This window comes from Notolabrus celidotus, chromosome 3, assembly GCF_009762535.1.
Source record: "Notolabrus celidotus isolate fNotCel1 chromosome 3, fNotCel1.pri, whole genome shotgun sequence".
Classification (NCBI taxonomy): Eukaryota; Metazoa; Chordata; class Actinopteri; order Labriformes; family Labridae; genus Notolabrus; species Notolabrus celidotus.
The window spans coordinates 28332467-28443272 of record NC_048274.1 but is presented as its reverse complement, the minus strand read 5'-3'; the positions used below and the strand labels follow the sequence as shown (position 1 = coordinate 28443272).

The following is a 110806-nucleotide window of genomic DNA, read 5'->3' as shown; positions in this document are numbered from 1 at the left end:
TTTACGTGTTGTAAGACATGCATATCCCTTTATCAGACCCAAAATAAAGGGATTTATATATATATATATGTATATATATATATATATATATATAAATATATATATATATATATATATATATATATACACTGACAGTTGTTCTTCTGATGTGTTTGCCCTCCCCATGGCACTACCTGGTCATGCTGTGGAATCATCTCCAGCAGTGCCTCAGAAAACCCCAGAGCCGACGGGCTTACAGAGGAAAATAAACTTGTGACATGTCTCTCACAGCATGTCAAATGTCTGAGCTGTGCAGCAACTTTTGAAGGCATTAACGTTCGCCTATGGCAAACCTAAGCTGTCATCTTGTCTGAACTCTGTAAATTTTATGCTTTTTAGAAAGAAATTCCTGCTGACATCCATTTGACTGACACAGATAAAGAAACTTTGTTTATAATCTGCATCCTGCTTGTTATTGTAAGCAATACAGCTCAGAGGGGAGACGGTAACAGATTGCAGGTAGTAAATTATATATAACCAAGACAAGTTTATTGATTGTTTTACAAAAAAATACAAAAATAGTTGAAAGGGAATGTTACAACTACATGAAATGTTATGATGTATCCAGCAATCCTATTGCATGCTCACCACCTGTCGTTGCCGTATGTTTTTCAGTTTGTCGATCCGGTGTGAATATTGACAATTTGTGTTAATACACCACCAGCACCTGTCATCTATGTTCAGCTATGATAACTGAGGCAGAGTCCTATACATTCCCCCCGGAAGGCAATCTGCTTGCGTAGGCTACTTAAGAGACTATTTGTATCCTGTGAGGTGCTGGATTACAGGATTTGCATTTTAAAGGGTGTCAGTGATGGCAGCTGGAGGAAATTGTTGAATGCAATTGTAGCAATGCAATAAAAGATCTGTGATGTGAGTCAAGCTCAGTAGCCTAAATGACAAACCTGCTCCTGCCAACTACAGATCCTCTAATACCCACAAAGTAAGACAGGCTATTACCCTGCAGGAGCACTGGCAATAATATATCACATCCGGCGGACATGTAAATGCTGCATGGAGATAAACTTACTGTAGTATACATTACAGCCCTGCCCTAAAATATACCATGCTGTGGGTTAGTCTAATAAAGCCTTTCTCTTTGTTTTGAGGGACTGTTTTTTTCCCGGTGCTCGCAACAAAACTGAGTCGTTCTACAATAAAATGAGGAGCATCTGAATCCATTTGCTTGTTTTTTTTCCCTTTAAAGCTTTTCATGGATAATGCACTAGTTAAACAGATTAATGTCCTCGCTGTGGGGTAAAATTGTTCCTATAAAGTGCAGGGAAATTGCACTGGTCAAATTTCTCTCTGCTTGCCCAAAGTGCAGCGATGGCAGCGTTTCAGGGCAGAAATAATAGATTTTGTTTTGATCTGTGGAGCATGGAGTTGTCTGTCCCAAGGGCCTGCCAGGGTTAAACTCTGATCTGTACTCTGTGACTTGCCCAAGGCTGTGTGTGTGGGGTTATTAAAAAGAAATATTGCTTCATAAAAACCCTCTGCACTATAGCCATGACTCCTGATAATTCACACTGTTGCTGTAGTGTGTCTCTGAGAGGGGAGAATGTGATTTTTTTTGCAAAGACAATTAGTGTTGAGCATGTGAACCCCTGACCATCTCTATCTGATAGACTGAAAAACACCTTCAAGATAAATATTCACGAGTATCATTGCTTAGAACAACACACCTCCCTGAAACTGTACTCAAGGACTGGTGTAATGAACTAGAGTAAGAAAGGTGCCCAGTGTTAATATAAACTCAAGGATCCATCTCTAGTGGTCATTTGCAATGTAATTTGCAATTTAAACAGTTTGCAGTGGCCATCTGGATATGGACACACTGAGAGGACCAAAGGACATTTTACCCTTGAGTTATAACGATGAAAAAATGACCAGGAGGCCTATTAAGCAATCAGTATCTTAATCAGTCCAGAATCCCCAAATATACACCTGTGTCGTGTAATGCAGGTCATGGAAAAGAGAGAATTTGCGAAAGATGTCAAAACTTCCTGCCACTATGCAGTACCTTTGTTTACCCACAGTCAATGTGTGTGCCTGAGAAAGAGGAAGGATCATTCACTCTACTCTTACATGGCAAGATGGATCTCAGACAACCTGAGCAAGACATTACAGCCTTTGAAGAGTTCAAGCAATCTGTGGATCTTTATGGCTATAATGTGTTTGGATTATATCTTTTATTGGACTTGGATCTTGGAAATCCTTTCCAATGCAGGGAGAAGGGGCAACCTTTCAACAGGTTTTAATGTTTTTGTTAACATAAATTTGAACATAATTAACAGATGTACAGTTGTCAAAGTTAGTTTGTTGACGGATTTATTTTGACAGAGTAAAATGTGGACACACAGACACACACATTTCATGCCACCCTTGCATGAGTCAGTGCCCAAGTGGCCACCCCAGTCTAAAGGTCCTGACACGCCCCTGACAGGCTTCACCTTGCAGCCCAGAACTATTTAGGCTACTTATTCATGTGATTTTCACCCCTCAGCCTACATTCTCATCTGTGGATTACTGAGACAAAAATGCATCAAAGAACGCTCAGTACTCAAGGGTCTACTTCTTCCTTTCTTTAATTATCTTAATTGTATGCAGCTGTGACAGCTACTAATGGCGTTCAACACTCGGAGGAGTTTCAGAAGTCCGGTAGGTGGCAGTGAACGTCTCAGGTAGGGAGGGCAGGTTGCGGGGGGGCGTGTGTTCCTCTTGCACAAGCGCTCCCATGTTGCGTAGTCTGGAAACCTGACGTGGAGAGCAGCCGAGCGGTGAGTGACAGAGTTGCGGCGAGGCAGATCACAAAGTGCCCGTGGCTGCGCTTCCCTCCTGCACGCGCGCGGACCGACACAGTCGCACGAGACTGGCGACACGCTCAGACACCGGTCTGCTGGCCGCGGGTGACCCGAGGATCCCACTTTGACGCACAGACTCGGGCTCCGCTGGCAGGAAAAGGTGGAACTAAACTACATTTGACTTGAGAGCGATGCACTGGCAGCATGGCCAAGTGGTTCAAGGAGCACTTAGGATTCAAAACTACCAAAGCACCCCCTCCGGCGCCTCCAAAACCGGACTACAGACACTGTCACACCGGTGTGCCCGGTGCGCCTGGCTACCAACAAACCAGCTCCGGGGCCACCTTCCCCAGCCCCGCTCAGCCGGACATCCTCGCTGCTTACAAACTACAAAAGGAGCTGGACTTCGAGGACCCGTACACTCCAGGTGGAAATATTTCATACGGCTCCAGTTTGAGCACTGTGGGGTCTCCGGACATAAAGTATGTGTCCCCCAAACACCGACTTATCAAGGTGGAAACAATCGAAAAGAGCAGCCCCGCTCCGGGCGGCGGTGTCACAGTCACACAAGCTGTTGCTGTGGGGAGTGTTAAATCTCCCACTTCACCTCCCTCGGAACACGACAACAAGGAGAAGGTGGGTGAAGTTTGGTCCAGAATTGAGTCTGTGGCGAGATATAGGGCAGAAACTACTACAGGCAGCGTGAGACTTGTTTGAATGCTGAATATGAGTCACAAGCCTGAAGATAAACGCGGTTTTACTCGTTAAGAAATCATAGTTAACATGTGTTTGACTCTAGTTTTACCATCTTAAACCACCACCCAACATTTTCCTCATTAAGACCGTGTCTATCTATACTCTAAATGTGAAATGAAACATGTTCTGGTTTGAAACACTTGACCTACTCCTGTAAGGAATGAATCGTTACAACCGGCAGAACTTGTTATCACAACCACACAACGGCTGTCCACACGAGTTGCGACATCCTCCTCTGTCTAATAACTAACCTGCACGACAGGGAGTGCTGTGGAGGGAACATTGTTGACACATGCAGCTCAATATCTAAGCACATATGATATATTTCCCTTTACGCACGGTGAACTTGTAAAGTGTTGGGAAACTCAACTCTTCATCTGCTGCATATTCTCAAGCTATATGTGATGTAGACTTATTCACATTGCTTGTAGCCTAATGGAACTTTAATCTAGTCTTTTTAACTATAAAGCTCAATTTTGTGAGTGTGCTCACAGGATGCCTGCTTGCCTTGGAGAAAGAATAAGCAGTGATGGCTTTCTGGATGGATGGCTCTAATTTGAGTCTTTCTAGTCACAGGTCTCTGAATGTAAGAACACAAGCCTCACGCCTTCTGATTTTGCTACCTTTGAGGTTGCTGGCTTGTGCATGGAGCTTGTTGCACACTCATCAGCACAGAGTGAATGTGCAGACAGACAGACAGACAGACAGATAGACAGATAGAATGTATGTAGGTTTAGCCTTGGAACAGCACATTGTCATGCCATGCTTGCCAGGAATTCATTCACACCGAGGTCATTTGGAGAAACTTGAGACATTCAGTGTCAGTGAGGTTTGGGACAGACCATACTATGAATGTGACCCCCCTGTGGAATGTTTCAGGGTCTGCCTGTACAGAGGAGAAAGCACGGTCCTGTGAAAATACACACTGCCCACCACTGTTTCCTCCTCAGGTCACGTCCCAATCACAACTGTGCTGTGAAATATTTGTTGTCATCTTCATTTCCGCTCTTTGCTTCTTCCTCCTCCTCTTGTGTTTGCTCTCACACCTGTCTTATGACTTGTGGTCGGTTCACAGTTGGTTTTAGTTCAACCCTTTTATTTATATTCCACAGTGCCTTCAACCTGTCACAGAAGTGTTGCTCTAGTGGAGCTTTTGGCCCCGGTGCAAAAACGTAACTGTCATTGGTATTTACCACATGACCTCTACACAAAGTCCAGGACTCATGTGAAGGTCTGTCCCTTGAGTGAGAATTTGTTTCCCTGACTATCAGCTTCATATTTTCAGAAGCTCCCATGACTGTGGTATTCTGGTTCAATAATCATACAGCTATGTGTTATCAGTAAAACAAGCAGCAAACCAGAATTTTTCACCCAGCCACTGCAGCTGTTCAAGCTGATCAAACAGATTATAGTTGTCTCATGTTAATTGGCGCTTATTTAGATCCCCCCCCCCCTGTCAAGAATCCAGTTGCCTCTGCCCCTCCTCTTTTTTCTCTTTCTCTGCATGTGCACATATGGCTTTAACAGGCATGCAGATGATTGTATAGTTTGGTTTAAGTACCTCACACCTCCTGGTCTAAATTATGTTGTGGACGTGCTAAATCAGTACTGACAGCTGGTGGGCTTAAGCAATATGACAGGAGAAGGGTTTATAGGTTTCCTGTCAGGTGCTGAAGGTTAAATAAAAATGGTTTAATGGAGGAGACTAAAGTGTGAGGGAAAATCACGAGGCTGTGCCCAGCGGAGGATTTAGTAAGTCGAATCAGAACTTGCTGCTCAACTTGAAGCTTGGACTATTTGTTCCTTTTCTTCCAGCTGAGTGCCACACAACTCTTCTTCTATCATCCCACATTAGTCTCATGTTTTACCCTTGAGACACATTAATCAGTCATCCAGAAGCACCAGCTGTTGGCAAGACATTAAAACATTTCCAGCCAACAACTCTGTGAACATTTCAAGTTGCTTAACAATCATTCATAATTATATTTATAAAGCATGTGATGTCTGTAAACAGAATAAAGCTGAGCTTAAGGCAGTAGCAGCTCAGCTCGCAGCCTTGAATACTCGGCAAGGACAGCCAAGAAGACAGATTTGTACACAACGCTGCATTATTCCAGGTCCATTTTTTTTTTTTGGAGCTGAGAAGCTTGTTGTATATATTGCCTCAGGAGCAATACACACTTAATGAAAGCTAACCTTGAAACTAATGAAGCACTTCCAAATAAGTTAGTGGCAGCTCAACTCACAGCACCCTCTGACATCCCCATTCCACCAAAGAGCACCAGAGAAGCACTATATTTTAACGCCAAAATACTATTCGATAATCATTGGCATCTTTGACGATTGTTAGAATATTTCCTCCCACACACACACACACACACACACACACACAGACACAGACACAGACACACACACACACACACACACACACACACACACACACACAGACCTGTCTGTTAACAGCCTGTTTGTATGGCAGTCGCGTTAACCAGCAGCAGGACGAGGTGCTGCTAGTAGCTGCACTGACAGTGTCTGTCTCAATCTATAAGTTGGTGTTTCTGTGGCGTGGCGTGTGTGTTTACATTTTACAGACATGCTCAGTCTCTGGAAATACACCTGTAGTAGTGTGGGATTCGGAAACGGAGAAAATTGCTGCGACTGTCGCTTATGTTTTCTTCTTCTTTTGCTATTATGCAGTTAGCATTCTTTTTCCTTTTTTACTTAGTGCAGTTAGTAAACAGCTTCAATACGCTCACTGTCCGGAGTACCATATTACAACCAGGCACCGGTAAAAACAATAAAAAGTTGTACTTTAAAATGAGGAAATATTCTCAGTACCTCTTCGATTTGAAGTGAATGAATATTGGAAAATCATTGCCCATCCCTGAATCTGATATTGTCATTTTCTTTATTTTTATCCACCAGATCAGTTTGTTTTAGCCTGGAGTAGACTTCTTTGGATACTTCTGCTCTGGTGAACCTTGGGAACAATGAACACTGACTCTACTCGTGGCCTTCTTCAGTGTCGTTATGATTTTAAGACTTTAAAGGAGATGGTGCCATTACACTTTGTCACCAGCATCAGTAGCTATATTACCTCGAGTTCATGCCATTTTATGTAGTTATGTACTTAAGTAGTCCCTGCATGTAATGCATCAGTGACTTTATATAAAAGTTGGTCAGTTTTACATTCATTACATCCTGCTGAGTTGAGTGCTTTCACTGTGTGCTGTACTGTAAGTCAACTGACACCCTGAAGACGAAAGGGGAAGTGTGTGGTAGGAGTACCTTCAAGGAAAATGCCTTCTTGCTGCTCTCTTACATTTCTTGCTCATTGTTATTTCTGAACTGTCACAAAAAAGGAACATGCACACGAGTGTGCTGCGTTTCAAAAAGAGGATTAATTAATCATTTGCACAAGGAACCCTTCAGATACGTCTCCATGCTCCTCCGTAACTACTCTGTTGTTTCAAAGCTGAGACTTTTATGTTAAAGCTTTTATGAGGATTACTGTTTGTCTAAAAGCGAAGGATTTTCTTTCCAGCTGTGGCTAGCCATGATGATTGTTTGTAAATCCTTGTTAGAGGGACTCTCCAGGTGATTTTAAAAGTGTTGTTAATGTGGGATTGTCCCATTATAGAGACAAGACTTGTAACGGCAGTCTCAGTGGGAGGATGTGCTGTTTGCTGCTTGTTTTACACACTCTCCCTTCAGGCTATAGTGTTGAAAGGTTGAAAGTGTACAAGTTCACATTATGTGTTCTTGTTTGGTTTTATGGCTACTTTTCTCAAGGATTTATTACCACAAACTAGAAGACACATCCAGACAGTGATTAAAAAAGAGAGTGTATTTCATGATAATATGGCCATCATTGTGAGAGTACGCGCTTTGAGTCAATAGCTTCATAGAAACTTGGTCAGTAGTAACTAATGCACAGACTGAACTGCTTGGGCCTGAGCAGAGAGCACGCGAGTGGCTTAACAGCACTGCTTGGTCACATTGATGTTTTAATTACTTGACTCATGAATGCTAATTATATCACTGCTTTCCTAATGCCTGAAATGCCAATAGCAGCATCAAGTGAATTTTCCACAGTCCATTTCTATTTGCCTGAAGACGAAGAAGCTTAAATCAACATCATTTTATGCAAAATATAATCTGTATTGTTTTCATGACAGCCATCTTCTAAGAGGTGTCAGTTTATTCAGAGGATTTTAACGTTTGCGGTTGCACTCTTCATATTTTAATATTTAATTTCAGATTGCTACTTGTAGTTTGTACTTTTAAAGGCATTGTAATGTGCTTTTCTTTGAATAATACCAAGCCCTTCATGGTAGAGGGAGTTGAGGGAGATGATCAATTATCATCCTGCCTTACAGCTAATTAAAGGCCTCATCTCCCGGCTCATCGCACTACTCAGCACTAACCGAACTTCGTACAAGGACACGGGAAAGTGATGACTGGCTCCACTCTGTAATGTGTAAACAAAAGCAGCATAGCGCAGAGCTGTCAGGCCGCAGCATCTTTAAAAAGAGCAGCTCGTCATCATCAACAGTATCTGTCTGTGCACCTGGAAAGCTGCTGTTCCAATCTAACTGCAGCTCTCTTCATGGCTCGGGGACCCTTTGACTCAGTGATCCTACCAGCTAGCTTGCATAACTATCTATAGAAACATGCAGTTGGCTCAGAAGCCCAGACAGCCAACAGAGACATCTGGATCCACAGATTTCTTCTTTGCTTATTTTCCTATATCTCCACATTGCACCTTTTTTTTTTTTTTTACACGACCCTGCTCGGCATCTCAATTGATTTTGCTGGAGGTGGAAAACAAGCGCTATATTCGCCAAGAAAAGTTGTGTCTCTGATCTGGTGTGTGTGCATTTGTTTGTGAGTTTCAGTATTTCATAAAAATAGTCAACAGATTTTAGATGGAAAGTAAGGCCTCAGGTCAAGGAAAAATTGATTATGTTGTTGTGCAGATACTGTCGAAATCGGATCTGGATTTTATTAGTTGGAGAAAAGTCTTTAAAAACAGGTCCTGTCCTTTGATTTTCTGCCATTTTTGATGGGTAGAATTGCAGAATATTGCCTGTAAAGAAAGATAGTATGATTAAAAAAGTAGGCCTGTATAGTTTTAAGATAAATAGAATTACTGTGTGAAAGCTGTAATCTGAAACTTTTCCTCACTCAGTCTAGCAACGATTCTTAACCATTTACTGTCACATCTTGGAAGATGTTTCATCTTGATGTTCTGGATTTCCTCTAATGGTCAACCCAGGAACTTAATACCGATCAAATACAAAGCTGCTGAAGAAGAGAGACAAGACAAGATGACCAGACAAGTGTGACCATAGACTATATAATGAATGGATGTAGTATCCGTAACATCACCCATCTGTATCTGAAGCGCTGTTTTGAAGCCAATCGTCGGCGGGAACCATATTGGAAATGCTGAAAGCAACCAAACTGCTGTCGAGCTGTTGTGAGATAAAAAGGCGGGCTTTGAGCCTCCTAGCCAACAGCCACAGTGTGCTCGCCTGTAAATCAAGTCAGTCATGTCCTTATGTGGCCAAAACTTGTAATCTTAATATCTTCTGAACCGTTGTGTTATAAAAAAAATTCACCCCCTGTACAGTGTGTGCCGATAGAGGAATTAGCTATTCAGACTGAAGCTGTTTTTGAACCAGGCTGAAAACATGTTTATTATTCCTGCAAATATCATATTTTTTTGAATTGGTATGTATGTTGTTTCCAGTGTTTCTGCAGCCAGCCTGAAGTGGACGCTCAATGAACTGCAGTTTATAACACTTCCGCATGGGCTTCATATTTTGAGGTTGCTGCTTGGGTGTGACCAAGGAGAAGATACTGTTTTGCCCTTTTGTCTTTTGCATTCCTCTTAGTCCATTTGGATGTGTAATGATAAGATTAAACTTCAGATGGGTCACAGTGATATGTGAAGAAGCTAAATTACATTCTCATCAGGCACACCTGCTGGACTTACAGTCTCTTGAAGTCACTCGAAGGCCTGTTTAACTGTACAGTAGATTGCAGCGCCTGCTGAACTCAGCTCAGTCATTTCCCCACAACCCGAATATCTTCGCTTGGCCTTTCACCTTGGCACTCCAGACATCAGTGGAGTTTTATAAATACATCCCACAGTCCTTTCACGCTCTCATCTGTGCCACTGATAGGAGAAAATGTCAAGCATAAACGTCAATATCACCTGAGAATGTGAGAGTGGTTTTCTTCGGGGAGCCGGAAAATGGATGAAACATCAGAGCCCATCATGTTTTGTTACAGTACCCCTCTTTGAGCGCAGTTCATGCTTTTCTGGATAAGACAAAGGCTGTGGATGATAGCAGGTCTGGCTGGGTGGCTGAGCAGTGCAGGATGTGTCCTTGATGGTCTATGTTTACACAAACCTGTTTATTTGTTCTCTTTTGTCACAGTAATGGAGAATATGTGATACTTTCCTGTACTTTTTTTCCACTTCTGTAACTCAGCCCAATGAGACCTAATAGTAATAATGTGGCCTTAAAAGTAATGATTTGAAGTCGTTTTCTGCTGCTCTGACTACATGACATCCAGGTTGAAAACATCATCAGATTGGTGGTGCAGCTGTGTCGTGCATTTCTCAGATTTTGCAGCTGTTGTTTTTCTTAATTATGCACGCACTAGTGATGATTTTGTAGACTCACATATTTAGTAAGTGACTAAATCATTCAGCACTTACAATAAATTGTGTAAACTGATGAAGACAGTGCTTTGTTATGGTTTCCCTGACTCATATCTGTAAAGTCTAGCCTGTGATATTGTTGGCATGAAGTGCCGGACAAAATTGTGAAACGTTCATATCCACTTCATCCCTTTCTTCGCTAAGGTGTTGAAGAATGGCATTCATTTCCTGAACTTAAGTGACCCTGAGCTAAGTCAAGAAGCCAAAATATTCTTCACACTCACTGTTTTGGTGTACTCTATTGACAAAAGAGCAACACAACATATTCCTGTGACCTGAAGAAGAATCCTGGAATGGCACTTTGAGAGGAAGGAAGAAGCACAGAGGCCAACCCTTGCATGTTTAAACACCACCTCTCCGGGGTAAGATGAAGTCATCCTGTCATCCTCCCAAGGATACACTGTTAGCCAAAAATTTCAGTTTCCTCCTATAGGTAAATCAAAGAGTCTGATTATATTTGCACCACAGTACTTAAATCCAGCATCTTTTACTGAAAGAACTCGTCCTGCCAAGGTTTAGTATACAAGCACCCCACCACATGTGCTGTAAAGTTATAGGTCCCGTTAAAATTATGGCCTTTAGCCATTGTTTGCACATTTTCTTCTCCTCTGTCTAGGAGCTTTCTTCCCCGTCTAAGGAGTCCCGACGGAGTCTGCTGTGTTTGTTGCTCGATTTGCTTTTTCTATCGCTGCACCGGAACATCAGTCACATGATTCCACCAGGTCACAATTATCCTGCGCACCACTGCTGCAACCCTGGCCACTGGGGAGCTGTACACACATGGCTCTGTTTTGTTTAATGACAGTGTGCGTAGAACCAAGTCCAGAAGCAGGGAGTCCTGGTGGGCAGGCGTATCGTCACACACAGATTAAAAGCAAACAAATTGAGCCTTAAGCTTGCATGCTGTCTGAGGCACAAAGCCAGAATATGCATGAAACATTGACTTCTTTGCACTGTTTTTGAAAAACCAGTTGCCTTGCCCTTCTTCAGTAAAAATATGTAAATTTAAGCCCTAACCAAATAGTTATTTTTGCATTGAAATCCAGTGGACTGTGGAGATCATAGAGATTTGATTTGCCTTTGTATCTCCTGCGTGTGAGTGCAGGCTGTTGTTTTTGTGTCACACTGCAGGAGGCAGTCAGACTTCCGCCTTGCAAGCGGCTCTGCCCTGTGATCTGAGTGCCCACCAGGAAGCTCAACACTTCCATTTCTTCCTAGTGGGATTCCAGGCTCATTTCTTTAAAATTTGTGAATGAGACATGAGCCTACCGGAAACAATGTGGGTCAGAAGAATTCCTGCTGTGATCTGTGGTCAAACTTTAATGTCTAATCTTTTGAAAGTTAAAATTAGCTGCTATTGTGATAAGAACATGGGTTGAGAAAGAGAGCCACAATCTGCATTTGTTTGGTGGAAAAAATAAGGAATGGCTTGGTTGCTCCAGGATTAAGGAAGTGCTCCCTTCCTGACAGGAAGTGTTTACAACTTAGTGACATTCCCTTTTTAACTTGACAAGTCCGTGCTCGCCCCTTTGTGTTGGCTGGGTATTCTAGCTGTTGCTTGCTTGCTGAAAATATAACCAGGCTTTCTGTTCGGCACTGTTTCGACACGAGCAATCTAGATGTCGGAAATAGTGACAAACGGTGACAGAACATGGCTGCTGGGTGCGACATTGAGGGCCCTCAGACGGACTGGTGATTGTCCCTCACGCCTGTTAAAGTAGCCTCTCTGGCCTTGTGCAAACAGAGGTGGGAAGCCACGTAGCTGTGGCAGCAATATGGGACTCCACCCTGTGTACTTGTTCTATTGTCAGTATAGGCGACGTGCAGGGACGCCAGTGCATCCTCACCACACAGAGGCTATCTGAGGCCACAGAGCTTCTAGCCTCAATCAAGACGTCCTCTCATCAAAATGTGTAGCTTTGTTTACAGCCTGACTGTGGCTTGTTTTTCTCCCTGCTCCATAAATCACTCTCCAGAAATCAAAGCGTCCGTCCCAGTGGATCCCCGCAAAGCCCTACTTTCCTAATTGTGCTAGTTTTTATCTTTATAGGAGCCACAATAAACAATATTGTTTTTGCCTATGCGTTGTGTTTGCAGCATCACACAGGAGTGAATTGAATGTGCACAGTGTGTGTCAGCATACTTGTGTGTTTGATGGGCAAACAACTTCATTATCCTCTTTTCAGCCTCATTCTCAACAAATTGGTGTTTTCATAATAACTGTAGTGATGAGGGAAATTGGTGTGGACCGTGTTGAAGACAAATTGCTCATTCACATTGGCATGGGATTATCATTTTGCATAAAATTCCAGCAGTCTATTGTAGCACCAGAATTATTATCAACTCTTCCCACTATGTAGCAGAAACACTGCCAATAAATCTATCGCAGAGAGAAAGGGGCAGAGGAAGGAAATTGGATTTTGTCAAGCGTGTCGTCAAGTACTTAATCTTGAATATCTGTCGCATATTAAGAGCACCTTCATAGGGTGAAACCCACGGCCTCCTCCCCTTTCTCCTCTGGAGGTCTTAAGTGGCTGTGTGGAGCGTGTTTCAATGAAGGAGGTCCTTGGGGACAAGTAAGGGTGCTTTTTGTGCTCCACTGCCTTGGGTGCTAAAGAAAAATGCAGTCATTCATCAGAAGGGAAGAAAGACTGTAACTTTATTGAAAAGTCAGATTACACATTTAGCTACTTCAAGTTGTGAAAGCCACTTGGTCATTTGTTAAAGTGTATAGAGGAAAGGATGATGGGTGCGGGTTGTTATCTCCAAAAACAGTTTAATCTGTTTATTGGATTTATCCCAGTGACACTCTTTCTCTTTCTTTACAGCGTTTTAGAGCTTTTATGAATGGTAGTTAAAAACCTCAGCTGTGACCCTAAAAGTATTAAAATACAAAAAATGTTGTTTTTTTCAAGGTCCTCTCTTTCACTTGTGAGAAAAAAAACAGCTCACCAAATTCTGTTGGAAAGTTGTTGTAAATTATTTTTGGTAGCCAAAATTACGTGCGTCTAATTTGAGTGGAGCTAGTATTCAAAACAAGCTCTTGTTCAAGAGAAAAAATGCAACAAGATAATTTTATTGACACTCCAAAAGGTTTGACACTAATAAGACTGGTAAATACCACAGTTAGATCACATATTTAATTTGTGCTCAAGGTAGCCTCTGGATTTGGATGCTGTGTTTTGAACACAGTACTTGTAATGTTTGCATTTGACATCTGAGGTGTAAAGAAGAGCATTCTGGGATGCTACAGTATACTCTTTATGGCTTTTAAAAGTGCTTTGGGGCAAATAATAATGTGAACAAGGCCCTTTGCACTATTAATGAAATGGATAAGAGGGGCAAAATATGTGTTGTTGGTAAGTTAGTGAGTCCAGTTTGTAGGCTGCCTATAGACGTTGAGGATATTTTCAAGTGCTTTTCCTTATTCATTACAGACACTATCCTGAGGTCGTTTTTTTGCATCTTTATGTTGCAGTGGGGATGAGAATGTCATTTATTGCACAGCCTGTGAGCTAAGTAATTTTCCCACTGAGAAAGATCAGAGGGGCTTTAATAGTAAACTAGAAAGTATGATGTAAGTTGAGTCTAAAGCTGCATATGGTGCCCTCAGTTGACTCACTGTCACCACTGTGTGACATCTTTTCATCATGTACATGTTAACCCACTCTGGCGTGATAATTTGCCGGTGATTGGAATCCACAGAGATTTGATGCTGAGAGTTACTAAGTTTTACAGTGGAAAAGATAACTGTTGTGATAGCAAGTTAAAGTGACAGATGATGGTTCTATTTTTAACAGCTTTGAGGTCTAAGACAAATAAAGGTTATTTTTCAACGTGATGTGACATTTCTAGGTGTTCTTCCTGATTTCCGGGGACCTGATGAGTTCCACTTTGAACAGAATGTCTTTATGACATCTGATTTGAATAAGCACTGATGATGAACTCTAGACTTCCTTCATTGTGCTGCCCTTTTCTAACTCGTGCACACACATACCTGAGTGCGAGTGCCTATCTACAGTTTATACCTAGATTATGACTGATGACTGAATTTAACCTTGATGAACTACAATAAACTTAAGGTGCCATAAAAGCAAGATATACCAAAAGATATTAACCAAATGGTAATGTGGCACTACCAAAGTGTAGATTTATGTTTTTTTCATCCTTTATTATGGTTCTTACTCCCTGATTATACATATAGCTGATGTTGTTTTCCCACTTAAGTGTGTTGCATGGTATCAGCATTGATGTTGCTGCATCTGGAAACATTCCCAGGATCAACAACAGGCTAAGTCAGATGTGCCAAAAGAGCCCCTTTCACCCTGGCTGCCGTGCGAAAGCTGCCCCACATGGGTAAGAGTGCAGAGATCTGAAGAACCAACATTTAATGTGGTCTGAATCTTAAATGGGATGTGTGTGTTTGTGTGTCTGCGAGTATGTGTGTGTGTAATAAATAAGTCGGCAGCCAGAAGTGAGCTGTTCTTTGAACGGCGCAGATGTCGCTGAGGGAGACACATGTGAAACTGGTGGCTGAGCACACTGATGTGCAGAATCTAATCCTCCAAACGTATATAGGACAGTATATCTCACTCATATACTCCGTCCATCCCGAGCCTTCTAATGGTGACAGCTGTCATTGTCAGGAAAATGTCATTTTTAGACTGAATAGTATAAGGAAGCAATATGGAGCGGATGTTGTTTTATAAGCTTGTTTTCAATTATCTTATAGAAGAAAAGCAGGCATGCTTTTGTCATGTACTCTGTGAATTCACTATTTGATTTTGTTCATTCTCAAGATGAACAAGCTTACAAATAACAAATCGCTGAAGCTTTTAGTTGATTTTTCAAATAATTACACCTGCATTTGAACAGAATTTCCTTCTCGAGTGAAGTGCTTTTTATTGGTGCGTGCACTGCTGCAGCTTGTGACTGATTATGACAAGGTGTCTTTACAGTAAATATAATAATTCGATTATAGCTACATCCGCAGACTCCCAAGTAGGCCTTTAGAGGAGACACCTCATTCTTCCAACCTCACACAGGGGCAGAAGCTTGAGCTGCAACAGTGTTTCCTTGGAAACACTTCAATAAAGTTTCATTAATGTCAGGTCGGCATGGTGGGAAATGCACTCCTGCAATGTCTTTCCTTTCGAGGTAAAGCCAGTTTTCCATCTTCCTAATCCGTTTGGGAGATACAAAACCCAGCAGGGTTCAGTCTTCACAAGGGGCCTTTGCTGAATTGTAACCAGATTTTGGCTCACTTCTTTGAAGCATGAACGTTTCTCATTGGTAGTACTAGTAACTGCATTATGTCAATAGAGAAGCTGTGAACATTTTCACTTGAATAAATTGCCTTTAGGGAGTTTTTCTTTCTAGAAAACTGTGGCCAAGATTTCTCCAGATGACTGTGCTTTGCACACACAGCATTCATCCACTGTTTATGGACAGAGATAAGACAGAGGAGCTATCAGCAGAGGCACTTCAATGACGCTCAGCTCGCTGACTTTCGCTTTTACATGAACATTTCCACAGTTTTTCATCCAACAGAAGTAAACATACTTTATGCATGGCAGCTCTATTCTGTAGAATGACATAAAAAATAGTCTCTCGCCATCTTTTGTCTTCTCTCCCCTCCCTTCCTCTCCGTCCTCACAAAAGTGGCATGTTTTCTTTTTTTATTACGCTGAAGAACAAAAGAGCAATAGCAGCAAAAAGAGCCTTTTGAAAAGCCTTAATGCAATTGAGCTGCTAAGCACTGAGTTGTATTAGGTTATTGGTGGCTGAAATCCCTCGTGGCGTGAGACATAAATCACACACGTCAGTCCTCTTTCTCTCTCTTTTTTTTCTCCTTCATTCTACAGACTGCTGACTTTTCTGGCAGCCTCAAAGGGGCTTCAACCTTGACGAGCCCCTGACGCATTCAGTCCTTCCGGACCAGCCATGACGTTATATCATGTTCCTGTCTGCACCAATTCGGTTAAAATAGTCTTTATTATATTCAACAATGATATATGTCTGTAGATGTTCAACTGATTATGGCAGGATGAAATTATCAGCCTGTAATTTTGCATTTATATCCAGGAGTGTACTCTGGACAAGTGTCTTGTTCTAAAGCAAACAAAGAGACATTAAATGTAGCTCAAATTTCAGCTAATTTAGTTTGTGAAATTTTCATTCCTTTCAAGTGATTATCTGATAAGCCAGCAAAACATTAAAAGTGCAAGAGGGAGCCTCTCTTTTCTCTCGCTAATGGAAGACCAGGGCCCAATCGAATTGTAATCCCACAACCTCTAGCATTGCAAAACATTAAGCTAAAGTGGCAGGTGCCTGTTATAGTCTCCCTCCCTCTCTAATATGCCCCCTCTGTTCCCACTGATTCCAAGGCAGCTTCATCGCCTGAGAGCCGTGGTGCATTTCAAGAAGTCTGTTGCGAGCAGCCAGAGCTCTGGCAGGTGTAAGACATGGCCAACCTGGGATCTGAGCTGTGGAATGAAAGTAATTGAGTGATTTTTCTCTCTCTGTGCTGCAGAACAGTGAAGGACCGAGCTACAATGGGGACATGGCCTAAGCCTGTGAGGTGGCTTTGTGAGATTCATATAGGCTTACAGTGTGGCTTAGCAACGATCTGATGCATTGAGGCTCTGCAGGCTTGTACTGAGGGGGGAGTTTTGCTCTCATGACGAGTGTGGCTTGGCTGCAGTCTCCTCTGACACACCCTGGCATGCCACAAGGCAGATGGTGTGTCCCCAGGCGACGCCACCGCTTCGCAGCACACCTCCCCTTACAACCCCTCGCTCCTCCTGCTGTCGAGTGGTCATCAGTGTATAGTGGGACAGGGTGGACACATTGGGACACTTTGGAAATATTAACCAACACTTCCACCCAACATGAGCTGGCTATTTGGGGCTGGGAGATGACCCCTTGAGGAGGCAATCTGTTAGTCTAAACAGTTGATGGTTCAGACTCTAGGAATCCAAGAAAGAATCTTTGCAGGCTAAAGTCAATAATAAAATGACTTGGAAGATAAACCAAGTCGTGACTAAGCACACAGGGGAGCCGACAATGAACATACTGCTCAGAAAGTAGTCATATTCATTTCTGCAATAATGTTTTGCTCCTTAGTAACATATTTTTCATGAACTTGGAATGGAAATGAAAGAGCAACAGGCCGATTCATTCTTCCATGACCAACCACTTTCAGTTTATTTACTGTAATTGAAAGTTAGTCAGGCTGGAAACTTGTTTGTCATCAGTTGTCACTGCTGCCTGGAATAAGAACATGAGGCAGGTGCTGAATAGTGCTTTTACTGTCCAACTCCAAGCTAAATATAAACATACTTACTCTGAAATGTAAGCTCTTTTTTATTTGAAGTGTAAGCTGTTTGACTACGAAAGGGACTTGAGATGTACACAGTGTTGACAGCTGTAGATTTATATCTGCAGTATTGATTGGAGAACACGCTAATGTGATACAGCTGCAGCTTGTCTTGACAAGTTGACATGTTTCAATAGAGAATAATTTGGAATTAGAAACATGTAAATCAGCGTCCATGCAAGCCTTTAGTAACAGAAACAGAAAAAAGAATAACAATTGAGACTGATTGGACCACCGCCAGAAATATTAGACTTTGATTTAGCCTGATTTTGATTGTTTAGGACAGCATAAAGGCACATATATTTGAGTTGAAGTGAAGTGTTTTCCTTCTCTGTCTTTTGACACAATGCTACTTAAGCCATTTGCAAACCAGAATTTGTAGCCCATGAATAATACCCACATGTTTGCATATGAGGCGGAAACAAAAGGGCCAAACCAAATGAAATGCTTGAGCTTTAAATCCAAGCTTTGATTTTTATCTGTGATTGTATTCAAACACAAGACATCCTTTTATGATGCTTGTTGAAGTTTTCATCACTGCACCCTTTACTTCTCTGACATAATATCAACAGGAAAGGCCAAAGGTGAGGTCATGTATTGTTGCCAGCATTTCCTGAAACATGCAAAGAAATCCTTTGGCTCTAGACAATGCAAGCTTAAGGTGCACCTCTGTTGAAACCTCTCTGCGGATGGGTGCGTAGTCCTTTAATCATCTTAAGCAGCTAAAGAGAATGTAAGATGTAGTATTTGGAGTGCTTTATCTCATTTGTGGGATATGGTCTCAAACCTCCAGCTACTCTGCTACAGCATGTTGACCACAGTCAAATGGGCACTGGCCTTCATGCCACTCACTAAGGTGATTCATATGTTTTCTTAGTGTGGGCTTCTTGGTCTAAATTTGGGCTGTGTCTGTGATTCTGTTTCTGAGTTGGGTCTTGGCACATGGTATGACTCCTAATGGCTGAGTTTCAATGCTACAAGTTGCCAGATCAGACGGTAATGACACCATTGCATAAATTGCAGAGTTTTGGGGTCTCTTGGGCTCCCAAGATTATGCTCGGCTTAGTTTTCATTAGTTTATGAGCAAAATATGTATATTTGTGTGGCACAAAAACAAACCAGGACAATGTTTGTGTTGGGTTTTTTTTCTCCTCCAGCTTGAATTCACAGAAGCAAAACATTCGAGTAACTCATAATTATGCTGTGGCAGAAAAGAAAAAAAGTTTTACCCAAAACAGATGGAGGGGGAAAATTGAAGATGCTGTTCTGAAACATCTGTGGTATTTACTCTCTTTGCTGTAACTGCCTAATCCACATATAGTGCAGGTTTTCAGTGCAGAAATATACCTGACGCATATCTCTGTCACTAAGCAGCTTAGGTAAACATTTTAGCCTTTACACAGAGTCACTTCAGGACACCTTTTTTTATTTCAATGTCTGGCTGTAACTAAGATGACACTTGACCTCATGAGAACTGTAAAAATGTCCATTGTTTCCCATCCAGAGATACATCAAACACTGTAAAGCGTGTCTGTATATTGTACTTGTTTGTGAGTCTCTGCAGGTGTATCTGTTTGTGTGAATGTGTTTTTGTCGTATTTATGGTTGGCCTTGCTTCTGGGAAGCTTGCTCTCTCTGTGGCGAAGATGCCTCCACCTAGCCTCTACTTGGCAAGCATGAATAGCAGCACAGCGGGCATGAGGCCTGGTCCACCTCCACTGTGCCCCGCCCCATCCACCAGATGAGTGATGAGCTTGTTTGTAATGAGACCAAATCCCTTCCTGTTACGCATGACTCATGGGGTGTAGTGCCAGTCATCTCTGTGTTTTCATGCTTGCTTGGTTGTTTGCATAAGCGTGTCCTTATTTATTTATTTATTTTATATCCACAAGTTACAAAGCATTCAGCACTAAGTCTCCTGGATGTAGCCTGTCAGGAGTCTCGGTGGTGAAGAAATCTATTTTCCTATAGCTGGTCCATCTCCTGCTGTCATAACCCATCATGAGATCCAGTGCCCAAAAGGGCAGACGTCTCAGATGGGAGTTAATTTCCTGTCAGAGAGAAGATCTTACTTCAAAAGCATAAAAACATTTTAAGGAAACAAATGTGCCCCTAAAGCAGAGTAGACACAGATTATTGCTCTTCTCCTTAAAGGTCTGAGCTGTATTTCTGGGTCTCAAGACGTCCACCTAATTGCCATCTACTGCACAAAATACTCAGCAAAAGAGCAAGACTGCAATTAGCCGTGGCTCACTGCCAGCTCGGCATAAATCTGCCAAATTGTTCCTCTTAAGAAAGTTGAGCAGTTGTGGTCTCCTTCCCTCTACTTTTGAAATGTAGGCCTGTCACTGGGCTATCATATAATTAGGGTGACCAGCAGTAGCAGCAGAGAGTGTGCTGGAAGGCTAAAAGCTGAGGCACAGTGGCAGAGTGCTGAGGCATACAGAGGTGGGCTGTGTTCATGTGATTCTGCCTTTATCTCCCAGCCTGCCTCTGTGGATATCACTCGGTCCTGTCCTGGGCCACAGCAGTATCTGTCATACAACCCCCCCGACGTCTACCCATGTTGTCGTGTTCAACAGAGCAGCAAACTGTATTCCCCCCTTTTGCTATTTCCCCTCCTTCTGTCTCACCTTTCTTTGTGTTTTTTTTGTATCTCCACTGCAGCTCATTATTCTTGAAGACTATGCAGACCCGTTCGACGCTGAGCAGGCTGGTGGCACCCAGACCAGTACGGAAAAAGTGACAACCGAGAATGATGGTTACATGGAGCCATACGAGGCCCAGAAGATGATGGCAGGTAGATGAAATGCTTCCTAGGTTTTTTTTATACCCCTATTTCCTGTCACCTTGCTCCCTCTATCCAGCTTCAGTCTGTCAGTTATCACAGGAGAGGTGACAAATAATTTATTTCCTGCCTTTACTATGACTGCAATGTTGAGTGTGAATTAGCATGTGGTGTGATTTGCCCATATGTTTCCAAGCTAGGAATTAATGAAGAAGCTCAGATGGCCTATTGCCCCTTTACATGACAGGTGCAGCGAAGCCAAAATGACCCGTGTACCATGAGAGATGTCAAAACATTTTCAAAAGCGGTGACTATGCCCCCCAAAATTTGTACAAGCCCGCAAGCGATTTGAAGACACAAATGTTTGTTTTCTGCTGAATGTTGTGCATGTGGAGGCAGCCACTTGCTGGGATTTCCAGGAAGCCTTTTTTTTTTTTTTTTTTTTTTTGAGACGACAATAGCTGTGTGCTATCATAAGAATTCCGCCGAACCACATTCTCCACACGGCATTTGTCACAGCGCACATTCACTCTGTGGCTAAGGGAACACGGCACTGACAGGGAACAAAGAATGTGCAGAAAGAGAACTGAAATGATGAAAAAAGTGGAGAAAACAAAACATGTGGCAGCTGTTTGTATGAATGTCAAACTTCAGAAGGATGTTTCAGACTCCTGAATGACTACAAGATATCAGAATGTGGGCCTGGATTTACACACACACTGTCATATCATGTACAATAAACTGTTAGCTCTCACCCCTCCTGCACATACTGGACTCTATTAAACAGACACGCACACGCCAGCACGATTGCTCCCCACATAGACGGGGCATGACTGTCTCTGTCCCTCCTGGGCAATTTTCCTTTAATGGGCCTCCAGACAATCTCTTGTTTTCATCTGTCTTACTGGTTTGACCTCTGGTCCAGTCATTGCCTCAGCTGAGTGAAAAAACTCAAGATTTATCGCCTCACTCAGGTGGAGGAAGCTGTAAAGAAGGAAAAAAAAATCTGAGAAATGCTTTTGCCATACCACTTGAAACTTGAACTGATTCCAAGTTTTCTTTTTGCTTTTTAAATTCAGCTTGACACAGTTCTGCTTTCGGCTGTATTGACTGGATAAACTGCTGGCAGCCTTTGTCTGTTTGATCTGATGAAGTCTTCAGTTTTGCTTTGTTGTTTGTGGTTGCTCCTGTCTTTGAAACCTGAAGAGGTGTTGTTTTCAGGCTCCCTGCTGTTATCCATCATATCTATTGATTGCCCTTTTTTTCGCTGTTTTGACTGAGATGACGTTATTGTTTCAGATAGAGCTGCACGTCATCCTGTCATCATAATCGTCCCATGATTTATTCTAAGGATGTTTCGAGGAGAGGACATTTGAAGAAATGTAGATCTTCCATTATGTTGTCTCATAATGGGGGAAATATAGGTAATTACATTAAGAACCCGTTTTTTCACGTTTCTCTGGTGCATTATTGGCTGCATACTGATATTTGAAAACATTCATTTACTAAAGGTAAAAACACTGAGCATCATTTTCTCTTTTCAGTAACATCTTGCTCCTAATTAACCTTGCTACACACACGCACGCTCCGAGGCTGCCAAGTCCAGCCCCAGATGGTGCAGTTAGGGGTTAAGCACCTTGCCGAAGGGCACCTCAGTAATGTAATGAGCATCAGCCTCTGCTTTTTTGACTTTCTCTCTCTTTGCATGGTTGGATGCATGCACTATTACATCAGTATACTGACTATGGATGCTGTGTAATTGCTGCATCTCTCATTCTGACAGCGTATTGGTCAGGCTGAGCTGCACACTCAGAATGCTGGCTAAAAAGGAGAAAGAGGAAACATTGCATGGGCTGCTGCACTGAAGCAAAGAAAAGACCAGAGCACTCATGTGATGCTGGAGTGGCATCTCTCTCCGTCTCACTCTGTCACTATTGCTCTCTCTCATATCTTTTCTCTTTACCCTCTCCAGGCAAGGCACAATTTTTTTTTTTACTCAATGACAACCTGCACTGTTAACAACACTTGAGTTTCAGCTCTCCGACTCAAACCGTGGCTCTCGCATCCTCACTCTTTTTCTCCTTTCAGAACTTGTTTTCACAAATGGGTGCAGATGGACACAAAACTTAACACAACAGAAACTTTTGTACTTCTGGTTGTCAGGTTACATTTATTTCACCAGCAGTGAAATTAAAAAATTATTAATCTACATCCTCGTGAAACAGACTTTAATGTTTCCACTTATACAGTTCAAAGATGTGGAACAGATGGTTTCTTATTAAAAACGGTTTCCAATCAGTTTTATGAAAACAGATACAAATACATTAAGCAGCCTGACTTTTTAATTTGCCTTCAGAGAGACCTTTAGGTTTTGAATTTCAAAACACAACACACACTCACAAACATGCACACACTGTTGCAACCGCTGTAATGTAATACACGGCATCTGCTGATTTAATATTAATAACGTCTTACAAAATAGACATGACATAACTCTTGCATATCACCTTGGGAAATCCCTGCTTGTTGCTCTTATTTCTCAATTCACATCCACAAGCGCTTACATGTTATGACTTCTTAGAGCTGAGCATGTTAGTAACTCTAGTGTGATATGATTACATGTGGCAATTTAAACCATGGTTGATCTGGCAGAAGGCAGTCGCCACTGATTTAAAGTGCAACAAGGATTGTAAAATATCTGAATAATAATCTGATCAAAATTGGGTATGTGTTTCAAAATATAATGAGAAAACTTATAATACGACTTATCAAAAAAAAAAAAAAGTTAAATTCATGAAGCAGCAGAGAGAATGGAAGGTTCAGAGCCTTGACAGAGTCTTGCTTTTAAAGTAAAACCTGCATATCAGTGCAACAAATTACTTCTTGTGTGCCTACAGATTACTCACACTAAAGACTACCAGGCAGTGGGATTTATCTTAGGAACCATAGGACCATATATTGCTCTTAGGAGGTTAGCTAAACATGTTATGTATGTGATGTTGCACTAGCTTACCTTCATCATTTGAATGCATCAATTTGCAGCCCTTAAGGTGTGTTAACTTAATTTGATCAGTGACTTGGACCCTGACATCATTATTAACAGGAAGTACTTTGTGAGGTCAGTTGCACTCATGCTGATTAGAAATGCTGTCTCACTGTTACATATCCCTTAATGATTTTGCATTTCTCCAGTCATTACCACAGCCCAAACTAATTGATTACATATGCTTTATGTGCAATCACTGCAAGCACCGTGATCTAACAGTTGCAGGAAGGATGGGGTTTTTTTTTTTGGAAAAGGGTAAAAAACTTGTAGCACAAGAAAAGCCAGTGATCATGAACAACCAATCACATCCCTTGTAGTTTTCCCTGCATGTGTTATACTATTCATTCAACTTATTTTGCTTAAAATATGTAAGAAGCACTTTGTGTTCTTCCAAGTATTGGATGCATATCCTTTATAATTTGACTGTCCGCAGGAGAGGAAGTGAATTTCAAAGGCTCTGTTGACGTACACCTGCTTTGTGTTCCACAGAGGGCTTCCTCCATTGTTTTCCTACCTACAACTTCAGTTTTGAAGCCTAGCATTACACTGCTTCATTGATACAACAGGTTTAAAGCCCAACCCTGACAAAGAACAAAGTGACTAGTGAATGGTTTTTTCTTTTTTTAGTCTATCACAAAAGATCACATGCTTCTAAAAGAAGTGTGAAGTTACATTGTGTTGAAACCGGATGTACTGTTTTGAAGATACAATTATAATCTTGTGATTACCAAACATTCACACCTTAAACACACAAACACACACACTCGACCGCATAGTAGGAGGTGTGGCATGTGAGGCCCGGGGCGAAAAGTGCCACAGCCGTTTACATAACAGAGCGTGCACTCCTGCTCTGTATGTGTGTGATTCTTATTTGCGCGCACACAAGCAGTCGAGCACATTCATACAAGTGTGTGTGTGTGATCAGAACAGACAGGCGCCCATGCTTTTGTGTGTGTGTGTGTGTGTGTGTGTGTGTGTGTGTGTGTGTGTGTGTGTGTGTGTGTGTGTGTGTGTGTGTGTGTGTGTGTGTGTGTGTGTGTGTGTGTGTGTGTGTGTGTGTGTGTGTGTGTGTGTTCCGTGTCTTTCTCTCCCAGGAGCCTTCCTTAGTGTGGTTGAGCCGGCTGATTTATGGGCCTGCTGGAGGGGCATGTCACAACTTCCTTAACCTGAAAAGCCAGCCCCGCACTCCACCTCCCCCATCCCTCCATAAGCTGCTCCACAGAGGCTGCCGGCTGGGGCTTACTGCACCACCTGCAGTTATACTGACGACATGTGCACAGCCACTTTGTCTTTACAACGTTTCCTGCGTGTGCGTATCCAGAGTGCCTTGAATGTTTGTCATGTCTACACGCGTCCGCCACTGCATGCTCTATCTTTGTGCTTTGTAAGCCAGTCAAACGTGTTTATGTGTGTGTGTACACACGTGTGTGTCTTTAGTTTTGTTTTTACATATTTTGAAAGAGTGCAAGCACCCAAAAAGTTTCACTCTGGCAAAACAATCTTCTTGCTGTGTCTTCCAAACAAATAACTACACACAGATATGTTCACAGCGACCCCTACGCACGCAAGCACGCACGCAAGCACACACACACACACACACACACACACACACACACACACACACACACACACTAGCGCCGTCAACGAATATTCTAAATTTAAATATATATTCGAATATTAAAAAAAAAACGGAGATTCGATTGTGAAAATTAATATTCGACGGCTGCTTTGCGAGTGGGCGCACTGCATGACAGGTCAGGGACAGGTCACAGGAGTCACACATGCACAGCGTGAAGCAGACGGCAGAGAGAAATCCTTCCGTCCCCGGATCCTTAGTGCGCCCTGAACGCGTCTTTTCCACCGTTGGGAATATAGTGAATAAAAAAGATCGGGCCTCTTCACATGTGGACTGTCTTGTGTTTTTGGCAAATAACCTGTCAGGCCTAAGACCCTACATTGACAGTGGACTAAAAGAGCCCGACAATCAGTGACACTGGGATAAAATGCAGTTTTTCCTCTTTTTATTTTATACATGTGCCAAGAATGTAAGTGGACTACTTTTTCGTTTTTAACTTCAATTAATGTTAATAATATTTGCTTCAATCACTGAATGAAGCCTGCCTGTATTAGGGACAAGAGTCGGGACCTTTTAATTGCTCTCACAAGTCTTGTTCAGCACTCACTCAGCGCATTGTGCACAGAGAGGAGGGCGGGCGAGCGAGCGAGAGGTCTCCGGTCTTAAAAGTGTTACGGTATAGACCATTAGGTTATTTACTTGTTTTGTAATGTGTAGGTATGTTTTAGGCATGTTATATCTTAAATAAAAACACATATACAAGTAGTTATGTCTCCTTGTATTAGTTTGTTCACCTATTATTTGACATAATGCGCAAATATAGATATTCGAATGGTTCGAACCTCTGGGTTTTTTTTAGAGCGAATATTCAAATGTCATTTTGGAGCAATTTTGACAGCCCTAACACACACACACACCTCTTCAGCTTTCAGCATGGCAATTCCCAGCATACCTCAAGACAACCTGCATCACCCAATCACAAGAGGAGCTGTCGGAAGAAATTCTACTACCAACTTTTGCCTCCCTTAACTCTGCTCCCTCGTACATTGTTGTAGCTGTTGAAACTTGTTACACTTAGAAGCACAAGGGGCGGGGCTACTACTGCATGACATTCTGCATCAAGCCATTTCTCAATAAACACACACTCATCGTCACACTTCCAAGTCAGTCAGTCAGTCAGTCAGCCAAGCAGGCAGGGAGGTAGGTAGGGAGGCGGACAACCATGTGAGACTTTTCCCACAGTGCAGAGGAGGCCTGTTGTGCAAACAGCTTGCATGATTGAGCTCTTCCGAACAAACACACTGCACTCACCGCTCCTCAAGGCATAGCCAACCTACCACTGCACCTAAAGTGTGTGTGTGGGGGTATCAGACAAAAATAACCCCTCCGGTGTGAAATACTTTACACTGATGGTGAATTTATTACTCCCCATGTCAAAGTTGTAACCTCAATTTGTCCTCATCCCGTCTCTCAGGTCATTCTCAGTCATTTAGCTGCAGGAGAGTTGTGCAACAGAGTCTTACCGCCTGAAGGGAAAAAGCTTGATGTTTTCCATAAGGGTTGACTCACGTTAGCTGGGTGTTTGCTATTTCTCTCCTTCTTTCTCCCCTTGGTCTGAGGAATGTGCTGGGAAATGTCTCCCGGCACTGGCACCTCCTCCACCACACTCCCAACGATGAGGAGACTTAGCATCCAGAGCCAAGGAGATGAGTCATTAGCGATGGAGTTGATTATTTCAATTACTCACGATGGCGTGGTGCTAAGCCCCCTGTTGGCTCTACAGGATAAATGCCAGCAACATTACCAGTTTGGCAATGGCTCGAGTGGGTGAGCGAGCACGTTCAGAAGTGAGGACACTGGAGGAGGAATGACAGAGAGGGGATATGAGTGGAGAAAAAGAGAGGGAAAGTAGTGATACATGACTAGAAGAGATTGTAAAATAGATATTGATAAGACTGGTTAAAACATAATCAAAGGAGTGAACCGAGTGGCTGAAGACAGCACAGGAAGCAGAGCAGTGGGGACAGATTAGTATACAGCACCTGTGTGTGTGGTGACCATGTAAGAGAACAGAGTAGAAGCATGGTTTGCTGAATGGTTTCCGTCTCCTCCTTACACACAAGAGTTAAAACTCACCGCAGGCGATAGCAGGTACATGTGGCAGCACATTTCTTGGCCTGTAACCCTGCTTTTATTGCCCCAAGCTGTAACTTGAGGAATATCTGGAGCATGCACCGTGACACTTTTCCTTTTTTTTCTGGAAAGCTTGAAGTCTGTGCCATTTAGTCTGGGAAATTCAGTTTAGTGTGTTGCAAGTGCAGAAAAATACTAAGTCTGCAGTTATATTCTTCACTTTGTTTTTGTTGTACTTTTTTGTCACTTCTGGCTTTGCAGGGCTTAAGAATTACCTAGGCAACACATTTATGCATCACCCCAGCTGATTATAGGCAGCTATAAATAAGCTGGACTGCAAGGCCAGTAGCTGAAAACTGGAAAGGAAAGTGAATAATTAACACCCTCCTCCCTTCTTTTACACCACTCAACAACTGCTGTTTAGGGGTTTCTGGGCCGTGCGAGCAACCTGCCACTGTGATTCTTAGCAGCTCAAATATTTCAACTACCTTTAACAATTTACTTTTTTACTATGGCAATGAACTGTATCCAGATGTTAAGCCTGAGAACATGAAGAGAACGACTTATTTGAGTTATATTTACACATTTTTAAACTTAAGATTCTTGTGAAAACATGTATATATTTTTAAGATACTACCAAGTCATTATTATAAAATGAAAAATTCTATTTTTTGTCATGCAAACTATTTACAAGGGATGACTACACTGTTAAGGCAATTTAATTACACAATGAAACTGAGCTTCTTGATTCAATGCAAGAGCTTCTTTGTTCAACAGTTAAAGGTTTTAGACTCCTCAAGGTCACTGACACAAAGTATTTGAATATCTGACTTTACATTATCCCCTACCTAATAAACTTGACGCAACATCACTGTAAAATTAAATTAAGAAATGATTAAAACAGGATTTGTTGTTTTACACTGGAGCATCAGAAAAATGTAGGAGAACTCACTGAAAATTCCGAAGCACCACAACTAAAATATACTCCTACCGCAGTGTTACCTGCAACCTCCGCCCACAGGTTTTCCCGTGAACTCAGTGCATTGTGTCAGTTTGATAGTGGAGCCATTTGAAGTCTTTCAGCCACTCTCTCCCAAAACTGTGAGCCTTCTTCGCTGCTGGTGGCATTCCCCATTCAATCACCATCACCAACTTCTTCAGCTCTTCTGACTAGTGAGCTCTCTGTCACGTGACAATGAAGAGGGGTGATATTAACCAATCTAAGCCCAGCACTGAGTGTTGGGGATGTCAAGCTGACATTTGATTGGTTATGTAAGCACTAATTTAACAGAGCAGCAGTTGATTATAGGGATGGAAAGGTACATATGTTGGTACCAAATCGTTTCGGTATGGCACTTTCAGTTAAATGCTCAAAGTGTGCCTACCTCTGCTTACCATAAGCAAATCCAGGGTGCTTGCTTGTTTTATGAGGAATAGCAGCATGCGTGTTAACCTGTTCGCTCCCTTTAACAAAGTCATTTTAAACTTTTAGCTGCCCAAAGCTGTCGGAGTGGGTTAGCCCTGCATGCTTTAAAGAAGAGGACAGTTTCTCCACCTCTTCAACGCCAAGTCAGCCTATTTTCCATTCTTCAATGGTGGCACCTGCAATTTTCTTTGCAGTCTTATTTACTGGGGGTGGCAAAGTGTGACAGCCCAGGTTTTGGGTTGCTTTCGTTATTACTTTTAACAGTTGAAGGAGCTTTTTTAGACAAGATACCAGTCCATCTCAGCATCCAGTAGCAGCTCATGCAGTGACCCTGCAGGTACGTGGCCCCAGCTCTGTTCTCACACACACACACACACACACACACGCACACACGCACACACACACACACACACACACACACACACACACACACACACACACACACACACACACACTCTTTCTGACTCTCTGTCTCTCACTCCCCTCTGGTAACAGCGATGTGTCGTGAATTGTAAAATGAAAATTGTCTACTTAATGAATATGAAATGGTAAAACAATCCATTTCCTGACTAGTCATGATGTCCATGCGCCGTTCAGTTGTAGCCAGATTTCGTCAGCAGCAATCTACCCACTTGTCACATGTACATGATCCCATGAGAAATGACTGACAGTTATTACACACTGATCTGACAGGGTGGCATACTGAGTGATGGAAAAGCAAGCTCCACTGTGCCAGAGCTGGTACCAGGTGGCCTTTTTTTCCCCTTTTTTTTCCTTTTCTTTTTTAGCTTGTTGCCATTGTTGGAGCACTATTAATTTAACATTTAAACAAGGACTTGTCAACAGAATCCACAGTCCATTGAGAGCAGAGGTGGATTTCATTATCAAAAACACAGGACAGTAATGAGGTCCTTCTGGAGTGGATCACTACTTTTAAAGTCAACTTTTTTTTGATGTAGCTAGTTTGTTAAAAACTCTCAAGAGTGAAAGAGCAAGTGTAGGCTGGAATACATTTTCCTGTGTTTCCTCTCCACAATAATATTGATCAGTAAAACTTTCCTTGGTGTTCTGGCCTGTATTACGATTCAGTGTTGCTTGTCCACTGAGACAGAAAGCAGCAGGATGAAACCTGCACAAAAACAGGAAATATTTGTGCGTATCAGACAATTAGTGTTTTGGTTCTGAAACAACATATCTGCTTAATAATTAGCTTTGACATAATAAAATCTCTCATAAATGAGCTCAGCTTTCCAGGTTTTCTTCAGTGTAACCAGTGACTCAGCAGCACATCTCACCTCATTAACTCTTTATATGGGAGGAAATGGAAACCAGTCAGGAGGTTTTAATGAAACATGTGGAAACTTTGTGTGACTTTTGCACCGTGTAGCACCTTTGTTCACTTTACAGAGAAGAGCTGTGATTTGTGTGTGATGCTCAGAGGTCAGATCGGTGCTTTACTGAGTTGATTAACTCAATAATGCTGAGAAACAGTACATGCAGTACAGTGCATGTACTCAGCAAAGCATTCCTCGCCTACTTTGATGGTTAGGTGTGTGTGTGTGTGTGTGTGTGTGTGTGTGTGTGTGTGTGTGTGTGTGTGTGTGTGTGTGTGTGTGTGTGTGTGTGTGTGTGTGTGTGTGTGTGTGTGTGTGTGTGTGTGTGTGTGTGTGTGTGTGTGTGTGTGGACAGAAGCCTACAGTGTGGAGGGTCATTTAGCAAACCAGAGGAAGTGGACAGTGTAGGAGGGCGGGTGAGAGGGGAAGAGCAGGAAGACTGACGACTTATTGATGAAATGAGAAATCTTTAAATATCTCCTCCCCCTCACTCTTGGTGATGAATGCTGCACAGCACTGCAGCTCGGACTACTTAGTTGTAGACACATCAAGTATTTCCACAGCATATCAACACATTCAGAGTGCAGCATTACAGTGTTGCTGCACTACCATGCCATGAATGTTTTATATAATCGTTTGCATCTTTAAGAACTCCTGACTTTAAAAATAAGCAGTTTTGCAGATCAGTTATGTAGTTACTTTTCTTGTGATTTGCTCTGTTTATTTTGTTTCACCTCCATATGTTGCTTCTCTTTTGATCATTTCCTGATCAAGCTCTAATTCAGACACCACATGAGCTAAGACTTTGGAACATCTGGTTCTGGAACCAAGCAGGTTGATTTTATGCAAGTGGAAATGAGAGAGGCAGCATCAGTTTGATGTTGCAATTCTGCATATAAAAACTCATCAGAAGTGCTAAATATGTTTTTAACAAACTAGCAAATTGCACATACTCACACAGCCTCACTGAAATTAAAAAGTAGTAAGACAGAGAGGAAGTGTACTGGCAATAGTATGCCTGCTGGCCCCTGATAGCCTGTGGTGCCAGGCTGTGCCAAGCCGAGGATGGATAGGATGGCAGACCCACTATCCATCCGTCACAGCTGAGTGGGTGGGGAGGAGCAGGAATGCAGGGGGAGGGACTGGGCAGCCACTCTGGCACAGGTTGGAGGTGCTGAAGTCATTCATTTTAAAGGTAAGATTAATGACACCATTAATCCACGTCTGGGCCACTGCAGAGGAGGACAGGCCAGAATTCATACCCACTGCTGGCTACCCAGGGCCTGCAGCATACATGCACGAGGTCTGTTAATGCGCACATACATACAGATAGAGGAACAGCTGTGGTGCACACAGACACACTTTCCTCTGGGTCATTTGATATGTCAAGTATCCATTTGGCCTAAAGTGGTGATGGAACTCGAGGCTTGAGCTTGTATCGTTGTTGCGGGCAGTTACTTGATGGTTATTGGTCTGATTTTACAGGCTGCTGAGGAAAATAGAGAGAGAGGGAGAGAATGACAGTCTTGGTGAATACATAATACACATGGACATGGCTGCCACCAATCTGATTGCAGGACTTTTTTTGCAGTGCTGACAAGCTAGAAAGGGAATCTGGCCTGTTGACTCTCTTGTGTGACAAAGAGCTCTGAGGTGTGAGTGTGTGCGAGGGGGGGTTAGCACTCTGCAGCTGTTGAAGGACAGAACGGGAACAGATGGGCTAAAAAAAAAAGAAAGAAATAGATACCTAAACACCCGATAAACACTTAGAGGGAAACAAATGCATACTGTGGTAGTTTGTGCTACGACACAATAATGCTTCAAATAAATAAACCTCTCAAGTCAGGGACCCAGCGGCTGTAATTTGGGGGGAAGTATTGTTTGGAAATCATAGAAAAACTCTACTTTCTTCAAAAAATAAATCTCATAAAAGTAAAAAATCTATACAAACTATCTAATAGAGTAGAGGAACAGACTCAGAGACAATGTGGGGACCGCCTCTGTAATCCGCAGTCCTATAGAACAAAGCATCCACTGATCAATGCCTGTGACTTCAATTCACATGTGCACGTATAACACATTTCATACAAATTTAAACTCAATATGCTTTACAGAGGAAGCATGATTTACCAGTATCGGATGTTAAGCAGCAATGGCAAGGACAAACTTCCCTCTTAAGGCATTATCCTCAAGCAGAACCAGACTCATTGTTTAAAATCATCTGGACTTGATGGGTGCACCTTGTCCTTGTGTTGTTTGATGAAGCTTTTAATCACAGCCCAGGTCGGTAACCTCTCTGACTCATCAGATCAAACAGAGGTCATTTTGCACCCCAGCATCCTGATTATTGTAAATCGAGATTGTTGGAGACACTGTTTCCTGTCCTGGCTAATATTGAATGGATCATATGAGAGAGATTGAGTTTCAGTTTCAGTCTGACTCTAGATGGAATTTTAACAAATACAGGAAGGCATTGCTTTGCTCTAATCGCAACTTTTATCTTGTCCTTCTTGCTTTACCTCTTTCCTGTCTTTATCCTACAAATCATTGTATGTAATACGTCTGTCAAAAAACAGATTTTCCCACATTCATGAATAAGAATTTAGCATTTCACATCCAGGTCAAACTAAGTTCACACTTAAATGCATAAAAAATGATAGCGTGCAGTGTTACATCGGGCTTCCACAAGATCTGTGTTTGGTCCGTCTCCAATGTGCAGAGCAGGACTGCCGGACAGCTGGAGTCATGTGACCAAGGTTTCCCGTGGTAATTACTGCATTAATGAATATCTGAATCCTCTCCTCATCCATATCTTCTTTATTGGCCTCTTAAATCCTCTGACCTGATGAGTCCAAACCTGGCTCCGCTCATCATGACAGTTTGTTGTCGTAGTTAACTGACAAGCGATCTGACGATAAGAGTGTTTTATTCTGAAAATTAACCAGATGTTTTAATTTTGTTTTGGTGCCTGACTTCCTGTCCCACTCAATCTTCTCTGTTGAGATCTATGCGTCGAGCTCCAGCATCCAGCAAAAATAGAAGGCTTGCGTATCTGATCCGGAGGGCTCCGACCTGCTGGATCAGAGACGCAGCCGGAATGCAACAGAGCAGATTCAGTGGAAGTTAACACATTGACTAGAATAGAAACCTATCGCACCGGACACGGATCCAGTGTAATTTGGCTGTTAGCATCCCCCAGTCTGCTTTTGGAATATATAACGTGTTTATTCATACAAGGGGCTCTAAGATGTTGTTGCTGACTAATGGTTTCTCAGATATGAGATCATGACATTATGCAGCTAATTTTCCTCAAAATTGCAGGCTTTTTTTGTTTTTAAAAATACAGCTAAGAGATATACCATTCAAAATGTAGGATTAAAAGTAAAGTGGCATTTGCAGGCAACCAGTGCTTAACCATATAAATTCCTCATGATTCACATCAGATATGTAACTCCAACTTTGGCTGGCTTGGTGAATAGAAACAGGTGATGTCAGTGTCTGTTTGTCTCTGTGAAACACAGTGCAGAGTGGTCCAAAGAGAGTAGCCTTCAACTGCTGTTGCAGTGAGTAATGCAGCTTGGGAGCCTGTTGACAGCACAGTGGGATGAGGAAGGGTATGAAGAGCTGGTGCACAGTGATGAAGCCGTCACCTATAAACCAGCACTGCATCTGTCCACAGAGCTTGTCTGTATCTTTTTGTCTTCATCTCCTGTATGCAAGCTTGTAACATTATCTTCTTTCTATCGCTGTCTAATTGTTTTGTTCTCTGCACCCGTTTCTTTGGTCTCTATCACATCTTCATTTGCTTTTTTGTCTCTCTCTCCATCTGTCTACTCCATTCTTTCTCCATTAGCTTCATATACAGTGCATTGAATCACCACTCCTCGTAGCTTGCATCCATCTTTTCCACTCACTGGGTTCCTGGTCTTTTCTATCAGTCTAGCCGGGAGGCAATAGTGTCTGGGACATTCCTGTTTTCACTGTGATAGACTACGGTCTAAGCTCTTTTATAGGAGCCTTGTTGTCTTGTAAAATAACCCAGGGGTAGTTTTTTCTTTCAGGGAGCCAATTTATTGGCAACATTTATTCAGGAATGACCTTCTCTTGGTTTGTCTTCTGGAGACTCACAGCATTATCTTCCTTCACAGGGTAATCCAACAATTATTGTAGCATGATTTAAACATTTACCCTTTCTCCTTTCTCTTTACATCTACATACATTATTGTGCTCCAACCAACATGTGTTCTATATGATTTAATGCTGTATCATCCAATTGTATTCTTTACTCCAGTGCATCTGCTTACTCATGCTCACACACTGCCCGGGTTCTTCACAGCTGTAAAGCGATGCTACGCTTAAACTTGAGGCGACTAATTAATGAAAAGAAAGAACCAGCACCATAAAGGCACGAGGGAGATTATAACCTTATCAGAGCATGTCAAGTGTGCGTTCCACAATTCGAGATCCAATTAGCCAGATGGATGGTTACAGCATAACACACTCTCCCTTGCATACACTCCCTTCCAAGTGCTGTATTTTATGCCTAATGGCAAACCCATGCGGGCATTTTTGGATGCAGGAATGTACCATCATTTCATTGAATACCTTTGTAGCAGGTATTCCTGGGAATAGAAGTTCATGGATGACCTGTGTGCATCATGAGAGGAACGCTTCAGCGCTAAAGAGATGCCCTGAGAGACGTCTACAATAAAAACTGTTGCCTCTACGAATATAAATTGGATATTCTTCACTCAGGCAATCTATGACCTTTTCCCCTCATTACATATTCCATCTAGAGGATAATTACTCATTGGAAAGGCTGTTATTTGTCTTGCAAAGGAAATCCAGATGTGTACATCTTTAATTTTGCTTCCCCTGTGTCTTAATCTATCTGCATCTTTGTCCCTGCAACCATCTTTAGCCCTACCGCCTTTGTTTGCATCCCATCTTATCAATCACAGAGTGTGATCGCCAGAGCAATGAGGCGAGGCGCTTGGTCTGCCCGGGGCCCGGCTTGTGGGTTTTGGGGTTGTAATAGGCTGGTGCAGCCTGTTAATTTGATACGGTGTGTGGCTGAGGTGCCTCATTAGGGACATTGGCTCACAGAGGGAGACTAGGCTTTCCATCATGACCGGGCCACCGCTGGCAAGAGCAAAATGGGATGGAGGCAAGAGGAAAGGATGAAGATTGGAGCCAAGTGAAGAGAAGGACAGATAATTTGGAGTGAGGATGAAAGAGAGGGAAAGAGGGAGTGAGGGGGAGAGAGAGAGGGAGAGGGAGAGGGAAGACTAGAGTTTTGTCAGCTTCCCAGCAGCATGGGTCAGTGGAGACAGGAGTGAGAAAACAAGACCAGGAATAGGCTTCTAACCTTTATCACGGGGAAGTTTACCTACCATTTTAGATTCGTATAATTCTTTTTGATATGAAGGTCAGAAAGTGTATTCATGGCTGTCATTTATCCACTGTTTTGACGTCTAACTGAGACGCAGATAGAGAGAGTGAGAGCGGGAGATTGAGAGTGTGTGACAGCATCAGAGCAAAAGAAGCACTGCAGGAATGCTATCACCATTCGACCAGAATGGCTAAGCAGACAGAGCTGCAGAGGAAAACAAAAGAATGCTGAAACAAACAAGAGGACGGAGGCAGGGCAAGCAGCGGAGAATGAGATAGTTCAGCGAGAGAGGTTCATTTCTATTCAGGCATTACATTTTCATGCATCGCTGTGTTGGTGTGGTCCTCCTCTCAGTAGCTTTGAGGGAGATGAGATGCAGCCGTGGACAGAGTGAATTATTAATGTAAAGATTTCCTTTTCTTCTGAATCCAATAAGTTGCGTATGATTTGGCTGTCAGAGAGATTGGTAGTCTGGGTAAGGGAAACTCCTGGATCACGTGGTGCCATGAGTTCTCCTCTCTGGGTAATTGACTCGTGCACGGTATTGACTTTCTGGTCATGGTGATTAAAGGAGCCCTGGCAGGACTGGAGCCCAGAGTCTGCCTCCTCTGGGTGAGTCACTGGAACTCACAGCAAGCTTATCCTGGGTGACCTTTGTCCAGAGCGCAGAGTGGTGGTTTAACCCACAGCTCAGTGATCTGGAAACACTGATCACGTTATCGAATAGTGGATGCTGAGAGCTTCTGAAGGGCTGGCTGGACAGCTTCTCTGTTGTTTTCTTTTGCCTCTTTCTCTCCAACTTTCTACAGAGGAATGAGCCTTCAAAAATGAGAGGCCAATTTGGAAACAAGGCGAGTCATCAGTTAAGATTGAATGAAGGCCAACTTTTTTTTGCAGCTTGATTCTATTTCTTTTGATGAGACCCTTGTTTATTGGTCATTTAATTGTTATTCCCAGTAATCATTCATATTAATTCTACTTTACCCTGATGACTTAACTCTAAAATACACTTTACCAGTAAATAAACAGTGAGAAATGAACAGCAACTGCTACTTTAAATTCAGTTCAGTTCTATTTATCAATCTCAAGTGCTGTAAATTGTGCAACACCTCCTCTCTCTCTGTCTACATCCCTCTTACTGGTCTTCTTTTCCAAACATTTCCGCCACTGTCTGACTCTGTGGATCAGACCTGAGACTTGACTGGTGTGACATGATGGTGTGAGAAGAACAACTTGTCATTGTCTGTGGACTGTAAAGAAAGCTAAAAGAAAGTATTACTCCTGATTGCCACTGGGGGTGAGCACAGGCTGGCTGCCCTGGGCCTGAAGTCCATGATGCCTGGTTCCTGATGTCTCAATATAGGCCCTGACCCAGTATTGATTTTCAGATAGAATAGACAGCCATGAAGGGCCGTGGCCTTTTTTACAGACATGTCAGTTCACCATCACCATAACAACACTTAGTTGTTTTACCCGTCATATATGTCACAATATAAGATGTCAAGACAGCTTCACCATTTATTTTTTAAAAAGAAGTTAAGTTGCTCTGCAGACCAAAGTGTCCAGCCTCAGTATGTGCTTATTACATATTTTCATATTAGCAATATTAATCTTAGTTTGCAGCACTCTATATTCCACATACTCTTTTAACTATTTCAAATCTTGTTATGCGGGCTAGACTTATAATTTCCTTCATGAGCTTGTTACTGCCGCAGCACTAGTGTGGAAAGTGAAACATCAAAGTACATAATTAACCTCAGAGATAACAGCTTGACACAAAAATGAAATGCAGATCTCTCCCTTGGGTTTTTCAGCGCTTCCACCCCCAACACACGGCCTTGATGACTTCATGGGAAGAGTCATTTAATGCAGTTGGATATGTATTGTTGACCTGTGAGCTCAGTAGGTGTTAGCGCTTTTTGGTGTTCCCAGTTCCCACCTGAGTTGGCTTTAAAACGTAACAAAAAATGAATACTTCACCTTTGGTTAAAGTAGTTAAAGATATTTATTAAGAGATATTAGAGATTAACTTGCGTTTTTAACTTTCAACAGATTCTAATATTATTAAGCTGAGCGAAAAGCTAGCACTGGCCCCTGATTCATTTCATCATCATTTCAAATAGGGTCTTGGCCCTTGTATTCCTCAGTCAAATTATTAATTCAAGCTTAGAAATATTAGTGTCACACATGCAGATGACAAACTTGTGTCCCAAACAAACGTAACTGTTAGTTTGGATGTGAATGACATCAGTTTGACATCCAACAAGTATGAATCCTCGTTTAACCAGCCAGACATGTCGTCTGTGGTCGGACTCCTCCTTTGAAGAGACAAGGCGCCCTGTCATATTACTGAAGGCTAGCTGCTCAGCACACACAGCCTCTCTCTCTCTCTCTCTCTCTCTCTCTCTCTCTCTCTCTCTCTCTCTCTCTCTCTCTCTCTCTCTGTCTCTCTCTCTCTCACACACCACTAACACTCACTCACACACACTAAGTAATTCCTGACATTTCTTTTAACCTTGTTGGCGTAACATGCTTTGACGTAGTGACATTGCAAGATATTTGGATCAACCCAAACACACAGAGCATCACAGAATATATGAGTCATCTAAATCCTTGCATTTGTTTACATTGTCAGGGACACACCTTCCATTATCTGATACACTGGGCTACATCTGTAATTTGTTAAGGTGAACTGCCTGAGAGAAAATCATGACTCAGACCAGATTTGATCCGCTTCCCTGATGAAACACATGTTCAGTTCAATGTTATAGCACTATTACAGATCTTTTAACATTTATGTGCTTTCCATACATATAGATAACTTTTTTCCTCCTGCTTTTGACCGAGAAACCCTAGAATGCCTAGACAATCACTCAAATATATCAAAACTAAATTTTGCATACAAATACTCTCCAATTGCTTTCACTTTATATGTTTCTTAAACAACTAGAACACATCAAGTAATTTATGGATGTCATCAGGATAAAGGTACACACTCTGATTTGGAAATACGTAGTTATACACCATAGACTGTTCTATGTCAAAAATCTCCCAACAAAGAAAAACATCAAACATTGATCGTGTATTAGAATACAATAAAAGCACCTGTTTAGTTCAGCACTAAAGGCGTGTTCTCCATGTTCAGAAGCCACAGCCTTCAATACATCAGCCCCGGGCTCAACTCTGAGCCTGAATTAACTTGTCTCTGCTTTAACGGTATACCTGCATTTTGCAGTTTTGTGTTTACATTTGTGATTATCTTTTTAAACGTATTCCTGGAAAACACTTTGCCCTTCTGTCTTGAAAACCACTCTACAAATAAATACAAATAATAAAATGCCATTCTCTATTATATCCTTCCAATGTTTTCTGTGTCTTTTTAGCTGTCATTCCATTAAAAGACAGAAACAGACTTAAAATCTATCAAAAAACAAAACAAAACATATATTCTATTCAATGCTATTATTCACCGTGGACTAGAGCTTGACTTGGACTTCAGGTGTGAGAGACTGTAAGTGAGGAGGATGGCAGTATATATCATGAATTCTCTACTTGTGACATTTCCGCTTTTCAAACATCTCTCTGACAGCCACAGGAAATCCTCCATCCTGTTAAGAACATCTTAACGGTGTATAGGTCACTGTTGGAGACCGCAGTGAGCAAGAGACACATCAAGTGACTCAACGTGGGTGGTAGAGTAATCCATGGCATGGCCGTCAATTTGTATTTTGCACACATCCATGTATTTTGCTTAATGACTGCAGTCAAGATGGCTGACACCATGTCTCTGTGTCCATTTACATGTTGTCTGTTGTTTTTTTTTAAAGCAGCTGTGTCAGCGTTGAGGTATGGGTAATGACTACTGACAGTGTATGAACGTCTTTTTTTTGGTTTGTCCACTGCTCATCCAGAGAAGGAAAGCTCTTCTTAGAACTGTTCTCTGCAGGCACTAATATCATTATCAAGCCTCAGAGCTCATTAAGCCTGAGCAGATGTGGCAGACAAAGAGATGTGTTGGTTACACAGACAGCAGGTGAATTACAGAGGACAGTGCTTCATGTTGGAGTGCATAATAGAACTGGTTCATATGTTGCATCTTTGACGGCATGAGTGTGGACCACGTAGGCTTTGTCTCGCTCTGAAGTCTTTTATAAGTGGTGCTGCGGATTATTGTATTGTGTCTATGTGTATTTGTGACCTATGTTAGTGAGTGTTAGTATATGTTGCTGTTTGTGTACGTGTTCAAAATGGGAGGACTAAAAAAAATGTGTTCTGATGACTGAATGAGATAATGTAAGTCATCTTTGAATATGTTTTGCTTATGTTAGCAATGATTAAAGGTGACATATCACGCTTTTTTCATCAAAATATATTGGTCTAAGAGGTCCCCAAAACATGTCTTTAAGTTTATGCTCAAAAAAACACTTTGAAATCAGATTTTGGCATGCCTGAAAAGCCCTCTTCTTCAGCCCTGGTCAGAACGGTCTGTTTTCCCTCTGATCACGCCCCCTCAGAAGTGGATGTGCCCTCGGCTCTCCGGCACGTTGATCTAATGTTTACATGTTGGCTGAATATACACACTGCTTACAGACCGCGCTACTTCAACCCTCTGAATCTGATCCAGAATCTGATCCTGACGGAGAGGGCGCCTGCAGCAGGACCTTTCTTAACCATTGGTCACAGATTTAGTGTTTCTTGTGTTTTATTTATCAGTATGTCGACGTGTGTCTTGGTACACCGCTACTAACATGTAGCTATGTGGCTATGCTAACTAGCGCTAGCACTTATCCATGATAAATAAAAATCATCCACTAGATCTTCAAATCTGCAGACGTGGGGAGTAAAACCGACCTCTGCCAGAAAGGCAGCAGGACCTTTTCTGAAGGATTGGTCACAGATTCTGTGTTACTTGTTGTTTTATTTGTCAGTATGTAGACGTGTGTCTTGGTACACAGCTACAGCTACGAACATGTAGCTATGTGGCTATGCTAACTAGCGCTAGCACTTATCCATGAAAAATAAAAATCATCCACTAGATCTTCAAATCTGCAGACGTGGGGAGTAAAACCGACCTTTGTGTTTATTAAGACAGCCTACAACTAGCATGCCTCCCTCCTAAGCTCCTTGTTAGCACATGTGTGCAGGTAATGAAAACGGAGAAGTTGAGTTGTATTTTATACAGTCTATGGGCTGAACAAGCTCCGAGCTCTGACTCCGTTACAGACCGGATATTGTTGTGACGTAACAAAAACACGGAAGTCTGAAACGGCTCGTTTCACACACATTTACAGAAAGGTGTAGAAATCAGAACAGGGGCAGAATGGATTTTTTTCATTCTCGGGGGGTTTGTAGACATGCCAGGGAAACATAATTCAGGTAGAGAACCATTAAAAAGTCGATTTTTGCATGATATGTCACCTTTAAGTTCAAACAGACGTATAACTTTAATGTGTGAAATATCTATTCACTAGGGATGTAAATTTCAAATATTTTATGTGATTGATCTTTGGAAATGATATCGCTCAATAATCGATTAATCATTAAAAATAACGTTAACGTTTTCCATCAAAACAAGGCCAAATGCCTTTTTTCCATGAATTAAATTTTCCTTCACGACACAATGTATAAAGCTGACAGTATTGAATAACTAAGGAATGTCTGAGGTATTCACAATATTAAACACGCTGAATACCAACGTGTGGAGCAGGCTTATAATCTCTGTGGACTACAGTCATATAAAGTGAAGGCTCAGACTACAACATGTAGATTTACTGCAACAAGATAACTGAACAGAAACACAATGTGGATTCACAGTGTGTAGTTTCCTGTCTACTCGTTCTTATTGAGAAAAAAGCACTCATGGTGACCTGTCACTCAGCCGCAGCCCCAAGCTGAACGTCCCCACTGTGCGCAACACCTTTAGTCAGCTGATTCACATCAAAACAAGCTTTGAACGTACAACACCTCCCTAGCTGAACGAATGAGACCACATGATGTTTGTTCCACATTATAGAAAATCATAACAAAAAAATGTGTTCGAGTACGTTCTTATCAATCCATTAATCAATAATCGATTAATTTTTGACATCCATAATATTCACAGTTATTTTTAAGTATTATTTTTGTTAAATGAAGTCTTAATAAAGTTTCTGATGTTAATCATAGGGTTAATACCAAATTGAACACCCGTTTGCAATGTTTGCTGCTTAATTTAGCTGATTTGTATGCTGGACTTTTTCAAGCTGATTCATTGGAGATCATACGAGCAAGTACAAATTGACACCAATCTTCACATTACACCATAGTGTGACAATCTCAGTCTTTTGCAGGCACTGAATGCTCTTTTGTGTTTCTTTCCCAACAACAAGACACACTAACAACATACAATAACTTACCAAAGTAATTTTGCCTGAAGACATCTGATATCAGTTAATCATTAAAGCCATAAAAGGCCACACTGTGTTTCTATGAGCGCTATACTTTCCACATGAGTTGTTGATCCTGTTGGGGTATTCTTGCATTTCATAAAATGTATAAAGCCACTCAATTCATCTCACAACGGTTAATGCGTGTGTAATTTCTCCCTGATGAAAAATTGTTCTACTGTGGAGTTAATTTGGAAGTGAGATTAATGACTAATTACATCATGAAATCCAACGATTATTGCTTTGTGAATATAATCAATCACTTTGTTTACGCAGGACAATTCCACTGCCTATTTTCCGTCTCGCTCTGATTGTGTGGGGCGATTGAGAACTTGTTATTCAAAGCGATACATGCTGGGTATCTTAGTTATCAGATATATTTTTTATCACACTGAAATTGCAACGAGATAAGCAGCCAGGGTTCATTTTAAAGCCATTAAGCTTTCCTCCAGAGCTTCTTAAGGTGATGCTTCAATTTGAGTCTCCTAACTTTTTGTATTTCATCAGAGCGGATACATTCCCAGCAGAGAGAGGACATTCAAGGTCTGCCACTCTAAAAGATTGAGAATCTGTTGCAGAAGTGAATGATTAACTGACTGCACTCACTTGTTCCATTATGTCCTTATGCTCTGTCCATATGCACCTGTCTTTGCACTCACTGGCAAACAAAATAGAGGCATCCATTATCCTCCATCTCCCCATCTTGGGATTGACCCTTCATTGCCCCACACAAGTCCACAGATGTCTGGCTACATTTCTTCACCGTGCTTCCCCTTCAGAGCTCCGTCAGCAGACACACATGTCACTGTCAGCGGGCCGCTCACAGCTCATGGGCTTGGACACCAAGCCATCAACACCTCCCTAGGGGCCTCGAGGCCACCCACAGGCTAGTCGTGCTGGGTCAGGATGGACCCGTCGTGGGGTTGTATGGAGGTGGACTGTGTCCTGAGGAGAAAGACTGATGAAGAAACAGAAGCTCCTCCCTGATTAGAGCATATGGTCTCCGCAGTTATCCCAGAGCCTGTTGGTCACCTCTGAATGGAGCCCCCTCGTAAAGGCAGGTTTTGTCGCTGTGTGCGGTTGTAGTGAACGCCGTGTGTGTCCCTCTTTTGGCACAGTCTTGCTGCTCAGCGGGCACTGGACACCAGAATGAGCAGGGAACAGCTGGCCCATTCAGAGCAGACTGTTGCCCCGCAGGAAACCCTCTCCATGTCCTCCCATCTCAGCTCATCAGCACCCCAAACACACAGAGCAGACTTGGCTCAGTGTCTCCCCCTTTCTCTCTCCCCTTTTTTCCCGCTGCCTTGTGTCCCCTGGATGCCTCCTCGGTTCGGATTTAGTAATCAGATTACCAGGATAGAATGAAAAGACCCCAATGAATAACTTCACAAAATATAGATGCACCAATAGTGTATGTGTGATTTTTGCCCATTGACATTGTCTCTGCAGCAATCAGAGAGAATATCATTAAACGGGTGGGTGAAGTTGTGGACAATGTCCTCTTGTGTGTGTGGTGGTTAATTAGTCAGGCAGTGTGTTAGCTCAGATTGTCTTCTCAATGTGTGAAGGAATAAAGCGGACTAATGTGATTACTCTGTTCAACGAGAAGAGAGACTGACAGCAAACTGCTTCTCATGTGGTTCTGGAAGCACAATTAAAGCATTTGGCCCAGGCAGTCTGACTTCAGCCAATATTACTTTCCCTCAGGTTGTGTATACCTGTTTATACAAGTGTTCAGGATATGCATGTGTACAATTTTGGAGGTGTATTTTCTGCTTTGGCTGCTCCCATTTTGTCATTTTTGTCACCCTTGCCTGGGTTTTTACTGAGTACCCTCATATGTTCTCACAGCTGCAGCGGTGCATTGATGTATGATGCTCTGATGAATTCTCAGAGAAGAAATGTACCGAGGCTGCCCAGGGGGGTTTTCTGAAGAGATCCTTACCCTCCCAGCCTCTGCTTAGTAGCCAATGTTTCCTCTGTGTAAGGAGGCATATTCAGCACAACAAAACACTTGAGCAGTAAAACCTCCATACTTGGATTGAACCATGAGGGTCATTTCCTGACAAGAGCTAGACAGACTGTGGGATCTCCAGAGCCATTGGAAAACAATGGGCTCTTCTCATCCTGTATTAGCCTTCACCCGTAGTATAATGCAAGTGGTTACAATACAAAAGTCATCATGGTGGCATTATAATGCTTTGACAGTGGAGGCTGGCGTTTGGAGATTCTGACCGCCTTTACAAATGAGAAGATAGCATGAGGACTAAGTGCAGAGGTGTTTAATTAAACATGGATGGTATGAGCTTAAAATTCAAATATGGGAGCGGCTGTTTAGTTATTCTAAACAGAAAGAGAAGAATTTCTTATTTTAGCATTTCAAAAAAGGCTTCAAGGCCATGGACCTGTGGCCTCTGGCAAGCTTTAGGGCAGTTTGCTGCAGTGTGAGGTAGTCATATTGGGAATTATATTTGCCAAGTACTAGGCCATGGTATGCTGCCAGGAAAAGCTTGGGCTGTAATATTGATAAAATTCAACCAGGGTTTAAAAAAGGAAATTAATCAATTGATTTAAATTTGGATGAAAACAAGCATTTCCAATTAATGGCCCTTTCCTTAGAAATAAGTAAATTTGTTCCTCCAACATTTGGATGCAGGGTTTGTGTAAGTTGGACAGCAGAAGGTGCGTGTTTTACATGTGGTTCTTCTTTCCTTACATTAAGAGGCTTCACTGCTCCATTAACACATTTAGAAAATGTAGCAGATGTATTTAATATTTAGAATTATCTTCGTGGAGACACTCCATCTTTTACTGTCAGCTGATTTTGATTGTCTGCTGTGAATGTTACATCCATACTTTTATGCATGCAGGTAGTGATTATGCAGGCCACTGCAGGCAAACACTGACTGAACTGAGACTTTGCACTTTTGTTAAGAGTGTGAACAGAGTATTTAACCTGCCAGAGTGCCTTGTAAAAAGTGACATGTTTATGTCTGTGAAAGACGCTCTAGAAAAGGTTAGTCATGTTTCCACACAGGAGACACGAGTCTGATGATGTTGGATTTTTATGGACCATCCCAGGAATGCTGGACTTGTAGTTTGAATGCATGAATTTAATCTGTGATGTCAGTTCATGCTGATCAGCATACTGCAGTGTGTTGCAGTTTCATGGTGGGTAATTAGACTCTTTGGACTTCTTAGAGCAGTGACGTGCCATGCAGAAAATCCCAGCATGAGCAGCCCACAGTGTTTCCTCGACAAGTCTGGACTAGTATTTCCAGCGGCGGGTGTGCACTGTGAGTTTGCAGACGGGGGCTGCTGGGGGGAATGGAAGAAGAGGAAGGGGTGTAGGCACAGCTACCACAGCAGATTCACTTTTAGGAAACCTTGCGGCTTGCCTTTGTACTCCATTTCTCATTCTAGCATCTCTCCTGCTCCCTGGGGATTTACCCCTTATATTTATCAAAGTTTCTCTGCAGTTCAAATCAGGCCTTCTTTTTCACATCTCTGCCTGCTCACCACAAGTTCTGTTATGTATCTGTTTTGGACCTTGTTAAAAGCAGGGGGCCTGTCATGTCCTGTGGTCCGATGGTATGTTTACCTGCAGCCTGGCATTATAAGGAGAGCTCTGTGAAGGCGTGTGGCGACAGAGTGGCCGTGTCCGTGAAATAAGCGTGTGAATGGAGACGGAAGCACCCCGCTCCCCTCCCGCCCACACTCTCCACATCCTGACAAAGGAAAGCCACTCACTGGGTCATACAGTGCCAGACACTTTTGAGGATTGCCCCTCCTGCACTCCTTTCATTCCTCCAGGTCTCTCTTCCCTCTTTCCCTCTCTGCGTCTCTTTCCCCTCTGCCACTTAGCCTCAGTGTTTGGAGGAGGATTGCATAAGAGTTGGACTGCTTCTCCTCCTGGCAAGCCAAAGGATTTTAATTGAAAAGGAGATCCGGAATAGGAACTCCCATTCCTTTTCAGGCCTCTGTTCTGTGAAAGCACGGAAATGTACCAAGGGAAAGAAGACGAAATGTACAGGCGAGTCGGTGAAAGAAATAGGTCATGTTCTTAAAACAAAATGAAAGAGAGGAGTACTGACATCCCGCCTGTCTCTGTACTACCTATAATGATCCTGGATTCTTTTTTCTCCTCATACACTCTCACAAACTCATCACATACAGCATTCTTTCCTGTCCAAAGAAGAGGTGGGCGGTTTTACAATAAAGTGCAACAAACAATCGGTCTCTTATGCACAGAATAATATAAAAGAGGTACTGAAGCATTCATTTTCTAATAAGATATTATTACATAAAACCTTCAGGGACGTTGTGTCTTATGTGATCCTGTATCGAGTTTATGTACACTTCAAGCAAACCTTGCTGTGACAGACGAGCATCTTCTGGTGAACGGGAATTGTAGATGAGCACCAGTTTTTCTCAGCAGAGGTAGAATTTGAAATGTTGAGTGTTGCTGTTATATTATATTCTAACATCTCTGAAGCTTCATTTACCATGATTCATGGTCAGTATGGTTGCAGTAGGTAGCTATTCACCAATGAGCCTGGGTCTGCTTGGGGTTTCTGCCTGTCAAAGGAAGTCTGTCCTTGCTACTGTTACCAAGTGCTTGCTCATGGTGGATCTATGATGGATCTCTTTAAATGGTATTGCAAAGTATAGATCTGCTTTATGAGCAAAGTGTCATGAGTGACCTTTTGCTGTGATTTGGTGCAATCTTAACAAAAACTGATTGATTGGATTAAACCATTTGGATTTTTGAATGCGGGCTAAGAAGTGAATGTGTACTTTCTGTGCATTGTCTCACACTTTAGGCAGTAATGGAGACAAGTACCACTACTGGTATTTTATACCAGGACAACTTACAGGGCTCCTGTTGAGTGGCCTTAAGTCTGGCACATTGAACTCTAAATTTTGCTCCTAATCCAGAAATGAAACACTGTTAAAATCAGCTAGTTCAGATGTGTTAATGAATGTAAAGCAAGGTCATGCTGACAAAGGGAAAAATTGCTTTCTTGCACAAATAAACAAAGTGTGTGTATCTTCAGCTGTCTCCCCTTTGAGAATACTGACCTGTTTGCCTGGCCTCCTCCTGTCTAAATCGTTGCCTGTATCTTTAAACCCTGCTGCCCTGAACTTCACATTGCTATCGGCATACAGTTGTGCTCATAAGTTTACATACCCTGGCAAAATTTATAGTTTCTTGGGTAGTTTCTGTTGTCTTTATGATATATAAAAAGTAACACAGTTGTTTGATAAAAAATTTGCTTCACCCAACCACTAACCATAAGTGAAAAAAAAGTTTTTCTCTTATCATTTATATTCTCTGAAAAATGGCCAAAAAAATCACAAATTCTGCCAGGGTATGTAAACTTATGAGCACAACTGTACTGATGAAATATACCAATGGGATTGGTTGCCCAATGACAAAGGTGGTGGGACTGGATCAGCTGATGTTTATCAGTGTTACTTCTACAGAATTAGATATCGGCAAGGCTGCAGGTATACTAAACCTTGTAGGTTTACCCAGGAGACCCTGGTCAGTCTAAAACAATTAGTGTGCCCTGCTGTCCACCCAGCAGACCTTCAATCTACAAAAGATGCTGCGCAAGTTTTCATCTTGTGTTTACACAATCCCTTTGGCTGATAATTTATTCATCAGAACTGAAGGCCTTACAAGGTTAAAAGCCACAGAGTCAAGAGGCTGCTCTGCCTATTAATTGCCTTTGATCAGTAGTTGATGCATAATTGAAATAGCCTAAGCGAGCTAAGGCGGGCCTGGAAAGTGTTGAATCAGAGAGATGGGGTTGCAAAGTGCAGGATCTAAATGCTTGCTTTGCTGAAATGCTGCCAGTGGAAAAGTAGAGTTGAGATGTGCATGCATCTTCTCGCTTTATTTCCTTATTTATAAATGAATAAGAATGTCCTGATCAGCCCTTTGGCCCCTTATCCTGATCAGAATTTTAATATTCAGCGTGTGCCAGTATTACAAACTTTGAATATTTCTGGATTTGACCTGCCTGATATCTACAAGAAAGAAGCCGTGTCATTTTGAGAGTGTCTCTCTATTCTGTAGTGAAACAATTAAAGACTACAGACCAGCATTTTTTACTCCTCTTATTGTTGGTCTCTGTATAGAATTGCAAGAGTATCTGAAATGTACAGCCAATCAAAAACTGCTTGTTTACCAAACAACACATGCTTTGTGTCATATAGCCATTAAGATTCAACTGTTGTATGTATATGCATTAGTTTGTATCGGTTAGTTGATTCATTCTTGAGTGTCATTCTGTGAGATGTTCCTTCCTCCAGTACATCTATGACCATTTCATTGATGCTGTCCTTAATTATACATGCACATCATTCAACAGTTGAATCAGTTACAAATATCCACATTTTACCGTTAAAAAGTCTGACTTATTTAAGCTCTTACTACTCATGGGCTATAAGTTTTCTGAACACAGCCTAGGCCGTGGCAATTAGGTGAGATCTGATTTGTACCTGAGGTAATGGCTGCTATGGTTGTATAATAAGAGGATGTAACACATCAATAATCTGACAAAGAAGCGCACTGGTGTTTTGGCTAGCCATGTGTTTTGCTCTTGTTAGCCAATTTGGTAAATGCAACTCTTCTTAATGACATAGGAAAAATTTTAATGAGCAATTCTTTTGATAGATATTATAAACAACTGGGACCTGAGTAAGCAAATGGTGAAAACACATTGATGGTAAAATTAGCTAGAATACAAAACACCCTAGAGGATCCAGTCCCGTAGAGAACAGTCATTTAGCATATCTTACTTGTAAATTGATGGAGGTTTGGATTATTGTAAAAAGACAAAAAATAGTCCTTTGTTAATTTACCATTCTCTGATGATCTATGACTATAGGTCAGTATTACAGGTATAAATGCTGTTATTCAACTGCTTTACTCCTCTAATATATTCGGTTTGTGTACCTTGCTGCATCTCGCTTATTGTGTTGCAGCCAAATTTGTACTTCTGGATTGGCACTTCTCCATCATAGCTGATTTATATTCATAGATTAAGTCCAACTCAGTCCTGACATGACCTTACATTTCAACAACAAGTGCTCCTGTTGTACGGACACAGCCTTGATAAACACAACTTGGATGGTGCACGTGTACCAATCACATTAATAAGTAATAAGTACTGCAGATGATCTAAATATAGCACATTGATGGTGTGTGTTTTTCTCATGGTAACTGTACACTAACTATGCATTATGCACTATGTTTATATGCTGCTTTGTCACTGCAGATTTCTTACTCCTTTCAACAAAACAATGTCATACAACCCCCCAAGTTATATCATGTTAACATCGTGTAATTGCAGCTCTTGCACTGCTGCTCTCAAATCTGTTATCAGGGGCAGTGAAGTGTTTTGCAGAAGGACACAAACAAGACGAGTAGGTGGAAACACATTAGTTGCAAGATGAAGACTCTGACCTTCCAGGTCTTGGCAGACAGCTACACCAACTGCTTCCTCATAGCTGTTTTTATATCACTAATGAAGAAGTGAAACATGTCATTTCAGAGTAAAAGATTGTTTTATCCAGTGAGTCAAACTCCACAGCAAGGAGTCAGGTAAAAGCAGCTTAGATTTGACATCTGACTGCACTCTGTCAGAGGCTATGGATTTGAGAACCTATAAAAAGAAGCAGTCCTGTGTCTCAGCTGACATTTCAGGAGCAATCTTTATCAGTCCTCTGTGGAAATGTAGGAATGAGAGTGCCTCCATCCGTACATGCAATTTTTTTATTCAGGGGAACTCGACTTGCAGCAGGGCCTTCCTATCTTATAAAGTTTTTCTATTCCAGCTTTGCATTGCTCAAGTGCTTGTAAAATAAGTAGATAGAACACAGGACGCTATCAGTTCTGCCCGTCTGGGTATTATGATAAGGAAACGGTCCTGAAGTCAAGTAGGATGAAGATCGACCAGCAGATGCACGCTGACTTTTAAACTTGTTTACCTTTCCGCAAATAGAATTTTGAGTTTACTGTCCAATAAATCTCATCTCCTTTTCTGCTGCTGCTGTGCCTGTCAAGCTTTGAGACTTTTCACAGCAGGCTCACTAAAAACTATCTATACATTTGTTTTAGAATGATTTCTTACACTCAAAGTTAACAACAGGTTTCTGATGTCTAATCACAAACTTTTCATGTGTTGTGTAAAAAACAGAAGCTGTAACATTATCTATTTGCAATTATCTATTTAATTAATGCTTAATTCATAGGTGTAAAGCACCATGCTGTCTACAGCTGACCTGTTTGAAAACAAAAACTTTGTTAAAGGTTAACAAGTCAGTGTGTATGTTTGCATATGTATGCATGTGTATGTTTTTTTATTATTATTACTTATTTATTTTTATTTTTCTATATTTTTTCTTCATTTATTTTGTCATTTTAAATTATTTTTCAACCAAATTTTTCTTCACCTGTTTTCTATTAATTAATTTATCTATTTATTTATTTTATTAATTTAATTTGTATTATTATCAATTGTATTTCATTTCTCATGTCTGAGCCCCTTTTTGATTGTATTTGAAAAAAAAAAGAAGGTTAACAAGTATGCATCCCTCACCAGTTGATTGTCCAATTAGAAGTACTTGTGCAACAAAGTTCAGGATCTTCTTTTATGTTTTGGTCTTTCTGTCTGTGCGCTATAGAAAACTAGCTAGGGGGGATTAGCAGATGTTGTGCTAATATAAAGGGCTTAAGGATGTCTGTTTCTAAAATATAAGTAGCGGTGGGTGGCAATTTTGCCAGCAGCATTGGAAATAACCACAACAGTGGAAAAGATGCTACTCATAAAGGCCATGACCCAACCCCCAGAGAAGGCAGTTCAGAGCAGCTCAAGTTATCATAACATCATAAAAGTATAACCCAGGAGCGGCACAACAATATGAGAAGAACAATCTATAGCTTAGAGCACCTGTCATGCCTTATGAGTGTTGTTATATTTTGATACCAATGATCACTGTCTAGGAATCATACAGTAAAAAAAGAATCCAAATGGTTCCTCCAAGTGTCAGACCTTATTGCACTCAGTACTTTCCCTACCACCATTCTGTCTGACCCTTTAACAGTGCAGCCTCCCAGGTGCAGCTTTAAGTTTAGCTGAAGCCTCCACTTTTCAGCTCACAGCAGGAACACACCCTCTTATTTCTGCTAAGAATCCAACCATCACCTTTCAATTACCCACCATGCTCTTCACCTCCTTTGTCCACCTTCCGCCGGGCACCATCTCCGGTGTAGTTGCACTGCAATTATTCCATCTGTCAGCCCTGACTGTCACTGCACACACCTATTCAGTTGAGTCACATTAATTAAGACAGGTCTCCAATTTACAGCCGTGTAAAGACATTTTAATGGGGACAATATGACGCCAAAGAAATGGAGAACGCTGCAATGAATGGCTTTTTCTTGAGTTAATGTATGATGGGGTGATTAGCGGTTGCTTTAAATTGGACTTGTGACTTCAGAACACTTGCGTATCTGGGTTTCAGCAGGTATGTAAAGATAGAGACATGTTCAGCAATTTGATGGTAAACTGATTAAATTGCAATGAAACAAGGAATGGGTTGAGCATGGTTTCAACTGATTCTTTAATCTGATTACTTTCAGACCTGAGACGGATGTGTTAGGGTTCAGAGCCATCTGCTCCTCTATTAAGAAGGCTATTAACAGGAATATTTAATGTTTGATTAATTCTGCCTGTCATTGTATGAGAAACGGTGTGTCGCAGCTGTGAGTAAAGTGTTCTGCTTTCCTCTCAGCTCCTGTGGTATTTTTAGCCATTCATTTAGACTTATATACATTTTGTATAATTTTTTACTTACAAAATGAAGTAAATCAACCAATCTTTATTCATATTGCGCTAAATCACCACAAATGTTATCTCAAACAGAGCTGGTCAAGACCATAAAAATGTTATATTATTATTAACAAAGACCCAACATCAAGGCAGGATAAGATCCAGTCCCATCTTACAGACAGGACTCTGTCTTATCTCATCTTAATCCTCCATGAGATAAGACACTTTGCAGCATTTAGAAAGGTACAGCAGCAATGAAAACAAAACCTCCTTTTAACAGGCAGAGACCGCGGGAAGAACCAGACTCATGTTAGACAGCCAATCTGCCTTAACTAGTGACTTTGTCTATGTCCTGAGAGTCACTCTCATATTGAGAGGTATAAAATAAGATGCATGATCACCAGTTCATGGAGTTCTGTTTGACGCTTCATTTAAGGTTGAAGTATTCTAACATTGCAGCCCTATTCTGAGTGATACAGAGTTATTGGTGGACCCCCCATGGTGCAACTCATTAGGCTGTGATGTTCATCAGAAGCAGGAAGGGCTGAATGGCGAGCAACGAGCTGCTGTTGGCCGACTGTCAAACCTCCATCACTCTGACAGCTTAGATGACAAAAAAACTAAGACCAGCTGCCCCAGACCATTACTGTAATCAGCGGGCTGAGAATATTCACACACACATACACATACACTTTTCAATCTCTGACACATTCAGCTGTCTGGCCTTTGTTTTAATGGAAGAAACGGTTGGCTTTTAAAAGTGGTCAATTAAGCCCAATTGAGTGGAGGATGGAGATCAGCATGATACTTAATGAATGTCAGGAGACAAGTAATTATGAGGTGTCTGCAGAGTGGGACTCTTGCATGAGAATGAGCCGATCCAGACTTATGCATTAGTGAGAATAGAGATTTGTGTGATTGAGATGTATTTGCCGGTAGCATGTTCCCATCTGTGGAGCAGGACCTTTTAAAATTAGCTGATTTATACAGTCAGTGCTACAGCAGAGGGAGATGGTGATTACACGCCACCTTTTAAGCAGAAGGTCATAGGCTTGACTGCTGGACGCTTTACCTGTGTGTGTGTGTGTGTGTGTGTGTGTGTGTGTGTGTGTGTGTGTGTGTGTGTGTGCGTGTGCGTGTGCGTGTGCATGTGTGTGTGCGTGCGTGTGTGTGTGTTCTGTATGCAGCTTAGCGACATGATGACTGCTTCAGAAGAGGTCTCCTTAGAAATACATGTTTTAGATGCTGACTGTATATTTTGTCAACCTTTTTTTTTTTTAATCTCAGTGTTTAAATGATGTTAAAATATCTGTGTGACGTGGTGTGTACTCAAAGTAAAATAGATTAACTGCAGTTTCTTTTTTCACCAAAATAAGGTATACAGATATTTTCCCTTTTTCATCAGAGTAATTCTCTTCATCTTCTTTTTCCCCGAATACAGGTACAGTGAATTTGAATTTCAAAGTTGTACACAGTGGAAACTAGAACATTTGAATGCGTATTTTTATGTATTTATTTCTTCAGATGAACAAGATAAACTTATTTAAATTAATAACACTATCATTGCTGCCGTAGTAAAAAACATACAAGTTCATGCAAATACAATGCAATTTATAAACACCCTTTTTTTATATTTGTATCTCTCTCTCTCTCTCCTTCCTTTTGAAATGATGCTGAATTTGCCCCTGGCCTACTTTCTGCTTCCTGTATACTCCCCGAAGTCAGAACAAGTGGGCCTTACACTCCTTACCTTGAATCTTGTCATCCTAAACTTCTAAGCATGACACGACGCAGGAAGAAATCTTTGTCACGTTTTATCATCAAAGCATGTCTGCTGGAAAGTAGCTCCCGCGTCTCTTCTTTATTTTCATATACACGCCTATAGCTGCCTGACTGCACTGTCTCTTGTGTTTACAACAATTCATACTCCTATAGTATGAGTCCTATGGAGATTTTGTTGGTTGGTAAGGTGCGAGGCACATTGTTTACATCATTAAGTGCATTCCAGATGTGTAGGAATTAGAGTAATTGCATTTTAATGTTCATGCTTTACAAACCCAGAGATACACTTGTGTAAAGAAGATGACACAAGCAACTCTGAAGCTGAATCTTAATGCCCTGAGGTATTGAGTCCTTCTCTCCAGCTCTCACCAGACTCTCCTGCTGTTCATTAGCTTTGTTTGTAGATCCTGGAAGTTGGAGATGACGGTTGTTCCACTTAGCTAGAAGTCCATCTCTGTCCTCCTGCCAGCCATCAGGGTTGTAAACACAGCAGCACTTCTTGCCAAAGTACTTCCACAGATGGCTCAATGAAGCACTCTGCCTTGTTGTTCCTGTTTATCAGCACTGCTCATCCCCATATGAAATCGCTTCATTACAGCAATTTGCACTCTTTCAGCATTCTGGGGAGAGCATGCAGATGCTCAAGTTGCATCGGTAAGCGCTGAGAAAAGGAATTAGTCCCACCCCTTTTCAAAACAAAACAGTCATCCGGTTGGCACTGAAAACTTTACATGGTCTCTTTGTCAGAAAACATGCACACACAGTAATATCCATAAACCTATCACTTGTTTTATTGTGACCCAGCTGAGACTAGCTTTGAGGGTGCCCAGTATGTCACTATAAGAGACATGATGCTCTGCAGGGAAGAATAGTTGCAGCCAAACTTTCTCCAAGACTTCTACCACTCGTCCCCATGCGGGGGATGAGCTTGTGAAGCCAGGGTTGGTCAATTCCTCGCCATCTAAGCCTTTGTTGAGCTTGAACTGGAAGCTAAAGTCTTCAACTGAAAAAGGTACACAAATCATGTGTTGATTTACACAAACTACAAAATTACTGTACAAAATGAAATAAATAAGAAGTAAACAGTAGCACCAAGTGGATGGCTACTTACTTACTTACTGACAACCAAAAGGTTAACAATAGAACCCGCCATCGCCTCCAGCACAGATGTGGTCGTATTGATGTCTCTTTCTTTTTCCCATACTACCTGGCCTCTTAGCGTAGATTGCGTCCATCAGTTCAGATCATTTCCATTTCTTCCAGTGAACACCACTCCAGCTGTTGTGGTCTTTTTATTTTTTGTACTTGCACCGGTGCGGTTTTACATTCGATCCAGCACTGCTCGGATATCCACACAAACCCCTCTGGGCAACAAGCTGGAACACTTTTGCTGTCCTACTGTGCTGTCCTGTTCCCTCTGCAACTCCTCTTTGCCAAAAAAGTTTTAAATCACGCTTTCAAAATCCACAAGACTTTGAAAACATATTCCAATTTGTTCTGTCCATCCATGCTGCTGTCACACTGGAAATGAGGACTCCTTTGACCAATCAATAGATTGATCTAGTGCCACTCTTTGGGGTCACATCGGTCCGCTTTGTACCCATAACAGAAGGGTTCCAGAAAGTTGGACGGTACGGATAATTTATTATGTTACTTTGGTACCCTTTCCAACTTTTGACAACAGAAACGCAATAATTGCTTACTTTACAGAACTGAACCATACTGCTTGCTGGAAATTCACTATTATTGATTGCCCTATACGGTTTGAAAAGTCATAGTCAGTTTAACTTTTGAGAAGATTAAGTATTTTCAGCATCTTTTAAGACTTGGCATTGGTTTGTAATAATCATGCTTAAATGGCATAAATACTTTTGACCTTTTAGGGGATTCTAATACAAGGGAGCCGCCGTAAATTACCCAACAGTTAAACATGTACACACTGATTGTCCTCTAAGGAATATTGTAAATCAAGCTGTCGCTGATGACTCAGGGGGAAACCCAACTTTGATTTTTCTTGTTTCAAGTGGCGATGAATCACAGTTCGATTCAAGCATTCGCACCCTTTGTAGTGCTCAGCCATGCAGCTAAGCAAAGGACCAAAAAGTAGAACTCCTTCAGTCAAATGATCCCGCTTTCAGTCTCAGTAATCATTCCAGCTGTTACAGCGGGACATGACTCAATACATCCCCTCACAAAACTCCTCTTTTTGTCACTTCACGTGCTTCAAAGCAGAAGTACAATGCTGTCAAAGGGAAATACAACAGTGCTATCTTACCCATACAGCAAAGTGAGTCATTCTGTAAATTTCTCTTTGCTAAGTTTCATTCATTGCTCCAATTCTCTGCTGTCATATAACCTCTCCATTTTTCTCTGTAGCTCTAAGGTACAAAAAATGAAGCTATACTGGGATAAAGATGGTGAAAGTATGACATTCTAAATCATCTTTACTACTTTTTTGTTAGACATTTTTAATAATACACTTTTTCTCCAACTCGGTATTGATTACATGAATGGTGAGATTTTGAACACCTGTTAGGTTTTTGTATTCAGTTGTGGCATTTGCTTTGAATATTACATCCCAGCTCTGTAGTATTCGCCCCTGATCCTGCTCTCCACCCTGAAAGGATATGGAAAGTAATTTTCCCTCTTCTTAAAGGTCATTTGAGAACCCAGTCATGTGAAAGATAAAGCTTCACATGTGTCTCCGGTCTCTGGTCCCATAAACAACCAGGAAACTGAAAGTAATAATTCCTGACAGGAGGGTGAACCTGTTTGAGATGGGTTTCCATGACATTTGAGTATCATTTTCTATCTTTCTACTACTTTCAATTCAGCAAATGTCATTTGTTTGCACTCACATGGATGGTGCAGACTTGTTTTACAATCTGTATTTGAGTATGATTCATTCATTGGTCCAATGTGTGCTCTGTTCTTCATCAGAGAAAGCGAAGCCGTGCGGCTGCTTTACAACATCAGGATAGTCTTTGATCAAAGGCAGGCTGTGAAAAGCAGCCTGTTGATTGTGTTTTGGAGAAACTGTAATTTAGTTCAAAATTGTGGACAACACAACCGGATGGATCTCGCAGTTCTCCACCATAAGAAGTAAAGGATTGTTTTTGTAGACAACAGATTTGTTCACAGTTACCCAGTGATTTCCCCAGAATGATGCGTTCCTGTGGTGGTGGAGATGGTGATGAGGAGGGTTGGTGGGTCCCAAATACTGAATTACATTTCCCTGTTTATATTGTTATATTATATATTATTGGGCTTTGGGCTTTTTTTAGTGTGTGTTTATGGAATACTTGAATTTGCTCTCTTTACTTCCTTTCAGTTCTCTTATCCACACGTGTCCCACGTCCTGCATGTGTCTGAATTTTGACAAAATGAATCAGCAGCATGAAACTTAAAAAAATAACTCACATTTTGAATGTTTCATTTGATATTCTGTGATCACAACAGGTGCTTTGCGTATGGAGTAGGCTTGTTCATGACGTAGTGTTTTGCAATAATCCCAAACTATGGAAATGCAGAATTCCTTTGGCAGCAAACAGCTGCACAAAACTTTAAGTTGACAGAATGAGAAGGTTTGTATGTAACATGAGACACCACACTTCCATCGTCTCACTGTCTATATAACTAGAGGCCATACATGATGAGGCAAGGGTAAAGGTTGAGATCATCATTGATCGTGCATGGAAATCTCACACAGATAAAAAAATAAATAATGCAAATTCAGCAAACATACTTGGGCCCCCTGACCAGTTATTGTCTACCTGTGGGAAGTACTGGTTATCTCTTCATTCTTCACAGTGGAGTTGACACATATTCGTCCGTGGACCTTTTTTTCAACTTTATTTGGTACAGGTTATTCTTTTATTTCGCCACAGTGCTTAATCTTTGGCACTTTAATGGGTTGTGTATTGTTTTATGAGAAAGCACTTTCTGTTGATGAGCACGTTTTATCCAAAAAGAACGCTCATAAGAAAGAAAGAAACTTCAATGTGTGTATTCAGGGAACACTGTTTCCCTCAAGGAAAAGACTCACCTCAAGTCATCTGTAGATATAAACAACCAATATTTTCCGTCATATTTTTCAGTCATAAACATATATGATTTAAAAAATGTTACAGAAATAACCCCAAATGTTCATTGTATGGCATCATGTCTTTATACAGTAAAAGTATTTGGAGATTAGCCTTTCTTCTAACAATAGCTCCCTATTTTAGTCAAGTCCCGCAATTCCTGTGCCCCCAAAAGAACTTGGACTCATTTTTTCTTGCCCCCATATGTTTAGCATTTGAGTCCAACATGAAGGCTTGTGGATGTGCCTCAGGCCTTTCTCGCAGTGTGGCAGATGGTGGATTATCCAAACAAGCGGACAAATTACCTCGGATTCCCCTCTGTGGCTGGCCACTGTTGATGGCCCACCAGCCGGACCTGCCAACAGTGGGTCAGCTGGCACCGAGGGCGGCTTACACACTGTCCCGCTCACCTCCTGCCTGGCTTCTTCATCTTTCCTCTGTTGCCATTCTTTCCCATTTTTCTCCGTCATCTAACACTCGTTCTTGTCCCACTTGGCTAAGTCTCCATCTACTCACACAGATTTTGAGGAGGGGGCGGTTTATTCATCACAATTCTTTGACTTTGTTGAGGTGGAGATTGTTCATGTCATTGGTCTTCAGATGGGTTCATTTTGATTGATTCCATCTCCCTCAGTTGCTTCTTATAGGAGTGGTGCAATCATGAGAAGGCTAACAAATGTCCCATGTTCAACCAGAATCTTTTGTAGAAATATAAAGACATTCTAGTCCGTGCAAATACTGCCATTTTTCAGAGACGCACAAGGCTTACCTTGTTTCCTGAAAGCCATTTGTTACCTTCCAGGAAATATTCAGGACACCTCATGTGCCATTGTCATACACTAGACCTTGATGGTGATAAATTATGCTTTTAGGACTGAGTCCTGAGTCCTAATAGTGATCAAATGCCTCTGTTTCTAATTGAATTGTCCTACAGGCATTACACGATCCATGCAAGTGTATCAGGACAGAAGCCGGAAGATTCTCTTTGCTCTGTTCAAAGAGACCCTGAACAGCTAATGAATGTTATAAATAAAGCCTGCTAATGCAAGCAGACAGCCATTCAAATGTTACAGTTTCAAGGGAACAAAACCGTTATGATGGAATAATCCCCTTCATCCACGAAAACCGCATCATCTATTTTCATCCTCTCGTGCTTTTATTCAGGAGTTCTCAGAGTCGTCAATATTTTTCAGCTGCATCTGTCGCTCGTGAGCCGATCTCCCTGTTACTCTGACTGCCAGCGGAAAGGTCAGCTATCATTTAGCCAGCAGAGGATGAGTTTGCTGGTGCCAACATCTTCTGCAGTGTGTGCATAAGAATTTACACAACAGCCATGGAAAATGTCAGTACACAGAGAGCATGGCGATAAGGCACTTGCAACATTACTCTTGTCTACGTCGTTGTGGAAGAATTAGCTGAAAACGACCTCCCAGCAGACAGGCGTAACAAGTGATGAATCATGCTGTTTCTTGTACAAAGACACAATGAAATGCTGAATAATGTCACTCCACAAACTTTCTCCTTTGACTCTGTATGTGGGAAAGAAAGAGTGACGAGTTCTGGAGGATCTGAGCCACAAGGAGTCGACCCCTCCTGTTCCTTACAGGATTCTGGTATGTTTCCTCTGTCTCAGCAGGAAGTGAAAGAAGTCAGACTTCTGGGTCTTTCATCTCCACGCCCACAGGACTGCAGACTTTGCCTCTGCCATATGTTTAGTAGGCCGTCTCACAAACTGCTGGAACATTCTGCTTTCATGTTTGTCATTTGTCTTTCTCACTTTTTTCCTCACACAACACGGAGACTCATATAGCCGTTCAGACGCACAGTATAGACTTCCAAACTTCCTCTCTGCATAAATCAAAAGTCTCTGATACCCTTCCAAAGTTGGCAGACATTTCTTCCCTTCCCCTTTCTAACGTTTCTTCATCTGCCTAATTTCCTGTCAGTCCCTTAGAGACTGCCTCTCAGCAAAATATGTTTTAATTCATCGGAGGAAACAGAGAACTCAGAGTTAGAATTACATTTGTCAGAGTTAACAGCACAACTGCGCTGAGCAGAGAGATTATGACTGTTCAACATTCATCCACCTCACCAGTGAGGAATCCGGCGGTGTGCTTCCCCGAAGAGAGCCCATGAGCAGCAGTGGGCCTGGGAGGCAGCAGGTGCGAGAATGTGTTAGCAGCTCTGAGCGGGATGGGTCTTGTCAGCCCACCCTTGGCACACTGCAAGGAGGAGGGGGAGGGTGTATTATTACGGCAGCATGACGTTCAATTATGGGTGTGTGCAGGGTTTTCAGCTCTCCGAAGTTTCAGTATTATACGGGCATTTGTGCAAGTCATCTTATGACCTTAAATGTTTGCTTGTAAAGACAGGTCTCATTTTGTGTGTAGGAAAGTCTTTTCTTTATTGTAGATCCGTGAGAGTTAGCCGCCTACTCTGCTAGAGGAGGCAGGAATCCAACCTTCTATTTGTTGTTCCTCTAACTGACTGAATACCAGTCTTACAGCTGAATTTCTGCCTCCTGAGGCCCTGACGTGTATTTAGGACCTCAGTAATGGATGGTTTTACCCTGCAGGTGGAGTTCTTAGTATTTGTGTGTCTCTTTGTGTGTGTGTGGGAATAATTATGGTATAAAATGGGCTGTGTGCTGCTACTCCTCCTGAATAGCATGACGTATTGAGGGAGATGGCTTAAATCAACATTGGCATTCCTTTCACAAAACATGCTCGGGCAGCTGCTCATAGCCCTGTGATAACTCGCTCCCTGCCCTAGTGACAGAATGAGCTCATCCCTGCTCAACGGTGAGACTCTTTGTGTTTCGCTTGCATCCACATTTTCTGAGAGAGATTTTGGCAATGAAGAAGGCATTCCTGCTGGGGGTTGAAAGAAAAGCGGACCAAACCACACAGAGGATGATTACACTCCTGAGGGAGACGCCGGATGCAGTGGGAGAATGAAAACCCCAGTTGGTCACATCAGTAGTTCATGTCACCGCCTGCACTACCTCCCTCACCTTTTTCAAAGCATATCAGTAAAAGGTAAATCGTGTCTGTTTGAATTCTGAGTGTTTCGATTACCTCGGATAACCTTTTTCTTTCTGGATGTGTCCCCAAAGGAGATTCACTTCCTAACACTTTCATTTTCTTCACTTAGCAGCTGCAAAACCACAAGTCAGTGACACACTTATACAAACACTTCTCCTGACTTGTATCGTAACATTCACTTTTCTGCTGCGTCAGTGCTGTGATCCACAGCTTGGCAGCCTTATCAGCCCTCCACTGTGATTTTTTTCCACAATGGCAGTAGCTTGTTATTGGATCCGGGAAAGGGATGAGGCAAAGATTACTCAGTCAGCATCATCCATTTTTATTGGCTTGAGTGTTTTTACGGGATTGCCATTGACTTTTTAACTGCAGGTACAAAGATACTCTGTGGGACACTGCCATGCAACTCCGGAGCCCGATTCCAGTCAGATGTTAATAACCATTCTGCAGAGTGACACTGCTTTTTCCCAAAACACTGTGCTGGCAGAGCTCCCTTCTCACAGCCATAGTTTCATTAGTGGTGGGATTTTTTTTAGGGGGGAACTCGGGCTATAAAAGTCAGTGGCATGCTGACGGATATTTGGCAGAGGTTTCCTGAGCAAACTTGTGCCGCAAGACTGCTGTTTGTTGCTGCTGTTTGCGAGGTCGTAGAGAAGCCCACGTGGCGTGCTGAGGCCACATGTCTGGGGCCCAGCCAACTGTGAGGCTCAGGAAAGTCAGGTATGAAGCTTGAACAGCAGACACTGACATCGTATTATTACAGTGTAATCCTTGCTCAGCTGTAAGCACTAATGAAGGGCAGCTATTAGTCTTTTTGTTACATATTAATAACACTTTTTACAGTGTTTTATTAGGATTATGAGGGTGGTTATGACATGTTGAAGTAATGTCATAAACATTATGATCCCAGTGACTCGTTGTTACTGTTCTAAGTGTTAGCATACTTTGCCTGGAACAAGCCTGTAGGCAGTAATCTACTGATATATTACTTGATAAATTATTTTGGTCTTAACATAAAAAATAATAAATAGATGAACTAAAATAATGTTAAAACTTAAGGAACAGTGGAGTAGATTAGCAACATTAAAGAAAAAAAGGCAGAAATAAAACTTGTGCTGTAGATATTCATTAAACCAATCACAGAGATCTTGCCTTCAAGATTAAATCTGCTTATGCCGATGACTTAGAAAGTAATATTGGCACACCGCTACTTTAACCTCAGATCACTGAGGAATTAGCCAGAAATCTTTAACACTAATCCCCACACATCATCCATCAGCAGCCTCTAAACCATTCCGCAGTATATAAACTACTGTATCTATAATACAGGATTGGCAGTGCAGCAGGAGAGGTTGAAGGCTTTGCTCATTAGCCTGTGATAGAACTAGCTTAGTCAAGGTTACATTGCAGCATGTTTTTCCTAGGTAATCAGTTTTGTCTACAAGAGCTCATTTTCTACAGTGCGCCCCTGGGGTCGATTTGCATTCGTTCCTCTGGGGTTCTTGTTGTGTGTTTGACTCATTAAGGAAAATGAGCTTGCCTTTATGGGACAGCTCTTTGTAGAGTGTGAGTAAAGCAAATTTGAAGAAGATTTGAATTAGGAAGTTCATTTGAAGTGAGACTAATGTTTGAGTCGTGTTACATACCGTCATGATTCACAGAACACTTGCTTGCACATTTTGTTTTTATTATCTTTGTTTTGTATCCGCACACACGCACACGCACACACACACACACACACACACACACACACACACACCCACACACACACACACACACACACACACACACACATCTCAGTTAAGTAATTCACCTCTCTGTTAGCTTACTTTCCTGTTGTATGACAGCCTGTCTTTTTGCTTGCTCTTACATTTTGTCTTGTTGACTCCTCTGTTGCAGGTACTCAGCAGTATTGATATATACCTCTCCTCATGAATTTTAAAGCTGTTTGATTAACAGTGAGCCATGCGAAAAGCTAATGAAATTTCAGAGCTACATCCCTCGTAAAAAATTATGCATCATCCCATGCTGTGTTGTCAAATATTGACTTAAATGCCAACAGGGAGCTAGAATTTAGATTTTGATGCAGCATGACAAATCAATCCAACGGTGTATAGAGCCACGAAATGTCAGGGGATGGAGAAAGTAATAAAAATTAGAATGACAACAGAAAGGCTTTAATAAAAACAAAATGTAATCCATGCCTGTCCTGTGCCTACTGCAATATTTATGCCAGTCTTATAGGCAGTGAAAAATATGGGATAATAATCAGCACGGGCAGGGTCTAGGGAATCTAAATGCAGACACATTGTTTCTTCTCACCTCTTAAAACACCTTTTTTTTTGGTTACACCTCCAGAATTTGCCAGAAAACAATATAATACAAACTTGTGAAAACTGTTACGACCTTACTCATCCATCACAGAGAGGTCTTTAGCAACAACCTAACACGATTAAAGTAAGGGAACAATTTTTTGTGCTTGTTTTCTTTGTATTAAGATGACCACCTCACACAAATCTCCCTTGCAGAAGTTATGCAAGAAACCTTTACCTTGCACATCTCCCATGTCCTCAGAACCATGTTGCTGCAGAGAAAATAATGCAAATGACCATCTGCTACCTTGTGTTCATTCTTCCAGGCTGTACTGTACAAGGACATGTCCTGTGGAGCTTGGTGAGCATATTTGTGCCAACTGCTTGGCATGTGGGTGGGACAAATGAAAATGAGGGGAGGTTTGTCTGAGGACTTCTCTTTCCCTCTTTCACTAACAGTTACTTCAGTGTCTGATGACCTCCTTTTGTTTAGATTAATGAGGTTTGACTGCAGAGACAACAGAAAGCATTTATGTGAGTTTGTCAGCATTCATTACCGTGTGTAATGGCCCTCGCTTACCCTTGGTTTTATTCGTAAAGATGTGGCGCTGAAGGTAGATCTTTTTTCACAGTGCTTCTCCTGCACTGTTCCGGCCGCCCTGTCAGAGTGAATCAGGTTGGACAGACCTGACTGGACTCCAGAAACTTCTCTCCAGGCTTTGGGTGTCTGATCTAATGAGCTGAAGACGATGGACAGAAGAGACACTGACATGCACACACACTGGCACCTCAGACTTATAGACCTGCAAAGCTTGCTGGGTACAGTGCACTGACACACAGAGACAGAATCTAGAGTGAGCAGACATTGTTAACACAGAGCAGCAGAGGAGTCAGTGTGCAGAATTCATCATTATGCATAAATAAGATTCTGTTCTTTTGCCAAACTTATCCTGAGTAAACAACAACAGCCTGGAGCTGGAGCTGGACAGTAGTACCACAGGTTTTAATTAGGCAGAGGCTAATTGCATTGTTTCAAGTCTGACAGTTGGGCTGAAATTAGTAGACGTCAATAGCTTAGCCTTGTAGTTTGGTCTTGCCTGTGTTTGTATTCAGGGACATAAAACATGAAAAACAAATGCACATTATCCAAATCACAATACAGAATCAGGTCCTTTGTCGAGCAGCATTAAATGTATTTCACAAAGCAGACACCAGCTGAATACAATTCTGCTTTTAGTTTGATCCTTTGTTATAGATGGAAATCAGGATCCTCCTGCAGAGAAGGGCCGGATTGAGTGGTTTTAAATTGCTAGCTATTTTAATTCTAGTTTTCAAATTAACCCTAGACCCAAACTAAACTATTGCTCTTTCATAATTTGACATAGAGTGGTCTAGACCTTCCTATGTTTGTAAAAGCGTCTCGAGATAACGTTTGTTGTGATTTGGCGCTATACAAATAAAGATTGTTTGATTGATTGATTGATTGATTGATTGGTGCCCTAAATTGATAGGCTAATTATATAGACCCATATAGTAACTTTATTTTCTAGAAGAAGGTGGAAAAAATGAGTCACTTTTGAACCAAGGAGACCTTTGCCTCCGACTGTCTATAAAAGTTTAAAAAACCCAAATTTGCTAAAATAGATGTGTACTTTATAAATTCATGATGCTACAATTTAACTCGGATGTTATCCAGCTATGCAGCCACTCAAAATAATCCATCAGTTTTCTCCAACTCAACAGCACCTTTAAAAAAATAAAAAACAAAAAAAAACTTAAGTTGATGTCTAACCTATTGCACTATGAAAGTGAGAGTCTGTTACAGTCTCTCATGTTTATTCTGTTAGGATCATATTTTGGTTTATTCCCTCAGAAACGGCACGACCAGGATCAGGTCACATGCAGTCATGTAAACACTGTTAGCAGCTTACCGGGGTAATCCACCCTTACTGTATTTACCCTCTCATCGTGTGTCATTTGTGAGTCACCCACAGAGAGGCTGTGCTCATCTGAAGGTCAAAACAGCACACACGTAGAGAGAGACAGCGAGGTCACTGCTGTGTAACTATTTGCATTGCCAGAGCTGAAATAATGCACGTTCCCCAGAGGACATGATGCGCATCCTCTGGACTGGATGGATTGGTAAACAGGTCACAATGCGGCTCCAGCAGAAGTAGCCATCGCGGATAAATAAAGGGAACGAATCAATACCAAGCTCCAGAGACTCCCTCTCTGCTTCCCTTATAGCCGGAGGATGCAACCGCTTTTTTGACATAATGAATATTTATGCCTCTCTGTTGAACTACTTACGCTTTTTTTTTTCTAATTTGCTGCAGTTTCATCTTCATTTTATGCTTGATATCCTTCATAATGAGCCTTGACTTTGAAGTTCAGGAATAGCGTGAGCTGCTGTATGCTTTATTTTTTAAGTGTTCATGGTGTGCCTTAGCAATAGCATCCACAGTTGAGGCTTCCTTGCCAATTACGAATGAAGAAACTGGGGTCATACAGAGTTCAGTTGTGCAATGTAGCCACAAGAGAAGATTTGCTGTTCTCTATTTGTAACCGAGTTTGTGAGCGAAATATGTCAGCGTTTGAGCATACATCCATCTGACTAATGAGAGAGGCAGCCCAAGGAGAGTATGGTGATTGTCAGCTCTGCTCAGCGTGGAGGTGATAGAACTTAATTTCCCGCAGATTCCTCTGCTGCGGCTTCTGTCTGCATTGTTGTGCTGAGGGGAGAGATTATCGGATTATCTCACAATAAGGAAATGTGTGGAAAAAGGTGGATGAATTTAAAAGTAGGGGAGTCCTCAGAGGTGCCTATTAAAGTCTACAGCTGTGCTTTGGCTCTCTTTGAGTCTGAGGTTTGCAGATGGCATTGAGAAAAAATTCAAATTCAAGCACAGAGATGATGAGCTTGTCCTGCTCTGACTCCCTCTACCCCTCAGGAGCTCCTGACAATATCCAGTCAAGTCAAAAAACCATCCTTAACCTTGACACTTTCTTGCACTGACATTTAAAAGCTCAATGTAAATGTCAGTGTGGTTGCTGTGAGTTCATGCTCACTGACCTTTTTCTGACCCGTGTCTGTACTCTCCAAAATCTTCAGCTGCAGCCCTCCCTTTGTGCCACAAATAGGACCTTTCTCTCCCTTGTCATCCCTTTCACAATTCTATCTCTCCAGCAGAGAGGAGCCAATGAGCAGTCGTGACATCCCCTGGAGCAATGTGAGCTGGTTGAAGGTTGAAGCACAGATTTGGTAGGGGGTTGGTGAGTGGTCTATGCTGGAGGCCCATCACGATTAATGGGCTATTACCCCCTATGAGGAGAGGGCATGAAGTGACTATTCATCATAGCCACTCCACGTGCCGTCAGACTCCTTCTTTCTCCTCCTTTGAGACCACACAGGCAGATCAGGCATCAAGACAAGAGGCATTCACTGGCAAAGCTGACTTGTCTTTCCATTCATTTCCTTCCTCCTCTTCTCTCTTCTGTTTATCGCCTATCCTCCTCCCAGTTCCCTTTCCAGAACCAATCCCATTCCTGTGCTGTCTTCTTTTCCTGCAGCTGTACACAACCTGAACTCTGGGTGCACTCTCCTCTAATCCACCACCGGTCTTATCTCAGCACAGGAACAATAGCGACAGAGCGAGCACAGCTCAGAACCACAGCCTGCAGAAAAATAGCTCCTCTCCCTCAAGGCTGTGGGACCCTCAGCATCCAAACAGCGTGAGCCAGGCAGCCTGTCAGAGCTTGGCATTAAGTCCTTCTCAGTGCGTGTCGAAAGAAAAATCCAGCTTCTGTGTGTCTGACTGTCGTCCAAATGGAATTTCTATTACTGCAGTGCAATCGACAGCAACGGGAAATGACTAATCGCATCTTAACTTGGTGTTGCCTTGTCAGTATGCTGATCTACGGCTCATCTCTTTGTTTGTTTGCTGCCAAGCTGCACAAGTTAGCTGTGAGGGCTGTTCTGTGATTCATGTAGGTAGATGGGCACCTTTCCAAGCTGCTGTCTTCATTCATCTTCTATTAATGAGCTCTCACCTCAGTCCTAATGAGCTGTAATTGCAGTTGCACCCTGCACAGGAGCAGTTCCACTGTCCATGCAGTGGCCCTGCAGTGAACAGGCGCCACACCACACCAGCATCAAATCACAGGGAGTCTCTCAATTGTGCTAAATCTTTTAAGAATGAACAGCCAGTGAAGTACTCATGATTTGATGCTAGACTTGGTTAATTAGCAACCCCCCTTTACCCCCCTTTCCATCTGTAGCTCATCCATCTTCATGACTCAACCCTGTGCTCTGTCTGAGAGGTTGATCTCAACTTTTCTTTAAAGGATGCTATTATCAGGGTTCTGAGGATGGCAAGGTTGGTCCCTTGTTGAAAGTGATTTTCATTCCTCAAGTTCCTCCACCAGAAGGATTCCAATCGTAAAATATCTTAACAATTTTAATTAAATGAATTTGCCTTTTGATATCATAGTTTCCTAGCGGATACATTTCAACCACTTTGGTAATCCCTCACTTTTCATTTTTCAACATCAGCAGTTCAAACATTGTACTTTCTGTTGAATAAATCAAGATCAACTTGATGTTTTAGTCCCTGACAATGTCACCGAGAGGTTGAGGTTCAAGAATTGAGTTTACATGTCTTGACTGCAGTTACGTGGACTTCCCCTGCTTTTGTACAATCATGTCCTAAAACCATGGAATTCTCTAATCTCTCTGTGACATTCTAATCAAGTCAAATCAATCCAATACTCTGGTTTAAACCAACTCACACAATCAATGAGGTTCACATTTTCTATCCATCTAGCAATTTTGACAAGCTGACATGCTAAGATAGGAAGCTAAATATTTCACCTGTTGTGCATTGACATGCTAATACTTATTATTGTGAGCGTGGTAAACATGCTAATTTTGAAGCACTAATGTTCTTACAAGCACGCCTAAGGGGATTTAGAAGGAGAAGATAAAGAAGACACACTATATTAATCCCTGAGGGAACTTTAATTTTACACACTGTTATTGAGCATGCAAAACACACGCTGTGTGTTGCAGACCAGAAATACACGTACATCCACCATCAGCGTCTTATGTACATGCACTTAGGCGGGAATGTCAGAGTGAGGGGTCTGCACATGAACGGGCATAGCTTAGGTTAGGTGCCTTGAAGTGCCCAGGGAGTGGACTCCCCTCTCCAGCTAACAGCTCAATATTCGTACTTTGTAAATACATCTTAATGTGTATTTAAGTTGAGTATTGCTTTCCTCTTGTTATAAGGATCTTGTTGATAGAAAGCCAGAGGCAGAAACTACAGACTACATTAAAGACCATAAATACCACGCTGTAGGGCTGCTACATGAAGGCAATTTTAAAGCATCTTCTTGTTTTATAGAAGTTTATCTCACACAGAAGCTCAGGTCTAGGAATATTGAACCTCATATGTCACTTAAGAATTATTTTCATCAGTAGTGAGCTTTCAAGTGATATGTGTTCATGACTGCTGGCTCTGGAGAGCCCTTCACTGATGTGCATATTTATTATTCCTGCCACTCTCCTCTTGTGTCTGTGTCTCCCACTCTCTCTCCATCACTCTCCTTGACTTTCTGTCGAGGTCTCTTTGTTTATTTCCTCTTCCATGACTAACTTGCATCACCTGCCTGTCTCTAATTCAGCATTTTTCCCCTCCCTTTTCTATTCACCCCCTTGTCACTTGTGTTTGTTTATTTATTTTTTTTCATACATCCCCACTGTCTCATTTTAGTGCACTGCTCTCATCCTCTCTCTTTCTCTTTCTCTCTCTCTCTCTCTCTGTCTCTCTTACTTTGTCTGGCTTACATCCGTCATCACCCGCCCCTCTCTTGTTTGCTGCTTATTGTGTGTTGTCTTTTCAGGCTTATTCCACTGCCTCAGTAATGGGAATGAATCCATATATATGTCAGCGTGTTGAGGAAGACACTTCAGCTCCTATTCACTCAAGCTCACAGAGAAAACTTTACACATACACGAGAGACACAGCCAACAGGCATCCCTTCTCGAGGACACTACATTACTGGCTGCACAATTTAGATTTCTATTTAGATTTCTCACCATTAGCTCTCAGGGGTGACGATGGCCTTAGAACTACTAAAAAGTATGGATTCCAGCGAAAACAGAGAGAGAATTACAAGAAAGTACAAACCAAAAATAGCACAGCATGACCCAAAATACTCTCCTCTCTGGCTAAGCACAAATAGACTTCACTGAGCCTCAACTGCCAGGCTTCCCAAAATTGTATATATAAATACATACAGTTTGTGTGTGACAGGCAGGCAGAGGCCTCCAAGTTTACCCACCACAAGTTTGGCACAGCGTGAGTCAAGAGTAAGAAGGAGACTGGAAAACAAACGGCATGGCTGCTTTTCCTCTATCTGCAGGATGCTGATGGAGATGCAGCAGCACATAAAAATCCTCCCTGCAGATGGACAAGCCTGTCACATACAGACACAAACAGGAGTGTGACCGTAAAATTTAAAGCTTCTTAATTTACGACTCATTACTAATTGTTTAAATATCAAACAACGTAAGGAATGTCGAAATGATGTAGGCTGTAAAAAAGGCATAAAAAAGAAGCACACATGCTAATTTATTCCTTTGTCTTTGCCGCCTTTGTTCCTTCTAAACACCCAGAGACGTGAAAATGAAATCAAAACTGGAGCACAAAGCTGACAGGGTTGTTTTGTCTTTGCTTATCGTAACTATATTCCTCGGAGGGCTGCGGGGAGCGACCGGCAGCTAGAGCCTCCTCTCAGCGTCACTCACTATGCAGAATGACACTCAACAGCAAGCCGCCACGGGTCAAGGAGCAAACACCCTTGCTTGTCATCCAACTCTCAGACTTCCTCACAATACCTGTGGGTGGGCCCCGATACAGCCCAAATCCCTGATTGCCACCGTCACAAGAATGACCCTGTTTGCTCTTCACAGATCTTTGCAATCAAACAGAATGAAATCAAAGCTACAGAGAGGACTCGCTGCTAAGTGTGACCTCTGCTGCAGAGGCTTTGGTATCAACCCTGCAGCATTTGTGAGTATTTGTTATGGAACAAGACTGGCTGGGCAAGTGTGGCAAAGTTTGCTCAAATACTTTTTAAACATTAGCATTCATGAGCAGCTCAGAAGCACGGCATTATTCTATTGATTAATGTGTGTGAATCAGAAAGCATCTGCTTTGTCGTTTATCTGTTTTAATCCATTCAACCTGTGCCTAGGATTTCACTATAATGTATCCTCAATCCCTCCTTTTTCTCATTGATATTTTTAAATGCATTCAGCAGCAATACTCCTTTTAATAACCAAGCTCTCTGAAATCATATGAGATACACAGGGTCAGTATTTCTTTAAGAGTGTCTTAGCTGACAGAGCAGGCAGAGCAAATCCTTGAAGCTGAGGTATTTTCTGGGCCATTGTTTTCCTGGGGTGTAAAGTCAATCACATTTAATCCTTCACTTGTGCTCTCGAGATCCCCTCAATCAAATCCAGATATTCACTCTGCCCCTGCAGAGGCTTCACGGCAGCAAATTCTCTCTCTCTCAGTGGGAGTGGGTGGGTGTTAGTCATGCAGAGAGGCAGATAAATGTGTTTTTCCCTAAAATATTAGAAGCTTTAGCCATGCAATAAAAGCCCAGTTATGCCGCTGTTTGCAAATTTCTTGCAAGTGCAATCACTTTTAGTAGTTGGCAGTAATGGAGAAGGGGGGGGGGGGGTGAGTGAGACAGGAGTGGTCTGGAGGATGATGATGGCTGGATGGCGTGGTCAGTCTTTTATGTGCAGCAGGATGCGGCTGCCAGGTTGGTTGCAGTTAATGTTTTCTGATCTAATCCAGAGCTCTCTTCCAGCCCATGCACTGCCATGATAATATGCCCAGAGGGCTCCTCCTGTAGTCAGTGGAACAGGAGCCTCAGTGTAAGGAATATATTTCTCTCCATCTTTCCCAAAGGATTAATCTTTCTAGTTCATGAACCAGAGAGAAAGATGATAACAAAGACTAGATCTGTCACTTGTTTCAAAGCTTCAAGCTTTTTCTCAGGGCTTCAGATTTTTTGCTCGCATGAGGAAGTCGGCATTCAACTGATTTCTGAACAGTTACATTTTCCATGTTCGTCATTCTCCGTGTCTTTTCTTAGTCGGACACAATGGTTTGTTGCTTGAATGCAGATGTTCGGTTGTTAATAGTATGCTGTGCTGTCACTCCAGAATCTCTTTATTGGCACTAAACAGATGGTTTTGGTCAGAGCTGCTGCTGCTACATTACTGCTGACACCCTGTTGAGTACAGCACACTTTCTAGATGTTTAATTGTATCTTAAAAGTACTTTTTTCTTTCAAAACTTTGACAGCGTGTCACAAATGATGCCATTTTTCGTTTTCTTCACTTTTTGAGTAAACATGTGATAAGAAATATGATATTGCATGCCTTTTCTGGGTAAAGAAGTAGGTTTAAAGTCCAAATAGATGTAAAATAGCAAAATAGAGGAAGTGCAGCATCTGGACAGGAACTCTGACATCAAGGGAGGGTGTGGTGGCTGACCTCTGACTCTAAAGAGAGGGTAGAGGTCAAGACAGAAGATAGGCTGCAGCTGTGTTGCAACATGCAAGCCCACTTTCATGCCAATCACTGTAATTTGCTAGACAGATGTATCCCCACCCACTCTACCCAGCATGCCATAACATGAGCTGACATAGAAAGAAAATAGGAAAGGAAACAAGGAAGTAAGGAAGGTTTGAGTGGGAAGGGGGTTTAAAGGGCTCCTAACTCCAAACCAAAGGTTTCATTCTCAGGAGCTGCCGGGGATCTCCATCCATCGCAGCAGTTTATCGAAGGAAGCGTGCCTCCAATTAAAGGGCTCTCCCCACTGGATTTACACCCCACCATTAATACCCCCCCTCCCCTCCCACTCTCATTTAACCCCCTCTCAAAGCTTCTTCCACACTTCTCTGGAGCTATTTGTTCTCCTGCAGGGGAGGTAGGACCTAATCATGCCAGGATCTCTTAAAACCACTGCAAGATCAAAGAGTGTGAGTTTGCCTAATGCAGGATTAGGCTGTGATGCGGGACCTGGCAGCCTCACCTCACTCCACCCCTCCACTCCCACCACCACCACCACCACTACCAGCGGGTAGCTCCATTAGGCTCAACGCATTGCTCATTTTTCCGCAAGAGCTCCCCTGGGCTAAGAGGCAATTATGCAGCAGTGTGGCATAATATTTCATTCTCTTCACATTGCATTACTCTATGGTGTTGCTAGCCACTAACAGCTTCATGTGGCCCAGGAGGAAGGGTGCAGGCTGCTAACAACCTCATATGAGTGGAGGGAGATCGGAGAGGGGTGGGGGGTCAGGCGGAGGAGGAAGGTGAGAGAGAAGAAGAGAGTTCTCAAAGGCATGATGCTTCATTAGGAGTCAGGTCTGTTTCATCTCCTTACATGGAGCATAACCGGGTGTGCAAGTGTTTAAGTTTAGGTCTGGTGACATTCAGCCGGTTTGCAATATGAAGAGAAAAAAACAAACATTAATATATGCACAGTTTTTCTTATCCTAACATGCATTATTAATGCATAGTCATGCTTAGGTAACTTCTCAAATTTGAACATGCTTTTGTAGAGCCTGAGTTATTTATGTATCTCAAAAATATCATTTCCACAACATCTTTAAAGTGTTTGAGATCAGCTTGACTGCTGGTTGAGATTACATATCTCATCTTGTCGCTAGGCATCCTCCAAGAACGTGCCTGTTTTATTTATGGTTATATGTGGCTTCATGTATACAGAGCAAAACAGGACACTTCAAAAGCCAAAACACAGATTCACCATGATCTCTGGAAATGTTCCGGTTTACTGCTGTCTGAACTGCAAAGTTAGAATGTGCAATTCTGTGTTGCGTTCAAGTCGAAATGCTGTTCTGTTCTCATTTCTTTGTAGCCCACCACCATGATAGATAAAATCCTCTCCACATTTTGAGTTTAGCAGCTTCTCAGTTCAATATTTTTGGATGAGTGGTACAGGCTGCAAAATAGTTCATTTTTGAGAGGTTATACTTCAGGCATCAAGTGGTATTATTCTGTTTTAGGCATCTCCTCCCTCTATCTGAGGTAGTGAAGTAAGTGTTGAAAAATGTGACAAGGCTTGGTGCTGATTCTTGTTTGGGAAAATCAGTCAGTTCTATATCTCATGCCATTCACCCATAGACTGTATGAGAAGTTGTCACCTTGACATCACCTTGTATTTTTATAGACTGCTGTGCAATCTTGATTTTTGGAGCCAGACATAAACATATTCATGTAAAAGTGTTGAGCTTTGGGGCATACAACTTAATCTGAAGAAGAGATTGCAACAGCTCAGATGATAACTCCATGCTCCTGCTACCATATTGTACTAAATCAAACTCGTATTGTTTCAAAGAAGTAAAAAAAATAGGGGCATCAAAGACTTTACTAGACTTTAGAAGCGGCTGTGGTTCAGTTAAGGAGTTGCGATTCAGTGTCCTTGGGCAAGATGACATCCTCTACCATGGGTGAATAAGATGATTGGTGTGAAAGCACTTTGAGTGTTGAAAAGACGGAAAGCGCTAAATAAGACCAGTCCATTTACCACTTACAATTGGACTTCTCCAGGAGTCTATCAGAAAGAACCTTCTACATTGTCTTCACTCCTCTGAACATAAGACTACACTCACTTTCTTTCACGCAGTACATTTATTCAACTGGTTTATCCAAAGTGGAAGTACTTGGTGACAGTTGCCTTGAAATCGTACTACAAAGAGGAAGGCTCTTTTGCTGACAGCAGCCTCAGTGCAAACACTACAACAGCTAAGGTTTAAGAATAGTAGTGATTAGTTCATGTTATATTCATGTTTTCATTGTAAACATTTTGGTATTTTGGTATTTGTTTTTAGACTTGAGTTTACTTCCTGTATGGACCTCTTTCAATATTTACTGTAGTATCTCTGAATAATGAAACATTGAGAAATAAACATTTATTTCAACAAATGTCATCTTTCATATTCAGGGTCAGAGATCACTTTTACAATTTGTCTTCATAACTTAGAGTATTTACTCAGCTTTAAAGAGACATCCTTTGTGTTTAAAGGAAATAACAGGCGGCAAGATGAGGGGGTCTGTTCTAATAATCCTACAAAAAACCACTCCTAACATGACTGATAAGAATTCTGCTGTTTGTTTAAAAGAGACATTTAATTTTGGAAACAGTGTAAATAATTTTTAAGAGGAAACATAGAAGAACAAGGTTAAAGAGGAAATTGGCACTTTCTCTTCATCCATGTTCTGGCAGAGCAGACATGTGCAGCCCGGGGCAAGGTGGTTCAAACACGTTGTGTGATATTTTTTTTTGTGTTGTTGTATTCAGGGAGGTTACACTGCATGCTTCCACTGGTGCTCAGCCTTCCAGGTCTCTTTCTTCTTCTCTTTTCTCAACTCTCTCTTCTATTTCCCATTTCTGTCAGCAGTTCAACAGCAGACTGTCACCATCATTCACTTCATGAAAAAAGACCCCTTGAATACCTTTCACACATCCTATCAACACACAGAATTTCATTTTTACTGACTGTTGCTGGTGGGAGGTTTCACTCTTAGGACAAAAGAAGATCAAATATGTGTGAGGGTGCTCGGTGAACATTCATGTCCCTGATGGTTCTTTGAATTTGTGAATACAGTTTCTTCTATGCTCAATGTTTTTAAATGCCTTACTGAATATTGTTGGAATGCATTTAGGCCAAAGTTTCACTGCATCTATTTAATTTGCATGGAACAAATGGGAGTTCATAGTTCGTTTTCACTTTTCCAACACTCGACAATGCCCAGAAATGACTCATTATCAAGTGTGAAAAATGGCACATTTGCCAGAGTTACCACTGCTATCTCATTTTAAGACAGTACAAAATATTTTCAACTCTTCAGCCTCTGAAAAATGTTAGAGCCCTTTAGCCTGTAAGTGCTGTCATTGGCTGTGAATTCAGCCACATAATAACAAGAGTGAAAGTAGCCGAAAGCATGAATATGAGGTTATTTTGTCTCTGAGTTAAATCAGTTGAAAAGTGTCTCTACATATTGGCCAAATGCTTTACATGACATGTGCAAGCAGTCTTTAAATCTGAAATGTTTTGTCTGGTAAGAAAATGCATCTAGAGTCACTCTCCTTTGCTGACTGTCTCCTGCCCTGCTTAGTGAGCTTCATCTAAAGAAAGTTATTTCAGAAACCAACCTTAAAGACGTCTTTTTCCTTCCCTGGTTTACAGAAATACGTTCTGGAGGGCGAGGATCTAAAGAAGGATCTGTGAGGCAGCTGCCCCTGTACGACACTCCGTATGAGCCAGCCGAAAACGGTGGAGACTCAGACCCTGAGCGGCCACGCTGTCCCAGAGAAAGCCGACTGCCACAGGATGATGAACGACCCCCTGAGGAGTACGACCAGCCCTGGGAGTGGAAGAAGGAGAGGATTTCCAAAGCCTTTGCAGGTAAGACAGAGAGTTCACAGAATCAGAACGTTATTATGGCAAGTCCACATAGCTTCAAAGTAAATGTTATAGATAAAAGAAAGAGAAGTAGTCTGAATCAGTGAGTGAGATAGTGAATTACTGCCTTTCTGCTTTGCTCTTTTTTGCAAAACTATTCCAGAATTTCTTGCTGTGTCAGTGCTGATGTCAAAATAGTGAACCTGACTATGTAAACTAATCCATTTAAGGGATAACTGGCTTTGCCAGGGGTTGCCCTTTTTAAATTTCCAGTTTTAACATAAAAGTCTTACTTTCCTGCTCAGCTAACCCTCCTGTCTGAATTTCCAGCTCTAACAAGTTTGAATTTTGGCTTTTGTCAGGTTTTTAAGGTTTTGCTGCTGCTGCTGCTTCAAACTCTCTGTTAACACATCTTTTCTTATTCTCTGTTAAAGCAACCTGCTAAGTTCAGTCGCAGGTGCCCAGCCTACTGTTTACTGTCTTGATCCAACTGCTGCCTGTTTGAACTTAGATGATACTGTAGCTGCTCAGGGGGGCATGATTGGTTGTGCAGGTGCATGTAGGTGCAGGTAGTCATTGGGGTTTTAAAGCTTTAGCATGGCTAACACAGCCATAACATCAAACAGGGCTGTTCCTGGAAAACAATACGGCTTTTGAATATAAATATGCAGCCCAGATTTAAAGCAAAATGCCAAGCCCTTTATCTAATGTAAGAAAATAAAGTCACCAACCCTTGACTCTATTTTTCATCGCCCCTTTTCTCTTTATATTTTGTCTTTTTTATCCTTGAACAGCTCTGCTTTGTTATGACTGCATTAGCTACGAGGGCTCTGTAAATGGCACTGGATCAGATCCCCACGGAAGAAAGGACTGCACCTCTAAATCCCTCACAGGTACCATTGGAGACGGGGCTTGGGAGTGTCTATTGTCTTTCTGTGTATTTATTCTAGACTTTTATGCCTGAACTATCTGGTTTGCACTGAATCTAGAGGTTCTGGATTGATGTCATACTTAAATCTTAAGCACATAGTTTAAAAATGTGATTAAAAAGTGATGTAACAGTCAAGTTTTGCAGGTCATTAGCAGATGTAAGATTTGGTTCACTCCGCTCAAAATGAGCATATTAATTCTCAAAATCAAATCCACCAGTACTTGAAAAAGGTCATCCACTTACAGTAAAATGCAAATCAGCTTGTTAGAAATGTACTGGATTGGTATGACATTATCTGGATGCTGGTAATGTGACTGCTTTAGTGCTTTAAGTGGACCAATAAAAAAACATAGAGTGTAAATTCTCTTCAAATCAGCATGTCAGTGGATACATGAGTGCAAAAAGTGTAGCAACACTTCTACCTGTTATTGAGAAGTGGAGATAAAGTGATGAGTGTACTGGGCTGGGTGAGTGAATCAGTGATGGCTCCTTTACTTCTGAGTGATGCAAAAAAAGTTCAAAGTCTAGGTAGAAAAACACTAGAATACTGTTCTTCTTCTACTAGGATGGAACCATAAACTGAGTCACTGCTGAGTCATTTGTACTTTGCTGGTTTAAAAGCTCACATTGTGTTTTCCTTTTGTGATAAACGACAAAAACAAACAGAAAAGCCAACCAGTCATTATACAGAACTTTTAATGGGGTGCTTTTCTAAGTTATACTATTAAGAAATGATTCAAGGATTAATTTTGCAAATGATAACAGCAAAGTTTCATAATTCTTCACCTTAAGAGCACTTCAACTTCAAATGTACATCTGTGCTCTGAATAGGATAAATGAGTCAATTCATTGGTATTTTATTGTAAGTATATCGCATGTGAAATTCATTAGAAATACATATTGTCTGAACATTGTTGAGTGACAGAGTTTTATACAAGTTTGAATGTGATTTCCAGAAGAAGATAAGTGGTGCTTTATCAAGATTATTTGTATTCTCTTCAGTAAGATGTGATTAGGGCTGTTGGCATTAACATGTTTTGTTTCTTTTCTAATCATATGCTATGTCATTCCTTTTGCACACTGCAGTTTGCCTGCTGCATCGCCTTTCTACTGCCACTGTGATGAAAAATCCCCACATCACTGCTTTTTTTAATGGCTTAGCAATTCACTGACAAGTCAAAGTAATATGTAATTTGTGTCAGACAGGATTTAAATATCACCAAAGTACTTTGAGTTTGAGCCACCACCTATGAGCTACAGGTGCAGCTAATCAAACTGATAATGGGGTAGCAACTGATGACAATCAACATTAAAAAAAGACTAGGGTACAAGGGACGTTCTCAGGTTAGCATGTTACGACCAGGCATGACTTACGATAGCAGGGAACCATAGTGTGATGCATACAGGACCTTAATGAAACAGAGAGAGCAAATCAAAGTGGAACTCCTGAAAAGTGCAAATGCTGCCATATTAAGAGGGGATCACTGGACATCAGAAAGTAATCAAAATAATCAAAAGTGTTTTGAAAGGCAAAATAATGGAATTTAGAATGTGATTAAAAATCAGTAAGCTACGATTTACTATTGAAATGCAGTGATGAATCATGATCAAAATAATTAGTTGTTTGAAAGCCCTTGATCTGATCATATTCTATTATTATAATGATTTTGCTTTTACTTTCACTTGCTCCTCTGATGTTTTTTTCTTTATGGCACCGCACAATTTTCTATGAATGAAAGTTTCTGATTCCCATCTGTTGGCCGTATATTGAAAAGGAATTTAATTATTTTGGCCTTATAAACACAACAATAACTGACACGCTCAGATGGATGTATTCAATCATATCAACAGTTCTTGTAGGCTCAATCTCAACATGCGTACATACCTAACATCTGTGTATTCATTCCCCATCTTCTTTCTCTTCCCTGTTTCCTTCAGTGTTCCAGGCACTGAGGTCTTATAGCAGACACGCTGCTCTGCCTGTGATTACTTAAATAAGGGGATGCTGCATTCTTAATCACTTTCCTTTTCTCCCTTATTATTTTTCTGTCAAGCACTCAGAAGTGTTTGTTCACGCCGCTATTTACTAACACATCCCTCTTTCAACTTTCCTTTTACAGTTGACATCCTTCTTGTGACAATGATTAATTTCATTTCTATTGGATGTCAAAGAGTCGGCTAGGACTTGGATTGATAAGTCCTTAAGTTGCCTTCAAAGAAGAAAGCTGCAGTCCACAAAAAGTGCTTTGATTTATTGCACGTCTTCTTTCTGTGTTATGTTTTATTCAAGCAGCAATAATTCCCCACTGTCTGAAAGACAAAAAAAAAGGGAAAAGTCTTTGGGACAAGCCTCATCAGTGCAGGCTTGTTTTTGTTACAGGTGTCAGAGTAGACCAGCCTTGGATCCAGACATGAAGGGGCTTAGAAAAAGTTTTCTACCTTTCAAGGCTTGAGCTGATGTGCCTGCACCGGAGTCTCTGATCTTTGCAACCAGCTTACCTCTACTGTCAAGAAATTATACACTGCTTCAGTATTTAAGTCCACTTGTGCGTTGTTCTTAAGGGCTGTTGACAATCCCACTTTACCAGTCATCCTTGTCTCATCCCTCCTGGCACTATTTAAAGGACCATCTTAGTGCCTGTGGTCACATTTTCCCAGGCTACCCAGCTCTCTCATCCCGGAGTTCCCCATCTTAAACCCCTACATGAACCACCGGATTAAAAACTAGCTTGCGGAACAGCTGTTCCAGACATATAATGTCTATAAAATTGCAACCGATCAATTTTCCACCGCCATAAAAATTTTGGGATCATATTTCACATGGACCCAGTTTTGAAATATCTTTCCTCCGTACTCAGAAGGGTTACTCGAGGTTCACGAAACGTAAGACTGTAGCCATGAGGTCATGGGCTTACAGTAAGTGAGAGTTTGAGATGTCTGGATATGTTTGCTCAAGTCCTATTGGATTGGATGTCATGGTGGGTTAACAGTCTCATTTTTTTTTATAATTTGCTTACTTTACTTGAACCTACTGAAACTGGATGTCAAACCAGGGCCATGTGGGGCTGTTGGTAGCAGCAGCATCCAAGGTTCTTTTACCAGACTTTGAAGAAGGAGAATCATTGTCAACATTACACTCTGACTTCTGCAGTATGCTTTTGATGTTATATCCTGCCTCCCAAAACTCCTCTTGCCCACGAACCCCCTCCTCTGAAAGGGGAGACTTCATGCTGTGAGGGACATAAGCATCTTTGGAGAATTTCTAGGGCAGAGCTCCTTCACAGAGTGCATTTGCTAAAGAATACAGGGACATAAATTGGCCAACTGCAGTGGATGATATCACAATGTTTAATATTTTCAAACAGTCTATGTGACCTTAATTTCAGTTAACAAACAGTAAAGCATTGTAGATAACATGGCTTAGCTGGAGATCGACTACTTGACTCCACTGCTGCAATGTTGCTGTGTCCTCAGATGTCAGCAATTAAGTCAGCTTGTAAAAATGCTTCCAGTTTGCTATTTCAGGTCAGATTGAAGCACTCCTGTGGGCAGATGGTCTGTTTTAAAGGCAGCCTAACCACAGCTCCATGTGCTGTTAGCTTTCTAGAGAACAATTTTCCCTCAGTTATGTTTCTATAGTTGCTGGGAGCACTTTATGGCTGTGTAATATCAGTGACTAATGATACCTTTCACCGTCTGGATTTGGAAGCACTTTTCTGTGCTCATCAGAACCTTCACAGTTTGGATTGCAACAATTATGTGGGAAATGAAAGTTTCTGCAAACAAAGTATTAGTAGATAATGAAAAAAAGATGCACAACCTGACTAAACCGTGGAGGGGAGTAAAAATAAAAAAGAGAGGGAGATGAAAGGCATACCAAGTGCAGCCTACGCCCTCCCACCTTGGTAAAACTTGCTAATACAATCTACATAAAAGACTATTTGTCTTCATTAATGATAGAGGAGGGGAAGCAGAGTAATGCTCCCTGCTGTAGCCTCTTTTTTTTACTCGGCTGTCCCTATCACTGCCTGCGTGCTCGCCTCTTCACAACACACGGTCCAGCGTTATTATTCACTGTTGGGTTATCTCCTGACAGGTATGCAATGGAATGTAAATTCCCTGCCTTGTTAGAGTGTAGGGGGGCTGTGTACTTGCAGTTTGGTTAATCACTCATCCTCGCTGCCCCCACCCCACACACACACACACACACACACACACACACACACACACACACACACACACATATACTTCACAGGTTGAACACACTCACCCCAGCTTTTTTCCTGCCTTCCTCTTGGCTGCTGAGTGGGTGATGGATGAGCCTGAGAGTGAAAAGTGAGGTAGACGCTTCAGAATTTTGACCATAAGACGAAACCTGTAAGAGAAAGTGTGCTAGCATGTCTATCAGTGTCAGCCCAAGTGCTTTGACACTGCATATGGCACGCTCACTCACCCAGACATGGACACGCCACCACTAGAAATCTGAGCCTCCTCGCAGCAGGAAAGAGATCGAGAGCCATTGTTATTTAATCTCCTTGCCCTCTGTTACCTGCTTCTAACTCCCTCCACTTGGCTCCCAGCCAGCGGGGTACCATACATTTAAGACAGGAGATAAGAGAAGGCGCTGTCGCTTGTCCCCTCAGGTCTTGAGCAGCTTTATGTTTTTTTAATGAATCCTCATGAGCTTAACGACCCAGAAATTTGAGGCTTAAGTCTAATGTCCCAAAATAAATAATGGTTTCAGTTGCAGTGCTGTGTTGGTTATTTGCACTGGAGTTAAAACCCAGATGTTTTGTGGGTGCCATGGTTCTGTTCCTCTCTGCTCGGCTGATCCGGTTTCCCCATCGCTGTCCGTGTGTCCAACGCTCCTCTGTTCAATCTCAGCTCCGTCTCATCCTCTCAGCCTCTGCAGCAACACCCCGCTGATAACCTTCCTGACAGCCTGCTTTCATGAGCCTCAAATGTGTCCTGCCGTCTTTCACCGCACGCCGCCACAGGTCTTATCTTCACTCACACACATTGGCCACACACAACAACGCTGTATATCTATACTCAAAAGCAGCACACCTCCACTCCCCACCCCACCTTCTGAAACTCCCTGTCACTTATACATCTCGCCCTTCTCTTCCTCGATTAGGGCAGAGCAGAGGTAAATGCCTGACTGTCATTGCATCTTCATCACACGCTTTCATCTTTAATATAAAGACACTATATTTCAAAAACAAATCTGTGCTTTGAAAGAGAGCTGGACCGGAAAATGTGACGGTTAGAGTATTGGGGAAAATTACAAGGTGGCATTTCAGTTCCCCTGGACCGTTACACAGATGTTATCTGTGATAATTTAGATGCCAATGGAACTAACGTGTCTTCAGAAGGTGCTGGTTTGGTTTTGTCATCTTCTTCTCATAATGTGTGGCATAAACATTGCGATCTTCCAGCTTGTTTTGAATATGCATGCAATTAGCTGGCCAAATTAAGCAGAACTAAATTAAATGGCGACGGTGGAAACAAGCATAGCCGGTGATTTATGGTGCAGCACTGTTTACAGTGATGAAGTGCCAGGGGCTAATGAAAAGCCTGGGTAAACAAATACCTGGTTTTAAAAATGGATCTGCCTCCGGAGGAAAAAGAGAAGGTAAATACAGATAAAACAGGGCCCTTGTCCATTCTTCAAGTACTCTTACGTTGTTATGATGAACTGTACTGTCAGCATACCTGTATTAGACATGATCACAAGTGTTTGTAACACTCAAGCCCACTTAACGCATTCCATCAGACTGCTTCTCAGCCTTTTTAATGTCAGAATCCTCCCAGCATCACATGTCTCCACAGCTAACAGGTCATAGGAAAGGTGCGTGACATTTTCCAGTTGTTTTTTATTCAAAGTCCAGGCATGGCCTTGTTTGTTTACTGAGATAGATCGGCAGATGCTTCATCAATCCAGAATAATTCACATAACCTTTCTGGCAATGTCAACAGGAACTTTCGTATAGTTGGATTTTGGATTATGCCAATTAGAAATAGCATGTTGAGCCAAATAGTTAGAAACTATAATGGTGAGGTCATCTTTGGATTGGAAACATCATCCATCATTTATAGTCCTCACTTATTTGGATTTGTATATTTCTTCAGAAAGTCAAATACTAACACTGCTGCCATTAATTACAAAAATCACAACCTCTGAATTGAGTCAAAGTAATGTATTTTGACATAAACGTAATGTGTTGTAATTTATATTTAACAACTTACTAACCTAGATGGAAACTAATGAATAAAGAAAAAGGTTGCATTATTGTGACATAATGTTTAGTAGAATTTATGCTTTATATCTGATGTTCACATCCAGTCCTAGAAAGACATAACCTTCCGTCACTCAGACTACTATGTACCATCTGTTAAGCTGATACTCATTGGAAATCTGCATCAGTCACTAAAGCTAGCAAGAAAACAGCTTTATTTAGCACCATGTGTGTAGTATGAAGGTAGTGAAAATATGTGTGGCAGTGTGAATCAGCTCTAGTGTGTTGAGGCATCAGGTGTTGTCACCTTACTCTTGAATTCTTTACTGAAAGAATGCTTGGCGTTAAGATGCACTCATCCGTATAGCAACATTACATCAATGAGTCATCAAACAGGCCTGGGGATAGAGAGTAATCCTGACTTTTCTTTTTTGAGATAAGGGAGATTCCAGGCACCCAGAGTTATATAAAGAAACAAAAACCTGGCACATGAATGAGTTTACTTTCATTTTCACAGTACTAAATGCTATTATTCAGCCGCGCAACCATGCAAAACTGAGCCACACTACCCCAAATCGTCTCCTCGTCCTAACAGCAAGGCTGCAGAGAGCAGGCAGCCCCAAACAATTACATGCTAATCTGCAATGTGAAATGAGCATTAGGCTTTTAATCTCACAGGAAAAGAGTCCCCTACTTCACCCCAAAGTGGTGGAAGTTGAATTATCTCCCAGAGCTTCTGACCTTCTGTCTACATTCTCCACCCTCAAGCCGAACCAGCCCCACCTCTCCCACACCTCTCCCTTCATGACAGACAGCAAGCAGCTCCTCCTTACAGACACCTTCCTCTAGATTAGCCCCCTGACACCACAAGCCCAGCTATTTAATTGCTTGTCGGATTGGATATTCTGCAATTTCCCTCCCTTCATCAAGCTTGCAGATATTGCTTCTCATTAGCCTGTCCTGTACCGCCGCTGCTGCAATTCCTTGCAGGGTGTAAGACAGACAAGTTCATAACATTATGCAAACACAAGCCTGTGTACCAGGCAGTACAAGACAGTGACACAGTAATGGTGAAAACAGCTGCGTTAGTTCATCTTAGGCTGCTGAAGGACGGTTAGTCAGCCCTGTAGATAAGAGATTTAAAATATGGCTCCTAATCTGACTTATTAACAACCCTAAACACTTAAAAGATCAAAAATAAATCTGCTTCATGTTATTGGTCTATAGTAAATATTAACCAATGTAATGGAAACTCAATCAGAAGTGAGACTAGTTTTCCCCTTCCATAAGAATTGCACAAATTTCTCATCCAAAAACAACACTGCAAATATGGATCACATGTTACATGTGTCCTTGTAGTACGTTAGAGAATTTGTGTCTTCTGACAGTCTTCAACAGTTTTACAAGGTGCCTCTAAGACAAGTGACCCTGTTTCAATATCCCCTGGCTAATTTACATGTCTGCGTCTTCCTGTGTCAAACAAGGCCACTGTTGTCCTCACACAGAGGATATCAGTGTGACCGATGATGTGTAATATAGCTGACAGCAGCACACTTTGATGGATTGGAGTGAAAGCTACCTCTGAAAGGTGTTTTACCAATTTCAATTCATTCCCTTAATATCTACAAGTATGCATGGTTAATGTGAGCTTGTTGCCCTTACTTCTTCAAAAGAACCTTTTGATATCTTTTTGTATCTGTGTGTAGTTTCTTGTCTTTTGGTTGTTGGCTCTTAATACTTGTTCTTTTCAGGAGGGGAGCACCACCTGCATGATTTGCTCTTTGTGCTCCTTAGGAAAGCTATTAAGAAATTTCACAGTTGTTGAAGCTTCTCTATCCATCTCTTAAGGCATTGTCTAGTAATAGTTACAGTCAGCTTGATTTTATCACTAATTTTAGTGTTTTGTTCTTACTTTTATCTGCTGTAGCTGCATCTCCATCATTTAATGGAAAAAGCCCTGGAAAAGTCCAATGCCAAAAAAGAGGTACATACTAGAAGAGTGCATTTTCTATATTATTGTTTATTCTAATGTAAAGGACCTATATATATATATATATATATATATATATATATATATATATATATATATATATATATATATATATATATATATATAGGTACTTTAAAGGTCCCTGTCAAAGTCAGCTAGGGGACTATCAGTAGAGTGAAGTGTTTGCTAAAGTAATGTTTCAGTAACTCATAAATTGCAACCTGGATTGAGAAGTCAGGGAGTCTGACTGTTTAGGTAGGGTTGGGGTTTGTAAGCATCCTTTATAATTCAAATATGATGCAGTCTACTCACTGAGACTGAATATTCCTAAATCATTTGATAAGAATATATATGTTCCAAATGACTTGACCATAAGCGGTCAAGTCTTGTAGAAGTTCAGGTATTTTAATCCACCATGAACTGGATCTCAGATGACCCTTGTTATCAGAACCCAACCCTACTTTTTTGTAATTAAACTTCACTTCTTTTCCAATCCAGTTCTATGTCTTCCTTTGTCTAGTCCACAGCTACTGCTGATTCTTGGATCACAAAACAAACCAGCTCTCCACAACTATGCTAGCATCTTCTAATCTTATCTTTTTCGCTTACTCCTTCTCCTCTTCTCTCTTATCTCTGTATTCTGTCATAATTTCCCTCTCTTCATTCCCTTTGTCGTTGTCCATTTGTGTCTCCCATTGCTGTCCTTTTCCTTCCCTCCATCTCTCCTCTGGTGACTCGGGGCGACACTTGCAGTAGAGATTAAAGAGATCAAGGACCTACCATGGCCGCCTCCTGTTGGGCAACTCAACACCAGCCCTCCCACGGTGGAGGAGCTGGAGGAGTCTCCCTCGCAGACAGCTCAGCCCTCGCCTGGACAGACAAGCTGTGACCAGCACCACCAGGGTGGGTGTTGGTGTTCACATTGTCCGGCGTCATTCCTGTCAGCTACCCTCCATAGACCTCCCACCCTAACCCTTTTCCATCAATCAGTTCACCAATCCATCACCCAACCATCCCCATGCCGTCGTATATCTGTCTATCCGTCTGAGATCTATGTGGTGGCATTTGAAGGATTGTGTCTTATATAACTGTACTTTTATGCTTCCATTTATGTGGACATCTTGCACTTAATTATCTCCCTGGTTGAACTGCTTCCTTTAAAAACTCTTAACACTATTTTCTTGGATATTTCTTAAAATCATACCAGCAGCTCACAAGGCCAAACTCTTGTATTCTGAGAGTGTCTGCTAACACTTGACTGGTCAGTGATGACTTACTGACAAACTCCACATCTTTTAGCAGCATTACACAGTGTGACTTTGGGTATTAGCTCAGTAATGACTGCACTTTTCCATCTGGATTACATGTGGCAGAAAATCACTAATTCTTGTGCAGGTTTTTAGGGCTGAAGGCTCATTAGTTTTAATTGTGCCGAACTGCCTTCTGCATGCGTAATTGCCATTTGCTGTGACCCCCATTTCCTCTTGTCAACATACTCATAACCGTCCCAGATGTCCCTCCAGCCTGCTGTTCTCTACAAGTGGCTTACATGAATTGGAAAATCAGACTCATTTGAGGAGATTTCAGGTCTCAACTGGAGTCTCTTCACCTGGAGTTCTGCCATATTTAGCATCTAATCAGACACAATGGATGAGTAATTGATCCATTCACAACAAATAAAGTCTTCAGTTGATTTCTGAAGCCGTACCCCAAGCTCCCTCTCTGAATGTTGTAATTACCCAGGGGAAAGAGGGATGTCTCGCAAAACTAACACCAGGAATGGGATTTCCCCTGGCAGAGTGGGAAGACTTAGAGTGAGACCGTGTAAGAGGACACCGCTGTGTGCTGTAGGCGAGGACAGGGCGAGGGGGTTGATTTATGTCCATAAATCCATGGGAAAGGTTCTGGTTCCCTCTGTGCTACGAGTGGGTTTAAGATTGGCGTCCAGCTGTAAAGTGATCTTCTCTCTGTCTGAGCCAGCATGGCCCCACTCTACATCTTTGGGGTCAGAGGTCACCGTGGCAGACATGGGGGGATGATGGCCTCCATGACCCTGGTAAATACAGTTACAATGCTGCACTCTGTTGACCTCAGCACACAGGCAGGCTCTGAGTCACACACCAGGACATAAGTCATCCGTTACACACAGGATTGCTTCCATTCTGCAGATTGTGCAGAGAGCTGAAGGTCTGTGTGTGTTTGTAAAGGCTACTGTTGCCTTCTCTATGAAGATGAAGAAAAAACAATAAGTCATACGGATAAGGGAAATCATCAGCCTTATGCGTCAGACCTCATTATCAAAATTTAAATGCAGCTTGACAGCATAGATATTACATCTACATATAAATGGAAGCACTTTTGTCCCCGTATGATGAAGAGCTTCTCCTCTTTGTTTTTTTTTGTGACAGGAATTAATTATCCACACTATGAGGCATTTTTCTCACCATCTTTCTCCTTTAATCCAAGAAGACTAAAAAAACAAAATAATTATAAGATTTCCAGATTTAATTTGAAATAGAGTCACTAGCTGACACTTTGAAGGGTCACTCCTTTGTCCTGGAAAACCCAATTAGAGTTGAAGTTTTTGGAATTTATTTAAAGAAAGCATAGTCATCGATTGCAAAATGCCTTTCAGAATGTTATTAAAATCTATGAGACAAATCCTTATTTGACTTGCCGATGCACATAATTAATATCAACATAAAAGTGAATCATTTCTTAAACTACCATTTCCTGGAGTATTATATCACGCTCAGCTCCATTTTCAGTGTGCACTGAATTCTAATGAGCTGCAGACCTGTTAATCATTTCACATGTCCAGGCTGGAAAACTCAATTTTCACCTTGCAGTGCCGCAAACGATGGCCCACTTCACCCCACTGACTAGTCATCCTTTCTGATAGGTGCACCATTAGTAAATGAGAATTAATTAGCCAGATTAATTAGAGACATTTGCTCAGGAGTGTGTGCAGAGAGGGAAGAAGAATCCGGCTGTTCAGACCTCCATGTGTTGCACTTAATTATCACTAAGTTTTTTGGACTTCTTTCTCACTTCAAGTTTTAAATATGGTGGCCTTAAACCTTTATAAAGTTTACCATTTCTTCTTCAAAGTGTTTCCTTCTTTCTTTCTGGCATTAGAAGACACCAAGAAGCCTCTTTTTTCATGTTTTTCTGCAGTTGTCTTTATTTATAATCTGTTGCATTAAATCGTAGCTTTTATGTGATGAATTGGTCACAGTGTAATAATTTAAGTGCCATTTCAACACCAGTGTTTATGCGTTGAACCTCCCTCTTCCTCTCACAACCTATTCCCAACATCCTCTTTTTATTTTCTTTGTTATAAAGCTCTCTAAAGGAAGCCATGTATCTGAAGGGGGCAGGCCCTTCAGCAATCAGTCACCATCTGACTGACAGTTCAATCTGATACACAGATTCCATTTGCTGAGCTTTACAAGCAACAATACTGATAACACACACAGATGCCCCAGTGCATTTATTTATGTGTGTATGTGCGTGTGTGTGTTTGAGTGTGTATTCACCCTCTTGTCTCTCTTAACCTGCCTCTCAAGGCTTTTGTTCTCTACTGAGCCAATCCTCTCGCCAATCTCCTGTCAGCCATGTTTCAGAGAGTGTGCTCCAGAGAATGAAAGGGGAATGAGTTTGGCTCTGTCCCCATTGATATTCAACCTTTAAAAACAATTCTAGCGTAGTCCATTCCAGTGAAGGTGAGGCGGATGGCATCAAAGCAAATCCGCGTGGCAAATAAAATGATAGCTTTTGTTAAGTTTGGAGGTAATACTTTTCTTGCAGAACCGTGCACTCTGCCTGTTGAAAAAGACCAGGCTCTGACAGGAAAGGTTGATGGGGTGAGCTCCTCTGAGAATAGCTGCTCAAGCCTTTCTGGGTGGTTGAGGAAAAAATGGGTTTAATCAAGGTCAAATAAAAGCACTGATTGTGTTGGGTCTGGGGGAGAGCAGGAATTAGTGTGGGCGCTGGAAAAATGGACAAAACGTGAAGAGCTGAGGTCAGGCGGATGGGTAAGTGTGGGCTTAAGATACAGTGAGAGGTGGATTGTGTGGAAAAAACAAGATAGCAACATTCATCCTACTGCCACCATCCTACTACCTACAGAGCAGACTCCAGTCTTGTGTAGCAAGATTACACGTCGACCAATAAAAGTTCAGAGTATTTTTATTCAATTTGTATATAGAGTAATATGTAAATGGATGAAAATGTAGCCACGTCAGTGCTCGATAGCTCTACATTAGGAGGACTGTAAAAACCTGAGATGTCAGATCAAAGCTGCCACTGCCCTGTCTCAAGTTTTTTTCTCTACCTAGATGAGAACACATTCTTCCACAGTCCATTTTCCCTATCTTCTCTGTCCCTGACAAACAAACAAAGAGAGACACAAAGACAGAGACAGAAGTGGAGTGTGTTAGATGGAAAGATCAAAAGAAAAGGTCAGGCAGAGACCAAGAGGAAGGGCCAGACGTATGCAAACAGGAAGAGAGAAATCGAAAGCGAAGGAGGGTGAGGAGGGAGAGCAATTGGCTGCGTCTTCATGTTGTGATCTGTCAGCATTGACAGGGATGAGTGGAGCAAACATGCATCTCCCTTGTCCCCTTGGTCAGTTTCCATGGAAACGCTATTTCTCACCCATACCCATATACTGTATGTTCATCCAAGTTGCAGTGTATTCCCAGCAGTCAGCATGTGGTTCAAATGGACTGTATGAAAAAAAAGTCGAACTAAAAATGACTCCAGTGTGGACTTGAAAGCAACACAGGGGCATCATTTGACTGCCTGTAGTCCAAGCATCCAACCCTGAGGAGGAGAAGATACAGATCCTAATCTTAACCGAATCTGAGGTTGGAGCCCACATTCACCCGCCCATCATGCAACAGCACAATCCGACTGTCAATTCAAGACTGAGCCGAAGCCTTATAACGAACAGAAGTTGAGAAGGCAAGGATAACACCCGTATTTATCATTTGAAATAATCGTTTCTATGAGATTATGTTTAGAGGAACACATCACTGAGCTCAAGGCCAGCGAGTTCAGCCTGGAGTTGAGAGGAAGTGAAGGGGAGCCCCTGGCGGTGGGAGCTGAAACTGCAACAGCCTTGTTCACACACATGTTCCATCACCAGACAGGGTTAGAATTACTAAGACCCCTCACTAACAACAGCACTTTAGAGCCATCCAATAAGAGCAATAATTGCATCCAGAATTTACTTCTAAAAGTATGATCATCAAAATATACTTGCTTAAGCAGGTCACTTAACTACTTATTGCACATAGTCCAATTTCGAGCTTTGTGCCTCAAGTAAAATTAGGGGGGTCTTGGGATGAGTCAATGGGAAAGTTTAAGTCCTGCTTTCTCAATTTTATTCACATTTTGGACTCATAAATATCAAAAGTCACTGGCAGTCATATGTGGTTCCTTTTGTGACCTCACTAAAAAAAGAACATTTGATTTTATATGTAAAAGCATAAAAAAAATATTTATATATATATTTTCGCTTCAGTCTACTGGATGTGTACTTTGCTGTTTAAACTATTATTATTAGAGGGTTACCAGGGTGTATTTTAATTATGTACAGTTTATTGATAATGTAGACAGCATGTCAAGCGAACACTAAAAAATACGATCACTGTTACATTTATAGAATCTAAAGAAGGTTTCTTCCACATAGCCCCACTTAGAGGTGTCCACACGTCCCCTGAAATCTGTCGACATGGTGTTGTCTTGTGTAGCCTAAATTGATTGATTGATGCTGTCAGCCCCTCCATTGAGTCTGCTGCAGGAACGCTTGGCGAGCTCACAGAGAGTAAAGTGTAATATCATCCTCTAACTGGAATTCACCGTCTAGACAGATGTAGACTCATCCCCACCAACATGTTCTCAGTGCCTGTCTGTCTGCACACTGTCTGCCATGTTCTGAGATGTGTAAAGACACAGGCCTTGCAGTCTGTGTAATCCTCATAAAACATTAACTCGTTCCATCAAAGGCTCAGCTTTGATTCGTTCTCAAACCTTTAAGCAGCCAACAATCTCTGGTGAAAGCCTGTCATGAAGGTGTTGCTGTCACTGCTCGAGGAGCGTGACAGTAGCTCTAAATAGGTCTTTCCAAAGCCAAGGGTGCTTTGACAGCCATTACAGTGATGGATGATGGAGGAAAAATGTCTAAGAGCTGCACACACGCACACACATGACCACTCCAGCCTTCACCTCTGAAGGTTTCTTTCTATCGGCCTTCATAACATCTCTGACAGGAGTGAGAATTCACTTCCATTTGTCCTCCCTGCACATTATCATCTCTTCTGCTGTTAGCTTTTGTAAATAACTGCAAATGTTTGTCTGTGTGCTGATTGGCTGTGAATTTGTCCAGTGACCTTACCAAGCCACCTTCAGCCCTTTTCACACACCATCGAGCACGTCTCTGTGAGGTTGCCAACAGAGCTAGTCATGTCCGCTATTCACCGTGAGAGATTTGAAAAGCCAATTTAATATTTAACTGGCTGTACCTGTGCGTGGGATTTGTGTGGGTAGATGTTCAAATGATACAAAAGTGACTGTTGGAGGAAGTTGGAGTGTGTTGTGTGTATGTGTGTGTTCTCACTGGGATGTGTACACAGGTGAAAGGATTGATTTATGCCTCCTCCACTGTGTGTACATGTCCTTCATTTGGATGAGTTACAGTGACACTGTGTGTTTGAATGTGTTTGTTTTCCGGCGTGAATGTAAGGGCACAGTCTGGATTTTTGTTCTTGCACGCACGCACGCACGCACGCACGCACGCACGCGCGCACACGCACACGCACACACACACACACACACACACACACACACACACACACACACACACACACACACACACACACACACACGCACACACCTCAGATCTGTAAGTAACAGAAATTTACACCTCACCTTTTTACATCTCTACTCCCTGTGAAGCACACACGCTTTTCCAAGTGACCTTAACCTAGCTGAAATAAATATTCTGTAAATGACTTTTTCCTGTGTCTGCTCTCAACTGTGTTAAAACATCCATTATACTCCTCCAAAATAAAAGCTTCAGCTCAAGCATTTTCCTTTTATTACAGTCCAGTTTGATGGAGTGGAGAAGTCTCGAATGTCACCTACCAAGGATGGGAAAACACGCCCCCTGCAGCGACACTCCAGTGGCTGTCTAGTCAACACCAAACTATCTTCACTGGACCACTCCTCTCTGGGGGAGCGTATCGACCCCACCATGCCTCTGGAGAGCCAGTTGTGAGTTAGATCTTTGTGTTGCTTTCTTGCAACTGCATTTTATTTCCAATAAATCATGTCCCACTTTTGTCTCTTTGTACTCCCAAATGGGTTTAGTTCTGAACATTTTTTTTTACATCATTTGTTCTATTTTCTTACTCTCACCATTTCATTGTTCTTCTTTCCCCCTTCCTTCCCCCATCCTTATTTGCTATTGTTCCTGGTAGCTGGTACCATGGAGCGATAAGTCGAACAGATGCTGAATCTCTGCTCAGGCTGTGCAAGGAAGCCAGCTACCTGGTGAGGAACAGCGAGACAAGCAAGAACGACTACTCTCTCTCCCTAAAGTAAGGACAACACAAATAACAAGCCACAACCAGCTTTGTCAGACACAAAAGTAAACATCACAGCTGTGGCTACCATAAATGAAAATGCTCAGTACAGTGTCACCTGCTTAAGGGCCAGTGTCTGAGTGAAGAAACTCAAGTGAGTGTTAAAGGGGGCAGAGTATTCTGTGTAATGTGTCAAGTTTGTCCTTACAAGCATTCCCACTATATCTGCACACACAAACCAAAAACGCTGTGAACATATAAAGTCAAATAAGTGTTGCTACTACAAACCCTCGCTACACAAAGCGGTTGAATCTAACATCTAGCTCCAAAAAATTCAATGTCCACCTGTGCCCTGATAATCTGCTGACTCTGCCTTTTCAATATGGTAATCATTTTCACCTTTCAGACCTCTATCTTCCACCTACATCTTTCCCGCCCCTGTTCCTCCACCTCACGCTGGTGACCCTTCTGACACTGTCAGCTCCCTGATTTTCTGATGAGCCCACATTTCAGTTAATTCCACCCTTCATAAATGACCCCTGACCCCGGACATGTCCAGCAGAGCATTGAAAGGAAGCTCTCTGATTGGTTTCATCTAGTCTGACATTTGGTAAGAGTGGGTTTAAGCTTGAACGCCTGTCGTTCAGTCACATCCTGTTCTGTTGATGAGGACATGTTTCTTTGGTAGGTTTAGTTGAACGGTTTTCACCACCACTTGTAAGTCGTGAATGCCACAGCAACAGTGCCAATCCCCCAAAATTCATTGCCCTATGAACACCTGTCAAAGTCACATTGATTCATGTGCTTAAGCCATTAGCTTTAAAATCCAAGTATTCCTGCTGACAAATGGTCTTTTCACACTTTTCTCATGAGCTGTTTTTCATTCCATGGCAGACTCAACAGCATGACATTTACGGAAATCACCATAACTCCCTGACAACCTTCAGATGAGATGAAACTTTAATATGCTAAGAGACATTGATTAGCCTTTGTTATTACACAGAGCTCATCTTGCTAGAGGCTTATATATCTTGGCAGGGAAACATAATGCTTTCCACTGCTCAAATTCCCTTCATGCTACTGTAGCTGACTGCATGTCAAACTTCCCAACTCAGTGAGTGATCAGCAGCTTATACTCACGTGACTTCTTCTTTTTGTCTTTCTGTTTCACACAAAGCCAGACGTACTATCTGCTGCGGTGCCGACCTGTTATTCGTTGAGTACATAAATCTTTTCATTTAGTAGTGTAGTGTAAGGCACTGTATTTTCATTATCAGGACTTTATATAAAGTTACCTTTAAAAGGAGAATGTCACTGGAACTAAAAGGACTGTGGATGTTATGCTTTTTAAGCTTTTATATAATTTCCATTGAGATACAGAGACTCCTCTGGCAGGAATCCCAGGTTAAAATGGGAAGCAAAAGCAAAAAGGAAAGTGGTTTTATATTGAACAAATGCTGCAATAAGGTTATTATATCAATGTGTGTGAGAGAAATATATCTAAGAACTCAAAAAAAAGAGTATCGTACAATTGGAAATACGATTATCTGGTTCAAAACCCCTCATAATAAGATTTCAGCTTGTGAGGAAACTTTGGAGCTTTCAGAGTTGAATGTTAACTTTTAGACTGACGTAAAATACAGGATAAAAAGACTTAATTACAAAAAATGTGTTTGATACCGTCAGATTGAGACGTACTGAGTGACTGCAGGGGATGAATTTGATAAATGCACCTCTGATAAGCAACAATTCAAATTTGGAGCATGAAGCTATAATTATGTTTTATATGAAGCTAGAGATAATTAATACACTTATCTTTTTAATTTGCTGAAAGGGAGATTACCTAATGCTGGGTGTTTTGGCCTCCGCAATGAAATCACAGATTGTTAGATTCATTGAATGAGTAAAGTTTCATTAAACTTATAAAGCACAAACTATTTCACTCATCCTGTTTATGGTTGAATAAAGTGCACACACTGTGTTAGTTAAGTAATAGGCTGACTTACATTCATGTACTGCAGTGCACATCCAAAAGCTGTCCAGCTGACCCTCAGTAATGATCTGCACTCTGAGAACAGATGGTCAGGGAATTAAGCCAGTGAGGAGTTTTCCTAAAATGCAGCTCAGTTTTTACAGGTACAGAAAATTTTCAGTGACAGTGCCAGTTTAATACTCATATTATCCACACCATATATTAAAGTCTTCCAAGCCATGCCCCTCTCTTTGACCTGAAGGCAGAAACAGATATTTCTTATTTAGCATTTTCATTTTTGACTTTTATGGATACTGTGTAATTTTAAATAATTGTTTTTCTCATTTTTGGTTTGTTGTGTGGACCCCAGGAATACTAGCGACCACACTGTGGAAGCTAATGGGGATCCTTATAAAGAATAAAGAATAAGAGTACCCTTCCCCTCTCTGTCAATTGAGGCACTCTAGGGCCAGCTTCAAGCTTTTTGGGGCCCCAAGCGTGGGATTCAGGGAAGCCCAGGTGGCCCTAAGCAGAGAAGTATTCTGCTCCTGCTTTGGGCAACAGTTGATACAGGTAGCATTGACAGGGGCAAAAGCCTTGGACTGAAGAACTGATCTTTTTTTCTTTCTAGTGGAAATTTGAAGTACACTACAGAGGGGATTAGACCTCTTCTGTGAAGGTCTGGGCTTGCAAAGCCCCGTGGGAGCTGCAGATGGCAGCCTTGTAGGGTACAATCACATTGCATTTCAAAAAGCTTCAACTGCTTCAAATGAAATTTGGAAACATTCAGTTGTTTTTCTCTTCTTTTTCCTGGAGTGATAGAGGGTACTTTATTATAATTGCTTTGCAAACTGTTAAAGATTAACTGCATTTGACAGCAAAATGGCTAGCAGGCAAACTACCTGCGGATGGAGAAGGTATTGCGATGAAGTGGGAGAAAATAACACCGCTGAGTATGTTTCTTGAAACTTTGTGTTTTTGTGTGCAGACAGGCACATGCATATTTGTATGACTCGGTTTCCAGGAGACACTGAATTTCATATCTTTTCCCCTCGGTGTCCATGAATTCATGGAGAGAAAACAGAAAGCAGTCAGATTCATGAGAATGACAAGTGCCACCGCACTGCAGGCAGGGTTAACTCTGAGTTCACCCTGCTCACATGAGCCTGTCTCTCCAGCTGTCCCTGAAAATGAGTGAAAACCCAAGGTGAAGATCCTCCATGTCTGAGGTTGCTGAAAAATGTATAAGGCCATGAGGTGGCACGTATGTGTATTGCATTATTGATAAAGACAGACGTTGCTGAGACCTCCAGCCTCCAGAGTCCTCTGGCTTGACAGAAAGCATTTTCTGTCTGTTTTGCCCTCGTAACCCCTTTTTTTTTCCGTTCACCTGCTCCTTCCCCTGCAGCCCTCCTTCTCTCTATGTTTCCCCTCGGAGAGAGAAACCCTTTTAGGTGTTTGAAACATATTAAACCCTTCTCAAGTCTCTCAGAGCACAGTGTCATCCTGCTTCTCACATCACGAGAGAGCGCTGCACAGCATGTGTCCTCTGGCTGAGCACAGAGAAATTGTTGGCGAAAAAAAAAAGAATATCTTTCCAACCGAATCTGTTTGATGCTTGAACACACACAAAGGGGAACTTAATAGCCAATTGAGAGAACCAAAAAGCACCGGCAATTTCTCTGCTCTTCCAAAGGCACGTCATGCTTTTATGGTGTCTTTTTGATTATGATTATGATTGGACAGAAGGGACCCAATTTCCTTTGTGTGGCACAATCTAGACAAATGACTGTGTCTAACCAAAAGCAATTTTAAATCAGATTTTTTTATTCCAGTAATTTAAGCCAATTAGTTCAGGGTTACATTTTCATCAACCAAATGAGACTTAGATGGCAGACTTCTTAGTTTGCTTCACTGATGACATCATACCTTGTGTTGGTATTTTCCAGATTTTATAACCTGAGATTTAACTCTACTTTTATAGTAACTTATGTAAAAGTTTCAAGGGGATGACTATTTATTTAACATACATGTTTATTACAGAGTGGTAGGACTCATCCCAGGCATACTCATCCAGATTGTATGAAGTAATGAGTGAAGAGGATATCTGATGTCCTGATGCTTTATAAGGTCATCGCTTCTACCCAGGGATCATTATCTTTTGCCAGATTACTTTTCCTTATGTGGGTGCCATGGATTCACAATAGTGAGAGCGTCATTCATGGAGTAATCCAATATGCTGAAGGTGGAGATAAGCTGTGATTGCTGTCATGCTGCTCCTGCTCTGAAGACTACAGGGTTCAAGTCAAAGTCATAAACCTCAATAAACAGGACAGTATGCTTCCCCAGTGAGATTAATCCTGATTCGACATCAGACGTCCACAAACACAGGAATATGATAACACCACAAAAATAGCCCCATATTCTTATATTGACACAGCCGTACTGCTCTGCTGTCCTGCTTTCAGTTACTGCAGGACTGTAACATGATAAGTAACCCCAAACAGCGACCCGAGAACCAGTAGGGAATCTAAAAATGATGCTATTGATGTGTTTTCCTTTTTAAGTGTGGCTCTGTGTAACCCAACGCTCGTCTCCCAGTGCTCCACATGAGGACTCATCAGATGCACTTCGCAGGGAGGATTTTTTAATATGAGCGCTCCTGGCACCACTCGGAAATTGGTGGAATTGAAGAGACCTGTGGCAAGGGAAATTCGCCCCTCACCCTTCAAATCATGATGAACCCGTTAATGACATGCTCAAATATCAAGGCCAGGGGTGCAGTAATGGTGAAGTCTGATAGTTGTGTTTACTTTGGTGTCAAAGCTCAGCAAGCCTGCAGCTTCCCCCCTCAGTTTGCCTATAAGATTTATCTTATCTCTGACATGTTTTAAATATTTGCCATAGTTTCTAAAAGCTCATAAAGCATGTAACTGATTCTCGGTTCCAACACCAGAATTACATTATCTTTAGAAAAAGTATCTGTCTCTAGTGTTGAAGGATCACCATTGTTTTATTATTCTAGATGGATGTCCTTAGATTGAACTCAGCACATTAGCTTTCTCCCCTCACTTCAGTGCCAACCCCTGTGCTGGTTTCTCTCCGTGCATCAGGGAGAGGACACATCCGCAGGATTTACACATGCAATTACGAGATAAGTAAAGAATGGACTCGCTTTACGTTAAAGGCGCCTAGAGCCAAGTTCTTGCCCCTGTTCATCACAGATAATGTGCATATCCACCAATGTGTGCACAGATTTAGAGTGAGAGTATATTGTCTGACCTCAGGAGTATGGATTCAGTCCATTTTTTGATGCTCCGTTCATCTTTCGGATTATTAGGGAGCCTGTTGAATAATAAATACTAAAAACAAATATGCATGGAAAAGAATAGCACAGATCCTGATCGAGGTTGTTAACCCCATCACGACTCTTGATCAGCCTGTTTTTACTGCGTATAACCAAAACTGAGATGTGTGCTTATGTTTGGATCCCTCTGAAGGATTCTGAGTCCTTTTTCACCAAATCTTCAAAACAAACAGAATGCAAAGCACAGATAACACTGACTGCCCCCACAGGTTGATGTGTCTCTTATAAACAGTCTTCCTTGGAGGTTTCTTTTCTTTTATAAAGAAGTGTAATGTAAGTTTTTTTTTACATTTCAGCAGTCGGAGTAATATTTAAATTAGGGACGTCTAACATAATAATATATGACGAAGAATATGTGTGAGTTACGTGCGCTGGAACATTAGGTTGGTGGTGTTAGTGCACAGTACGTGAGCCTACAACAGTCATAACTTGCTCTAGCATTAGCTGCTGATTAAAAAAAAAGCTATTATGCTAATATATTTCAGAAAAGACAAATAATCACAACAGTACATTTACGGTTTCATAGATGGGCCATTCCTTTTTTTTATCACTCCCTTGCTTATGCTTTCTTTTGCATCACTTAACTCCAAAAAAAGACATTTCTATTTTAAAGCAGCAGATTACCAGCAAGCTGTGAAATGTATTGATTGAAGGCTCTCAAGAACACACAGGGAGCTTTTAATTTGCTTTGCATTTATTGCTGTAGCTTAAGTGATTTTTCCTGGGGGTTCATTAGCCTTATCCTTATGCTTTGCATGTAAACCAAGCACCTTAAGCAACCTGCCTTTTAGTCTCCTCCCCAGACAGCTCCAAAGTTAGCATAGCTAATCCAGCTTTCAGAAGATTTTGGCATACTGTAGGGAGTAACGAATACTGAAGGAAGGAGAAAGGAAGTGCCGGGGAGGGGTGATGTGTTGAGTTTACCAAATATTCAGGCTCCTTACACACTTTTCTCTCTACAGTAATTATTTATCATGTTCTAACATAGCTCGAGGTCTTTTCGGTGACAGAAGATCAGTTCAACTCCTCAGTCAAGCCTGAAATATCTTGAAAATTATGCAAATGATTGCTGTGAGATGTTAGAGAAGAGGTTCCCAGAAGATGAATTCTTAGGATACCCTCACTTTCCATGTAGTACCAGTTTCCTTGTACTTCTTTATGGATGAACGTTGACTTTAAATATGTCTTGACTTCCCCTCCTGTTCCATTATAAGGTTCAGTGAGCCCACTTAGTGAGATGGACAAAGGGGGAAATGACATGATTGATTAAAAAAATTATCTATTGTAACCAATACCAAAACAACTTAATAAATGAGCCAACAGTCTGCAAACCATCTGTGTATGCAATGATGAATGTGTTTGTGCTGCTGAAGATTTAATTTAACAACAATTAACCTCAATATAAAAAAAAAACGAACAAAGTTAAAGTATGATGAAGAATGAGAAGCCAGGTCCAACTTGCGATGGTGCAAAACAAAAGAGTTAAGTCTCTCTTGTATGAAGGAGGGGAGCACTGTCACAGTCAGAGCCCATCACAATAGACACTACAATTATAATACATAACACATACAAAAGTAGATTTGCTTCAAAATGCATCTTGAGACCCGGTGTTTTTGTGTTCTGTTTTGGAACTAACAACACCTTTTCTCTGCCTCTCTTTTGTCTCTTTGTCTGCAGGAGCAGCCAGGGCTTCATGCACATGAAGCTGTCACGGACGAAGGAGAACAAGTACATCCTGGGCCAGAACAGCTGCCCTTTCGACAGTGTGCCCGAGATCATTAACTTCTATTCCAGTCGCAAGCTGCCCATCAAGGGAGCCGAACATATGTCTCTGCTCTACCCTGTAGCCATCAGGACACTATAGTGCTCCGGGTCACCTGCAGGCGGCCCCCTGCAGCACACTGTGGCTTAACACTTCCTGCCCCTCTGGACACTGCCCAGTGGGCTCATGGGAAAATGAACAGTCGTGTCCCAAAACTGCTGATCTTGACTCACCTCACTGGCCGACAGATTCCAGGCCTGTGCTGAAGGCCTACTGCAAACTTTATTATACATACAGACTCAATGATGCAGAAGTCTTTATTATTTTATTTTATTTTATTTATGACACACACCCACTTCATTACATCACAGACTGACTCTCTGATGAACTTCATTTCATTGATTCTGGAGCTGACCTCCCTTAGCACTTGCTCAAAGAAAAAAGAAAGGTACATTGCTGTTACATTTGTCACATAGGTGAACCGTTGATCACAAAGTTATTGTACCTTCTCAGTAGAGAGCGCCTCATGAGAATCGTGTTTGAACTAGTTTGTTTGACTCATTTGGTTAGGCTCTGTTGATAATGTAATTGTTTTCGAGGGGACCTGAAGATTGTAGGTGCTGTGTAAGGGAAGCGACATTTATGAGACATGTTGAGGGATATTGTCCACATGGGCCCCATCCGGCGGCCAAGATATTGAATAAACCGTCCCTGTATGAACGCTGTGTCCCCAGCTGTGTGGAAATAACAGGCCTGTGAGCCGCACACGCTGATCTCTCTATCTTGTCATAGTGCATGCTGTCCGCTATCCATCACTGAGTGGGTGTATCATACCAATGACAGTGTAAGTACCATCGTGGTTAGACAGGCAGGAGAGCATGATGGATGGGTCAACCCGTCTGACACAGAACAATTGGTAGAGGCTGGAGACCAGAGCCTGTCCAAATGGACCAAATTAGCCCCACTACCCCCTGCTTAGAATGGCTTTGCATCGGGAGAATGAAATATGCCTGCATTGTCTACCTCAGAAAATCAATTTCATTCGCCCATCTGCAGATCAATAGGTACAATGGGATTGCGGACATCGATCTGTCTTCCCTTCAACATTCCCAATTCCCTTACAATTGCGTCATCAGTTTTAGGAATATGTTTTTTGAATACAGCTAATCCAAGATTTTTTTATGAAAACACAAGCAGATTATTCAGATCAGCAATTGTATGTATAGTCACTAATATGATACTCTGTGATGTCAGTTAAAGATGTTTGGTTATTGCCTTATAATGCATGGGTCAAATCAGTCCACTAGATCAGCTGATTTCCAGTTCTGCTTTTAAAGATTGTTCTGTGACTGTAATTTATTCTGGGGTAATTATTACTGATGTGTTACTCCTCGCCCTCATTGTTCCGTGCCGATGTGATCGTGTTTTTTGGGACTACTCCAGCCTCTTAAAGTGTGGTGCTTTGCATTTTCGTTGTTTCCAAGTTCTGCTTCGTGCACATTTGACTCGGTGGCCTGGTACGTGCGACACAGGTCATGGCGTCTCCTGATCAAATGGATTGTCAAGCCTGGCGTGAGAGACGATCGCTTACTCCCTCCGGACCAATCACAACACACCCTGTTTGAATCAGATTAATACAACTCCTTTGCATTGAAATATCTCTGCCATCTACCCCCTTACTACCAGATGTGCAAACATGTGAGAATGTGTGTGTATGTACAGTGTGTTCATGTGTAGATGTATGCCAGTAAGAATATGTGCACACTCTGTGTTGTGTTTTTTTTTTACCTTGCTGGTACAACCTGGTGACAGCCCTTGCTTGAACCTCTTCGGTTGTCAGAAACTTTTTTTCCTCCCCTGAACAAGAAGCAAAAATTCAGTCTTATGACTCACAAATTCTTAAGGAAGCAAACTTGCTCACCATATTCACACCATGGAGTGAGTGCAATGAGAATCACTGATGCTTATTTGATCAAACTGTCTCTTCAGAAGTAATAAAAGGAGTCGCAATATTCTGCCAAAATCAATGTAGAAATAAAAATTCCGGGGTATTTTAGCCGAGCTAAAACAAGTGGCAGTAGGAATAAGAAATTTGACCACTGTTTCTACAAAGTCAGACACATTTTGGCTTTGATTCAAATCTCCGCCGTGTGCTATGCAACTATCAACTGCAGTCATTTAGAGGAAAATGATTGGAGTGTGTGCCTCCGCTAAATGTTCATGATAAACGAGATGGTACAAAACGTCCACCAGGAGGAGGAGATGTCGTCTAAAGAATGGTCTGATAAGTAAAAAACAAGAAGCTGGATGTATGCAGACGTTTATTTTGATGGTGCAGTTAGTGAGCAGACACACGCTGCAGTCATTTGATACTGTACGTATCCCATGTGAGGCTGTCTGTCTATGTAAGGAGGCAACCTCTGCAGCTTTATTGAGGAAGAGTATGTTGTCAAAGTGGACCTATGTGTTACCTTTTAAAGAGGTTACCCTAAGAAGAAATGCAAGTTAAATAAACTGTGTGATGTTTCCTGTTCCAGAGATCAAATGTTAACAGTAGATGCTCTTTATTTAGTTACTGCTGCTGATGAGTACTTCTCTACTAAAGGAGAGCCTGCGTATGATGGCTGTACTGCCTAGAGAGAGAGGCCTTAGCTTTGGAAAAAAGGGAAGGATGAGAATAAGGGGGAGACGGAGGAGGAGAAGGGGGAGGTGTTCTGACAGGGGGAGGGATTCACTGCAATCAGCAGACACACTTCTTGTTCTTGTGTTTCTATTCTGAGAACCTGAATGAGCTCTTCTCCTCCCTCAGAAGTGTCTTAAAGCATGTGTGTGCGTGCATACACAATTGTGCGTGCATGAAACAGTGTTTCGTTTGTGTGGATGTGTGTGTGTGCGTGTGAAGGTGTGCAAAACCATTAGCCATTTACTTGCCCCGTGTGTGTATCTTGTGTATCACTTTACTGTGGTAAAGTGGCATGTATGAGTTTCCTTTGTGTACATTTTTGTGCCACGTATGTATGCACTACTATAACATATCTCTGTACAGTCCCTCATGGCCAAATGTATATACTGAATGTATTGTATGGGGACAAAGAGGCATCAAGGTTCAAAATAATTAAAATTGGGTTTATGAGTTAAAGTGTGATTTAATATGTCAGTTTGTTTTTTTATTGATGTTTCGTTCCAACACACAACAACGAAGCAAACACAATTATTTAGCAAAGCTGCCTCCATGCCTGTTACCATGGTGAAACCCTTCGATAGACAGTGAAGAGCAACCATTGTTCCAGTCGAGGACAGAATGCTGGAGCTGTTATGAAGCCAGTACTGGAGCACTTGTTCTGTATTGATCCACTTTGTAGCACAGTCCTATTCATCCTGATTGTATTTGCTTTACTGTATGTGCGTGTCTTGAGCTTTCTATCTCATATTTCCAACCGTACAATGAGGGTCCCAGTTTACAGAAATCCCACTTCTGACCTTTGTGGAAGATTTTGTGGCTGCATTTTATGTGTGCAAGCCTTTTTTTCCAGCCTATAAAGTGAGTCAAGTGTAAATCATATATGATTCTTGGCATTTAATAAAGCAAGTCTTTGCCTGAGGTAACAGATGGAGAGGACATTTTTCAGCCAACAAAGAGAAGAAGTAATGTTGCAGCTGATTTAATTTTATGGATCTATAAAGTCACTTCCTTTAAGTTCTCTAAGAATCTGCCAGGAAGTACTGTGTTTTTTAACAAAGTGAAACATTCTACCAAGTGAATATAGATTTTAACTGAATTAATGGCTGTAATCATGTCTCTGAATCCATATTTATTAAATTGTATGCTTCCTTTTTTTGCATGTTCAGATGATCTGCTGAACACTGATAAATAACACTGTCTAGGTTATGCAAGCAATTATTTTATATTAATTAACTGGAAGTGTACCAGCTGACCTCTGGCTCCTTCTTCCACGTAATATGTTGCCAAATTGCAGCGCTCCAAAGATGTAGCCAAGAACCAGAGAATACATGATTTATGGGATGCTTTGTAAAAAAAAATTATGCTTTTCACGCATTTTGTACTCTAGAAAAGCAGTTTTCAGGCAGAATGCATTCATTAATTTAACATTTTGCTCTCTAAATTCTCCTGGGATTGTGCATACCAGACACATCACTATGATATTTACCAGCCTGCATGCTGCCTATATGTGTAAATGAAATTGCACTGAATCCAGACTTTTGTTCTGTTAAGTTGAAAAGAGCTTTATCAGTTGAATCCTGAGTACCTTACCTTGAAACCTCTCACAGAACCATTGCATTGTGACAGTAAAAAAAGGTATTTAAACAGCACATTTTGGCCACAAAACACCAGTCAGGCATTCTAGAAGAGCACAGGGAGGGGGTTGATGAAAAGGGACTGTAAGTAATCACAGCCTCTTGAGTTGTTTGAAAGTAGGCAGAATGTGTAATGCACACACTTCAAGTCTGGCTTCTTCAAAATCTGACAGCCAGACAGGGAGGACTTAGTGGATTTATTACTGTTTGTCGCCACATTTGTTTGTGTGCTTTATTGGACATCACCATTCTGTGAGGGAAGCTATACTCATTTTATTTTTCAGTGACACAAATATATATAAAATCTTTCAAAAATGTTGAGACTTTTCCACAAAACTGAAAAAGGAAAGGAGTACATCAGCAGGTTCAATAGCTACAATACATTCATTGTATTTTTTAGCACCTTCACGCCTTTAGATTCCCCTTTCAAAAGTCATCTTAAACTTACCAGTTGAGTTCCTTGGCTGGATCTGACCCTGTCATATCCGAGTCCTCAGACAAAACATGAAGTGAAGCTGCTATTTTTAAGTTTCCACTCTACCACCCTGTGGTTTGTGCGTGCTCTCTGCCTCTCCCCCCGCTACAGCTCTGTTCTCCTCTAGAACAGCTCCATCAAGGGTTAAAGCACCTGGGATGAAATGCATCAAAGACGCTTTTGTGAACTAAAAGAGTGCTGAAAAAAAAGAAGAGAGGAAGAATAAAAAGCATGGCTTGAAAGCAATGAATGGGCCACGAGGGGATGAAATGGCCTTGTGTCCATCAGGAGCTCATTTCATATTCCGCTCAGTCACGGCAGGCAGAAAGCAATCTCAGGTAGCAGACCTTATGTTAATAACACGTGGGTTGCCTCCTTTCAGAAAACAAAAGCGGATGGAGGGCATTATACCAACCTGCTGCCTTCCTCCTCCTCTGGCACGTCAGAGGAATTCATCTGCAGAGAATACTGTTGGTATTGTTCTACCTGTCTGTGAAGGCTTGATTAGAGGAGCTTTTACACCGTTTCAAAGGTCTGGCTTTGATTATTTCTATTGGCTTAGCATATTGCCTATAATGACAAGGTGCAAAACCTTGCTCATTACCTGAATCCAGGGTCACTGTGGGAGTAATAGGACAGATTTGTGGCGGCTTCAAAGCCCCGGGCTTGGTTCATTAGGACGTCATCTTTTTCACTTATTTTAGTCATTTCCTGTTCCTGCTCAGGAGTATGTTTCCACAGGTATGCATCCACCGCTGTGTGAATGTGGTTTTACCTGATGATCAAAAGAACAGAGAGAAAGTCTGATACACTTATGAAGAATCATGAGACTTTTCAGAAACCCCTTTGACAATGGACTGACGAGTGGAAGAAACCCACTGTGAAAAGTAGTGTCTATATTGAATTAAGTGGTATGATAAACACAGCAGAAGACATAATTGCCTGTTTTTAATTCTTCCTGCGCCCTCTGAAATCTTCAAAGTTGGTGGTTCACATGTAATGGCAGAGTAAACAACAGGAGAAAAAAAATCCCTTCTTTTTTCCTGTGTAACAATTTCCAAAGATATTTTTCCCCTATGACTCATCTTCTATATTTTATGGAGCCCTTGAATCTTACAAAGGTAGTAATTTATATCTTTTATGCACAAGTTAATAACTTACGCAAACAAGAAAATAAGTTGTATGGGAAGCAGTTCTGTACCCTGAATCTTGATGTTGGATGAACAATAGGCTACATAAACATGCACTGTTGGCTCCAACATGCCATTTATGTCTGTGCTGAGCAGCTGGCCCCCATCTTCACAAAGATCTTCAACACATCGCTGGAGCTGTGTGAAGTGCCCTCATGCTTCAAAAGCTCCACCATCATCCCAGTCCCAAAGAAACCCACCATCACAGGACTCAATGACTACAGGCCCGTCGCCCTGACGTCTGTGGTCATGAAGTCCTTCGAGAGACTAGTGTTGAGCCACCTGAAAGACATCACAGGCCCCCTGCTGGACCCCCTGCAGTTTGCCTATCGGGCAAACAGGTCGGTGGAGGATGCAGTCAATATGGGTCTGAACTACATCCTGCATCACCTGGACTCCCCCAGGACCTACGCTAGGATCCTGTTTGTGGACTTCAGCTCTGCGTTCAATACCATCATACCAGACATCCTGCACCAGAAACTCACCCAGCTCACAGTGCCGGCCTCCATCTGTCAGTGGATCACCAACTTCCTGACGGACAGGAGACAGCAGGTGAGGCTGGGGAGCATCAAATCCAGCACCCGGACCATCAGCTCTGGCGCCCCACAGGGATGTGTTCTCTCCCCACTGCTCTTCTCCCTCTACACCAATGACTGCACCTCAGGAGACCCCTCGGTGAAACTCCTGAAGTTTGCAGACGACACCACCGTCATCGGTCTCATCCAGGACGGAGACGAGTCTGCTTACAGACAGGAGGTGGAACAGCTGGCTCTCTGGTGTAGTCAGAACCATCTGGAGCTGAACCCGCTCAAGACGGTAGAGATGACAGTGGACTTCAGGAGAAGCCCCCCCCCACTCCCCCCCCTCACCATCCTGAACAGCACCGTGTCTACTGTGGACTCTTTCAGGTTCCTGGGATCCACTATTTCCCGGGACCTGAGGTGGACCTCCCACATAGACACAATCAGAAAAAAGGCCCAGCAGAGGATGTACTTCCTGCGTCAGCTCAGGAAGTTCAACCTGCCTCAGGAGCTGCTGATCATGTTCTACACCTCCATCATCCAGTCTGTTCTGTGTACCTCCATCACTGTCTGGTTTGGCTCTGCAACCAAACTAGACAAACACAGACTGCAGCGGACTATAAGGACTGCAGAGAAAATCATCAGTGTCGACCTGCCCCCCATCCAGGACTTGTACCGGTCCCGGGCCAGGAAACGGGCAGGGAGCATTACCGCTGACCCCTCACACCCTGGACACAAATTCTTCAAACTCCTCCCCTCCGGCAGGCGCTACAGATCACTGTGCGCCAAAACAACCCGCCATAAGAACAGTTTCTTCCCCCAGGCTGTCACTCTGATGAACACTAAACCATAACCGTGTCATACCTGTCAGATAAATACTCTCTGTAAATATACATGTAGATATACAATGCAACAATTCTCAAGCAGAATTCCATATTTCTATTTTTTGTATTATTTAACTTCTATTTTATAATGTAAAACTACCTCTGCAACTCACCACTGCACTTTATCATATTATTTTAGCCTGTACATATTAGTCAAGCTATTTGTTGTTTCTTTGTATTTATAGCTAAGGTTATTGTTATTATATTTTCATTTTATTTTTTATTGTAGTTCTTATTCTTATTCCTATTCTTATGCCTTGTACAAAGAGAGCACAGTTTACCAAAGTCAAATTCCTTGTGTGTTCAAGCATACTTGGCGAATAAAGCTGATTCTGATTTATTCTGATACAGAGGAAAATTGATGTCAAAGTCACCTTCATGGTACTCCTCATACTCTACAGCAAATCAAAGTAATCACTAAACTTTTTGAAATTAAATTCATAAGTTGTCTCAAACATACCACGTGGATAACTAGTACTTTCCATAAGTAAACCTGACTGAATATACTGTATTTGAGATAAAAAGGGAGTCCCGTCTGTAAAATGGGATTGGAGTTTATCCTGTCTTGATGTTGGGTCTTCGTCAATAATATAACATACAGTATGGTCTAGACCAGCTCTGTTTGTAAAACGTCTTGAGATCACATTTGTTTTGATTTGGTGCTATATATATAATTGATTTTGTTAGTTGATTGATGTTGCTATTGTTAATTGTCTCTCTCAATCTCTCTGATTTGGCATGTCTCTCTACAACTATTTCAAACCCCAACACAGTCAAGGCAGATGGCTGTCTAACATGAGTCTGATTCTGGTCGAGTTTTCTGCCTGTTGATAGGAAGTTTGTCCTTGCCGCTGTAATTTATTAAATACTGCAAAGTGCTCTACCTATGGTGGATTAAGATGAGATAAGACAGACTTATCTGTAAGATGGGACTTGATCTTATCCTGTGTTGATGTAGGGTCTTTGTTAATAATATAATAATATAATAAGATAACATAGAGTAGCCTACAGTCTAGACCTGCTTTAGGTTTGTTAAGCGTCTTGAGATCACATTTGTTGTGATTTGGTGCTATAAAAATTGATTGACTGACTGACTGATTGATTGATTGATTGATTGATTGATTGATTGATTTATTGATAGATTGATTGATTGATTTTGCTCTTGTTATTTGTCCATGTCAATCTCCCTTTTTCTGCATCTTCCTCCAACCCTCTTTTCAACCCCAACACAGTGGAAGCAGATGTCTATCTAACATGATTCTGGTTATGCTCAAGGTTTCTAACTGTTAAAGGAAGTTTTTCCTTGCCACTGTAACTTGCTAAATGCTGCAAACTGGTCTGCTTATTGCGGATTAAGATGAGATAAGACAGAGTACTGTCTGTAAAATGGGACTGGATCTTATACTACTTTGACGTTGGGTATTTGTTAATAATATATCTTGAGATAAAATTTGTTGTGATTTGGCGCTATTTAATAAAGATTTATTGATTGAGAGAAAAGATATTAACTTGTGTTCACAAGATGTTTTGACTCTACGATGGCAACTGATGGTGTCATTTCCCAAACAAGCTGGTGATGCCTTGAAAAAAAACAATGTATTATACTCTTCCCTTGGAGCGTGGCGTAAATGAAACATCACCAAAATTATTTATTAAATAATTTTCAGGAATGAAACATACGTCGTCTTTCCTGCCAAAATATGTACTATGTTTTTTCCATGAGCTTAATATTTCTAAGTCACAACACAGACAAAATTTAGTTTATACATTTTTGTGTTATGTCTATAATTGAAACTGCCATTCCTCGTAACGGTGGATATATTGGCTTGATATCAAGAAAGGTCCTAAGAGATCACTTGATAGTCATTACTGCTCTCACACAACAAAAGAGACTTAAAAATGGTGTGTAATGACAGCTTTTCTATACCATATGCATGACAGCCTCTCAAAACCCTTAGGGTGTCACCATGACAACATCACATGTTCCCACAGTGAACTGTTAAGAGTATCTAGAAAGCTGCAGTTATGAGGCGCGTGGTAGGAATCAATGAAAAAGAAAAGAAGTACAGATTCCAGTGTGTTTATGTTGTAACACCTGATTACATAGGTTATAGAAGAGCATAAAGGGTCTAAATGGAAATCAATGCATAAGTAATCTACATCTCTCCTGCTTCAACTGAAATCCCAATATTTCATCTAAGGAAGCACTACGATCTCCTTTTTAATTTCCTAGACAGACACACAGTCTGTTGTCTATTGTTTTGCTGAAGCTTTGACATTGCTTCCTTCAGCACAGCAGAAATGCATTATTTGTAAAATACCCTTGGAGGCAGTTGGAGGTGGAAATTGCCCGCAGGTGTGCATGCATATAAAAGGATAATGGGGACAGACGGACACAAAGCGCTGTTTGGGTGCTGTGCTCATGAAAGGCCAATCTACCGATTGAGCTGTCACATTCACAGATGCAGTAATAAAACTAAGCTGGGCAATTACTGAAGATGGAGGTAGACGGTAGATGGCAGAGGGAGGCATGCGATATGTCCTCTCCTAAAATACCCTGATGGAAGACAGGGAGACAAAGCAAATGTAGCCCGCTGTAATAAGCTCTGCTAATGGGGAATAATGCTCGGACAAGCACGACAACGTCCCACTGGATGGAAATAAAACAATCACCTTATCTGTTTATCTTCCTTTGTGTGATACCAGCTGTAGAGGCATAAAGCATCTGAGGGATTCATTCTGGAAACTACAAATAAAGCCAGAATGGGTGATTCCTGAAGAAAAAAAAGTCCAGTTCCTGCATCTGCCACCTGCTAACTGCTGCTGCAATTTTCAAAGTCCTTGAGCACCACCTACAGGTGGCCATCATAAAATGTCACATTAAATAGTGTTTACTTCAACTTTATATTTCTGTTAGATTAATGCTGCAAGAAAATGGGAAGCTTGATTTGTTGTTCTAATCCCAGTCGCCAGCTTCAGTCCTCACAAAAAAAACTTAGTCCTGCCTTGCAGCAAAGCCACTGTACCTCTGCTACCAGTCCATTTCCAGAGTATGCTGTTCTGTCCCTCTTCTTAATGTAAGTTGGTGAAGTCTGAGGTAGTTCCTCTTGCCTAAATTCCCCTCATCCTTTTTAATCAAATTTTGCTTTATTAATACCTTTTCAGATGTTTGTTGGCGTCTTCTTGTCATTGATATTGAATGGATTTAAGATAGAAATGGGTTCAATATTTATGTAGTGCCAATCAACTCTCTATCCTCATTGGTGGAGAGGGTATTGCCATTGCCCTCTGTCATAACTTTTACCTTTATTTTCCCTCGCCTCTTTCTTTCTTCTCCCTACACTCACTCGCACAAGCTTTGAACCAACAACCTCCTCACTATGAGGCAGCAGTCCTATCCACCACACCTCTTTACCAACTCACAGTACATACTTGGTTAGGTTTATTTACTTCCAGTACATCTTGATTATTTATAAGAACAGTTCAGACTCCATTGGGCTTTACAGGAAAGCAACGACTGGGATTTGAACCCAGTACAACCTCGCTGTAAGGCGGACTTTCTAACCACCACATTAACCTGTCACCCTGCTGGGTCTTTTGTTTTGGTGTATTTGGCTTCCAGTTAATTGTGGTAAATCAAAATCATGTTTCATTCTCAAGTTGGAGGACGCTTGAACTTTGAGCTCCACATGTGATGTCCCCTGCTGAGATCCAAACCCAGAACCAGCTTTAATTCTGCAAGAAATATGACAGTGGTAATCATCTCACAAGCTGACCCACAGTGCTTCTCCTTTTGGGTTCATGTACTTTGTTGAAAATGATGGTAGTTTGAAAGCACCATTGACCTTCCAGCACTGAGATTACAGGAATATAAACATGTCTTCATTTAAAATCTGCAAAGCATCCTAGTACACTATTAGCTCACTTGGTTAAGCACCAGACTGATTTATCATAGCAAGGTTCAATTACACTCAATGCCTGCCTTGTCCCCTATCTCAGTGCATTAACAACCCTTTATTGAAGCATTAATTTTGCATTAATATAAAACTGTGTTGATTTATAAACATCAAAGCATAAAAGACAACACAAAATCAGCTCAAATCAAATGTTCTCACCTTGCTCATCAAAGACTATTCCTTCAGGGCTGAGTTA

General features: G+C 41.7%; 1 protein-coding gene across 4 annotated transcripts; it reads left to right on the top strand.

Annotated features, from left to right (window-relative positions):
* Nucleotides 1–2684: 2684 nt before the first annotated feature.
* On the top strand, nt 2685–102406 carry zgc:158464 (uncharacterized protein LOC791139 homolog). 4 transcript variants are annotated; one of them, XM_034680182.1, is made up of 9 exons: nt 2685–3479; nt 20381–20513; nt 75199–75417; nt 76209–76307; nt 84512–84568; nt 85328–85477; nt 91687–91855; nt 92062–92181; nt 99183–102406. In XM_034680182.1, the coding sequence occupies exons 1-9, from the start codon at nt 3048–3050 to the stop codon at nt 99367–99369; spliced, it is 1566 nt and encodes a 521-aa protein (XP_034536073.1). In that variant the 5' UTR covers nt 2685–3047; the 3' UTR covers nt 99370–102406. The 4 variants fall into 4 exon arrangements, with proteins under 4 accessions (XP_034536073.1, XP_034536074.1, XP_034536075.1 ...); XM_034680183.1 differs by lacking the exon at nt 76209–76307; XM_034680184.1 differs by lacking the exons at nt 84512–84568; nt 85328–85477 and having other exon boundaries at nt 2686–3479.
* Nucleotides 102407–110806: the final 8400 nt, after the last annotated feature.

Bases quoted from the DNA above. Each gene is read 5' to 3' on its own strand.
- zgc:158464 (XM_034680182.1), top strand. From the start codon at position 3,048: ATGGCCAAGTGGTTCAAGGAGCACTTAGGATTCAAAACTACCAAAGCA. The intron at 76,308-84,511 runs GTACCATTGGAG...TATCTGCTGTAG, and splicing joins CACCTCTAAATCCCTCACAG to CTGCATCTCCATCATTTAAT. The intron at 91,856-92,061 runs GTGAGTTAGATC...TGTTCCTGGTAG, and splicing joins ATGCCTCTGGAGAGCCAGTT to CTGGTACCATGGAGCGATAA.